We start from the raw sequence: 128,532 nt of genomic DNA on the forward strand, positions 1-128,532 counted from the left end.
AAAAAATGTATAGCTCTTGTAATCTCTAGAGGACTAAAACAAGCACGGCTCGGAGGTGGCATCAGCAGTAAGATGCTGACGGTAGGCTGTCTGGTGGGAGAGCAGCTACAGACGGGTGTGTGTTGTGTACAGGTGGCGCGCTCCCAGACCAAGCTGACGTGCATGCTGGAGAATCTGGGCATGCGCTACGAGGGCCGGCTGCACTGCGGCCTGGACGACGCCCGCAACATCGCCCGCGTCGCCGTCCGCATGCTGCAGGATGGCTGCCGGCTGAGGGTCAACGAGCGCCTGCACGGAGGCGAGCTGCAGAGCGTGCCTGTCTCCGCCCCTTTTGAAGGAGCTCCGCCTCCGCAGAAGCCCAAAAGCAGAGACTGAACACCTGTTTCACAAAGATGTTTTATTCCCGCTGAAAGCAGGATCAGTGTAGAGCACGTTGTCGGAAATTAACTGCTACCTACTGTTAACTGGGTGCATTGTTGGTTTGTCTGTGTGTGTGTGTGTGTGGTATTATTATTTTTTAATCATAAAAGAATCTTGATAAACCTGTTTTTACTTGTTTTGCAAACTGGTGATGTTTGTACACAGTATACTCGGACAAGATTCAGACAACTTGCATTCTTGGTATCTTCTGTTTTTGCCCAATTAGCAAATGCACTGTAATCTGCATATTGTATCATTTCTACACATGGAGGTATCTTTAAAGTGAACAGCACAATTTATCGCATTCAAATATTTGCTTTGTTAAAGGTCTATTCTTTAAGTCAATAAACAGTTGATTTCATGTTTAAACTGTCTTTGAATTGAATTTGGAATTTGCAGATGAAGTTACCTTTTTAGGTTATTTAAATCCTTCAGTACTGTTTCATGTCTTTTCTTTTTTTGACTTTTTAGGACAAAATGTACCATAAGAACATTATTGCATACATAACATCCACATAGACAAATTAATGAATAGTAGAGGGTATTTAATAGGATTTTTCAGGTAACTGTTTACTAAGAGCAAACATTCTAGATTACTTGTACCAGTTTCCTACATTTTACTTTATCGTAAATACGTGGATCATTATCTGCCTCATTTCGTATGAATCCGTATGTGGACTCGTGCAGTCCTATATGTATTATAATACGTCATCCACGCCGATATATTTCCACGTTTGCATCAGCCATGGCCAGCAGGTGGCGCCAGTTACCCATGTTTCTGATTAAACCGTGATCAAGCTCTTTTGGCTCGTCCTTTGTCAAGTCAGCCAAGCAAGCCAGCAGGTTAATAAATAACGTTAAATAGCTGTTTGCTCTCCCGCCCTGAATAAACACACACACATAGTATATATATATATATATATATATATATATATATATATATATATATATATAGGTAGTGTTAGTTACTACCTAAAATCTGAGTAGCTAGCAACAAACAAAATTATTTAAAACGAGCTTTAGAATAACTTGCGTTCTAAAGCTCGTGCGCTGACGCCGCTGTGCGTGCGAACAATGAGCTCGCGTTTCTCCGGGAAGGTGGGCTCGAGACGCTGACGCAGTGTCGCTCCTCCGCTTCCCGAACGCTCGAGACCACGCGCGCGGAGAGAAGGCGGAGACGCGGGGAGGTGGCGCGGCGACTACCTCGAGCGGTGTTTTATTCCAGATTCGTTCGCCGTCTTTTAACCGGCCGGACCTGCGTGGATGCCGTGGTGTCGGAGGACCCGCTGGCGGTGTCTCGGAACCGGGTTTTCTTTGCTCTAGTTTGTTATTCGAGTGAGGCTGCGTTTCTCGTGCATTGTAGTGGATGGCGCAGATGAGGAGGATGTGTGAAGCACCGCTGCACTACAACAGCTGCCTGGATGCGATCGCACGGTTCGGCTCGGTTCTGTGTCACGGTGGAGTTGTTACTGATGTGTTTCTCGTGGTTGGGCTCGTGTGGACTGCAGGACGGAGGACGGATGTAGAGATCGAAAGGACCACCATGCTGCCGGGATAAATAGAAACTGGGAGGGACGTAGCTGCGGTACGATGGCCGAGAATGAGAATAATCTCCAGACCGCCCGGTTATGGAGAGACGCTGCTTTACGCTCCAGGAAGCTGAGGAGCAATCTGCGTCAGCTCACTCTCAGCACCAAGAACAGTCAGAAAATCACGCTACCCGAAGACATAAAGGAGATCGAAGTCCTCAATCTAGGTAATAACTCTCTCCGGGAGCTTCCCGAGGGACTGGGTTCGACCCTCACGAAGCTCCGCGTGCTTCTCCTCCGCAGGAACAAGTTTGCAGCTGTGCCCTTTCCAGTGTTTGAGCTTAGTCAGTTAGTTGAGCTAGATGTTAGTCATAACTGTCTGGGCCATTTCTCGGAGGATATCGATCGTCTGAAAGGTCTTAAAAAGCTCTGCATTAGCCACAACAAGATTCAGTACCTTCCTTCACATATTGGGACGCTGCAGAACTTGGAGGAGCTTGACATAAGCTTCAACGAGCTTCAAGATCTGCCCAGAACGTTCTCGCAGCTCCGGAAGCTCAGAACACTTGATGTAGATCACAACAAGCTGAGCCGTTTCCCACCGGAGATTCTTGCTCTCGCAGACCTGGAGGAACTCGATTGTTCTGGGAATAAACTAGAGGGCCTTCCAGGTAATATAATGATGCTCCAGTCCATAAAAATATTGTGGCTAAGTAGTACTCACATCTCATCGTTACCAGAGACGTTCTGTGATCTGAAAAACCTGGAGAGTTTGATGCTTGATAATAATTCCCTCACGGCTCTGCCACAGTCGTTTGGAAAAATGCAAAAGATGAAAATGCTTAATCTCTCATCCAACTCCTTTGAAGACTTTCCTCAGGTTATCCTCAAGATCGCTAGTTTGGAGGAACTGTATTTGAGCAGGAATAGATTGTCTTTTCTTCCCGAAGAAGTAGGCCAGCTCTCTAGCCTTGCAAATTTGTGGCTGGACAATAATAGAATAACATTTCTCCCAGACTCAATTGTTGAGCTGGAGAAACTTGAGGAGCTAGTTTTACAGGGTAACCAAATTGCCATACTTCCAGACAATTTTGGAAAGCTTGCCAAAGTCACCATTTGGAAAGTTAAGGACAACCCTCTTATACAGCCTCCCTATGAGGTGTGCATGAAGGGGATCCCGTATATAGCTGCGTATCAGAAGGAACTTGCCCACTCCCAGTCTGCTGTCAAACCAAGACTGAAGCTCGTTTTGATGGGGCAAAAACATGCAGGGAAAACTAAGCTCAGGCAAAGCATCGCGAGCAAACCGCTAGACGCTAAAGCGCTAAGTGGAGGCAGAGGGATAGATGTGACCAACTGGGTCGCCGACGCTCACCGCAGTCTTACATTCATCGTGTATGATTTATCAGGGAAACGGAATTATGATCTCATCAAACCATTTTTTCTTTCTCCCGGAGCTCTTTACGTCTTGGTGGTGAATTTAAGATCATACACCTGTAAGACGTTTTACCCCAGTGTGGGGTATTTCCTCCACCTGCTGGGTGCCAAGGTGCCTCACGCGGTGGTGTGCATTGTGGGCACCCACACTGACCTGTGTGAGGAGATGGAGCTGGAGGAGAAATGCTTGGACATCCACAGGCAGATCTCCCTGCAGGAGAAGAGGGACATCACTTGTTTGCAGACGCTGGCCCTCCAGGTGGACCAGGCGCTGGAACTGGGCTTCGACGTCAGGGCGTGCAGCCCCCACGTGCTCTTTTACGGCGTCTCGGACAAGAACCTGAGGCGCAAAAAAGCCCAGCTTCAGTACATGCTCAACAACCGTCTGCAGATTTTGTCCCCGGTACTTCGGGTCAGCTGTGCGGAGACACAGAAGAACGTCCAGCGTTTGAAAGACAAACTCATGTCCGTTGCAGATCACCGGGATATTTTCCCGAACCTTCACAGAGTGCTGCCAAAATCATGGCAGACGCTGGAGGAGCTTCACTTCAAACCGCAGGGCCTGTGGCTCTCGTGGTGGGACTCGGCCCGGCTGGGTCTGCAGGCAGGCCTGACGGAGGACCGTTTGCAGAGCGCCCTCTCGTATCTACACGAGAGCGGCAAATTGCTGTATTTCGAAGACAGCGTCACGCTCAAGGAATACGTCTTCCACAATCTGCCATGTTTCATTGCCATCTTGAATGTCTTCTTTCAAAGGGACCTCCCCGCCATGCTGGAAAAGCTTCATTCTGATGGAGATGGGGGGGAGGACGCCACGGCCTCCCAAATGAAGCAGCATCTGGAAGGCTTCCTGCTGCACGGCCTCCTGCCGTCCAACGTCATCCGCCTGCTCCTCAGACCTCTTGTGCAGACACAGCAGGATCTGCACCTCATCATGGAGCTGCTGGAGAAGATGGGCGTTTGCTACTGCGTCAACAAACCCCGCAGCAAGCCCCTGAACGGGGCCACCGTGATGTACAAGTTCCCCAGTCTGGTCACTGACGAGGAGCCCCACGCTGAGCCCTGGCTCGGTGGCAGCTCGCTGATCCCTGGTCAGTTCTTCTCTGTGGAACAGCTGCAGGTCGAGTACAACTTCCCTTTCCTTTTCCCTCCTGGACTCTTTGCACGGTACAGTGTGCAGATAAACAGCCACGTGGTGCAGCGCTCTGATGGAAGGAACTACATCTTTGCTTACCGGGGTAAAGTTCCCGTGACGGTGAGTTACAGGCCCTCACGGAACAGACTGCAGTCCGAGGTCCTTGCCATTTCAAGCCATGCGTCTTTGCCAAATATCTGGACAGCTTGGCAAGCCATCACCCCCCTGGTGGAGGAGCTGAACGTTCTCCTGCAGGAGTGGCCTGGTCTCCATTACTCTGTACACGTCCTGTGTTCCAAGTGCCTGAAGAGAGGGTCACCCAACCCACATTCATTTCCTGGTGAGTGAATACCCACCTTAACTTTGTTTTGATACGTATTTACATGATAGTGCTTCGCACTGCACGGTGATGTTTTACATTTTTGTTATAATGTAACAATAATGCAAAAAAAAATCACATCAACAACTTTTTAAATTCTCAGTATAAGCAGAAAAAAACCTAGCAGTGAAAGTACTGCATTTTACTAACGAGCTTATCATGGGAACGTTAAACATCGTATTACCAGTTCAAACGGAGGCTAAATTTGTTTTGCTCTAACAGATCCAGATAGCCATTACAGTGCTGTCACCACGCGCGTTAATGATGGGATGTAATGCCTAGCAATCACTGCCACATTAAAGGGCGAGTGTGAGTGAGACAGCGCTGGGTGGTGATGGAGGCGAGACAAAAGCCTGTGTGATGGGTGGGGAGTGACAGGAGGGGGGGGGGGGGGCGTCTCAGCGGGCCTGCTACCCCGCCTGCAAACCCAAATTACCCCGCCTGAATCGCATCTCTGGAGTACGCACAGACACGCTTGGACGGAGTGGCGGAGAGGGTTGCCATGGTAACAAAACATGCCAGTTGGGAGGGTGCAGGGAACGTGGTGATGGCAGCAGCCTCTGGTGTCATTTGTAATGAACATGCATTGCATGGTCAACAAACACCCAAACAAAGAATGCAGATCACGATTTTAGCTCATTTAAAAACAAACTGTCTGTCTCTTCCTTTGACGACTTACCCAAAACAGTTCAACCTAATTGTCGTTTTTTTCCTTTGTAGTCAGTAAACACCTTTCTTTGTCATTGTTGGTGCAGATTAGCTCATTTTTTATTTTTTATTTTTTTACATCTGTCAGTCATTAAGCACAATGCTATTATACGGTGAAGACTCATTTTGGCTAGCTACAGGGACCAACCCCCTCTTGTCTGGTTAGGGCTGTAGTCCAGGCATTGATCTGTTGTTCTGTATATGCAGTGCTGCTTGTAAAGTCTGATGGTTCCTTTACGTAGACGCTAATGTGAGAAGGAACTGGGACTTTGGTACAAGTGTTGTCCAGGTATGGTACACTCACGCATCAGTGCAAGCTGATACAAATCCACTAAGTACCATCAGCAGTGAGGAATGCAGTGGGATTAGTAACTCGCTGTGTGAATAATTCTTTAACGATTCCTGAGGGTGTAGAGCAAATATGACAGAATTGGGCTGGAATTCTAGTAACCTAATGATAACCTGTAGATATAAAATGATATACGCTGTGGATGATGCAGACTTTGGAAGTAATGTAGGAGGAACCTGTTGCCATCACAAACAGTAGTGATGAAACAGAAAAGAGGAGTTTTCCTAACTTTCTTTTCCCTGCTCCTTTCGTCACATTTGTCGTTAATATGACGTGACGGAAATTGGGTAATTTTTACTGTTTATGGACTTGTTTCGGGCATATTTAAGCGGGGGAATGGGCTCTGGGAAGGGGTGTGTGACTCCGCTCCTGCCTGTGTTTGCTAGACAGCCGTCATAAAGGCCTGTTTATTTTAGCTTGAGGCAGGACACGACGTGGCGGAAATGAGGCAGGACACAACGTGGCGTAATACACCAGCGATTCTGGCTTCTACGGAAAACAAAGCTGTTTCCTTTCTCTGTGGATTCTTCTCTTCACTAGTCCAGTCAGTGAATGACCCAGCAGCGTTGGCCTCTGAGGGCGAGCAGGGGAGAGCGGGGTGGTCACATGACCGCTGGCCTTTCTGCGTGCTGTTGCTTCTGTTTGTGCTCTTTGTACTTCTGTCTCCTCTTTTTTTACCAAGCAAGTTTTAGTCCTTCGTTTCTGCATTATATCTAGTGAATTATCACAGCAAAAGTTTATTTAATTTTAAAAAGTAGATAATGTTTTGAATGCTGAGGTTATATTTTCCCCCCAGTGTCTCATTAGTCTGTGGTTACAGTGCACCTCATATGGTTTGCAGTTATATTAATACTTGTCATGTACTAAATGTTTTATTTGGGTCTCGCATGTTGAGTTTTACAGGCAAGATGTGTTTTTATGTGTGCTTGGCGGAGCCCTTAAACATCTGTGATGAGATACTGACAAGAGAAGGACTTGGTACTGCCAGGGTTTAGAGAATGTGGCCTTACACTAATACATTAAACGCATCAGTTTGATCCGTTCGAAGCTGTTCAATATCTGCAGTGTACATTCCCCGAAAGGTCCCTCCTTTTCACCAGATGCAGGTCGTCTTTATTTCGGACACCTCCAGCAGGTTCTGTCCGGGATGATGGTTCTGGTCCACTCGCATGTTCGTTGTGTAGTGGGGCTTCTCTCCCTCGCAGACTAAACATGGTGCAAGTGATGACCGCAGCACGCAGTCGTAGAATCAACACCCTCCGTGATCCGATTCGTCCAAATGAGGGGATCTGGTCTCCCATCACTGCCCCTACTGTATGGAGTATGGTGACGGAAATTACCAGGGGCACTCCACATGTTAATATCCAAATATCAATATGACACAAAACATTTAGAATGTATAACCCATCACTAATACAAGCTAGTTGTTGGACCAGGGGATATTTGTCCCTGACATTTTACAATTCTACAGCCAAGCTGACATTCTACACCTTTATGTTTTCATCTGATTGGTCAGTCTTCGTTTTTGCTGTGGCCGAGGTCTTTGCGAATGTAGAATACTGCAAATTCGGGCTTAATCCGTACAAAGCTCTGCTGAGTGGAGCTTTTGTAATGTTGCTAACGTGGACTAACGTTGCTAACGTGCTAACTGTATGCTGGCTGCTGTCCGCTGGCCAAAGGTGTGTGAGCTGACCGGCAGATCACTGTCCCCTGATCCCACAGGCATGCTGGGTCAGGAGACATCACGCCACTTCAGACAGACATTGGCCCCCACACGGAACATGCTTCTCACGTTTGCTTAGCCTCCTTCAGAAGGTTTTTGTTCGGGTTTGATGGACGCAGATTACAGGCCTGTGGTATGTTGTTGTGCTGATTGCCATGAAGATTTGGCGTGTCTTCCAGTGAACATTTCCACCGAGTACTGTTTTAAACCCAAACATGGAGGCATTGGTGCCACGACGGGGTCTCCCGTGGAGGAACTGGAGATTACCTTCTTTAGAGTCACTTCTCTTCTTCTGCCAAACTGCACTGTCCTTTGTTTTGGCTATACTTCCAGTTGTAGCTGCACTTTTAAAAATAAAAACCCGCACTGCCCATGTACTGTGTGATTATAATCCTCGATGATATAAAAAAAAATGTCTGGCTGCCTGATTATGGCTTTTCACTATTTTCATGTCAAAGAAAGATACAAATAAAACAGAATTATCTTGTACATTTTAATGGCAGTGTACAATAAGAACTCCGTTAAAGTCAGTATGGTTTGGGTGTGAAAGATGCTGTATTCTGAGCAGCCTGCAGTGCCATTAAGAGACCTTGCCCTGTCCGGGTAGGTGTTGGAGACAGCTGCCACTGTCCCCGTGAGACATGCGCTCCTGGGAACTGGGTCACAGGTCCACAGGCAGAGATGGTTAAGTGTTCACACACACAACCACGTCACTCAGGTCTGATGAGGTGTGCAGGATGGGGGTTACGGTTCACCTCACTGTGGTTTCACACACACATCCGTCACCCTTGGCTCTTCTAGGTCACACGGTTTAAGGCAGTAAATCTAAACTTGCATGAATTTTTTTTTTACTTCAGTTTTCTTTGGGTGTTGTTTGCGTTTACTCAGTTCTTGTGACTCAATGTGTGCCAGAGAGCATGCTGGGACCTGGTACAACACCAGGCATTAAAGCCTATATCCTCATAACATGGGATGCAGCTGATTAAAAAATACGTTCTACAGCACCTTCTAGATGTCAGAGCGTAAGTGTTGTGTGTGTTGAGTTTATGCTATGCTGCTATCTGTTCTGAAACATGTTGCAGTGTGATGAGATTAGCAGTACCTTTGAATGAATTTATGTCCTCTGTTTAGCATAATTGTACTGTAATATAAAGGATAATCCCCTCCATTATTACACTGCAATTGTGCTTTTTAGAAGTGTGTGTGTGTGTGTGTATGGGGGGGTGATTGTGAATTTAATGTTGCTGAAAAAAAATTGGGTCAAAAATGTTGGTGGTCCAGTAGCTGCAGAGTCCTTTATCTGGTTTCCTAAATCGTTATCTGGTATACGTAAAACAGATTCCACTTTAAAGCAGAGACGAACTCCAACATGAGAGTTGCGACAGTAATTGTTCCTGTACACAGGAAACCCTGAAAAGTTCAGGGAAGAGAGATTTTAGGCGGGCTTGTTGCTGTGGAACACTGCAGAAAAGATTTCAGAATGGTTAGTCAAAAGTATTTAGATTTCTTTGCAGGCCTATTTAACCAAAATACTATTTAGAACTAAATAATGTGTGGTATTTTATTCTTATTGTACAGCTGTAGGGTTGGCTCTAATTTTGTCTGATTAGGATGCATGATCACACACTTTGTTCAGCTGTTGTTAGTTTTAATTTGTGTAGCCCTTTGTGCAGAAAGCATTCTGACAGGGGTTAGTGATACAAGAAGCCGAAAAACTGTGAATATGTAACTGTGGCTACCTTAAGTATTTTATTTCCATCAATATGTGTTTCCTTTTTGTTCCAGTAGTATGTTAGTGACAACATGTATTTCATTAGTACAATTGGGAAGGAAAGGATACTTGTAGGACACTGAGATCAGGTGACTGCGTTGGATTCAGGGATGACTGTTAGCATGCTGGACAGTGCAACAGGAAACCTGTGGGCGTTTCCTTTATACTGGATCTAGTGAGCTGTCTGGCTTTCCTGCCAAACCCTCAAGCTTAGAAGAGAAAGTGACACTAGGCTGCTCTCTCTAAGTTGTAATATTATCTTTATCGTGATCTCCTTCTAATAAATTTCTCCCTCAGAGCTGAAATGACCATCTCCTCGATGGTTTTTTACCTTTTAATGACCAGGCTTAGAGGGAGAGGAAGGGATGCTCATTGAGGGGAAGGTTCTGAATTTTTACATTTATTAAAGTTAACATTTTAAGTTGAGATTCACATGAGCTTCTCTCACTGGGACATGCTCTCGTTGCTACGTGATCTCATCTGTTTTGATGTTTTGCATCTTCGTGTTATTGTGCGTTGAGATGCTGTACGGGGGGGAAAAAAGATCCCTGCTAGATTAGGTCAATCCTGTTATGTCATCATGTTCCCTGGAGTCCTAAACATTGTGTGTCTTCTGTCTGGCCTAATCCACGTTACCTCTGCTGCCTCAGAGAAACAGAAGAGGAAAACTTGGCTTCACCTTGGTGCGGTTATCTCAGACTGGGCAGAGCTGGGGGGGGGGAAGAGGCCTCATCTCTCCCAGTCACCGCACACTTTTGCAAATATTGACCATGAATGGGCATTTGGAGTAGGCCTAAAAATACCCGTTGTCCCTGCCAAACGTTTCCGTAGTGCGGGAATGTCTTCCAGCCCGCTGGACACGTGTCACCAGTGTGGTTCCACCATGTGATTGATTGGATTACTTGTTCGTGTTAAGTGGCCACTCGTTTTAATGCAGCAGGGCACCTGTTTGTCAAGCCCGTCGCAGTGAAAGTGCTGATGAGGGTACTCATGGAAGTCACATGACCTCCGGGCCGACTCTGGCTGGCCCGTATAGGCTGCATCTCCACTGCATGTTGGCAGTTTCCGTGTTTGTCTTGGGCCCGATCCGCTCCCTGCCCTCCAGCTCTGGTAGATCCGGCTCCGCTGTTTCATCTGCGGAGTTGAGCTTCGCTGACGTCCTGTGTGGCTTCATTCCAACGTATTATTTTAGATTTTTATTCTTTTGAGAGCCTGAATAACAAAAGCACAGAGTTTTAAGATTCCCACCCTACTGCTTCGGCAAAGACCCGCGTTTGGCTGGACCGGGATGGAAAAACACATTCAGACGCAATGTACCCCCTCTAGGAAATGACGGCTGTATTTTTTTTCTGTTATTGGCAGAAAAATGTTATTTTTTCTGCACTGATTTTGCAGGAGGCAGATGCCAACATTTCCTGTTATGTGTTGTAAGGCCAATTTCAGACATTCCTGATGAATGTTTTGTAGTTTGAAGAACGAATTTACGTGATGCAACAAGTTTGTTGCTAGCAGCATACACCGGCGCACAAGACAACAGACGCTAGCTAAGAACACGGTCTCCAGAGCAGCCTAGGGCCGTGTAAATATGGCTCTTACACCGTACACTCTTAACTATCATCAGCCTTGTTTTTGGCTGTCATCACTCACTGACATGTAGGAATGTTGACACCTTCTTAATGTGTTACCAGACTTAATGTGTTCATACCAAACCCAGGGAATCTTGAGGTGACATGGGTAATAAATCTTCATCTAAACTGAAAGATATATTTGAACGTGACTCTAAAAAACATAAGCTTTCCAATTAGATCCATGATGAAATTCATTCACTGACTGATATTGGACTTATTTCTTGATGGTACCTACACCAAAGCAGATAATTTATTTAAGGTACACTATACTAATGTATGATGAGTGTGACTACCTCAGTTGGATGGGAATTGCACTGTAGTAATGTGTTCCTACACCAAACATTTGACAGTTAGCCTTTAAACGCAGGGCAAGGCATATGTACATGGCGATAGAATTACAGTTGCAGTGTTTTGAGCGTATTGTTCAGCACTCCGTAGAGGCGGGCATCTCCTGACCTTGGGCACCAGACATGACCCCTCCTCCCACTCCACACAGTTCCTGAAGTCCTGTGTCCTTGGCTTCATTGTGCCCATGAGGGTTCTTCACCAACACATTCATTCATACTGCCTTCCTTTCCTACACTGACGTTGATCAGACAATCTGCAGTGTTCTGTGTTGGCCAACATGGCCGCCTCCTTACCTCGTGTTCTTGTTGGTCCAATGAGTATCCAGCATGCCTCAATCCCTTCTGGTTAAGTCAACCGGCTAATGTTTAAGTAGCCAGGTAACTTAAATTTTAATATTACAGTGCTCATTAAACAGCATTGGGAATTTACACGATTAAACATATTTTTAACACTGGCTCCATACAGGTTTTTATTTCGGTTTATAATGAGGATAATTAAAAATGGAGTGATGTAGTTACTGCTTTAGCAGGAAGAACTCCAGTTCAGGCTCTGTGTGATCACATGTGCGTAGCACGGTTCTGTGAAACACCACAGAGAGCATGAGGATGAACAGCTGTTGTTTCTACTGTTTCCCTCCCAGCAAGTCTACACTGGGCCCACACGCATAGACGCTCCCATATAAAGGGTGGTGGGACTGTAATGTGGCTGTTGTTGATGCTGGAGGAGAAGCTTGGCAGGTCTCCAAGGTGATGGACACCAGCAGGGTCTGGACCCTCTCACCAGTGAAGACTCCTCAGGCAGTTTGTCTTCAGCGGTGCTCTGCACCCGCAGATGTAGCCGTGAGCTTTGCCTTCTCTGCCCATGTTTTAATTAAGGACCACGCCAGCAGGACACGTGCGTGAGACAACTCTGCAGGTGCTCCTGCAATTTGCGAAGCACCCTGGCGCCTCCGTAGCTGAGATCTGCCTCTGAAACTCTCCAGACACTGGAGTCTCCAGTCTCCGGAGTCCATACCAACCCCAACAGGAAATGACCTCAGCCGCTTATTTTCAGGCTGTTGACTCCAGCTTGTTTTGCTGCTTGAAGCGAGATGTTTTGGTTGAAGTAGATCAGGCGCTCTGGTTTCGTGCAGGTCTGCTGAGAGTCCCGTGCAGATTTGACGCACGAATGAACTTACCCTGAGCACCTTATTGGCTGTGGGACACTTGAGTGGCTCTGGTTTCACATATGAATTCTCTCTAGTTTGCTTCTCCACTCCTTCATCTCTGACGTTGTGTTGGATCAGAATGAAACTGGAAGACAACCGCCCGCCCTTTCAAATTCCCAGTGCGCTGTGACTCGAGCCTCAACCACTTCTGTAACTCTGTGTGTCGGCTTATGTAAGGAATACAAGGTGAAAGAATGAGTTCAACTCTTGCCACTACCATGTTTAACAGGTCTCTTTGTCACCGGTGAGTGACAGCTGAATTTGCTTTACCAATTAGGCTGTCGTTCAGGAGACACTAACATCCACATTGTCCTCACTAGTACCAGCAGCTAGTGAGGATTTGTTGGTGAATATATAATGTTAATCTACAATACCATGAACCCTCTCAGATGAGCAGCGCGTTCATTTGCATTCGTTTCTGTAGACACATTTTATTCATGATGCATAACAAATGCTTACAGTAGGCCAACCTTGTTTACCAAACGCCATCTGTGATTACACGGACATCCATTGCTTAACATTTTGAGATACTGGACCACAATGCCCTTTTAATACCCACAGTGCAAGAATGGATATATAGCAGCGTGGAATGTAGAACTTTTTCTGTTCAATGGGTTTTTTTCTTATCAAGGGAACAGAAATTTTCTTTAAGAAATGTAATATTTATAGATATGGAGCTAGACATGTTTAAATCTGCAAACAGTCAGAAAATGTCTTGGGGCATTTCATGTGTTTATCATTTACTAAGACTTTGAGACAGAAATATCCAGTCTGCATTATGTTTGGCAATAATTTTATCTTCTCTAGATCACAAGATTCACCGTTTGTCTCCCAGCAGATCTCCTCGTCAGTTGGGGACTTTTGATTAGATAACATGGTCTGTTAAGATGGAGGGCCCTGTTCTGACCTTTACCTGGTTAGCCCACTGTATGGAAACCTTTGTCACACACGAGTCCAACTGAAGCATCAGGTCGTCCACAGGGCCTGCTCCGCCACTGGGGTGTGTGTGTGTGCTCCCCACCACTCCTCTGAGCTCCGTGTGCTCGCACTGCCCAGAGAACAAGGAAGGGGTCTGTGATGTATATGCTTGAGTGAGTTGTGCCATTTTCTAATGGACGTCTGCAGACGCATACAGGTTCTTGTTCACAGCATACATTTAGCTGGGTCTGCTATTTTTGTGTGTGTGTGTGTGTGTGTGTTTGTATGTGTAAGAAACGGCTTACCATATGTCTGCATTGATGAGTTTGACAGTCTTTATAAGTGAGTGTGAGTCAGCATTTAGCTCTGTGTGTGTGTGTGTGTGTGTGTGTGTGTGTGTGTGTGTGTGTGTGTGTGTGTGTGTGTGTGTGTGTGTGGGAGGGGTTGGAGAGAGACTGAAACACTGCTCATATCGGTGCAGTACTCTGCCAGTCGACGCTTGGGGGATAATCCTGAGGCAGACCAGCTGTTGTCTCTGACCCCTCTGAACTTTGACCTCTCATGACCTGCTGCACCCAGATCACAGTCTACCCATATCCTACCGTACAGTGTAAGCCCTAACCATATGCACACTGACAACGGGCTGTTGTTTTCAAATTCCAGGGCCGGGTTACTTATCTAGATCAAAGAAATATCTATATAAAGAAACTGCTAGATGTAAAGAAACCGCTGCCTTTTGTGTGTGTGTGTGTGTGTGTGTGTGTGTGATTTATATATATATATACTCCTTGTTTAAGCTTCATTGGGCCTAACCTTACATAAATGTGCTATTTACCATTCAGTTGCAAATGTTTTGCAGTCAGTGATGTACAGACATGTCCAGACATTAAAACATGTCCAGACATCTCCAGCATTGGCGAACAGAGCCACTAATCCCACCGGCGTATTCGTGTTTTGCAAGGTTTTTGCCTTTAGTCACTAGTCAGTGACATTTGCTCTCTGTTAGATTCGGGTCCGGGGTTAGACTCATTCCTGTCAAGAGCGTTACGTCTTTGAGCTCCGATAAACCTCAGAATCAGTTTTTCCGTAGTGTTTCAAGACCTCGTCTTTGCTTTGAGGCGCCAGGTTGGACCTGAGAAGTTGAGATCGTTCTGCACACGGCACCTCAAAGCCAGGTGAGCTGCTTCCTCTGGCCTTTTCTAGGTCAGAGGCTCTGGATTATTTGACTAGATTGTTTGCCATTGCTAAGTGCCAAGGGGCATCCTTTGTTTTTAACAGTATATTAAGCAAATGAACTAATGGTGGCGTGATGCACAGCTGGGGACAAAATAACTACTGAGCAGCAACATTATGCCCAGTTATTTTTGCATTAAAAGCTTTAATTTTTCCCAAAGTTCACCTTGAAAGCACAGTGACTGAAACAGTCACTGCACGGCTGCTTAGAATGCAGAATACAGATGGTGCAGAGAGAAGAGTGGACTCTTGCGTGCCTTTGTCCCATGTTGGAGTGTTTGCTTTTGTGCTCACTTCAGTTAATGGAGGTTAGAGTCCAGAGGTATTTTCTGTAGCTAAGTCAAAGATGGCCGCTAGAGCACATTTTGTTCCAGTTGCCCAGTGTTGGTTTAGGAGAATATTTGTTTTGGACACTTTTCTGACTCCACATCCTCGAGACACTTTGGGGAGGAGGAGGAGGTGATGAATTCCAGAAGGTCTCTTGACCCAGATTTCAACCAGCGCCAATGCTTACCGTGCTCGTCCCAGCACGTAGCTGACGATGATTAAAAACTGTGGAAGTGACCCAGACTGGGGTAGGAATCATTCATTCATTCATGTTCTGATGGGAATAAGTCTTAAATATTCCTGATGTGAGCCTGTAAATGTTTTATGTTCAAACACACAAACACCATTTGTGCTACCTAGGTATTGATTGATGGTGAACTTTGCTTTTGTTCTATAATCTGTTCAGTGGTGTTCAGTTTGTATATGCACATATTAATTTATGATTATTTGAGTATTTACAATTCCTGTGGAATTTATACCCTCACAAATGTGCCTTGTTTTGTGCCAAATGTGCCTCGTTGTCACCCGAGCAATGTCCAGTGATCTATATTTGTAGATTCTTATTATTACAAGGGCGGGTCTGTGGGCGGGTCTGTGGGGATGTGGGCGGGTCTGTGGGTACATGTATACATGTACAATACTTTTAAGCTTGCGTGTACATACCAGCAGCGTGTTTTTGAGGTGTGTGGACGTGTTGGCACTTGGGCCGAGGGCCACGCTGAGCGAGCCGTGGTTGCTCTCACTGAAGGCTTTGTTATGGAAACACTCTGTTTCATTCCAATGGCAGCTTCCTGTCTCGACGAGCACAGGATATTTCACCAGCAGTGTGCCGCTCGTATTTTGTCCTGTAGGTCAAACGTGTGTGTGTGTGTGTGTGTGTGTGTGTGTGTGTGTGTGTGTGTGTGTGTGTGTGTGTGTGTGTGTGTGTGTGTGTGTGTGTGTGTGTGTGTGTGTGTGTGTGTGTGGCTATATTGCCGTGTTTTTTGTAAAGGCTCTTGCTTGTCTACCTCCCCCTCGTTTCTCCAGGGATCCCCAAAACTGCTGGGGTTCAGTTCCTTTGACCCTGACCTCCTGACCTCAGGCACATGCCAGGTCTGCCTCTCATTAAGGCCTGTGTTAAAGTATTCTCCTTTAACACTGTCTGCTTCTCGTCGTTAATTGAAGAAAGCAGTCTCTCTCTCTCTCTCTCTCTCTCTCTCTCTCTCTCTCTCTCTCTCTCTCTCTCTCTCTCTCTCCCCCTCCCTCCCTCCCTCCCTCCCTCCCTCCTACAGTACATGGGAAACCAGGGCTTGTTTGCTAACCACTCCACACTCGCTGTAAAGGTGACCAAGACCAACATGACCCTAGAATGCTGCTGTATCAGGATAAACCCGCGCCGGTTTCGGTCATAAATAGCGGAGTGAAAGGGGAGCCCGCCGCCCGTCTCTGCACTCATGAATATGGAGGAGGGGGTGCGTGAGCCGGGCCCTGACCTTGGCACTGTGCCTGCTTTGTCGCTCGGGGTATTTGGCGAGTGTAACTTCCTACATGCAGTTCCTGTCTCTTAAAATAATCCACCAGACAGCAGATCTAAATCCGCTGCTTGGAGCTCAGATATCTGTAAATGCACTTTTTAGAAGAAAATGGATGCTGCATTTTAGGCATATGAGGCTTGAATGGTGAAATTTGCCTTTACGGTTATGAATATTGGGTCGTGCAGTACGGCTCCCAGGGTTGCTGTGGGCTGATGGAGCAACTCGGCCGGACTCCACCAAGTATCCACCACCTCACACACTTTAAACGAACGCTGACTCACTGTGTAATTCCGAGCAGCTTAACCAACAGTGACCAAGATAAGACGGCCCACGTTATCTCTGTTTACCGATACCTCGATGAGCAAAGTGAGTGTTGTCATGTGTGGACGGACTAGCTCCCCTTATAAAAATGCGTACTAAACAACAACTACACCCACCCCTGGTTCTGTAAACCTCTGGGGCTGTGGGTGTGATTTTGCTGACCTGTTGTTTTTAGCAGTAAACCTGCTCTCTGTGTCTAAGTATCGCCGCCGGCCGGCAGATGAAGGGCAAACCGCTCACCATGACCCTCGTCATGTGACCTCCCTCCTCAGATGTGGCATAAACAAGCTCGCAGACGTTAGTACAGTGTTCTAGTACAGGGTTAATAACCTAACAAACAACTCAACACGTACCGTACCAGCCCAGTGGCTTGACTTGGCTAAGCCCTGAAAACACACACACACACACACACACACACACTAGATGAGCCCCGAGGAGCCACGCTTGTTTGCTGAGCTGCCGTGGCCTGTCCTCCTCCAGCTGAAGAGCCCGGCTCCACCCGCTCCACCCTCCTACATCATGACAAAGCACAGGGCCGAAAATCGATAGGCGTGGAGCTTAAGTGCTGTGCTGAACGCCGCACTCTCCTTCTGCCTGCCACACTGCTGGGGTTTATTACGCCCCAGTGCTCCCTGAGCCGGCTCTGGGATCCAACCCGCCCTGCAGGAGAGCTAGTGAATATATGCTGGAAGATGAAGACACTCCACTCTTTATATGGCCTACAAAATGTGTTTATCCAGCTACCAAATATTAAATGCAATTGAGTGTTCATAATCTGTAATGGGTTTAGGTGAAAAGCATGGTGAAGGTTTGCTGGCAAAGGTGGTACACACCTCTGTAGAGAGAGACCCTCCTGGTTTGAGCAGGTTGAAATAATACTGGCCTGTCTGGGTCTTAAGCCCAGATCAGATGTACTGGTAACAAGTCAGTATCTCAGTGTTATTATTGAATGGATGTCGGATGCATCATTATCATATTAATGCAAATTAGATTATGACACCTCAGTTGTGCTTTGTAATATATGGTAGCTGGATAAACACTTTGTGTGCGAAATAAATAATTAAGTGTCTCCAGCTTTTTACAGGGCTAGGGTTACTGTGCTTAAGTTGAATATTATTCAGATAATAACACACCAAGATGTTTACCCATTTTATTCAGTATATTTACAGCCACGCTGGGAGAAACTAGAGAGCTGTATATATCCTGAATGTGGATTTAATTACTTTAATCGTGTTATGAAACGCTTCTCACAGCCAGTCGTTTAAACAGTTACGATGATGAACGGCTTCCTAATGATTTCATAATAATCACTGGGATCATGGACGTAGTTTTGATTTCATAAGTGGGGGGGACACAACCTGGGGTGGCGAACTGTTGAGCCGGGGGGGGGTGGGGGGGGGTTGAATGAAAATTGTTGAGCGCTGTGAACAAAAATTGTTGAGCGGGGGGGGAAGCTCGGAGCTGCATGATCCTAGTGCTAGATTTGTCGCTATTTGGATATTGTTTTTTTAACCGTTAAAAAGTGGGGGGGACATGACTTCGTCGCTACTTAAATATTTGGTTTTAACTGTAAAAACTGGGGGGGACCAAAACCGGCTTTTGAAAAAGTGGGGGGGACATGTCCCCCCCGTCCCCCCCCCAAAACTACGTCCGTGACTGGGATTAATGCACAGGTACTGCATGGCGAGGTCTAGAGGTGTAGGTGTAGGGCGCCATGGCGAGGTCTAGAGGTGTAGGTGTAGGGCGCCATGGTGAGGTCTAGAGGTGTAGGTGTAGGGCGCCATGGTGAGGTCTAGAGGTGTAGGTGTAGGGCGCCATGGTGAGGTCTAGAGGTGTAGGTGTAGGGCGCCATGGTGAGGTCTAGAGGTGTAGGTGTAGGGCGCCATGGTGAGGTCTAGAGGTGTAGGTGTAGGGCGCCATGGCGAGGTCTAGAGGTGTAGGTGTAGGGTGCCATGGTGAGGTCTAGAGGTGTAGGTGTAGGGCGCCATGGCGAGGTCTAGAGGTGTTGGTGTAGGGCGCCATGGCGAGGTCTAGAGGTGTAGATGTAGGGCGCCATGGCGAGGTCTAGAGGTGTAGATGTAGGGCGCCATGGCGAGGTCTAGAGGTGTAGGTGTAGGGCGCCATGGCGAGGTCTAGAGGTGTAGGTGTAGGGCGCCATGGCGAGGTCTAGAGGTGTAGATGTAGGGCGCCATGGCGAGGTCTAGAGGTGTAGGTGTAGGGCGCCATGGCGAGATCTAGAGGTGTAGGTGTAGGGCGCCATGGCGAGGTCTAGAGGTGTAGGTGTAGGGCGCCATGGCGAGGTCTAGAGGTGTAGGTGTAGGGCGCCATGGCGAGGTCTAGAGGTGTAGGTGTAGGGCGCCATGGCGAGGTCTAGAGGTGTAGGTGTAGGGCGCCATGGCGAGGTCTAGAGGTGTAGGTGTAGGGCGCCATGGCGAGGTCTAGAGGTGTAGGTGTAGGGTGTTTCGTCCTGCACTCAATCACAAATATTGGCAAATGCCTGTCGAAAAGGAGTTGTTTTGTGTATTTTTAAAATGACATTTGACATTCAAATGCAGTATTTGCATTTGTACCCATGTTCCAAAACAGTTCACAGACTTGTCTCAGTGTGCATCAAAGCTTATTTTCCTGTATTTTTTATTTTTATGTATGAAATGATTGTATGTGACTGAGAGAGGAACAGCGGTGTTGCTCTGGAGGGAAGTTCGTGGAGCTGGTTGTGGCTTTACTGCTGACCTGTTGGTGGAGTTCCATGTTTTTCTCCCCCCCGCTCATCTCATTCCATCAGATTAAACATGTGACTAGTGACCCAGTGGCTGTCCACGCTTTATCAGAACGCCTCATCTACTTCACCGCAGGCCTCCGTCAATGAAGAGCTTCCCTCTACTCAGCAGTGCAGCGCTGGCGGCCTCTAGTGGACGGAGCTGGACTGTTCATTAGCGATCTAACAACAAAACCAACTGAACGGAGATTCACCAAAGCAGTGTCCTCAAATGTAATGTCATGTTTGTTTGTGCTTGTATGTTCCAGGTGAGCTTTTGAGCCAGTCCCGGCCTGAGGGGCTCACCGAGATCGTTTGCCCAAAGAATGGCTCAGAGCGTGTCAGTGTATCTCTGGTTTACCCCCCCTCTCCCACGCTGGTCAGCCCCAGTCACAAATGACCTTCCTTTCTTCTCCCTGAAAGGACTGCAAATGACCCCCCCGCCCCTCCCAACACACACACACACACACACACACACACACACACACACACACCCTGCGGCACGTTTGTCTCTGAATCATAAACGCCAGACAGAGCCAGATCAGTGTGTGGGCTCTGTTCCTGCTTCCTGGGGTGTTCAGGTGGTGACATTACTCTTTACAAGACCGTGTACGGCAGATCTGAGACCTGTGCAGACGCCCCAGCAGGAGAGAATTCCCCGCACACGTGAGTTCATATTGTTTTTACACAGTGGGAAAATTCCCTGCTGAAGTATCCGATCTTCGTTTTCTTTTTCTGATAAATCCTCACGCGTGTCATCACATGTTTAAATGGTTCTCGTTTTCTGTTTCACAGGTTCTGCTTTGGTTGCCAACTGTCCACGAGCAGTATTCGAGCAGTATTCGAGCAGTATTCGAGACCGTGGAACTGAAGTCTCAGATGCACAGGGACAGCCCTCGAAGAAGCTTGTTCTGTCCACGCGCCACAGACCCACGCGGAAGTGTCCGCTGTCTTAATCACAACACGGATTACAGCTGCTGTTTTGTATGCAAATACAGCTCAACCACAGTGCATAACCCCGCTGAACTTGGAAGGATTAGGGAAGCGTTTGTACAGGCCCTGTTTGAATCTAATGACATCTTCCGGGTTCGGAACAGATAGGCAAATGTACCTAGAGAAGGGAGCGGCCATTTTGTCCTGTTGAAGTGAAGGGGACAGCAGAAGGAATGGCGTCATATGAGCGAACTGGATCAGAGAGAGTCCAGTTATTGCTTTAAGTGACTCTAATGCTTCAGACGGTTCCTTCCGTAGTTTCAAATGAGACCATGTCATTGAAATCTGTTCTCCATCATGAAAGATCAAGTTCCATCAGGATCTAAGCACCATGTCGGAGGCACAGGATCAGCAGATCTCATGTATTCTATTCTCTCTTCACACGAACACTCAGTGTTTTAGAAAAACAGTTGTGCAAGACTTTAAAACCATTTCCCCTCTGTTACAATGGCATTAGCGAAAACACACTTCAGCATACCTTGCAATCATAAATAATCTCCTATTATACAGAGAATAGATATTATGAAACGTTTTCAGGCTTCTACTCTTATGTGTGTTTAGTTTACACAAGAAAACATCCCTCAGAATGATGGACACTGATTTATCAAGTTTTTTTTATCCGTCATCTTTGGATAATAATCAGCAAATTATTTGTAATATTGCCAGGGGAGGGAAGTGATACTGTTACTAAGGGTTGATAATCCTTACCCAGCATGCATTATTTCATTGTTCTTCCCAGTAAGGACAAATGGTATAATATGTATATTGTTTATGAAAAAAGTTGATAAAAATTTTGTACATGATATTTTTTATTTTTGTAAGTTGATATGTTGTCACCAAACCCGTTTAGCGTTATTTAATGCACATTGTGCATAGCTGCTGTGCTCAATGTTAAGGCAAACACACTTTCTAAGTTATGAACAGGTTAATCAATCTTGTTAGCTGTGAGAAGTTCCAAATACAGACGTTGGTTTCCAGACGTGTCACTGATATTTTGTCTTTTAATGGTCAACACTGCTGAAAAAAATGCTTTGGGAATATTAAAAGATTGCATCAGCGTTATTTCTAGGATGTAGGAATCTATCATTGCAGTCTTGGAACGCCTTAATTAAGAACTGAACCTACCAAGAAGTGAGGAGTATTAAGGATTGAGTGATGTTTACAGTGCCACCTGATGGACAAATACCACCAAAGCAGAAAGTAGGACCGTGGCCAATGTAGAATGGAAGATTCTTTATTAAACATTTCCAGAATAATGCAATATTGCAGCCTAAAACAATACAAAAACAAAAAGGACAGACGAACCAAGGAATACAAAATACTATGCCTCACATAAATAGAGTACTAGGAGTGTTGTACAAATGATACATAAGACTTCTATTTTAGTTTGACCAGCAAAAAAGAACAGAAATTCTACAATTCAGTCTATGTCATTTGGTTCTGGCATATACTTGACTCACTCCTAACAGTTATCATTTTCCAAAACTTAAACAACATAGTTAAATGTTAACTCTGCAATCTGGCAGGTCAAAGTAACCAGCTCAACACACACATTGCATTAACGCTTGCTACCAATACAGTTGCAATCAAAATGATTCAACCCCATTGCAGTATAGTATAACAATGGCTTACTCAAATACAAAATGCCACTTTTAATGACTCCGTCAGTCTGAGAATGATTCTGCCTTTCATGACAAAGTGTCTTTGGTACTTTGATCACCTTTTAGCTGTTTTCTATGGGGTTCGAGTCATGGCGACTATGACTTATTCTTAAATGGGACATTTCGAGCATGTTGGTGTACTCTGGGCTGTTTGAAGATCCGCTGATGCATGAACGTTCTCACAGAAGACATGATGTTTTCTCCTCGCACTCCCTGAGACTTGACTGAATCCATCCTGACCTCTACACGCTACAGGTCTCCAGTGCCAGAGTATCGGTGAGCCACCGCCATGCTTCCCCAGAGGCACTGGGTTCCTTTCCGTGTCTCCCTCCTCCAGATGTAGCACTCATGTGTCTGGAAAGGCCTGGTTTTGTTTCGTCACTCCACAAAGTCCCAGGTTGTTCTAAGGATATAAGAGCTAAATGTTTCTTGTGCGTCGGGGTCATTAGATGCGTACGTCTTGCAGTTCAGGCATGGAGACCTTTTGGGTGTCTGCTGCCGCCAAATCTCACTGAAGGTCTTTTACTTGATGGGTTTTAATGACTTGACCTCTCGTGCACCAGTCTGGTTCGGCTGGTGAGGCTTTCCGCATAGTTTAGCCAGTGTTGCATGAACTCTGAATTCGTGCACTACGCTTCCAGTGCCTTCGCAATCTTTCTGTATCCTTTTCCTTGTTTGTGAAAGGCTATGAACTGATGAAGCCGTTGATTAGACGCATCAGGGTTGCTTAATACGACACCTCATTTGTAAACGTGTGTTCTTGTGAATTCTAGTCGGGGGGGTTGGATAATTCTGAAACATTAAATGTGGCATTTTGAATTGAATTTGGAGAAGCCACTTTAATTAGTTGTGTTGAGCTATTTAAATTGTTCTTGTTTGATTGGTGTACTGCAAATAGATGAAAGTTTGTAAATTTTGTGAATTAGCCTAATTGGCATTTAGGGGTAAAATCATTTTGATTGCAGTTGTATGTAATTGTATTCAATAAATATTCTATACACGCCTCATAGAGAGTCATCAAGGTGAAGGTCTGAGATGCTGCATCTGGGGGGCTGATCCTTAATCATTATCATAGATGCAATCTGTAAAGAAGGTGTGGTTAACTCAGGGGGCAGTAGTGTTAGTGTTATTGACAATTCAGTGGTTTGATCAATCAAAAAACCAACTGGAAACATGAAGATGTTTCAGTAATTCAGGCAATTAATAAGGCGTTTTCTCCTTCAAAGCCAGTAAAATCTAATAATCAACAGGAATTATTATAAAATGTTTCTGACAACCTACCATCACCGATGTCGTCATAGATTTCATCATTATCTCTGTAGAAACAGTACACAATCTCATTTATCCCTTCCATGCAAAAACCTTAACGAACATATTTTATTGAAAACAGGTCTGACACAGAACTTACTCAGTTTGGGTGTTGCTAGCCAAGACGTATCCAACTGAAAATGAGAATACATGAGGCTCAGGTTCTTTCAACGGTTCCTCGTACTCGTTGAGTGTCGGAGGTGGACATTCTGGTACTCACACTTGCCCTCCTTGGTCCGGCAGATGAGTTTGTCCTGGTCTGCGTTGCTGATGACGTCCAGCACCTCCCCGGCCTGCACGGACAGGTCCTTCCCGCTCGCCTTCTTATTACTCTTCACCGTCACTTGATACAACACCTTAATCTCCCCCTCGAACTGAAACAGCAGGTTAGTGTGAGCGAAGGTCGATTATAGTCTGCAGGACACGGTTTACCTCGCTAGTGTGGCACGAGGAACCGGGCACAGCACCTTGAACTTTTTCCTGAAGTCCTTCTCCTCTTTTTCAAACTTCTTCTGCTTCTTTGGGTCGTCCACCTTGTCACCTTTCGCTGACTTTGACTTCAGTTGAGCCAGGCTGCGTCATGTGTCAATACAAGAGCAAATGCGTGAGGTGTCTTGGTTTAAGTTGATGTATGATTTCTGTTCTCTATGAAAGATGAGTTGTAGTGTTTGTATTATGGGATGCACCTGCTGACAGGGGGCGGTGTAGGGAAAGATTCGACATCGTCATATATTTCGTCGCCAGTAGGTGGCGCTGACTGATCTGGAACGTGTACACACGCAAACAGTTTTTGGATTTACGTTGACAATTTGCATAGTGAGTTGCAACTCCGTCATTAGCGCATGCATGGAGCCACGGGCTGAGAGGATGTTCTTACCTGCGTTTCCTTCTGGACTGAACTGGGGAGGAGGAGGAACCCTGTTGATCAAAACGCATCCGTTACATCGAGTTTCTTTTCTTTTTTTTATTGAAAATCGAAAACTTTGATTAGAAAGGGGGAAGTAAAAGAGGCAAACGAGACAACATGCCTTAGAGCACACTAATAAAGAAAGGAGTGAGACGTGAGTGAAAAAGATGTGAGACGCGAGTGAGATGTTAGAGAATTTCCTTCATGAGAGAGGCGCTTGCGTGAATGTGTTTACAGATGAAGTCAATCAACATAGCGTGATTATTTTTTCATTTTGTTTTGAGTATTTAGTGTGAAGATGCAGGAGCTCCAGCAGATCATCGGTAAGGATTGATTTAAGGGTTGTAGTCAATGTTATTCATTAAAAACAGAAGATTTTTTTCTTTGCATTCTAATATTTTAATTTTTACTCATTATCGTGGTCGGGAGGTTTTCTCCGGTCAATGGGGCTCTTTAGGATCCGAAAGAAACTGCGTGGTTTGGTGAGAGTCCTGCGCTGCGGGCTGCTAACGTAGGAACGTGGTTTAGATCACACACACACACACACACACACACACACACACACACACACACACACACACACACCTTATGCTACAGAGGAGGTCCCTAGTTATTAGCATATTGCCCTACTGAGCGCAGTTTCCAAGTATACATACATGACCATAAGACTAGGATCGTCAAGGTCGTCATAAACATCTTCTCCCTCTGGTGGTGGAGGAAGAATAACTAACAACAGAAGAGGGTGGTGTTAATCACGTGTCCTTCCTGCTCAGAACTGTTCATGGTGCAGCTGTGTATGCCCACACATGGTCACACAACCAGATCAGGACTTTGCAAGCTATTAAAAACATGAATAGCGCATGTATACAAGTTGTAAATAATACTGTAAATAAAGGTGCAAACTCACCCCCTGGGCCGCTACTCCTGAAATGCGAAAATAAAAATTGCCCTAAGTGATGAATCCAGCAATCTCTAACATCATTCACAGACATGGCACTCTGCCAGGAGCCCAGAGGAATTGATCTGGTTCCGAACAGAGTGCAGCACCCCACCTGTTGAGCTCGTCTTGGGGGGCTACGTCGTCGTAAACGTCATCTGAAGTGATTTGAGTGGGACGAGAGAGGCTTTGATTCTTCAGCTTATCGAAGTCGATCTCAACCGATTCTGTCTTTACATATCCGTCTACAACAAGAAAGAAGATCTCAGTCTGTGACATTTCACCCACATCTGATGTGTATTAATCCTACAACTGTAAAAAAAAAAAAACGTTGTCCCCCCAGACCATGTTTATACAGACAATATTGTAAGTATTTTAGTTGTTATACCCTAATATATTTTCACCTACACATGACTAACAGTCTTAACGATTTCTCTGTATAGGAAGTTGCCACTCACAGGACCCATCTTGAGTTCTGGCCAGCCATCGACCTTCTGGGTTTTCTGTAACACGGAGTACCTCAATAGTCTCTCCCTGTTTAATGTTGAGGTCATTCTTGCCACCTTTGCAGTCAACTCTCACCTTCACCTTATGGATTACCTGAAGAGGTCCGGACAACTGCAGAGGAATCGAAGGCAGACGTATCGGAAAGTCTCAGAGTCCAGAATAACGACTTATGAAATGAACACGATTATGTACTGTGGTTTCATATTTAGCAATACAACCTAAACTCACTTTAAATTTCTTCCTGGCCTCTTGCTCTTTTTTCTCACGATCCTTCTGATCTTTCTTCTCTTGTTCCGCTCGTCTCTTCTCTTCCTTTTCTCTTTTCTTCTCTTGCTCCTTTGCCTCTGTTGCTGACCTGCCCGTTGGGAGGAGATGACCACGACTCACTATTGTTTACTGGACAGGAGATTGCTAATTCAATTTTATTGTATTTCTTTGTGCTTGCTTGTTTGTATCATGGATGTTGTGTAGGCTAAGCTAATGTGCTGTGTCTTTTAAACCAATCTGTGCGCATGACCAGCAGAAAAAGAACTGTGTGTGGTCAGAAGAGAGAATACCATCTGTCCTCTAGATCCTCATACATCTCATCACTTCCACTTCCCTTTACAGACAAAGGAAAGAGAAAACAAATTGTCTGTGAAATTTCCACAAATAGCAGTTCAGTTATAACACCAGACAGGTTCCTTACCTCAGTTCAGTTATAACACCAGACAGGTTCCTTACCTCATCTTGATCAGCGCTTCCTACAACGACAAAATGTTTTGATTAGATATTTAATCTGGATTATTTTCCTAATTCAGTGCATTCCACTGGAATTCGACTGGATGACAATTCTCTGTTAACTAGTGTTGGAACGAAAGAAGTTCCACTTCATTATCTAGCTTTCACTAACCTCCAATGTCATCATAGTCTTCATCTTGCATTCTGCTTTGAGAAACATTCAATTGTAAATACAATCCAGTCCATTATTCGTCTGTATCATAATTTTAAGGTATATTGTGCTGCCCAAAATTATTTATACCCCTGGCAAATGTTGACTTAGTTATTTTTTATTCAACCAGCATTTTTTTTTGACTGGAAATGACACAGCATCTCCCAGAAGATAATAAGATGAAGTACAAGAGGGATCATTGTGGAAAAAATATTTCTCAGCTTTTATTTGTGCCATATATATATATTTTTTGTTAATTGTGATTTTTTTTCATCGCAATCGAAATTTGTCCTCCGCTTTTTACCCATCTGTGCAGTTAGAACACACACACACACACACGTGATTACTATGGGGCTGTGGATCACATGTGCCCAGAGCGGTGGGCAGCCCTAGCCCGGCGCCCGGGGAGCAGTTGGGGTTAGGTGCCTTGCTCAAGGGCACCTCAGTCATGGCCTCAGGTCTGGGAATCGAACCCACAACCCTCCGGTCACAAGACCAGTTCCCTACCACCAGGCCATGACTGACACTTATTGTATTTACATTTGAACAATAAGTGGCATGTCCAAAATTATTCATACCCTTTGCAAACTGCCACAGTCTATGAGAAAAGTTCAATACCATTTCAAATAGTCCAAGCTGTCCAAGCATCCTAATGACCCTGATTCATTGGGAAGATGTTTTAATTAACTCAACAGGTGAAGACCAGCAGCTCTCTGCAGTTGGTTCGTGGACAGTCATGGCAAAGACGAATGAGCTAACGAAGGACCTGCGACTGCGCGCTGTGCCTGCTCACAAGTCAGGAAAGGGCTATAAGGCCATATCTGAATATTTTCAAGTTCCAGTGGCTACAGTGCAAAGTATTATAAAAAATCCAGCACTGTGAGATGTTCAGCACTGTGGAAAACATCAGAGGACGTGGTCAGAAGCCAGAAGTGACACCTGTGTTGGCCAGGAGTGAGAGAGGTGAAAAAGAATCCAAGGATCTTCACCAAGGCCAACCTGGTGAATCTGGGCTCGACCGGTGCCAACATCTCAAGGCAGACAGTCCAGCGGACACTGCACACTGCTGGGTTCCACAGACCCAGACCAAGAAAAGACACACAAAAGTCTGCTTGGCCTTTGCAAATGCTCATCTGGACAAAGAAGAAGACTTCTGGTCATCTGTTTCATGGTCAGATGAAACAAAAATGTAATGGTTTGCCACAATGATGTATCCTTCATTTGGTGTAAAAACACCATCCCCACTGTCAACCATGGTGGTGGGAACTTAATGATTTGGGGGTGTTTTTCAACAAGAACATCAGACAGTTTGCAGAGAAACTTGGCCTTGGGCACCCGTAGACATTTCAGCACAACAATGACCCAAAACACACATCAAAAGTGGTGAAGAAATGGTTAGAGGATGTTTTGCAGTGGTCCAACCAGAGTCCTGACTTGAATATAATTGAGAATCTGTGGAGGGAGTTAAAGATCAGGGTGGTGGTGAGGAGACCCTCCATTCTGAAAGATTTGGAGCTCATCGCTAAAGATGAACAGGCAAAAATACCAGTGGAGACATGCAAAACGCTGCTAGGCAAGTATAGGACGCATTTGATTGCTGTAGTAGCCAATAAAGTCTTTTCTATTGATTTCTGAGAAGGGTATGAATAATTTTGGACATGCCACTTATTGCTCAAATGTAATATATGAAAAATATTTTTCCACAATGATCCTTCTTGTACTTCATCTTACTATCTTCTGGAAGATAGCTGTTCCACGTCCAGTCAAATAAATAGTTGGTTGAATAAAAATATCTAAGTCAAAAATTTGCCAGGAGTATGAATAATTTCGGGCAGCACTGTAGTTCAACTTTATTCAGTTTTACAAATTGAAAATAATTCATCTTCCTGCTTGGTCAGTGGGGGGTACTAACATGGCTCCTGGGGGTCGAGGGGGCAAAGATGGTCGCACGTCTTGGGCGGGTTGAGTGCTGGGGTGAGAGGCGGAAGGAGGAGGGGGAGGGGCACCTCCTTTTTTTAATTCAGGTCCTGGAATCAAAAATACTTCAGTGTAATTTTTTTAAATGGCCATCATTTTCAACATAACTACTCTCTTCTAAAATCTCCCATAGTTTGGGTATAATAATGTACAGTCTGTTTTAACAGCTAAGGGCTCACTAAAGTACATGACTGAAATGTATTCATACAGGAAACATTCACCCGACTGACATGCATTAGGGTAACCTCTGGACTACATGACAGGAGCTAAAAATGAAACCTTTCGATAAACTTTCTTCCCATTTTGAGCTTCCCAGTTTTGCACAGGCTAACAGCTAACAAGTCAAAATAGACCTCACTAAAGGAGGAACTTCAAGAACAGAACAGATTGTAATAAATGTAATAAATGTGGCAGATTTTTTTTACCTCATCGTATGAACATCCTACTATACACAGAACCTCATGACTGAGGGATGCAGGTAAAATCGTGAAAATCTTTTTGTTCATTTGAAGCAAAAAGACTGTTATAATGTATATCATGATGAGGATCAGGTAGCCTATATGTCCAAAACCCAGCAAACCTTTAATCTGAGAAAACTTAGATTGTGCAGATTGTTTTTGATATAAACAGAGGATTGAATTACATCAGGTAATATGTGTCCCTTCCACTCTTAAGGGAGTGAAAGACAAAAACAAACTAATGAGCTAATCTCTAGAAACAATCACAAATCTACCATTTCCATTTATGACCATTTTTCTTAATCCTCTGCCATTCTCGTCCTTGCAAATTCAATTTAGGTGAATGTTCACTGACATGGTAGCCTCATATTCCTCAGACACAAGTAGAAGCAGAAGTTTTTGATTGCTGATCAGCTTTTTGAAACACACTAGACACTAGAACATTGACTTCCTAGATCTCTTTTTTGCGATTTAATCTGTCCATTCCTTTAGAATAAATGGTGAAAGCATGTCTGCTTAACAAGAAAACAAGAAAGCTAAAGGAGGGATCACTTACCCTCGCTAGGAAGTTCTACATTTTTCTTGAATTTCTCCAAGTTGACTCTGAGTGGTCTGTTAGGTTTGCTTGGGGCACTGCCCAGTGCCAGAATATTAGGTAAAGGCTTTCGTTTAGGGGCTGAAGGCTCATCGTTTGCTGACTCTGTACAAGTCCCAGAGGGTTTGTGCCGGTAGCTGGGCTTTTTCGTGATTATGGGGCCTGGGCCTGGGGGATCTTTCAAGCTTGGTAATTTGGGGTCATCCTTGGCTTCTTCAGCTTTGTTGAACTTGTTGTGGGCAGCACGGAAGCTTGAAGGCTTTACGCCTAAACCTGAGATTGGCTTCACAGCAGAGTCTCCATCTTTGCTATCATCAGTCTGCTGCCGAAAGAGGGCAAGGTTACTCTTCGGTTTGGTCATGGTGGACAACTTGGGAGGTGTGAGGCTTGGACTGCTCTCGTTTTCTGGCTTCCATAACGGCTTGTTTGTGATGGGTGGCGGCTTGGGAAACCTGATGTCTGGTGTGTTCTTGACGTCTGGCGTGGAGCTATTCACAGTGGGCTTCTGGGCCGGGGGCTTGGGGAAAAGAGGCTTTTGTTCAACATCATGGGATGGGTCTGGCGATTTGGGCTTGAGGGTTTTTGGAAAAGGAGGGGTTCTGCTTTCCTCGTTCGCACCAGCGTTCTCGAATCTGCTCACGAGGGCTTTTGGCTTCATGGCCTCTCGTGACTCAGAGTTGCTCTTAGTGGAGGCTGCTGTGTTCTTCAGGTAGCTGGATATTGGTGTAGAGGGGTTAGGGGCAGCGGCGCTGCCCGAGAGAGTCGTCTCCAGCACAGGTTTCTTGGATGGGACTGTGGGCCCAGATAAAGTGGGGTGGACAGCGGCTTTCGGACGGCCCCCAGCACCCACCTCCACGGATGTACCTCCGGTCTGGAAGCGAGCCATAATGGCTTTTACATCAGACTTGTTGTCCTGGAGATAAAAACCAAAAAAAAAAAGAAAGAGGAGTTAAGAGTGATAAGAATGTTAAGTAAGAAAGTAATTCTATGTGTTGTAAAACAAATGAATAATGAATGGTTTTCTGTTGATTGAAAGATAATTAAACACATTCTTTTCTCTTCTTTAATCAAAACTAAACACTCAAAAACAAAGCAGAATTCATTTTATAGGCTAATAGATCTGTACGTTAAGAACATTTATTCACACCCTCTAGGTTCTGGTCAATAATCCCCCTACCGTGCGAATCCAGTGCTAGCTTCTTTGAGTTCACAGTCTGACTGAGATGACACAGGAACTGAGCACTGAGCAAAAGTATCACCTTAAACTACGTTAGCAGGAAGTTACTAGGCGTACAAAGAGACCAGTTGTCAGACAGTAAAGAAACCTAATTCCATTTAAGATTGAACATCAATAGACTAACTATTATAAAGAGGGAGTTCTGTGTCTTCTGTGTCACTTTCTGTGTCACTTTTATTTACATTTGGTTTGTTTATTTACTCTATTCTAAACCACACTGCTGTGAAACAGTAGTCTGGGACCATGTACATCTGAATAGCTTTGAAATATTCATCTCAAAATAGAACAGAGGGATACATGTAATTTCATATGTTGGATCTTACCCTAGCCACAGTACAGAATTTAGCCCCAAAATAAATGTCAGAGGAAATTAATAAATGTCTAAGTTTTGGTTTAAGGACATGACCTATTTGTTTTGAAAGCCCAGTTAGGAAATGTCACATGCTGGCAGTTTTCAGCAGAGAAACAACAGTAGCATTAAATGAAAAACACCCCTTGTGAAAATGCCCAGTGTTTCATTACTAGACGTGGAGTAATGTCTTGCAGAGAAAGACTCGTCAGGCTTGGAATTAATCCTGCAGGCTGGACTGGTGTATGTGCGCCCAGCGGACACACCCTGACTAATGAGTACTGTTTTAATCGGGACAGACCGATCGCCAGGAAGTACAGATAAGCAACAGCTCGAGTGGGAACTACAAACTAGGCTGTTAACACGTACCGCAGCAGCTAGAGAAGAAAAGAGGAACTTGTCGTTGGATGCTGGAACATGCACTCACCAGTATCAATTACACTATAACGTGTCCTTCGTACAAACACATGGCCTTGCATCACCATGTTTGGATTAGTGGCAAGCTACATGAAAAAAATGTGCAAATTCCAAGTAAGCAGCTTGTCTAGTTGTTGCCAAGCGTTTACCTGACACAAGTGTTACAGAATGCACATACTTTGTTACAGATGCATAACCAGAGACTGTGTGTGCTTTATGACATGCTAAACACACATTGCGTGACTTTGTACATTTTGAAAATGTAACAAATTCAGTCAAATTGCTGCAAGAGGCACGTTACAGAAATGGTGACACGTTCTGGCACTATCAGAACATCTCAACATTGAACTATACATTGTATTATATACATTAATTGTATATATATATTGTGTTCTATACATTCTGAGTGGGTACAGTGAAGAATTAAAAGACATGTAGACCTTGCTACAGGCAAAGAGGAAGCTTTGGTGATTAAGTAAGCCAAATTTGCAACCCCACGTTATTGACTTACACAACGCTGTTTGACATTGCAAAAAAACTCCAGAATTTCCAAGCTAGTTTCAGCTTGTGTCATTTGGTAGAATTCATAATAATAGCTGTTGTCTAAAATGTCGTTTTCTAACCATATGAGCAGAAAAAAAAAGTTCCAATACACATTCACATAAATGTGGCACTGGACAAAGGCCAAATTTTGGGCTTGATGGAACTTCACCACATTTTCTCTGCACAAGGTATGTACATACTTCAAAGGACAAAGTGAGTCCTGCCCTGGGTAGCCTCACTATTACATATTTGCCTATTTGCCCCTGAGCTGTGTATTTACATGTATGTGTATATATATATATATATATATATATATATATATATATATATATATATATATATATATATATATATATATATATACATATTTTATCCCACACTACTCAGACTTAAGCACTGTCAATACACTGTGAATACGTACAGTCTACACTAGACAAGCCTGAACATTTCCCACTAATAACTAGAAAAAAAGGAGCCGCACTCACCATGTTGGGATCAGGTTCCTGCCAAGCGTCTTCATGAGCTGATTTCACTAGTTGCAAGTGCGAGTATGTGAATGTGTCTTGGTATGCAAGGGACTGCGTTCGTAACCTCAGTACCAGTGTGGTGAGTGTTACTTCCCCTCTCTGACGATGGACTCCAGTTCAGCCATCACAGGAAGCCATATCACTTGCTCCATCTCTTCTATATTTGCCTATTCCACGGTGTACCTCTGCTTTCTCCATAGAAACCGACAGCAGACAGGGCAGAGAGGAGCATTGCACTTTTGTTTATCTTGGTAATAAACCATTTCTTGTTAACAATAACCAGCATCTGATGTATGAACTAATGTATACCAGTGTTTTTTGGTTTGTTCGTTTTTTTTTTCTTTTTTTTTGCTGTTGTTTTTTTTTCACAAAGACAAAACTGTCAAACTGTGAGTAGAGCCGGCCACATGTAAGACGATTATCACAATAGACAACTCAGAAGAAAGCAAGCCACAAACAGCAAGCCGAGAGAAGAGGAGGAGAGTTCAGTTCAAGGCTGACTTCTCTCTCGTAGTGTTTTAAAAAGCTCCTTTCCTTTTTACTTTTTGCTACTCTTTTTTTGTTTTTTAAGAGGAAGTAAATCCCCCTAATTAGAATAGACATATGATAACATCTTTTCCAGGTATAATTACTTTATTTTGGATGTTTAGTTTTTTTTTTACATGTCACAAGCTTGTGATTATATACTTGAAAATGTTTCGCCAGTGTTTAACCACAGACATTTTTGGACTTGGCCCGTAATGAACATTACCAAGTGTTTGTCCCACCCCCTAGTTGCTTTGGTACAATATGTTTATGTTATAAGGTGAATTTCTACATTTACATTGTCAAATAAACATCACAGGCTGTGCATTAACCACATGGTCATTGTTAAATATCAAATCCAATGTCCTGGAGTTCAGGGCCAAAATAAACAAAAACTGTGTCACAGCCTAAATATTCACAGCCTTAACTGCGTATTCCTGTATATTAACAGATGTGATTTTATTCATTAACAGGGAGATCGATGTTGGTATCTGTTAATATGGGGGAACCTGATGGTTAGTATTCAGTATTCAAGTCATTGCCTATTTGGAATGAAAGGAAAACTGGCCTCATGAAAGAAAACAGGATTTATTGGGCTCCCCATATGTTTTGTATATTTTGTAATATTTAGATATTTGTTTCATTCTTAAAAGGAAAACAGGCAAATAAATCCATCCTGGAAATCCGATGGTGTCTTTGTGTTCAGATGGTAATTGTCTTGACATTGTGCATGACAGAAAACCAGCATCACATTTCCCAATGTCATTTCGCCAAAACATCTTCACAGATTCACCTCTAGTTACACAATGTGTGAGGTAGGGAACAATGAACACATTTCTGTTTGTGGATTTAACGTCCCCATCATCCCTTAAGTTAAATCCACTTTATAGTTCAAAAGATGGCAGTTATATTTCAGGTTTGCCCATCAGACTATTGTAAATTGCCCAGAAAGAAATAACTGAAGGATATGTAAGCTTTAAATAAGGCAGCCTATAATAACAAGGTAGCAAACAAGCTTTTGCATGGCGTTGCGTAAATACAGATGAATAATACATCCAAATGTACTTTCCCAGTGTTTTGCCCCACAGTGGCATTCCCCTGAACTGTGTGCCCTGTATGCATCTGTGTGGAATCTGTGTTCACGCTGATCCATGATACAGACAGCTGTCCTCAGTCTCTTCCATGGTAACTGGAGGCCCTATCCCCACCCCTGTCTTCTGGGCAGTGGATTCTGAGGGCTTTCTGCAACTGTACTTCTTGTTGGCGTAACTCCATGGAGTCCACTAGGTCATAGATGTTGGCCATGGACCACATCGGGGAGGTAAACCACGCTTTGACATCTCCGTCCTTCCCCACCACCACCATACTAAAGTAGTCCCTGGTGATCTTGAGCTGATCCCGTAGTCTCTTCACCACATCCTGAGACAACGGCTCCCCCTCAGACTGACTTTTGCCTAGAGGACAGGAGACACGCTGATGCTTTATTAATGCAAATATTCCAACATGTGGTCGTAAACTTAACAAAATAAGGAGAAGGCATTATGTATTATCAGTCTGTTATAGCTTATAACGTACCGTTCAGTGGAAACAGCTCAACAGTGCCTGAAGCTGTCGGACCTTTGCCCACCAACTTCAGCAAAGCAAAATGGCGGATACCTGCAGAGTACAATTAGAAAGAGGTCTGACTGAAATTGAAGAACATCATGTCACAAGTGTTCTTCTGTAGGGCTGTTTTTTGAGTAGCCCAGTACGTGATCTCACCCATCTGGCACTCCTGCCCGATAAGAACTTGAAGCTGCTGATGAAGAAGATAGTCATCCTCAGTGGGTGCAGAGATGACTAAAAGTCTCCTTTTGGACATAAACCTTAATGTGTAGGAGAAAAAATGCATAAGAATTTGAATAGGTTTTACTCTGATGATAACTCCTTATGTTTACTCTTTGTAGTGCTTTTCTGTACAGATAATCTACCTGAGCAGTGAATTCTCCTCCTCGTTATTTGACTCAGAAGGAGCACAGGGTGAAGATCCTTTCTTCTCCTGTTCTTTCTCCAACTGCCGTGACGGGAAGCTATCAATGTAATTTATGATATCCAATGCGGTTGTTGGTAAATCAAACACTTTCTGAAACTGAAATCATAATAAGGGATTACAGTTACACTTAATGGGCATCTTACTTTAGGTAAGCGTAAGGCTCAGTGAAGATAAATAAAAAGGTTCTTACATTAGGTCTCATGTCATAGTCAGCCACCACCATGGAGAATTCCTTGGACACAAGTCCATATTCTTCACGTATTTGACTGATCGAATCAGGGTTTTTGAAGCTGTCTGGCAATGAGGGCAGTTGAAGATCTCCATCTGCACAAAGGTTTTGCACTAACGTTTGCACATGTAAAGATCTCTCAAAAAGAAAGAGAGCTCCATCACAAACCGCCTGCTGTTTTCAATCAAAAGCATCTGGCGTTACACAGCATAACAAACCAGTTGGAAGAGGAGGAGAGTAGGAGACGGGACTGCCCCGCTACCTTGCTGGTAGTGTTGTAGACGCAAGGTGGAGCTATGATCTGAGCCCAGCACAGCCAGCACAGTAACCTTGCGGAATGCAAAGTCACAGCTATGCAGCTCATTGTCGTCTCTTTGTTGGATGTACTGACTGGAGACTTCACTGGGAGAAGAAATCACCTGCACCATAAATAGTACTGAAGGTATAGAAAATAATAACGATAATGTATGTGATGTCAACTGGAGTGCTAGCTACATAGAAGCACACATTTAAACACACCTATGTGTACTTACGAGAAGTCTTCTTTTGCCCTTGAGCTGATCCGTGAACCCTTTAAGGTCTGTCCTTCCTGTATTGTCTCTTTGTGATTTCTTTCCTCCCCTTTTCCCCTTCTTCTTCTGTCCGTTCTTCTTTCCTCTGCCTTTCTTTTTGGATTTTCCACTTTCGTCTCTTCGCTCACCTTTGACCTCCTTGTCTCCTGTGAAGCCACCTGAGCTTGCTCCGTCTCCTTTATCCACTTTAGAAGCAGAGTCTTGATTATTCTCCACGTTCACTGCCGCCTGGTCTCCTCCACCTTCTGTGGTCTTTCTTTTATTGGCAGGTTTTGGCTTTGCTTCTTCGTTTGTGCCAGACGTTGCTGCGGTCACCGCTTTTCCTTCCCCAGAGCTCGAGGGAGGTTTATGGATGATGAATCTGGATCGTCCATCGAGAATATCTCTAACTCGACTTCTAATGGCAGCCTTTTTGTCCAGGGCTGGTTGGTGTGGATGAAAGATTGATGTAACATTTGCCTTCTTCTGGGCACTAAAGGTCTGTTTTTTGTCAGGACCTGACTGCTTCACCACTAACCTCTTCTTTGTGATCTTGCATTTCTGCTGCAAGCCTTTCCTGGCGACCTTTTCCAGCTTACGCACGGGGAGCTGGTCGATGACTTCCAGAATGGCATCAACGTGGACAGGGTAAGGGAACCTCTCACTCACCTTTAAGTTTTTCTTCAGGATCAACATGGAGAAGGTCTGGTGTTCCAGCTCCAGGTAATGGAGCAGTTTAGTGACCATGTCGGAGTCCATGACTTCTTCTGTAACCTGCCCCTGCATGGTTGTACGTTGGATTTTGCCCTCCATCATGGCGTTCTGAACGATGATCAGAATGATGGTGTCCCTCTCTGCTAAGCGGCAGTACAGCCCCTCCGACTCTCGGATCTGTTTCTCCATCATGCGCAAGTAGTTATCACCATGTGACGGGGCAGTGATCACCCACAAACGTTTCTTTCCAGCAAATTCTGACAAGAAGTCGGTCTCTGAAGCCCCCATGGAACCTCTCTCACCAGCTCGCTCAGCTCCAGCACGTTCCCGGGGGCCCGCCGGCTCACCCCTCGACTCACCCCTCGCCTCACCCCTCGCCTCACTCTGCTTGTTCATGCCCGCCCCGGCTGAAAGCACAGAGCTGCACCTCCACAGAATGAACCCAACCAGCACTGTGCTCACACTACGCATACCGATCAGAAGTGTAAGATACCGTAGTGCAAAATGAAGTCCCCCGCCGTAGCTTGCGACCGCCCCTAACCCGAAGACCGAGCAGACAGAGAGAGGGAGAAGCGGCCTCTGGTTCACATTAGCATTTGAGACGCTTCTGGAATTCCTGAGCTTCAAAAGAACGGCGTGGCATGTGCTTCAGCTTTCTGCGTTGCACGGCGAAGTGTGTGAAGTAGGCTGAGCACCAAGAAATGCATCAGTTGGGGGGGGGGCACTGAAACATGACTCGCATGCCCCTGCAGCCCTGACTGCCATTATCTAAAGCAACACGCTGTTGTCTGTTATCTGTAATAAAGTCAGCTTTCACACATAGGTTCTGTAACTCTTACATCCTGTGTTCCCTATTGCAGGTTGGATGAAACTTCGATGTGGGTGTTCTCCACTGTGTGTAAGGTTAAACTTACTCAGTTCAGGAAATACAACTTGGTTTTACCAATGCACTTTTACTCCTTATTGAAAAGACCACATTGTGAAACCTATAATGATCCGACATGTGAAGATACTTTGAAATATTATCATAGATGTCAAGCTACGAAGCTGCATTCCAATTTACATACATGCACACATATGAATACAGCAAGAATTGTGTGATTTCTTCATTTAGGCTGATTATTTGACCAGCTGGTCATTCCAACATGTGCGTGGCCACTTGACCCCAGGTGAAAGAACACAGTCACCTCAGGTGTTTCTCAGTGATGAGCACACATTCCATGTAGAAGAGAACAGAGGACACTCGCTAATGCATCCACACGCATAGTTAACGGTTTAACAGCTATGCTGCCTGCACGTTCCACAAATGGAAGTAATTAAACAGATCATGAGGGAGGAAGTAACTGAAACAGCACACAGTCACCTAACTGAAGTGAGCAAAAATCTCCTACGGCAAAATGTTTTCCCCGCATCTCAGATTGTTTTAGTTTTAAACTGTTTTGATTTTCTAGGTTTATTTTTTCCCCATTCAAGTAGCTTTCAGGGTCAGTGCCAGCAGTTCTGATGGACCACAAATAATTTCAAATAAATAAATGGACAAATAAAGCCAAAAGAAAATACATATCATATATTTCCATTCAAAATTAGATACAAATATTATTAATTTTCAAAGACAAAATGTACAAATACTAACTTATTAAAACATCTTCTTTCATATACTATAGGCCTCAATTTTGTGTTAAATACATTTTTTGGGAGACAAAAAAAGCAGTATTTTAAAAGTAATAATCAAAAACATTTCAAAGACGAGGTACACCTAACACCTAATGGAGTACTTTTATGATACTGCCTTTATGTCCTGCAATATTTATTTCCAGTGGCTGCAATCCTTTCCTGCAATGCCATACATCATTCTTGCACTGACCCTTTTCTCCTACCTTACAACTGGGGAACGCTGTGGTTTGTTTATTGTAAGGAAGGAGGTTTCGGCTGCGACGCTGACCAGATTTCAGTGACGTCCATGAACACACCTTGCAATCTCCAAGTATGTCTCGCTGCAGCCTGCAGGAAGGCGGAGTTGGACATCCAACCCCGCCCACATCCAACTCCACCCTCTAATGCGCTCTCGTGCGCCAACCCACTATTTCTTCATTCGAGAATAACTGTGTGGTACTTGAAAATACGCATAATAACTCACAAGTGTTCAAGAGACACGTCGTTGCGCTTAATTTACACATACCTCGTTTACTTTGTGTATCGTTCCACGTATGTTATTCATTATTTTTATTTATTGGGTGGCGAACGTAAAATGTTGACGGGGGGGGGGGGGGGATGTAAAATGGACACAAATAAAGTATTATATCGCGATAGATCGATCGCCGGTGGTTGGCGCCAGAGCGAACTAGTAACTCATTGAATCATAGATGTAGATCAGAGGTAAATAAACTAGATTTTTTTCGGCGTGAGAAATCGCATGTGTGGCGTGAGAGCGTGTGAAGACGGTTAAATGCGTGTGAGAGTTGGCAACTCTGCTACTATAAGTACACAATTAAAATGGTAATGTTTACTGTTTACTGATAATGTTGGTGATAGAGAAGGGGTATGTTGGTAATGTTGGTAATGGAGAAGGGGTGTAATCAGGACTTAATTTGAGCCGGATCCTGAACTCTTTCATTTTGAAGGGTGCGTTCCGGGAACTGTCTGCCTCGATCCGGTAACTTTCAAGCCTAGCCTACTAATTATAAGTTATGAAGAAATCTGTCTGCGTTGAACCAATTAATTGAACAAATAATTCTATAAAATACATTTTTAAACACAAGATCCACATTCCTAAATCACATAATGCCAAGCGCAGACTACACGACTTTTTTGTCCCTCACGATGTTCACTATGTCAGATTAGCAGTTATATTCGTTTCATGTCGTACTCGAGGAACTGGCAACACTACACGTTAGTCACCGACCAAACATCGTCCTCGTCCCGGCGTGAGTTCGTAGATCATCGCGCGGGGGCGGGGCATAGAAGCTGACAATAATGGCTACAGTTTACATTTGTGCGCCACAGAACACTCTGTCTTCCTATTGGTCAGCGTCAGGGAGCACATCGTGGAGCATGTCAAACTAGGCGATAAAATACAAAAAATTCTAACATGCTAGTCTTTTCGTCGGACAGTCCGACGGCGTCGCTCACGTCAAATTACTGCTCGTGGACTATGTCATACTACACGGACCTTTGTCGCTCGTGACACTGAAATTCGGATCCGACGCAGGCAATTTGTCGGCTCCGACAAAATCGGTTCAAAATCGGGCTAAATTCGTGTAGTCTGAACCGGCCATAAGAGCTCTCCTTTTTAGCGATGCCTTTCCGTGTCTCCCCTATAAAGCCTGGTACTTTCGCGAGCGACCGTTGCGCGCGGCTCCGCCCACCTCGCGCGAGCCAAGAGTACCTGGCTGCAGACCTCCAGCAGGAGGCACCTCCACGCTGGGGCAGGAAGTGATGCAGCTCCAACGTGAGGCTGGAAACGGAGACGCGTCTGGCGAAACGGGTGTCCTTGTATGGATTTACGATTCAGATTTACATAAATAATATTTTGCTTCGCGTTTATGTTAATCTATGTATCGATTTATTAACGTGGGGCTGGAAACGGAGACACGTCTGGCGAAACGGGTGTCCTTGTATGGATTTACGATTCAGATTTACATAAATAATATTTTGCTTCGCGTTTATGTTTATCTATGTATCGATTTATTTTTATTTATACTTTATAAAAGATCTATGATATTAGCAGAGCCTAGATGAATGGAACTCAATGCTAGAAATACAGATTAAAAACAGCTAGCTAACTATCCACTGGGCCAGGACAGATGAACGTATTGTGCTTAAAAGCAAAAAAAACAACAACTTTCCTCTATATTTCAATGTAGTAAACAGGTTTAGGCAGTAAAGACGCTAGTGTATTAGTGCTACTGTGAGCTCACTGGTGCTGGAGAGGCACCCAGATCATGTTAAGGTTTAAAACGATTAAAAACGTTAAATAATATTTGTTACTGAAACACTAGATATTGTTCTGTGTTGAGAAAATTGCTCAAACTAACCCATATGATTCTAAAAAGTGGGTATTCTCTTCTCTATTAGAGATTCTGATATTATTTTGTATATTATCTGTAATGTTGATCGGTTGTTCAATAAAACAGTATAATAAAAATTTGTGGTTTTCGTCTGTAATTTGTGTTTTTGTAAAACAACTATAAAAGTGTGTGTACATACACACCCTTGTTACCCATGCCAATTCATTAAGACTTTTGTTTTTCAGCAAATTTGCATATTTTGAGCAGCTATTTGTTAATTGAAAAGCCAATTGTATGACACTCTTACACTACCTAATATTAAATAAAACGAAAGTCAGTCAGATTCAGAAATGCAATATGCTGTTCTTCCTTTAGACTTACATTTGCATATTAGCAGGAAAACTGCAAGTGCATCTTTACAGTTATTTTCTCACCCATCTTTATAACCAAGTATTTTTGGCAGTATATTTCATTAAACAGGCCATTACATTTACAAAACGGCAACCCCCTCACCACCCTAACAGGCACACAATCAATAATATCAAGGTTCTTTTTTTTACTTTTTATTAAATGTTTGATACACATTGTATTTTGTCATTTATTTAAAACCATGGCATTGACACAGAGACCCTGTTTGTCAACACATGCTTCCAAAAACAATTCCATGTCCTCTCCATATTCAAATTGGAACATGAACGGTTCCTTGGTCTCTGGGCCATCTCCCTTCATAAGCTCAATGAGGGAATCTTTCCGGTCTTCCTCAGTCTGTGTCAAATATATTGGCATTGTTACACGCCCCCGTAACTGTGTGCGGTTCTGGCTGATCCATTTCACAGCTGTGGAAAGGTCCCTTACAACCGCTGGCTCCTTCAACAGAAAAATAATCAGTACAGTCTTAGTGAAAATCAGAGTGTGTTGCCATAGTTACATTATGTGGAATTGCAATTCAGGTTAGAGATTCTGTACTGCACTGACCTGATCAACTTCTGCACGCTTGCGTTTTTTAAGTTTTGAGACCGGCACATGGTGGCCTTGCAGGACAGCATTGGATTCCTCTGTCCAATGAGCAAAGAGTTTGCCAAAGCTTGAAAATAGAAAAGTCCTGATATTGGTTACACTTCTAACATTAAGGCATTTTTCTCAAAGCAATCAAATCATACCTGTCAAGTTCAAAGTTTTCCATTAAAAGCAGGCACCACCATTTCCGCAATGAGGGCATGTCATTCTGTAAACATACAAAAGTATTGTAGTAGTAAAATTTGCTACATTTGAATATCTTTTGTACAATTGATCCTCTTTAATAGTTCCAAGTTACTTACAATTGTGTAGTCAAAAGGGGCATCCAATGCCACATACAACGCAGACTGCAATTTAAACACATGGAAGTTTGTATTATATATTATAATTTGGACAACTACAATATAATATTACTATATTATAGTTCAAAAGTTTAAAACCAAAATGAATTACATATAACATGTCGTACCATTAGCATGAAGATCCCACAGTCAAGCCCATAGTCTTGGCTTGGAAACCCCTGTAGAAACAATAAACAAAAATCCAATATAAAATGTATGGGGAGAGATTATTGTCATTAGCAATCATGTTACACACACAAACACACACACACAAACAGAGAGAGACAGACAGACAGAGAGAGACAGAGAGACAGACAGAGAGACAGACAGAGAGAGACAGACAGAGAGACATTTATTTACATTTTGGTATAACGTGGCAAAACGCAAGGATTTCAGTAGGATATGAATTCTTTCTATAGGCTCTGTATGCACATTTAAAAGAACATGGATGATGATTGAAAATAAAGATAAGCTTTGCGTACCTTTGTATTTTATCCCATTCTTGATATGGGCGTCCACATGTCTGTTGATCTTCCCCTTTGTTGTTGGTTTGAAGGTTGGGCAAAGAGGACAGTGAAACAGTTTTCTGCAACATGTGTTGCATTCTTCGAGGTTCGGTTGTACACCAGCATCACAGATAGAAGGGTGCATCTAAAACCCAGTGATTAATAAGATTAATTGGACATTTATTTTATTGAAATGTTATAATGTTATCATTCTAAGGTCAGCAATATATACAATATATGAAACATTTTATATTTACACCTAACAAAAAACTACAGTATTGCAGCATACAGAGGGTAGTGCATGAGGTTTCGTGCAACTGTGTCCATCAAAATCCCAAACGGATATGCATGATTGTCCATCTAAATATTAATTACAGCAACATTGGTTTGACTAAGTCACAGGGTTGCCAACTCTCAAACACACGCATTTGACCGTCTTCACCAGTGGTGTAGTCCTAAAAAAATAAGTGGGGGGGTCGCGTGATGGCGAGTGTAAGTTGTTGAGCGGGGGGTGGCGAGTGTAAGCCACAAATTAAGTATTATATCGCAATAAATCGATCGCCAGTGGTTGGCGAATTACTAACGCGTCAAGTTTAAACCTAGCTTTGAACGTAACAGTCTTAGCAAGAACAACACCGGTAACAAAATAACATTTTTAACACCGGTTAAAATAAGTGAGGGGACGGCCTCCCCCGCCCCCCAACTACACCCCTGGTCTTCACACGCTCACACGCCATACATCCGATTTCTCACGCCGGAAAAAAATCTAGTTTATTTACCTCTGATCCATATGTATGATTCAATGAGTTACTAGTTCGCTCTGGCGGCAACACCTGGTGATCGATCGATCTCAATATAATACTTAATTTGTGTCCATTTTACACCCCCGGTAACGTTCGCCAACCTTTGGCCAACGTTACCCTACCTAGCTAACAAACAGGTCTCAATAGGCTTTATTTTTTATTTAGCTTTTATTCACTCAAGCTGTAGAGTTCAATAAAATATATACTAATTAAATAAACTATTTTACCTTAAGATACTCACCTTCATTCAAGGTGCCTCCTGCTGGAGGTCTGCAGCCAGACCCGTCTCGCGCGAGCGGTGTAGGCGTTTATACTTTCGCGAGCGTCGCTGCAGTGTTCTCCGAAACGATAGGTGGCGATAGGTGGCAGTGGAGAATAAAAAACCTCTGCAAAACCGGGGAAAGAACATTTTTACCTGACCAGAGACCGTATATATACACATCAGGCATCAAACGTAAATATGACTTTGCAATGTTGTCCGAAACTATATGTGGTAGTATAAAGAAACACCCCTCAAAAAAAGGGAATGAACATTTACCTGACGCATTTTAATGTTGCTTTGTGTTTCAGGTTTGAAAAGTGCTGGAATTTAGGCTAAAATACTTGAAAATGTTGAAATTACGTTAACAAATACGAGCCTCTTGTAATTCCAGGACGAAACATGAGAGAACGTGAAGACGTTAAGATTGGGCGTTTTGAAAATAAACAACCATTAAATAATGTGATAAAAAAGCGAATTATTTCGATTCATTTCGAGTATATGTATAAATATTTAACTTAATTAAGTTTAACGTGCTGGGAAATATTGAAATGGACCTTTAAAGTGACGTACAAGTGCTTTAATTCCACCTTGTATAGGTGTATGAACCCGGCAAACATGACTTTGTCCATCGCGCTGAAGCGCGGCGCGCGCGCGAAGTTACAAAATTCGAGAGGTGCACGACGGCGCGAGGCCCTCGCGCACGGGCGGAGCCACAGCGATTACGTCATTTTCGCCGCGCGGAGAGATGCATCCAATTGCACAGCCGGAGAGCCAACTGCAGTTCTAGACCTGCAGTTTTAGACCTGCAGTTCTAGACGTGCTGTAGTTTTAGACATGCGCCACCTAGCGGCTCGGAATGTAGCTAACGACAGCCAACTGCAGTTCTAGACCAGCAGTTCCAATGCATGCGGTAGGCTCAGGGGCTTGTATATTGTAATAATCCATTGTATAAAGAGTTTATTTGTTAAATATGCCCATTGATTCTCAATTGTTTTAGCCAAATCTCTAACATTTGACAAGTTTTAAACGATAATGTACACCACATTTTGTATTTAAATAGAAGTAGTACGCCCTGTTCTTTTAGAGAGTTTTGATAAATTTTGTCATTTACACACACAGCTTGTCTCCTGAAGATATTTTATTTTTAATTAAACTACTGGATTACTGGCATAGGCTATTTTGTATTAAAAATCAGCAAAAATTGCATAATGTCAGGATGCTTTCAGTGAGTAAGCATACGTTTCCAGAATGTTAGGAGTGATTTATTTTACTCGTATACCTTCATTGGCATGCAACTAGCAAATATTATGTGATACTTGGGGTTTTTCGCTCACACGCCACACATCCGATTTCTCACGCCGAAAAAAAATCTAGTTTATTTACCTCTGATCCATATCTATGATTCAATGAGTTACCAGTTCGCTCTGGCGCAAACACTGATCGATCGCAATATAATACTTAATTTGTGTCCATTTTACGTTCGCCACCCCCCCGGCAACAATTTACGTTCGCAGGACTAGCATTTCTCTCATAAAGGTAGCCAGAACTAACGAACTAAGACACACTAACGCTAGCCAGATTCATCCTTCATGACATAAACATTACGATAACACAAAAATGACCTTCAGACCGATTATATTTACATTTATGGCATTTAGCAGACTAAATATATGTCTATCATATATTAATATGCTCAATTGTATCAATATTCAGAACATAGTCTGGGTTCTTAGGGGTTAATAATGATGGGGAAATGCTACTTTAGCTTGCTTACTACTTTTAATATTAATAGTAGCGTAGTAAGTGCAAATTTCCTTCCTTTAAGTTGTTTCAAATTTAATCAAAGTAGCTACTAAGTAGCCATAAAGGTAGCCAGAACTAACGAACCAAGACACACTAAAGCCTGGTTTATACTCGACGCGCCGCGAGCGGCGCGAGGGTCCGCGCGGCGAAAATGACGTAATCGCGGAGGCTCCGCCCGTGCGCGAGGGCATCGCGCGCTGTCGCGGCGCGAGGTCGTGCACCTCCCGAATTTTGTAACTTCGCGCGCGCGCCGCGCTTCAGCGCGATCAACAAAGTCATGTTTGCAGAGTTCATACACCTATACAAGGTGGAATTAAAGCACTTGTACGGCACTTTCAAGGCCCATTTAAATATTTTCCAGCACGATAAACATAATTAAGTTAAATATTAATATATATACTCGAAATAATTCGCTTTTTATCACATTATTTAATGGTTGTTTATTTTCAAAACGCCCAATCTTAACGTCTTCACGTTCTCTCATGTTTCGTCCTGGAATTACAAGAGGCTCGTATTTGTTAACGTAATTTCAACATTTTAATGTACTTTAGCCTAAATTCCACCACTTTTCAAACCTGAAACACAAAGCAACATCAAAATGCGTCAGGTAAATGTTCATTCCCCTTTTTTTGAGGGGTGTTTCTTTATACTACCACATATCATTTCGGACAACATTGCAAAGCCATATTTATGTTTGATGCCTGGTGTGTATATATACGGTCTCTGGTCAGGTAAAAATGTTCTTTCACCGGTTTTGCAAGGGTTTTTTATTCTCCACTGCCACCTATCGCCACCTATCGTTTCGGAGAACACTGCAGCGACGCTCGCGACGTTCGCGAAAGTATAAACGCCTACACCGCTCGCGCAGGGTCGCGCGAGGTGGGCGGAGTCGCGCGCTACGGTCGCTCGCGAAAGTAAACCAGGCTTAACGCTTGCCAGATTCATCCTTCATGACATAAACATTACGATAACCCAAAAATGACCTTCAGACATTATCATATATATATCATATATTATTATTGCTTATAAATATCATTCTTCCATCTGCTCCCGCGACATACTAAAACACTATCTGGATATTACGTTACATACATCTAAAACTAAGGCACGTCTAGAACTGCAGGTCTAAAACTGCGGTTGGCTCTCCGGGTGTGCAATTGGATGATGTAGGGCGCGGACCCTCGCGCCGCTTCAGCGCGATCGACAAAGTCATGTTTGCAGGGTTCATACACCTATACAAGGTGGAATTAAAGCACTTGTACGGCACTTTCAAGGTCCATTTCAATATTTTCCAGCATGATAAACATAATTAAGTTAAATATTGACGCGGCGCGAGGGTCCGCGCGGCGAAAATTACGTAGTCGCTGGGGCTCCGCCCGTGCGCGAGTGCCTCGCGCGGTCGTGCACCTCTCGCGCGCTGCGCTTCAGCGCGATCGACAAAGTCATGTTTGCAGGGTTCATACACCTATACAAGGTGGAATTAAAGCACTTGTACGGCACTTTCAAGGTCCATTTCAATATTTTCCAGCATGATAAACATAATTAAGTTAAATATTGACGCGGCGCGAGGGTCCGCGCGGCGAAAATTACGTAATCGCTGAGGCTCCGCCCGTGCGCGAGTGCCTCGCGCGGTCGTGCACCTCTCGAATTTTGTAACTTCGCGCGCGCGCTGCGCTTCAGCGCGATCGACAAAGTCATGTTTGCAGGGTTCATACACCTATACAAGGTGGAATTAAAGCACTTGTACGGCACTTTCAAGGCGCGGCGAAAATGACGTAATCGCTGAGGCTCCGCCCGTGCGCGAGTGCCTCGCGCGCTGTCGCTGCGCGAGGTCGTGCACCTCTCGAATTTTGCAACTTCGCGCGCGCGCCGCGCTTCAGCGCGATCGACAAAGTCATGTTTGCAGGGTTCATACACCTATACAAGGTGGAATTAAAGCACTTGTACGGCACTTTCAAGGTCCATTTCAATATTTTCCAGCATGATAAACATAATTAAGTTAAATATTGACACGCCGCGAGCGGCGCGAGGGTCCGCGCGGCGAAAATTACGTAATCGCTGAGGCTCCGCCCGTGCGCGAGTGCCTCGCGCGGTCGTGCACCTCTCGAATTTTATACTTTCTTGATTGACCGTAGCGCGCGACTCCGCACACCTCGCGCGCGTCACATTCTTTGCAGTGTCCTCCTGAAACGATATGTGGTAGTATAAAGAAACACCCCTCAAACACAGGGGAAGGAACATTTACCTGACCAATTTTAATGTTGTATTGTGTTTCAGATTTGAAAAGTGCTGGAATTTAGGCTAAAGTAAATGCACTTAAAATGCACTTCTGCACTTAAAACACTTATAAAACACACGTAAATAGTTCTGGCAGTTCTGTTTACTGGGAGCAAAAACAGTCCGAGTTTCGAACGTAACATGGGCGTGGCTTCGGACTTGAGAAGAGGGTGGAGTTGGATGTGGGCGGGGTTGGATGTCCAACTCCACCTTCCTGCAGGCTGCAGCGAGAGGCTTCTCGCAAGCACACTACTCAACAAGTCCTTCCTGTTTTGCAATGTGCTACAGTGTAAGTGCTAAATTCAGCAGATGCCCCCCACATAACTGGTCTAGTAGCTCCCCCTACTGGACAAACTTATGTCCTCTGTACTTAACTTCTACCTTTGCGTGATCTTATTTAAACCTAATGACTCAAGTCTATTTAGATTAATATACTTTTAGTGCTAGGCTAGGTGCTGTATGGCCAAGACGTTGAAGACATTTGATCATTGCTCCTATATTTGAATGTATTGGAAATCCCACACTGAAACTATAGACACTCATGTAGAGATAGCCTCCCTTTGTGTCTACAATAGCTTTCACTCCTCTGGAAAGGCTTACCACAAAAACGTGAAAATTTGAGTCCGTTCCTTTAAAAGAGCAATCAGAAGATCATGCATTAATGTTGTACAAGATGTCCTGGCTAACAACTCAATTGGTTAATGTGCCAGTTTATCTCAAAGTAAAAGTCCTCACCAGGATTTTGCTCAAGCTTGCTAGATTTCTAATTAGTGCAATCCAGGTAAAATGAGTGGAATCGACACAATCCAGGAAGCCTGAGCAAAATTCTGGTGAGGACTTTTACTTTCTGAACCTGGATTATACAACTCTGCAAAGGTGTTCATTTGAGTTGAAACCCAGGCTCTGTGCAACCCACTGAACATCCTCCACACTAAACTCACCAAACCACACCTTCATGGACAGGGCACAGGGGCTGAATCAGGCTGGAACACAAAGGGGACTTGGCTTACCCAAACTGCTGCTATGAAGTTGGAAGCATATAATTGCTTAAAATACCCTTGCTGTAGCATTAAGTTAGGCCACATTAATTAAGTGGCCTAACCCAAACCCTGAACAACAGGACTGCACCTCAACGACACTTTACTGTTGGTAACATGCCCTCTGGTGGGGCCTTCTCCTGACATCCCTCAAATGAACATTTATCCATCAGGCTTCCAGACAGTGAAGTGTGATTCATCACTTTAAAGAAAACTCTTCAACTAAACCAGAGGTGTCAATTCCAGGTTCAGAAAGTAAAGGTCATCACCAGGATTTTGCTCAGGCTTCCTGGATTATGTTGATTCCACTAATTTTACCTGAATTGCACTAATTAGAAAATCTAGCAAGCTTGAGCAAATTCCTGGTGAGGACTTTTACTTTCTGAACCTGGAATTGACACCTCTGACTTTTATAATAATAATAATAATAACAACAATACTACTACTACTAATAATAATAATAACAACAACAATAATAATTTTATTATTATTAAAAGAATTATTAAAATAATAAATAATTAATAATTAATAATAAAATTATTATTATTATTATTATTATTGTTATTATTATTATGGAATTATTATTATGATTATACATTCCATTATTGTACATTCCATATACATTCGTATTTACAATAATAATAATAACAAGTATTATTATTATTATTATTAATAATAATAATAATAATAATAATGATAATAATAATAATAATAATAATAAAAATTTCGCATTAGTTTGTAGCGGACGTTTTTATCTGCATTTCTACCGGTTATTTTGAGTAACATTCCTGATATCCAATAAAAAACTGACTAGCGACCGGAGCGCTATTTCTTCCGGGTGAGAGTTCGGCTTCGCCGTGTACTGCATTAAAGGTCAGTCCCCAATACCGGTGTGTAGTTACGTCTCACTGCTAATGTTTAGGACATTCTGCATCCTACATTCATTAATGAATTAACAATAGCGGGATTTGTGTGATTTTTTAATTGTATGTGATTGGTGCAAATTCTTTGGTTCATTGCTTTGGTATCAGCTAGCAAGACGGCTAGCTGGGCTAACTGTCGCCATGGCGCCCGCGGTCTCCTCGCATCCTTCAGCAGGGTCGCGTGCACACCCGCGAGCGCAGCGGCAGTCGGATACACAGCCACGAACACACTCTCCTTCCTCAATGTTTACTTCCAATGTGTGCTAATAAATACATGTTTGAATGTTTTAATGTAGCGGTTGAGGTCGGCGCTTTCACTTTGTGAATGAATGTGAGCTAACAGACGAGACTAGCTGGTTACAGCGGGCTGGTAGACCAGGCCGGCCTCGTCCTGTGGGTACAATAAATATGAGGGAGAGTTGCACTGCGTCTGCATTTCTGTCTAATTATATATATATATATATATATATATATATATATATATATATAAAGAAAATTACTCGTACTTCTAAAAATCTCATTTAGTTTAAACTGTTTTCTTGTTACACTATGCGTGATATTCATCTTGCCGAGCTCTCTGACTGACTCCGCTACCGTTATAAAACACCTCAAGCTCGCATGGCTGACTTGAGTTTCTGTTCTCCTCTGTGTGCTGACGTGGTGGTGTTTTTAGACCCAAAAAACACCGACAAAGTACCGTCGGAAGCGTCAAAGTACCGAGCATAGGCTACTAAGAGGGGAATACAGTCAAAGTTTATACAAACGGAGGAATGTGACCTGTTGCAAATGACCAAGAAACGTGTGTAATGACCTGTGCGCGAGCACGCCGATCCTGGTCGGTCGCGTGTGTCGTGCACGCGCGTTAGTGCATGTTTCATGCATGCATATGTCCTGAAATAGAATCAGCGGGGTTGATCATGGGTTACACGAGCATGCTGGGAAAAGGCGGTTGTATTCACTCTTTCTCCGTTTGCCGGGTGCAGGAGGAGGGTTGACCCGGCTGCACAGCTCCTCCTCGTGTCCCTGATGGCGAGTCTTTTGCGGGTGGTTGCCACCACTTGTTCTGCCCCTCTCTTCACCGGGGTGGCCTGCTCCAAGCTCCAGAATGTCCGGACCGTGAAGGCGACATGTCTGCGATTCTTCAGGACCCATCAGGCCCTTGCTCGCTCTGCTAGCCCAGGTAAAAAAAAAGCTTTTCAGCATCACTTGTACGGTCACGTGGGAAATTGGAAATTTCGACAGATGGGAATCTGCATTTTTGAACTTGTGTGTGCATTGCTACTTCCTACTTCCTGTTTTTGCTTGGGTTGGTGTCCTTGATGAATCCCTTAGATCTTAGACACATTTCTAGACACATTAAGTAGGTATTTAATAGCGTGCTCTATTTAAAGGCAAACCCTAATTGTAGTCTTAGTCTTATGCAGTGTATATTGTGCCTGACTGAGACACACAAACTTTGTCACTGAGTTTTTGCTGCACCCAGGTGCTACTCCTTCCCAAGGTCATGGTGTCACATGACGTCCTGCCAAGGCCCATCCCCCACCCCACTCCGCTAGTTCTGCCACCTTTACCTGAGCTCACATGGTGTCTGGCAGCAAATGAATGAGGTGCCCGCTGTAGTGTTCACACACGGGCTGTCTAGGTACGCCACCAGTGCACGGGGCTCTGTCCAGTCGTGGTTGACGCTCTTTGAGTTGCGTAGGAATGATAATGACAGCTGAGGCTTGCTGCCTATTTCTGGCAGGATACCAGTCGAGTTTGGCGTCCGGGGTTTGGGAAGCTCTGCTCGCAAACAAGGTCCTTATAATGCATTGAGCAGAAAAGGTGCAAAAGTGCACCCTTAACAATGTTTGTGGTCACAAATTGTGACTAGACCCCAGAAACCAATGTTACATGAAAGTAATGATCAAACACAATCCTTTCCTGCTGATACTAGCACATTGTTTAGATTTTGCTAAACAGCAATTTGTTCTTAATGGAGCTATAAAAATGACTAAAATGTTTTACAACGTGCTAAAAACTTTTCAGTTGTTGTGGGTAGGCCTAATTAAACATTGTGAACTCACAGTAGGTTATAATTTGTGCTGTAGCTGTCTATAACCCTGCGATTAGAGCCAATTCACCACGCTAGATGGCTGTGATTGACACTATTTTAGTCATCTATGATTACCTATGTGGTACGAGTTTCCATTACAGTCTTGCACAGAGCTTGATGAACTTGATGCATTGTGTTTTTATTGCCATTCATTCGCTATAAACCTTTCTGCTATAATGTCTAATACAGTTTTACTATGAAACAACCTTTTTTTGTAGTTAAGACATGGGTTGAGTTGTGGACATAGGAAATTGAACCTGTGTTAAGTTATATGGAGTGGCAGTGTCTTGAAGGGAGAGGCTAATTTGTCTCTGTTGATTGAAAGACTCCTGGCAAGTATTTAGAGTCATCCTCTTTTTGGTATCTTTAGAATCCCACATAGTATTATTACACATTTCTATTTTATGTTCTGAAATAATTTTCGTGAACATTGGCCAATATGTGTGATGTAATGGGACTCTTTGAAATCACATGTTAGTTTCTTGCAACTTCATTTTATTGCACTTTGATTGCTTGTGGTTTAGAGGCAATGCCAATGAGTGTATCTGGACTTTCCCTTTTGCCAAGCTCTTATCTTTTATGGCCAACTTATAATTTACCTCTCTGACCTTTGTGTGATGGTTCTGTTGGGTTCAGAAAGACTACACTGGATTTTGGATCATTTTGACCATGTGCTTTTGAAAGGTATCCCTTGTTTCTGCAGGCGTTCCATACAAACAGCTGACTGTTGGCGTTCCCAAGGAGATCTTTGAGAATGAGCTGCGTGTGGCCATCTCGCCCGCGGGGGTGGACGCCCTCATCAAGCAGGGTTTCAATGTCGTGGTGGAGTCCGGGGCGGGCGAGGCAGCCAAGTTCCCAGACGACATGTACACCAAAGCTGGAGCCGCCGTCAAGGACGTCAAAGAAGTCCTGGCGTCTGACATCGTCCTGAAGGTGTGGTTTCACTCGCCGGCGATGCCTTCTGGCCCGATGGGCGGCTTTTGGCCTATTGGCATGTTTTCTACAACCATGCTGATTGGTTATTTCCCCCCTGCTGTGCTGTGATGTCGTAGGTTCGTGCCCCCATGCTGAATCCAGCATTAGGCGTCCATGAGTCGGAGCTGATGAAACAAGGCGCCACGCTGGTCAGCTTCATCTACCCAGCCCAGAACCCCGAGCTGATGGACTGCCTGGCCAAACGCAAAGCCACCGTCCTCGCCATGGACCAGGTGCCCCGCGTCACCATCGCCCAGGGTTACGATGCCCTCAGTTCCATGGCCAACATTGCTGGGTGAGCTTTCCTGACACCACTGGCACCGTGTCCGCGTTCCGATGTTCTCAAGGCGGGCGTCAGATGTTCCTGTGGTCCCCTCCCAGGCCTGAATGACGGGCCGCTGTGTGTTTTGCAGCTATAAAGCCGTAGTCCTGGCGGCGAACAACTTCGGACGCTTCTTTACCGGACAGATCACCGCCGCGGGGAAGGTCCCTCCTGCTAAGGTACGGGCTTCTGGGCTGGTGCTCTGCGCTACTGCACTGTTGTCTCAGCGTTTTGGGACCTGTTAACTCACGACTTGTTTCTGTTTGTGAACGTGTTTGTGAACTGACGTCCTTTTGACCAATTCCTGTTCCTGTGAATTCCATTATTGGTGGAGCTTGGTGGTTTTGCTCCACCTGGGTAATGATGACTTCTCTTCTGTCTCTTAAGGTGCTGATCATTGGAGGTGGTGTAGCCGGTCTGGCGGCTGCTGGTACTGCCAGGGCCATGGGCGCCATCGTCAGGGGCTTTGACACCAGGTGAGAACATCTGAGCACATGCCATAGGGATGATGGTGAATTATCCAGTAGACACTGAAGTTCTTAGAAATCCAGTAGAAACTTTTCTGGGACCTTCTTGTGTTCCAAAAGAACCTTGAAGTGTTTTTACCTCCTTATTTCACCAGAGGGCAGTGTAGCACCTCACTGCCTGCAAATTACGTTTTGTTCAGAGGTTCTAATCTGCTCGATTCAGTGAAGGAACCAAGATAAATACTGCAGTCGCTTGAGTTAACAGATAGTGCTTCTTACTAACCGCCACAGCCTGTGGTATATCTAGTCCTGTCAGAGCCGAGCTCTGGTGCTCTCACATGTGCTGCAGCTGGCGTGCCTCTTAAAGCCCAGACTAGATGAGAAGATGGCTCAAAGAGCCAAGATGGCTACCACAGCCCACAAGCCTCACTTTGCTGTGACTCGGTGTGGAGGGGAAACCCATTGCTTGTCCGTCCAGCTGTTGTGGTCTTGCCTTGCAGTACAGAGCCGGTCCATCGTCATGATAGACAAGTTCGTCTGGTGAGCCGCATTATAGCACAGACGGAACTTCAAGCCTGATTTACACCACGCAATTTTTATGGTACTGCAGACAGCAGTTACAAATTATGAAATAATTCTTTGGTTGTTAAAATCTGTGGTCTTTGAGTCATTTCTCTTGTTGCGCCTCTGCGATACCACACTAGAGCAGCTGCAGCATCTTGAACAGTGTGACCCACCACAGACCTATAAGGCTGCTATAATGGCATAGTGTAAGGCCATGCAGATACATGCATGCCAGTTTTGTCTACTTTTTGAGAACTTGAACATTATAATTCCAAGTTTGCCAGAACATCCCATTCTAGGTGAATGTGGGGAAAATGAAGTCTAGTCTAGTAAATGAGGAAAGTAGGGATACTCTTGGAAAATGTTCCTCAAATGTTGTTTGTCTACTTTTGGTTCTGTTCATTAACCAATTAATATGGAAATATAACATTATTCTTTTAAAAAGGTAGTCATTGACAGGAAACTGGTATATGTCTCAGATGAACTTATTGGTCTATACTGAGCATTAGGGCAGCCTTGTAGAAGTTTTAAATGCTTTGTGGTGTTTTCCAAAACCATTTCTGAGAAACCCAATTAAAAATTGTACTGCAAAGCAACATTGTTTACAGCAGCATGAAGCTTGTTCATTATTGGAGGTTCTATCCCGCTGGCATAATACATCTAGTGAGCTGTTTGCAAAGTTGATGATGAACTTAGCATGACTGCGAGCATGCTGGGTACCCAGGACCTGCTCACCTATGGATATCCGTGTGTGTATTGGGACTCCGGTTTCTTACTTGTTTGCACCAAGCTAAAATGCCCCCCTCCCTGGTTCTTTGGCACTTTTGGCCTCCCAGCTTGTAGCACACGGGGATGCCGGTGCAGTTACTGAGGCCCAACCACATGCAGTGCTTTGTATGTATATGTATATGTCTGGGCATTTGTCTGTATATTCTAGTGCATAATATATGGAGCATGAATAAACACGATTACGGAGCCCCTGTCAGTCTAGAGCAGGAGTGTGATTATTCCTGTCTGCTTGGTAAGACGTTCCATCAGGGGTGTTTGGGCTGACTGATTCAGTACTGCAGCCAAGGACTAATGAGCTACAACTGTAGACCTATTGACATATGGAGCAGTTCCCGTGTGCTGCCACTGGATGGCAGCATCACCCAGAGTATGTGGGGGAAATCGCATTACGAGTTCCTCCTATTTTTATTGACCCAAATGTATTGAAGAGTTGGTGTCCCCCCTTTACCCCCCCAGAGATGCCGCACTGGAGCAGTTCAAGTCACTGGGGGCGGAGCCTCTCGAGGTGGACGTGAAGGAGTCTGGAGAAGGCCAAGGCGGCTACGCTAAGGAGATGTCCAAGGAGTTCATCGAGGCCGAGATGAAGCTTTTTGCCAAGCAGTGTTTGGACGTTGATATCCTCATCAGCACAGCCCTCATACCCGGTACGCGCCCACACTCACGTCCTCAACACCTGCGTCGAGTTAGGTTGTAGTACTGAGCCTTCCCTGCATTTCAGAAGAAGTATCTGGAAGTTTGGGCTACAAACTTGTACTGATCCAAAGTTTCATTCTTTTGATTAAATATTATAAAGAAAATGACATTCTTGCAAATGTGTTTTTGAAATGCTTAATTTATTAATATCAGGACCTAAGAGGGCATTTTTGATTCTCGTTTATTATGGTTTGTGAAATAAAGTAGCTTCCTATTTACATTTCTGAGTTGAATATATACAGTGAGATTTGGCGATATTGTTTCTATGAGACGTCTCCTGTGGTATGGTCATGTCATCTGTACTATTAGTGTCATGACTCCCACCACTAACGTCCTTCCATCTTTCCTGAGAACATCAAGTCTCCAGTAGTGCTGTGCGATGTGTCCACACTAACGGCTGTAATGCTGGTGGTGTCCAGGGCGCAGGGCTCCCGTCCTCATCAGCAGGGCCATGGTGGAGAGCATGAAGGACGGTTCCGTGGTGGTGGACCTGGCCGCAGAGGCGGGGGGCAACATTGAGACCACCGTTCCTGGACAGCTGACCGTTCACAAGGTGAGTCCAGTCCCGCCTCCGAGACGGCACAGAACTCGCTCCTTCAGCTGTGAGCTCTACGGCTTCTTTTGAAGATTGAGTTCTTGGTGCCAGATCTCTCCAGAACTGGTGCACGATACACGGCTTTGCAGTCATTTAGACCTCAGATTTGAAGGCCCAGTGTACATGTGGCTTAGAGCCGGTGCGATGTGTTTATTTGTCTGTAGGGTGTGACCCATATTGGCTACACGGATCTCCCAAGTCGTCTTCCTACGCAGTCCAGCGCCCTGTACTCCAACAACATCATCAAACTCCTCCGAGCCATCAGCCCAGACAAGGAGAACTTCTACTTTGACGTCAAAGAATCCTTCGACTACGGCACGATGGACCACGTTGTCCGCGGCACCGTGGTCATGCAGGTCTCTCGGACCCCGCAGCATTACAGCTACTCCAGAACCATTTGGGCTTAAAGCAGCGACCTCTAATTTCTGGCTTAATATCTGTGTGGGACACGAGGGCCGAGGGTTTACATGCTACTCTCATACGAGCTCTGTGTGTGTGTGTGTGTGTGTGTGTGTGTGTGTGTGTGTGTGTGTGTGTGTGTGTGTGTGTGTGTGTGTGTGTGTGTGTGTGTGTGTGTGTGTGTGTGTGTGTGTGTGTGTGTGTGTGTGTGTGTTTGTGTGTGTGTTTGTGTGTGTGTTTGTGTGTGTGTGTGTGTGTGTGTGTGTGTGTGTGTGTGTGTGTGTGTGTGTGTCTCTCTCTCCTGCTGTCTCCAGAACGGACAAGTGCTGTTTCCCGCACCACAGCCCAACAACGTCCCCTCTGCAGCACCTCCCAAGCCCAAAAGCGTCCAGGAGCTGGAGAAGGAGAAGGCGGCCATTATCTCGCCGTTTAGAAGCACTCTCACCACGGCTGGAGCGTACACTGGAGGTGAGGCCCGGAGCCCCGCCCCCTGCCCTGCCCCTGCCCCGCCCCCTCCCCCACTCCATCTCTCTGTATGGATTTCCACAGAGCTCTCTGGCAGGCTCCTGGGGTGGTCTCTGACCTGCTCTGTGCTTACAGGAACATGCTGTGATGTGCAGATGAATTGCACTGCCTGCCACAAATTTGCTCAGCAAAACAAACAAATAAAAAAAGCAAGCGACTTAGAAAATGTCTTTTTCCCCTAGTGTGTCCCTTCTGTGTAAAGGTCAACTTTTGTTGTTCTACTGTTTGGTGTCCAAGAATATGACTAGACGTAACATCAAGAACAGGATTGTGTCAGTTGCAGGCAGATGAGCAGAGCTTGTGTACGGAGAGGCAGTGTTTGCTGTAGATCAAAGCACACACTTGCTTGGACAGCCGGTCACCATGTCTCACGCGGAAATAAACACCCGTCAATAAACAAACACATTCATCTTCCTTCTCTCTCCATGGTTCTTTTGCTCCTGCTACAAGTACAAACCTGAAATGAGTTTGAAATTCGAAATAGTCACTTAATTTCTCTGTCCCTCCCAAACGTGCGCACACACACACACACACACCAACCTCTCGGTAACTCCCAGTTCACCCCTAAAATCCAGGAAGCGGAGAGTAATAAAACGCACTGGTGAGTGTGTGAAGGCTGCCCCATGCTGTGGCCGGCTCGGGTGGAGGGGCTCCATAGTGTGTGTCTCGTTCACATGGCCTGCTTCCGCCCGTATTTAGTGTTTGCATGTTTGCATTGTCTAATTTGTTTTTTACAAAGGAAACCTGTTTGTTTTTTGTTTAGGTCTCACTACGCTGCTCGGACTTGGGCTGTGTGCGCCGAATGCTGCCTTCAGTCAGATGGTGACGACCTTTGGCTTGGCAGGAATTGTGGGATACCACACAGTGTGGGGCGTCACGCCCGCTCTCCACTCGCCGCTCATGTCCGTCACCAACGCCATCTCTGGTGAGCACGTCCGCGCGCACACACCGAACCCATCAGGGGATCAAACACAACAGGCCTCACCGGGATCACACCGGCACGTGACCCACAGGCATGTGTTGTGCGTGTGCGTGTCCCCGTGCGACACCCACGCTAACGTGGCCAGCTTGATCTGTGTTTACACCACATGTTCCTTCCTTCCTCAGTTTGTGGATTTTAGTGTTAGGCACAGGATTTGTGGAGAAGCTAAAAACCACCTGTCTGCATTATGGACGAACTTGGAACGTCTCTTGCTGTTAAACTCATCCAATGTTTAAAAAATAATAATTTAAAATTTTTCTTTTGCTATACTGGCCATATGCGTCAGCTTTAATATGCTTGGACTGTGCTCTGACTGTCCTCAGCCCCGTCACCTCTAAGCAGAGCCTTTAGCTGGCGGGGTTTGGGTAGAAGAAGCCACCCTAGATGTGATTACGCTGAGGCCAGGGGGGTCTGTGAGGGGGGGGGTCTGTTAGGGGGAGGTCTGTGAGGGGGGGTCTGTGAGGGGGGGGGGGGGGGGGTCTCCTGCAGCTGCTCACACCCACCAAGCTTTTGTGTAACTCTGATCTAACTGAGCAATTCGGAAACATTTCATTTTTTTCACGACCTCGTGGTGGTCCACATTAAAGATCCCTCAACATCATCAGAGCTGTAAGATGTTGAGAGGAACTCTGAGGGCATCCACTGAAGCAATTAGCTCCTTCCACCTCCTGCCCAGCTCCTGGGAAATGGCTTCCAAGCCCTCTGCCTTCCTGCCGTCCCCCTTCTGGGGAGGGGGCACGTTTGACACTTGGTGAGCAATGTCCTCCTATCGCTCGCCTGGAAATGTCGTAAGCCGTGCAGTTCGCTTCTTATGTTTCCTAATGTTATAAAGCTCGACTTTGAAGGACTGAGACATTAGGACACTAATGTGGAATTTCTCACTTCTGAAAGCGTAGTAGTAGTCCGGGGAACAAAAGCTTAGAGTTACTTTTGATACGCCTCCTGGCGAAATTGAGTTCCATTCAGGCTCTTTAATCTACCTGAAACGGGTGAATCAGAATGACCCAACGTCTCGACGAGCCCTTGAAATGACCTTCTGAAATCTCTCATCCAGAGAATTTGAGCGATGAGTTTCAGCTCAGATTCTCAGGATTACGTTGAATTTTTTTGAGGTGCATGTAATCTACACGATTACAAACATAATAACGATTATTAAATCACTGCCTTGTAGAAGCTTTGTCATCCTAACGGTGCCTGAACGTGGTCTTAGATGTTTGTGAAGGTAACCTCATCTTCAGGTCGCCATGTCCAGCCCTTCATCTCCGAATGGGAATCCGAACTTCAGATCTGAATGAATTAATGTTTCACTTTCAGCGGAGGGTTTATTACACATATCCAGGTGTGCTGTTTGCGTCTCTGTCTGTCTCTTTCTGTCTGTCTCTCGGTTGTCTGTGGCGTTTCCTGCAGCGCAGAGGTCACGTGTGCTCACACTCCATGTGCTGGTCTGTGATCAATTGTTTCTCTGGAATAACAGTGAGCGGAAATGCCCACCAAGTGTTGCACACATCATTGAGTCAGGAGACCTCTGACCGAGCGGTCAGCAGTCTCCAACACAGAAGCATTTGAAAGTGATTAAGGAGGCGATGGTTATCGGTGTCCTCAGGAGGACGTCCAATAGAGTGCCATTTAGGTCATTCAAAATGAGCTCAATTTGTTTTGAAGCACATGGCTTGTCCTTAAGTTACACGCACAGAATAGGTCCTTAGTGTGCTAAAAGAAACGAACACAATCAGAGAACAGACCACAAGTGAAATTATGAATATTTTGCTTTTCAAATGAAAGAAAATAAATGTACTTAATGTTGATATTTATCGATTGATAGCGTTGGTCCCTTATGGTGCTTTTGCACTGACTTTGTCCTGGTGTGTCTACAGGACTGACTGCTGTTGGTGGGCTGTCACTGATGGGAGGGAGTTATGCTCCATCCAGCACTGCAGAGACCTTGGCCGTACTCGCAGCCTTCATCTCCTCCGTCAACATTGCTGGTAAGACGGCAAGACCCCGCAACTCCTCCACAGCTCCGAGGAGGCGCGTAACCCCTCCACAGCTCCGAGGAGGCGCGTAACCCCTCCACAGCTCCGAGGAGGCGCGCAACCCCTCCACAGCGCCGAGGAGGCGCGCAACCCCTCCACAGCGCCGAGGAGGCGCGTAACCCCTCCACAGCCCAGAGGAGGCGCGTAACCCCTCCACAGCTCAGAGGAGTCCCTCCAGAGACGTGATGAACGACGCTACGATGACTAGGAACAGCTTGAAATCTACATTTCCAATAAGCCAAAGCCCTAATAAACTGGGTTTCCGAGGTCCATGCCCATAGGAAGGGGTTATGTGCTCTAATTCAGTCTCCAGTCTGGAGCTGCATGTGAAGAATCCCCGGGGGGAGCGGGCCTGGAGCCGGTGAGTGCCGTTGGCCCGCCGTGGCCCGCCGTGGCCCGGCCCCTGGCTGGCCTCAGACCGCCGTCTGGGAGGAGAACCCACGCCTCCAGGTGGAAGACTTTAGACGATCCACACACCTGACATGGTAAACGTCAGGGCGGCACTGGTGCTTCAAAGAGCCACGACCGTGTCATAAATCAGGCCCGAGCCCGTTCACTGCGGAAACCCCACCGCTCATTAATACGGCGCAAAGGGAAAAATGGTTTCACGTTGGTGGGGATGGTGGAGGGGTACGCGGTGGTGGCCAGAATGACACGCTGAAGCCGGTGTGCCGGGACCGTCTGGGGTTGTCATCACCTGGGTCACTGTGCCTGCCTGTGATTTACAGGCATGTTAGCGGTCATTTTCCCTGCGTGTTTTGTCACACTCAGCCATAACAACGTATTACTCTTGTCTGATCTTTGTTCCGTTTGTGTTCCAGCTCACATAAAGTGTCTGAATTTCTGTATTTCTTTTCTCTGAAGGCAGGTGTTTAGTTTCAGTCTAAAAGCGTCCTTTCTTTCCACAGTCAACCCACAAGCCATAAACCAGCAGAACCAGAAAGATCAACATTTCTTCTCCAGCTTTTTTTTCTTTCTAACTCTTCTCCTAAATTTTTATTGTTACAAGTGCACACAAGGGAAAGACTAACATTGTCCTCCAATTCAGCTTCAATAACAGGCCTGAGGTTTACGGTCTACCTGTTCCTTTGCTGATGCGTTTTTGTCTGTAGAGCTGCAGAGTCTTTTATGTCATTGTGATATTTTGATATTGGTGAGATACTGTTTTAAACGATAGAGGCCTATCTATGTTATTTGTATTGTAATGTGTTACCTGAGGGATTTCTGAACTGATCTGGTTCATCAAAGTCTGACTACACACCCCCTCTGTCTTTCAAAAAGCCCTTAGATGTGCACACTTGCTCAGAAATACTTGTCTAATGAACAGCACCGGAGGAATGACTTACTGGCGAGAGTTGTAGCTTGAGTGAGTCGGTCATTATTCAGATCGCTTTAAACCACCACAGCATGCATTGACGCATGCTTAACGGTCCTGTCTTCATCTTGGGGTTTGACCACTGTGTGTGTGTGTGTGTGTGTGTGTGTGTGTTTCAGGTGGTTTCCTGGTCACTAAGCGGATGCTGGACATGTTTAAACGACCCACGGATCCCCCAGAGTATAACTACTTGTACATGCTCCCAGCGGGGGTGTTTGTGGGCGGGTACGCAGCCGCGTTGCACAGTGGCTACAACATAGAGCAGGTCCGCACAGCCCCAGGCCAGAGCGCCCCTCACCTTCACCCCCCCGTCCCCGTAAACCCCCCACACGCTCCAACGCCCGCGTACAGCCACGTCTCAGTACACCAGTACCTACCCTCACATGGATGTCTTGTTTCCATAAAGAATTAGAAGCAGCCTTTTTTTCTTCTTAATTTTATTTTATTGTTCTACTCTGTGTGTGTGCGTGTGTGTGTGTGTGTGTGTGTAGATGATGTACCTGGGCTCCGGGCTGTGCTGTGTTGGTGCTCTGGGAGGCTTGTCCACCCAGTCCACAGCACGCCTGGGAAATGCCCTGGGCATGATGGGTGTGGCGGGCGGCATCGCTGCCACCCTGGGGGTCCTGAAGCCCTCTCCTGAGCTCCTGGGCCAGATGAGCATGGCCATGGCAGTGGGCGGCACTGCGGGTGAGTTAAATATGTGTGTCCATCTCTCTCGTGTACACACACACACACACACACACACACACACACACACACACACACACACACACTCCAACACACTGTTTCAGTAATGTCTCATTCTTTGAAGTCTTTGAAGAACACCCTTTCTGCCCCCCACTGTGTGTGTGTGTGTGTGTGTGTGTGTGTGTGTGTGTGTGTGTCTTATCTGCATCCGTGTGTGTGTGTGTGTGTGTGGGTTAGAGGGATCACACGAGTGAGTCAGTGACCAGTGTATGAGTCCAGGTAGTGGTCATCAGGTCGTGAGTCACTCTGAGCAGGATTGCTCTTTGTAGGCAGTCATGTCTAATCTAAATTGCTAATTATTCCTGGAAACCTGCTGGAACAGAGTTTAAACCACCGGCCGCACCGGCCCAGACCAGTTTGCTTGATTCCAGATGCTAATTTAAACCCTCAGGTCCTGGCCAGCCCCAAACAAGCCCTCTTAAGAACATACGCACGCGTGCACACACACACACACCATCCTCTCTCACTTCACACGCACACACACACGTGAGCCCCACTGCCTACGACGTGACCCGTTTCCCAGCAGGGCTGATTGGCCCTGTGCTGTTTTTGCCTCTTGCAGGTCTAACCATCGCCAAGAAGATCCAGATCTCGGACCTGCCGCAGCTGGTGGCCGCCTTCCACAGCCTGGTGGGCCTGGCCGCCGTGCTCACGTGCGTCGCCGAGTACATGGTGGAGTACCCCCACTTCGCCACGGACCCCGCCGCCAACCTCACCAAGATCGTGGCCTACCTGGGCACCTACATCGGCGGGGTCACCTTCAGCGGCTCCTTGGTCGCCTACGGCAAGCTGCAAGGTAGCACACTAATCTCATTTAATCCCCACGTGATCGGACATGAAGAGGTTATCTGGGCGTATCTGCCGTGGGTAGGGTTGGAGCCCTGTAGCACCCACACAAGCTCAGATGTTGCCCTCAAAAGCAGAAGAACGGACCGGTCTGGCATCCTGCCGTCCCCCCGGCCCGGCCGTTGTGGGTGTTGTCTGGAGGGCTGTTGCTGGCGGGGCCGTCTGTGTTTGTTGACTGGCTGGCCCAGCCATGCCACACATGCCCTGTGTTTAAAGCCTGGCCAGGCGGAACCTCTCCAAATTCGGCACTAATTAGTGCTCCCCCCTCCCCCTCCCCCACAAGTCATTTTCCACTTGTTCTCCAAAGCTGGAACACATTATCTGCAGGAGTTCTCCCTCTGCTCCTGCAGCGCTCCAGACCCTGGAGACCAGCGCTGATGTGTGAGATTACACCTCCCTTCTCCCCCGCTCAGGGGCAGTCTGCTCAGTCCAAGAGTACGGAGGACGTCCCGCTCAGCAGCGTCCCGAGCTCGGCTGTCCTGAGCACACGGGGAGATGACCGCTCAGCCTCTCTACTACATCACTGGTGTCTATAGTGTAGTAAAAAGTCTCATCGCTAGATACATTTTAAAGGCCTTGACGAGTTTCTTTTGATATCGTATGTACATACATACATGGTCCCGCACTGAATATATGGTTCTGAATACATACATGGTTGCTGAGAGGGTTTTCTTTTGAGATGCACTAAATCAGTGTTTAGTCAAACCTGGTTTAAGTCCAGTTGTGAATTAGAATAGAAATGTAAAACGCTATTAGTTGTATATTGGGAACAGCCTTCTTTGCAAAGCATTGTAGTATATTATTATATTTGAAATATTAAATTGTCTCTATAATAGTTTAAAGAACTGAATTCGGGTTCAGCGTAAGGTTTACATCTCCAGTCGATGCTTTGACTGCTTTTATCTGGTCATTGATCATCTCAACCTTTCCTTCACCCGTGTGGTATAATGCAGCTCGGACGTTTCTCGGTTTGTTCTGATGTACAGGACTATGTTAATACAGCGCTCAGACAGGAACTGTGGAGACGTGTAGTGTACAGAAGCCCTGCGGAGGTGGGGTCTCGTCCTGGGTCGTTTGACCTGACCTCCATACGGCGTTGTGGCCGTCGGACCGGCCCAGATGAAAGTCTGGCATTGACGCTGTCTTTATCTGAAGCTCTCTCTCTCTCTCCTTCACCTGCAGGGTTACTGAACTCCGCCCCCCTCATGCTACCCGGCCGGCACGCTCTCAACGCGGGCCTCATGGCCGCCAGCGTGGGGGGCATCGTGCCCTACATGCTGGAGCCCAGCTACACCACGGGCATCACCTGCCTGGGCTCGGTCTCCGCCCTCTCCGCCGTCATGGTGAGGGGCCTAACGCTGAGGGATTGAGTTAGTGCGTGCGTGTGTGTAGAGGTATCTGATAGCTTTAGGGTGAACCGTAATAGAGTTTTGAAGGAGATCTGGGAGTGGTTTATGCTTTAAATGCTGTTATGGAAATTCTGGTTATGCTTTAAATGCTGCCATCTCTGCATCTTTACCATTCATCTAAAAGTCCAGAACTCCTAAGCAGTTTCCTATTGTACCTGTTTGCTGTAAATACAATGATGAGTTTTGCAGTAAGAACTTTAATGACACTGGGGCGGTGTGTGTGTCCTCGTCTTCAACCACGTCTCTCTTCTCACTCTCCCGCCCCTCATGTCCCCTGGTCTGTCCTCTACGTAGGGGGTGACACTGACGGCCGCCATCGGCGGGGCGGACATGCCCGTGGTCATCACCGTGCTCAACAGCTACTCGGGCTGGGCTTTGTGTGCTGAGGGCTTCCTGCTGAACAACAACCTGCTGACCATCGTGGGAGCGCTGATCGGCTCGTCCGGAGCCATCCTCTCCTACATCATGTGTGTGGTAAGGCCCCGGCCGGCCCCCGAGACGGCGTTGAAGCACACGCAGACGTCACACGTCACCGTACAACTCACCGCTGACGCCAGCTCCTGCCTCAGTCTTCGGCTTTTGGGATATCGGGAGATTTGTTTAATTTTGGTTAATAAGTAGCTTTTGTTATTATGGTTTTCTTCCCCTCTCTGCGTGCGTGTGCCTCCCAACTCCCTCCCCACCTCCAAATCCTGTAGCTGACACTATCACGTGTTGCTCCCATGTGTTCCACTAGGAGGCGCTCTTACTGCTCTGAACGGCTCCATGTGGGAATGGACGTTTTGGCCCTGACAGTTAACCTCACGTAACCGTGTGCCCTGCCTGTGTGTGTGTGTGTTTGTCTGGGTCTGGTGTCCCGTGCAGGCCATGAACCGCTCCCTGGCCAACGTCATCCTGGGCGGCTACGGCACCTCCTCCACGGGCACCGGCAAGCCGATGGAGATCACGGGCACCCACACCGAGGTCAACGTGGAGCAGACCGTGGACATGATCAAGGAGGCCCAGAACATCATCATCGTTCCAGGTGACACCAGACGGCCTCCCAAGGACGGGAGGGAGCGTAGAGGTTTCTCGGCTCAAACGTAACCGGTGCCTCGGTGCGCTGTCAACCCATTGAAACATTCCATCATGTTCTGTGTGTTTAACTAACCTTGGACGACCTCCATTACATCACTGGCAGTTTCAAGCGTTCTCATTGCAGGATGAGATCTTCCAAAGTGGGGCCTCCACTGGGGTTTATTTCAAGGTGGTCTTGAACCTTCTGCTTTTGCACTGGTTTCTTCGAGGTCATGGACGGACCATCGTGCTGTCCCCCGTTCGCGGGAACCCGACTCGTGTCTCCGTTGGGTCGTTGTCACTATTGCCCATTGCATGCGTCCCACAGATGGTCACGTTTACTGCCCTGATGCACTTCTTTACTGTGTTTGACCCAACCTAACGTCTGGGTTGGTTAGGTGCTGGTTTATTTGGTACAGGCTGTACATTGTTAAAGAGGTCTCGAAATGACTCATTGACTTGCTGCACTGAACGGCCAGTTCCTCTAAATGGCGTGTGCGGCCCTTCAGGGCCTCCTGAACCGCCTCCGGTCATGTCTCTGGCCCTCAGACCGCTTTGTTCTCCGTGACGGCCCGTTTTATGGCCACGTTTTATGGGCCGACAGCAGGTCTCATGGATCAAGACGTTGGAGGCTCCTGGACATTGGGGAAGAGGCGGTTAATTAAATGTGGGAATATGAAAAGAAAGAGTCATGATGATGATAATAAGAGCTGCTGTCCAGAGTAAACAGGGCCGCCGAGCCAACTATAACAGAGCCGGCATGTTTTATTTGAAACAAATGGCTGCCCGGCACACGCAGGCACTTGGACTGTCTCTACCCGACCTCTGCTCGCCCCGGTGGCCCGGCCCGGGGTCCTGCCTCCGCTCACCCCGGTGGCCCGGCCCGGGGTCCTGCCTCCGCTCGCCCCGCTGCCACGGGGTCCGGGGCCAGGCAGATGCGTTGAGCGGAGCGCTGAGCTTGTCTTGTGCAAAACAGAGATGGGCACGATAACAGACAGGGATGGGTCACGGGATTTCTGGAATATCATGGAATTTTAAAAAGTCTATTCCAGACATGGGAAATTAGGAGATTTCATCTTTTATTTTTGGTCCAAACATGAAATTTAATTTGTAGCATCTTGAAATTCTAGCTGATGACACTCCTTGATCAAACTTTGCTGCGTCATGTGAGTGGTTTTGGTTGCCTGATTTCTTCTGTGGTTTCTTCTGTAGTTCTTTGTCCTTGCCTGCCCAGGTTTTGATTCGTGTGGGCGCTGTAACTTTTTCACATTTTTCACGTTTCTTCTAATTGGAGTAGTCACAGTCACTCTGGGTGATGGACGGCTGCAGAAACACTGAAGCCTTTTTTGTTTAACACTGCACTTTTTTTTGGGCATGACTGTTTTCCTTGGCTTGTTTAAGAAAAACGGGGGTTAATGAGAGAGCAGAAAACCATTAGGCACATTGAGGGTCCGTCGGTCCCCCCCTGCACCGCACTGGGCTTTAAATCCAAGAGTTTTCTGGATGTTGTGACTGATCCATCAAGTCCCATCAGCTGGAATTAAAGCTTTAAATTGTCCATTCCCTTCTTTTAACTCGTCACCTTCGGACTTACGACACAAGGTTAAGATGAAAGAGGGCGGAGTCAGCCTGTCGTATGCTCGTTTACCAGCGTTAATAATTTGCGCATTATTTTCAATTTGAACATTAGGTGGTCTGATAATGTTCTTGCATCTCCAAACAAGGGCAAACAAAGACGAAATTCGAACACGGAGTTTACATTACATCCCTGGCGCTTTTCATGCACTGAATATAGAGTCCATCAGCAACGACCGAAACAAGTTCATGTCTTTGTGTCATTCTTCTTGACTTTGAAGTGAAGTTTCTTTAGTGTGTTGTAAAACAGTTGTTTCATCTCCAGTCTTGAAATGGGCGCATCATTCCGTGATTCCCTGAACCCAAACCACCTTTACTGAGTGCAGGTTCTGTGAAGTTCATCTCACTGGAGCACAGATTCTGCTGTGAAGGGTTAGTTATGGTCGCAAGGAGTTGTAAAACGTAGATGAGGGGAACAGGAATTTATAAGCTAGTTTTTGAGCATACGAAATGTTTGAAGTCAGATGAAAGTTGAGGCTTGTTGGGCATGCTGACGTGTACGTGTGTGCTGTCTTGACGTGTACGCGTGTGCTGTCTTGACGTGTGCGCGTGTGCTGTCTTGACGTGTGCGCGTGTGCTGTCTTGACGTGTGCGCGTGTGCTGTCTTGACGTGTGCGCGTGTGCTGTCTTGACGTGTGCGCGTGTGCTGTCTTGACGTGTACGCGTGTGCTGTCTTGACGTGTACGCGTGTGCTGTCTTGACGTGTGTGCGTGTGTGCTGTCTTGACGTGTGTGCTGTCTTGACGTGTGTGTGCTGTCTTGACGTGTGCCTGTGCTCTTTTACAGGTTATGGCCTATGTGCTGCAAAGGCTCAGTATCCCATTGCTGATCTGGTCAAGTCGCTAACCGAGCAAGGCAAGACAGTCAGGTACACACACACACACACACACACACACACACACACACACACACACACACACACACAAGCATGCGTGTGCACACGTACACATGCACACAGTATAACTATAAATATCTCTCCCACAGGAGAGAGACCAGATTTGAACCCGTCATGTTTGATCCTTACTAGTGTGCCTGTTTGCTCCAGTCCCCTGAGTTCTGGGGCCGAGCGCCTCTACCGCCGCCCTGCTGGCAGCGTAGCGCAGGCGTGCGGGGGGATCTGGGGGGCAGACGTAGCCGTTCACCGCCTCTCGTTGCTCTGTTGCTCCTATTGGTCTGTGCTGCTTTGAAAGATGAATTCATAAATGCAGAGATGGAAGCCCACAGCTGTGTTTTGCACATGTCTCCAGGCTTGAAAGTGCCTCGCCTGTCTGGCCTGTGAACCTTGTGGGCACTGAACCGCTGCGCACCGTACTGGCCCGTTTCGCCAGTCGTGGGGCTCCATGGTGACTGCACTGGCGTTTCTTTTTTCCACCCTAAATGCAATTTGTAGCGCGGTTAAACCGCTCAGTCCAACCACCCGTTCCTTCATTCGTTTTTCCACCTGGGCAGACGTGGCCCGTCGGCAGGACCGGTACGGCCTCCCCACCCCCCTTCGCCCGGTCGGATCGGTACAGACGCGGAGAGGCGGGCCGGAAGCTCGGGTAATTTTTCTCCACTCGTTTGATCTGGCAACCCGACAGCTGCTGCCAATTAGGGCATTTGCAGTTGATTAGAGGGGGAGATGGGTGGCCGAACCGATTGGGTAGGTTTCCCGCCCCTGCACTGGCCCTGCCCCCCACTCGCCCGCTTTCTGAGGCATAATTAGCCTTGGGGTGGGGGGGGGGGGTGTTGCCCTGCTGGGGGAGCTGTGGGAGGAGCCAGCATTCAAGCACACTTTCTTTATTCCTCTGCGTTTGTCCATGGGTGTGTAGCGTGACCTGTGGGCCCCGTTAGCGGCTGCACTCTGTCTGAAACTGAGCCAGAAGGGCAGAGCGAGTCCACAGGGGCCCATAGTGTGTGTGTGTGTGTGTGTGTGTGTGTGTGTGTGTGTGTGTGTGTGTCGGAGTGGCCCCGCTGCAGCTGGTGGGAGCCCTGCACTGCGTAGACGTTGAGGGACAGATCCCAAACCTGGGACGTCTGACGTCTGTCCATAACAGCATGTCTGCTTCTGTGTCTTGGAGCCGCTTTCTGTTTTTCCTTAAGGCATGGCTTGGTTTCCTGAGAGGATGCAAATAATCACGGTTTTTCCCTCATTTTTCCCTCATTTAAATGAGACTTCGTGTTTTAACCCCCCCCCCCCCCCCCCCCCAAAGGTTTTTGAAAGTGGGAAGAAGAGCTTCTCTGTCTCTATTTTACCTCGTGATTCCTGCTATTGATGCTAATCAGAGATGACAGGTGACCGAGACCCTAATGACTTAATGATGGTCATTTTTTCTAAGAAGGCCGCTCTTCCAGTAAGAGTTGTTGAGCGGAGGTGAATGTGCACATGCCACTTCCTGTGTGTGTGTGCCCTGGGCCTGTTGGCTATGAGCCAGGCTTTTACGGTGAGGTAGTAAAGTTGCGTGGCAGCCGCGGGGGAGTTCCTCTTCCTCCAGCCGTTTCCCCTCGGTACACGCTTTTACTAGCGCTAGCATCAGCACCAGCGTACTTCCTCTTCACTTAACCTCTCCCAGACTATCTGAACCTTACACCCCCCAGTTCTAGATGCTGGACACATTCAAGGACCCCTACTGGATGAGGACTGATTGGATTTTCTGTCCTCTGAGACGAGTTCGCAGGCAGAGGTAGATGTAACCCGTGTCCGTTCTGTCTCTCTGTAGGTTTGGTATCCACCCTGTAGCCGGACGTATGCCCGGACAGCTGAACGTGCTATTGGCTGAGGCTGGCGTGCCATATGACGTTGTCCTGGAGATGGACGAGATCAACCACGACTTCCCTGGTACGCCGTCAGACCGGTGGCGCTCCGCTACGTCGCTGTCGTCCTTCGGTTTCCGTTGACCCGTCGCAGTGCTGAACCAGTCTGTTCCCTTCTCTCCCGAACTGTTGCCCGTCTGCAGAGACCGACCTGGTTTTGGTCATCGGTGCCAACGACACGGTGAACTCGGCTGCCCAGGAGGATCCCAACTCCATCATCGCCGGCATGCCAGTGTTGGAGGTCTGGAAGTCCAAACAGGTGAGTGATGTCCGTCGTGACTGCAGCCTCGTTTTCCCAGCAGCATCGCTCTGGCTCGTGTTCTCGGGACCAAAGGCACACGGGACATGAGTAAGTCTGTGGGATGAGACTCACATTGGCTCATGGGGCCCTTGGGCGATGTAATGCAGACCATCTCTCAACCCCCACCCAGAGGAGCCCAGGGCCTCCACCCGCGCTCCACCAGGTGTATTCTCACACTGCTTCCCTTGGCTCTGACTCACCCTCTCAGGAATGATGACATTTCGACTGGAACGTTCCCTTTATATGGGCTGGTATTCTTCATGGCATGACTAGCCCACAGTCTCGGGGGGGAAATGGCGGAGGTGTAATGCTGTGTGCTGCAGATTTAATTTTCCCCATATACAGTGTAGATCTCCTGTCCCTCATGTGTTTAGGTTATTCATCTGTTTATTAACCACGTTCAGGCAAACATTTATTTTTATGAACAAGTTATTTAGCCCAAGGCCCTCCACATTAGCGTCTTAAAAAGGATTTGTTTGTGTAGTCTTTTCCAGGACTTCATTAGACGGGCTAAACTGACTTTGTATCGAAATCCCTGATATGATAAAATTGCTGGAAGTCAAGCTTTCGTGCTCTGTGGGAATAAAGTATCGTAGCAGTAGTCTCTGTCCAGTCCTAATGGGCCGTGTTGCTGGAGACAAGGGCTTACGTGAGCCTTCCTCCAGTGAGGCAGCCCCCGCAAATCTCCACCCCGTCATGTCCAGTCTCCTCCCATCCTGTCCCAGCCGTCGCCTGCGACCGGGCCGGGCGCTGATCATACACAGGCCTTCCCCAGCATGGACCGGCAAGCGCTGAGAGTCTGCCTGCGGTCCCAAGATGAGGGTCATTTTGTTCCGAGCATCTTTCAGCGTATTGAATAACACCAAAGCGAGACCAGCCACGAGCACTCTCCTCTCTGGTTTTACTTATTCAATTACCCAGAGTTCCTGCTGCCCAGACGGACGCTCCCAATCTGGGCACTGCTCTCATTCACTTTCCCAGGATCTTCCTCTGCCTGAATCTGGGGCCTGTGACACTAATGACTCTTAATTTTGTAAATGGCAGATACTTAAATAACCATTAGATGTTGGACGCCTGAGTTCTTGTCTCTCTGTGTTGCACAAATGCAGGACTATGGTCTACCACTCTATGTGCAGGTGCAATGCAGCCTTTTTACACCTGGGTCAGGTCAGTTAGTATTGGTGAAAGAACCATGTAGCGGTGGAGTTTTGGGTCCCCTCCTAATACAGACATATCATTCCCTCACGTTTGGTACTGCAATGAGCCTGACTTGGCGTCTGCTCCGTTTGGGCCAGTTACTAACCAGATGAATCCATGGTTTCATCTCCTCCAGGTCATCGTGATGAAGAGGTCTCTGGGCGTGGGCTATGCCGCAGTAGACAACCCGATCTTCTACAAGGCCAACACCTCCATGCTTTTAGGTGATGCGAAGAAAACCTGCGACGCGCTGTCTGCCAAGGTGCGGGAAGGCTAACCACCTACCTGCGCGGGAGCCGGTGCCCTCCAGGAGAGGGACCACCATCGCGCCCGTCGGGAAGAGGGCGCACACGCTGAACAAACCCTTAGATAACAAGTAGCATCAAAAACTTATCACTCCTGACCACATGCTCTAGAATTTTGGTTGTAGATTTGGTAAAATTTTTTTTGCTGTTTTTGTTCTGCCTAACTAAATTAAGATTTAAAAAAAGAGCATTACAACGTTGGTAGGACCTTGGTACATTTTGTCCAGGTTTTGTATTTGATCTAGGCTTTTGTACGAGGCCGACGTTTTTTAAAAACGAGCATTAATTTGTAGATAGTTCAGTGTAATCCGGTTGCATTTTAAGGCATCATATCAGACAGACTGTGTATTCCTCCTTTTTGGGGAGCATCCATGTGTATTACTTGATGTGACTGTAATGTTGTGCTACATGTGGACCTATGCTTCTACAAGAGGGAGGTGCATGATTATCCAGTGCAGTGTCAGAAGGCCATTTTTCCAGTCAGTGCACAGCCTATTCCCTCTGAAGGCCTCCTGGGTTTGAAGGATCAGTGTCGGCTTCTAATCAGCAGATTTCGCTCTAAAGGGAACAAGAACAGGTTGATTCCTGAAAGTTTTACTTTCCCTCCAATTCAAATTCCTGAAGACGAATGTCAAAATGCCTCCAAGACCGAATCTATTAAGAGCTTGTTTGCTGTAGCCATTTCCTTCCATGCTTTCAGGACTGTCCCTTTGCATTACTGTTGTTAATATAACACATTGGGACCTAATTAAATACAAGCTTATGGCGGTGACCATGACAACAGTCCTACCTCTGACAGTTTTAAACCTAATCAGTCCCTAAAAGTTCTCTGAGATCTTCAGCACTGTTCCAGGTTCTTCCACAAATATTTGGCTTGAGCTGCTAGCAGCATCGAAAACCTTTTGCTCCTTGTTACCACAGTATTTTGACATTGGTCATTTTGAGGTCTTTATTTTCCATTTTTAATCCACTGTTAGATTAATGGGGCAGGAGAAATGAGCAATAAAAAAGAAAGAGCTTTGCAAAGGTGGTGGTTTGGTTAAAAAGCATTTTTGCATCCCACTACCCCCCCTAATCACCCCCATTCACCCCCCCCCCCCCCCCCTTGGGCAGAGAACATTCCCTGATTGCATAGAAATATTAATGCTCTGATGAACATTCTTTGCACAAAAATTTGAAGGGGGAAACGGTCTTGAGACATTTCGTTCAACCATGGTTAAGAGATGTACGAGTTAATGACATACTGTGAAGTGTTTCTCTCTGTCTCCTCGTTATCATGGACCCTCACTCTTAATAAACATCCCAAATATGAAACGTCGGGAGTGACTCATCATTTCTGAAGCTCGCATGCTTGGCATGTTTTCACCATGAAGGCCTCTCAGATATTTAACGCCGGTAAGCAGACTTGCCACGCGAACCTTGTGTGTCGTATCACAGCGGTGAATCTCTTGGACGCTGTGCTGATAAGGGGTATCCGCACAAGTGCCAGTGATTGGCCATTGTGATTTTCGAGGTGGACTGGTGCAGGATCTGAGGTGTTTTCTCGCCCATATGTGTGCAGTGTTGAGGGTTGAGACGCGTTCTCTTTAAATCATGTGGTATTCCATGAGTTTATCATGAGGGCTCGTTCACTTGTGCAACAAGTGGCACTCAGACATGATGATATCTCGTGCTGCACCTTCTGCTGACTTAAATAAAGGGGGGGGCTCTATGGAAAGTGCTTTGAGTAGTTGGCATGTTGCAAACAGTCCTTGCTTTAGTAACAGCCATTCCCGTTCCAATTTTTTTTCTCCCCCCAGTTGTTAACAGTAATTTTGTCCCCATTTCTTCCTACTCCAAACCCCAGCTGCCATGTCACTGTTATTTACTGTGACTACCCCCCCCTCCACCCCGTGCTGTGACTACCCCCCCCCTCCACCCCGTGCTGTGGTGGATGTGGCTGCTCTAACAGTTTGAGTCCAATGCTTGTTCTCTCCTTGCCAACTGTGCCCAAATCCTATTTAATAGATTCGCGCATGCTTGATGCCATTGCGAGCCGTCACCGGCCATGTCAAAGCTGGAGAACGCAGAAGGAAATGTGTATATTGCCCGCCACACACTGCATTTTCTCACCATGAATGTGAGTGAATTATAGTTCATCTGGGCGATGTGGCTTCACCCTGACGGGTAGCGTTTCGCCACCAGAATTCCTGCAGCTCATCCAGGCTCTTCTCCTCGGAGATGCCTGCTCCACCTCTGATGCATGGGAAACGGCAGCTGCTTGAGAAAACGACTTTCCTGTCCCTTTCATCCGTGCTAAAGGGTCCGAACCTAATCCTGGTGGTGTAGCCTCGGAGCTGCTGAAAGCATTCTCCCCCACGCCAATCGATCATGTCCTCCACCACCCCCACCCACCCCTCTGCACACCTGCTCCACCTGCACGGCTGTTTTAAAGGCTTAAATCCGCTGTTCATCTCAGGCGCTATTAAAAACCCCTTTCATCATCCAGCCCACTGTATATTACTACACTTTTAAACATAGCGGAGGATTGCACCCAAACACTCTGATCTCCAAATGTCTCGTTTCAAGATAATGCTCATCGCTTCACAGACGCTCCTTAAAAGCGTCAGCTTGCCGGTTTCACTCGGAACATAAAGATGAACCCGGCAAGCCGCTCTTACCATGTCCCCTCGATTAAGCTTGACATTTAAGAAACATAAACATGTTTGAGGGTCCTTTTAAGATACTTTTATTGACCATCTGCCTGCGTGTAGTAGTATTTTTACTTTTTCTCCCCCCCCCCCCCACTTGTGTATGTTGAAGGAGCGAGGGGTGTGTTAATGCAGCCGGCTGGGAGCGTCTCTGAGTGCTCACGGAAAGGTCTTGGCCACTGAACTGAGGACGCGTTCAGTAAACACAACCCTCTTTGGCCGCTCTCTTTCCTGCACAGTGGAGCAGTCTGAATTGTATTTAAGAACACAGAAGTCGATACCATTGCACTACTATACAACTGAGGCAGGATCTTAGATCAAGTGATCTTTTATGCAAATGATTTCATCTGAATAAGCAATGGTGGACCACCCCCCCCAATCTGCATAAAGAACTGTGTTGGCAGCGTTGTCTGTGCAGCGTTGGCTGTGCTCTCTATGCTGCCCGGGTTGGAGCGGCCGAGTCTGGTCTGCGATGCCTTGAGTCTAAAAGTGTGTTTGTGCAGCACAAGCCAGAGACAAAATATTTACCCCGGTGTTGTTTTAAACTTGGACCCGGTGTGATGTGTGTTAATGTGGAGGTCACCCGTAGCTGACCTCCCACACTGGAGGCCGTGGACATCGGCGCTGTCGCTACCCGCACATAGAGGCGGTTCTGCTGAAGCTCTTCTGCTGCTGGTCTAGCATGGGAGAGTGGCTTGAAGAACATGATGAAGATGATGGGTGCTTCCAGCCATTTAAGATGAGCCAAGTAGTGTTTTGCCATATTTACCACCAGGCCATGCTGTTTACACTTCTGCATTCTGCGTTACCTGCTAATATAATTTTAATTAAAGTTATTAATTCCTAATAAGTTGCAGGTAAAGGTTTGTTATTGACCTATCGTGGCAGGGTAAGATTGATAAGGATTTGCTATGTGACCTCTGGGTCTGCAAGAAAAGGATTATGTAACATTTAGCCATTGCTTTTCTGTCTTGTGTTTCTGGTATAGCACCTCGGTGTGCTTTTATTTACTGTAAGCATGACAAACTCAGAAAATAAAGTGCATTGTACTGCTGCTTGGGGCAAAATGCACATGCAGGTCAAGGCGGGTGGTCTTCTGTCAGCTGGGATGGGCAGTTTTTCTGGAGGCCAGCCCTCAACGTGACGTTCTTCAGCGCTTCTACGAACCATCGATGACCAGCAGGCCTCTCGTCACATCTCACTTTCTTCTGAGAGATCCCGCTCTGCGATTACCATGAGACCTTACTCATGTGTCTTCAAACAGGTTCAGGTTCTGATTGGATTTGGAACGAAGACGTGGAACTGGAACGTTGCCTCTTGAAGCTGGTCATGTGACCTGCCGGTGCGGTCCATGGGGGTGCCAGCGAAGCTCACCTGCTTAGCTGGCCCTGTCGACAGCCTTTGAAGCGCTCCACGCTCCCCTCAAACAGCAGAGGCAGCCTGAATCACAGAGCAAACAAATAAGGTTCTTTTCAAATGCTCCCCGGACTCCGCACTGCCCAATTATGGCTTCTTGGGAGGATGGCCAGTTAGGCCGTGTTTTGATGTGTGCTGCCCATGAGGAATTGTAAGCAATCAGGCAGAGAAGCTCTGTGGAGGTGTCTGTGATGAGCCTGGCTCTGACGCCAAGCTCCCCCCTCCGACTCCTCTCCGCTCACTCTGTTGGACACACGCTCTCTTTCCACGCGTCACAGGCCGAACACGCTCTCTTTCCACGCGTCACAGGCCGAAGTCTTGGCCCCGTACAGTAGTGAGGTGCTGATCACAGCTCCCCGGGTCAGGGGCTTATTGCACGGCCAAAAGTCCAGCTGTTGGGGGAGGGGGGGGGGGTGTAGTCCAGGAGAAGGAAGCATATTTATATGAAACACTTCTTGAGGAGTAATGGATTTTTGATTTTTGGTGGATCTTGTGTGCTGGAACTGTAACTAAAAGGGCATAATTGCAAAAAAAATTAATGTTACAATTCTTTGTTCTTTAGTTTCTGGAGTATTATCTTGATTTCTTTGCCCTAAATTAATTGGTACCAGTTTGTGTCTCTTAACAATGTTCGTTTTTTAGCAGTGATGTTATCTACACAGGTCTGCTATCTATATTAGTAGCCTTATATTTTAGACCATAGGCATACTTTACATGCTTGCTGTCAAGGGAATGTATATAAAATCATTTCATTAAAATCAAGGGCGTTTTTTGTAGTAAAGCCAAAGAAAGAAATTATTCAAAAGGTGGAAATTTTTTTTCAATTTTGTGCCCTTTGCCCCTGTGATGTTTCAGGACCTATTTTACATTTTTGTGTCCTGAAACATCACGGCAAACAATTTCACATTCTCCTCCTGTGTATGTAGTAGTTCACACACTGCAGGTGAATTAAGGCCGTGACGTGGACTCAGGATGAATTCTGCTAATATGACTGTGTAAGGCTGCCTGTCTCGGTGCTCGGAGCAGCTGGAAGTGTTTGGTGCCCCCGTGCGGTGACTAGCGTCACTCAGCGCTATGGCCTGTCTCCTTCACCACTGCTGCTTATCTCATTCCGTGACATGCCGGCCACTTTGGGGCGGTCAGGAGAGGTGCCTCTTATCTGAGCGGGTTTCTGAAGATTTCCGTGAGAATCCCCCCTTAAGAAATGCCTGAAGAGAAGCTTTGGAATGGAGCAGAAATCCCACAGGAATGAGCCGAGAGCAGGAACCTGTAACTGTGTAGTGTGGACCCAATGGGGTTGGGGGGTATGGGGTTTATTTTACTATATATGTAGTATATATATATACACACACCCATATATATGTATTGTATGTATGTATGTATGTATGTGTGGTGTGTGTGTGTGTGTGTGTGTGTGTGTGATTGTGTGCATGCGAGTGCATGTTGAAAACACCATTACAAACAACCCCTAGTCCCCCATGCTGTAAGAGGCTTGAATGTAGATGAATGTTGCCTGATTCAGTGGCTGTTTCTTCACCCGTTACTGTGTGACCTAACAGGTGAGGAGGAGGAGGAGGAGGAAGGAGGGGGGGGATGGGGCTCTTGGCAACTGTGCCTCCCATGAGGCTTCTCATCCAGGCAGGAGGGAGAGGTGACGGGTGAACAAAGAAGCAGGAGTGCAGATCCTTGGTGGAGTCGGATATCAGGAGGATAACCAGTGCAGTGTCAGAGAGCCACCACTGCCCAACACAAAAGAAGGACTGACACCAGAAAAGAGGGATGAAGTTTCAGAGGCTGGGCTTGAAAAGGAAAACATCACCCCCCCACCCACTCTTTTTTTTTTTCTTTCGAACAGCAGCAAAAAATCTCAGCCCCCCCCTCATGCGGGTCATAATGTCTCACCCACTAGAGGAATTTTCACCACTTTAAAGTCTCGTCTCGAGAATCACCCCCCCCCCCCCCCCCCCCGCGCACACACCCCTGAACACAAATGCTCCAAAATTGCCACTATAGTGAGTGATTAGATCCATTCGTGTTGTTTTTAATTGAGAGGGGCAGGTTACGATGAGGCAGGGGTCAGGGATGAATCAACGAGGGGGGGGGGGGGGGGGGGTGGGAGGGTGTCCCGCGGAAAATGAAATAAAACCCCCACCTGTCAGCACTCTTTATCATGGCACGGCAACCTTTTGTGTTTTTTGTGGGCGGCTGGCGGAGCCCAAAGTTAGACTCGTAGCCCTCATCGCACTCAGCTTTGTGAGCTGCCAGCTTATCTGTGGCGCTTTTCCAAAGGTGGGGGACAGACAATACCCTTCCGTGCCATGGGAAGGGGGTGTAGAGTTCTGGGGGTCCCTCCCTGAGCGTGCAAGACCAGGTTCATGAACATGGCACGAAAGGAGAGAACTCTCCACCTCCTCTCTACAGGGTTGGCGCTCGCACACCTTTCTCCCAGAAATGTTCCAGCCAGGGCAGGCTTGATTAGCCGTGCTTCTGTGTTGCAATGTTGGTGGATAATCGCTACTGTGAAACATACATCCTAAACTGTTTTTAATTGTCAGGTTTGACAATGAAGATATATTAATATATCTTAAGTTATATATAAAAATATATTAATTTCATTATGTACTAAAACAACTCCTGACCATTGTAATTGTTGAGAAAGGAAAAAAACTTTTTTTTACATTTGGGCCAATGGCATATCTGGTGCTGCCTACAATGAGCTACCCCCAAATCTCCAGCATACGTTAAAAAAGTCTGGTGTGTGACTTGTGCCTGTGCTTTTGTCACTGTTGATCGGGCAGTGTGTGCTCGGGCTAGGCTGCCCATCACAGCAGCTGGGCTTCATTTGATTGGCTAACGTCCTCACTCCCTTACACGCTTGCTCACCATGTCTTATTACAGTGCACCAGGACGGTGTTGCTAAGCCCAGTGACCGCAGTGACCGCAAACGGTTATTAATGGAGCAGAATGGTGTTGAGACTTGGGGGAAGTCTTCATTCTTCTGGTTGCTCAGTGATTCACCGCAACAATGGTGAAAATGCCATTTACTGATGAGAGACTGTTCCACACAGGTTACACAGGACACAGCCCAGTGCCAAGAACACCGAACCAGGTCCTCAGTATAATGAATTACAGCTCATACACAGAGAAGGTCAGCGTTTCTCCCTCTCTGAGGCAGCGGTAGATATTCCTCAGCTGCATGGTGGCTGGAAGGGGAATCTCAAACCAGACTAATTTCTTGCATATTATGGCAAAGGTTTACACTGGAACTGCTTGCACTGAAATTCATTCGAGCATCAAATTCCAGAAATTGTTTTGTTTTGTTTTTTTTTTTTTCCTGGCAAGGCTGACATTTACTTTGCTGAGTTGCACCACTGCGTTATGTATCCTGCAACGTCTATAGTCATAGAGGTCATCGCCAGCCAAAAAACACTAAAGACCTGTGCAATAACATTTTGGGTTAAATACTAGTGTCTACATAATTGTGCTCTTTCCAGTCTACCCATTTCTATAAATATAATGATTTGCTAATAAAGCTTGTGCAGTAGTGATAAAGCTGATAAAGCTTGTGCAGTAGTGATAAAGCTGATAAAGCTTGTGCAGTAGTAGTGCACTGACACAATAACAGCAGCTTTGTACCCAAGAGTATCAGTCCACTTCAATTATTTAAGCCTGGTCTTTGTCAGGTTTCATCATTTTAAGACAAAAAGTGTCTAAAGTAGTGGAATTATTGTGTTTAATCCCTTTACTTGAAAGTTTATGAAACCTGGTAGATATGCTGCTTTGATTAACCCCAGAACAAATTAGTCCAATGTTAAACATGAAAAGAAATACCAGTATCCAGTCAATCAAACAAACTTAGCTTGACTCGATTAAACACAAATGTTTCATAATTGACTTCAGATCTTCCATCACAACTAATTGGGCTGGCGGTCATGTTGATTTCCCAGGGGTACCACCACAATGCCTTCATCTTAGCAATCAACTAAATGTGGATATTGTAGAGGTCTACATGGCTGCATAATCACAGTAACTGATATTTTCATCCTACATACTTATAAACACAAATACTTTTGTACCGTACATTGATATTTCAAATTCCAGTTACTGTAATACATTCCTGTTTATTGATACAGAATTTTACACATTCAAGAAAGATGCTTAATGCTTAATTTTTAAAGAAGATATGAACTTTTAAAAAGTGATGTTAACCTTCCAACACACCTAAACCTCTAAAAGTAAAAGGCCAAGAATGTGGAATCATTTGGTTTTTCGCCTCACTGTTCATCTTACTGTAGATGCCCTAATGACCTGAATGGCTTTGAAATAATACTCTTCTCATCATGAGGAAAGGTGCCATGTTTTTATCAGGACAAATGCTTACTTCTTTTCTGAATGTTATTAAGATTAAAAGACGTGATTAGAAGATGATTTACAATAAAACATATATTAGATTGATAAAGACTACAAAGCTGAAGAAAGTGGATACACCATATCATTCATACATTGGCATAAAGCTCTAATTTGTATAATTTTACATTGATCTAAGTATGACTATGAGTTTGGCTTCATTTCAAGAGTTAATAGACGTGACTGATTGCCTTGTGTCATTCCAAATTGCCACTTTTTCTTATATTGATTGTCTTCCTTTCAGGTGAAAAGGATTTCATTGCTTCTCCCCTTTCTCCCCCTTTAAACCAGCATCCATGTATGGGCCGCTCATATGTTAGAGGCACCTCAGCTATGGTTCTATTGTGAAACGTTATCCTCTTCGTTTTCTCCAGAAATTTGTGAGGAGATGATTTGCTGTCCAGGTAGAGGAAACGGATCTCCTGCTGCTGGGTGGCTGTGATTAAACAGATGGGTATTAGGTGTCCACTGTGTTGAGACCCTTACTGTACTTCAGTCCAATCATCTCCAAACATGTGTTCCTCACACAGTTCCTCACCCCTGTTCCTCCACATCTTGCTCCTCCAAAAGGGTACAAAACAAGTTTTATATTTTTCAACCTTGTATATGTGCATCACAATTATATATATAAAAATGCCTAATCCATCATGTCACCTTATTATGATATCTTCCCTTACATAGTTTGAATTATTCTGCAGAGGTCAGAGACTGGAGAAATGGATATTTCTGGATAAATCAGAGCCTCAGAGAGAATACTTCATCCTGCCTTCTCAGAAATCAGTAACAAATATTCTGTTAAGTCTCACTGTTCCATCATGAAACGTCTTCCCATTATCAGTACATGCTTTTCTACATTTTATGAGGTGATGCATCTTGCAGCTGTAATATATTGCTTTACCCCCGTTTCCCTCAACAGTTGTGCAATGTGTGTTTCCTTGTTAGACACTCCAAAGCCAAAACTCCAAAATAAACAAAATCTGAGTTCAATCCCAGCAACCAGCCACAAAGAGTCCAAGAGAGTATCATCAATAAACTTAACAATCCCCATAATTGTTCATATATGTCAAGGATCTCCACGGTGAGTCAGGGGATGGATACACACCAGGGAACCACGGCTTTGTTTATACGTGTGGCGTCTAAGGATCCGGACTGCGGTTGCCTGCTACTGCTCAAGACCCTTAGCAGATAAAGGACGCATTCGAGATGCATTAGAGGTACATTAAGACATCACCCTAATGTTAAGAGGATTGCCAGATGGCTGTCATTGTTGACATTGACTGCTCATTGCCATATTTGATGGATTATGTTAAGGTGCATTTGCTAGTAATGAAATCAGAGTGAGCTATATTTTATAGGGATCATTCATTTCAACTTCGATCATTTTCTATGTTTATAATAATGAATCGTGGGTAGTAATGTAGCTTTGGTTCTTCTTAAAATCACCTGTTTTATGTTTTAGATATGAGACCGAAAATCACAGTGTTCATTTGTATGTTATCAATAGCCGTGAAGGGGAAGAGATGTGAGGAGACCAGAGTGCTAAGTTCACCTTTTGTTCACTCTTAAACTACCCACTCTTAAACCGCCCAGTCTTAAACAGGTTTCTTGAGACATTTTACATTTTCCCAGTCTGAGAGTCTATGGAAAAAATGTCCTACATGTTAACATTCTCAGATTCATCCTGCGCTTGCTGGTTCTCAGAGCTCAGAGCCTATTATAAATATTTAAGGGAAACTGTTGACATGAAGATAACACTGACAAATTGAGCTGTGTGCGGGAAGAAAGGACCCAAAACCCATAATAAGTCCACAATTGCAGCTCAGACTTGCTTAGTTTATGTTTTTCGTCACTGGTGTTTGCTATAGGGTAATATCCATCATTTTTATAATCCGATATCAAAGTTTTTGGAAGACATTAAGTTTGGGATATTGGGATGATAGGGTCTGTATAAATGTTCAGATTTGGCCTTTAGACAATTCTGAAGCCAATGTGGTGGATATCAAGCTTGCAACTCAGCACTGTGCAGCTCTTGAGGTCTTCACAGCAGTGATGTTTACAGCACACTGGCCTGAGAAGCAGAAGGGAGAATGCTAGGTTAGGAGGCACTGGGGAACAGACAAAGCCAGAAGGTTGCTTGGCCCATGAAAGGCTCTGGTGTCAGATTGATTTGAGAGATCAATAATTGGTCATTTAAATAGAGTATCAACTTTCAAAACAGTCCTTCATATGGTCATTTTTCTACTTTCCTGTAATGACTCAACTGTAATGCAATGACTCTCTCTGTGCATGCAGGCTTGACTAACAGCCCTGCTTTTAAACCAGCTGTGTTATTAATGCAAAATGGATTATTCCCTGAAGTATTTGTTTGGAATCCTTAACACTTTAATCACATTTTTAGACACGTGAAGGTTGGGGTTAGTACTATCTTAACACTTTGCTGTAAACCCTCTGGGGTTCTTTGCAGTTCATTTATTTATTTATTTAGCATGTTAAACAAGACGACGGGAGAAATCCATCTAAATATCTTGAGGGTGAGCCAAATGTTGCAAAATACACTTTTTTCATCATGGATCCTGTTCTTCTAAACTGTGTCTGTAATCCAACATTGTGCAGACCCAGAAGTGCAGTACACTGGTGCATGTTTATGGCTGTGAAGGATAGTCCTGGTGTATCACAGGGGAAAGACCTCAGTGAGATCATGGCTCTGTAGTTGCAGCATAATCCCAAGGCCAAACTGGTGAAGACTCTCTTCTCCCCCAGACACTAACCAGTCTGACCTGTGGGCAGGAACCATGCTTATACTGTAATCCAAAATCCCATTAGTCTAGAGAAGTTCAGATTTACAAATGTATCTGTGCTGACTGAAAAACATAGCCTGGCTTATACACTCTACAGTATACTTGCAAGACATTACCAAGTTGTGCTTTTGATATTCCAGTACGTTTTGGCATCTTTTTCAATGTTATTCTCTTGAAGAATGTTGGCATTAGATTTAACACTGTAATGCCACTCTTGTCTGAGGGGCCTCTTGTAGCAGATTCTATAGAGGTGCTCATTGGCTGTTTGCAGGAAAGACTGTTGTGACTGATGTCTGCTTCTCATAACAAATCAAGAAAGTTCTGCACAAATTTAGAGAGAAACTAAATGTACACAGGAACAGGGCAAAGAGATCAAGATTAAAATTGAATTTCAGATTTTCACTGTGGATTTATTTCCTGTGAAACAAGGACACAATCATTCCAGTTTGCTGCAGTCTGATGGTTGTCTGCAGTTCATTGATAGTAGAAGAGTCCCCAATAACAGGTATCTCATTCTCACGTATGTGAGCTGAGCCTTGGCTTGGATCCAAGGTTATTTAACTTATCTTAAAAGTTTAACTTGTATCAGTCTTTTCTTAAATCATCACAGACTCCTACATTCTGATCAGTGATTTTCTTGTTTGAGCTGATTTCTGCTTTGAGACCTCATTCCCCTTTAATTCCCCTTTTTAGATCTTTTTAGTTCTGGGTATTCTTGCAATACAATAGAAGTTCTCTTATTTTGGTAGGACATCTTCAACTCTGCGTGAGGTGTAACGAATGTCAAACATTGGCCTTGTAGAGTTTCTGAGTCTTAACAGGGTTGTTTTCACAACATGATTCACTTAGATAAACTCAAATCAATATTCTAAATATTGCCTCATGGATTATAACTGTTTATTTCTTGCCTCTGAAAACATTCACAGTGAATTATTTCTGATTCAGTGTTACTGCTGTTTATTGTGACTGAAAATAAGTTTCAGAATGAATCATATCCGAGCAATGACATTGCGTTTCGGTGTGACAAAGTTAGAATGAATGTGCAAACTGAAAAAAGACTGCTGTGAAAATGAAAGTAAAACTCAGATCAAGAAGATCGTGTGGACAAGATGTTTTTTTTTGTGGACCATTGAAACGCCCTGGCACACAATAAGGAGGCAGCTCAGTTGTAGCCTGTGCCGTGTCCAAGGTCCGTGTGTCCGTGTGTGTGTGTGTGTGTGTGTGCACATGCATGCGTGTGTGTGGGGGTTGTTCCAGTGATATTGTCTAATCTGGTCAAGCTATAGACTAAGTAAGGCATAAGCCAACAGCTGCTGACCAGATGACTGAGACCACCTGCTTCTTTTATTGCGAATGTACAAACAACGGCAAATTAAAAGTCCAGCAACCTTGAGTTTCCCAGCCTGAATTTCAGACTGCTTTAGATGTTTATAAAGCGATATGGATATTGAAAACCATAGGCAGAATTTGCATAAGGGTTTCAATAAGTGCTGGGCAGTTTAGAGTATGGCTGGCTGACTAGTATCATAAACCTTTTTGTGACAAAGTTTGAATACTGCATATAAAACGCATCTGGTGCAAACATTGGACCTCATAAGGCACGGGCACTAACAAAATTAAGCTGTGATTTTATTATGTGCTTTTAGGAAACATTAGGATTAGAATCTTCCATTAGCTCAGTTACAGGCAGTGAATGTGGAACTGCTCTTCAAGTAGACGTAGGGAAACGAGGTGCTGTCTCTCCAAGTGACATTTCCAAATGAGATGTTTATTTGTTATGGCCAGCAGTGGGAGGGCCAGGTTGTTCAGTAGGAGGGATACGCATAGTCCAAAAGACCAAAAAGAACACCGAGATAAATGGAGGCAACTGATTTGATTCATTTCTCCCCTGCCTCATTGGAGGAAGGAATATTTAGGATATAATTTCAACTCCTGGTCGCATTGCTTTTGCTCCAGATAATTATCAAATGTGTCATGGTGTTTCTGTTACCAGGCAACCAGCTCTAACCCTCAGCATACCTGTTCAATCGCACCTCTCACATGAGAAGATCAGGCACCCTGAACCAACCTCTCGTGTTTGTAATATTCGAGTTTGCCACTCGCTGTTTGAAGTGTGACCTGCTCCTATAAGTCTCCATAATTAAGTGTCCTCAATGAGAGAAAGGCTGAAAGGCTAATGCTGACTAAACTGCTCTTTGCTTAGGCCTATAAAAGTGGATATTTCACGCGTAATGGCATAAATTACAGTTCACTCTCCGCTTGTGCTTTTAGCTGTTCATACCCGTGGTCTTCAACGCTCCTGAGGTTCCTGGACTCTGAGTAACATTGTAAGGATTCCATTATTTGTGGTTTACTTTGGCAGCGTTTTAGCTTCAGTCTGAACAGAGTGATGGGATACTGCCTCTGAAATTAGACGTGAATTGGTTTAACACTATCAAAGGGGATCAAGTCATCAGTTGTCTTAACACTGTATTTTGTCTACATTACATGTAGTGAAATGCAGTCACATGTATGCCTGTTTTTAAGCATTTTAAAATGACCTGTTCATGTATAATAAAACAAAAGTGGTATGTTTGTGTGTTGAGGTTGTCACAGCAGAACAGTCAAGTCTTGCTTAATGATTTTAAGCACTTCCTGTCCATTTAAAAAAACTTATCATGTGGAAAAATACCTTCCAGTCCATGTACTGTTCTCCTGGTCTGTTTCTGCTGCACATTCTTTGGGGAGAGATGATGTTGTTTCTCCTGTGTGAACACTTCCAGTTCTGTCTGAGGAGAAGATGAGGTTCCATTGCCTCCCACCACTAATGAGTGGCGAGATGGGTGAACTCCTCGTGGGAGGTCATTTCTTTCATTTTCAAAATCGCCCACTTCACCACAAGAGGAAGACTGTGGAGTGTGCCTCACTCCAGTCAAACACGTGCACATGGTAGGTTATTAAGTTCTGCATAATTCTTGTTATTTTTAACAAGGTAATTTATTTGTAAGATATTATACATCATTTCATATGTGCTGTCATCTTAGATTATTGTCCAACTGAATTTTTATTTATAGGGTTCTAAATGGTTTAATGGTGTCTTAAACATAGATGTATAGTAACGAAGTAGAACTACTTCACTACTGTACTTAAGTACTAAAATGCTGTATCTGTACTTTACTGGAGTATTATTATTTTTTCTACTATGTCCACTTCTAATTCAATACATATTTTCCATATTTTCTGCTGCCTTCACTCAACACTCAACACAGCTTCGTAATCTAGGTCCATTTGACGCGTCGTGACTGGCGCAAGGGTTCGCGCAGCAAAAACGACGCAATCGCGGTGGCTCCGCCCATGCGCGTTGGCCTCGCGCGCGGTCCCCTCGCGCCTACTCCTAAAGAGTGTGAACTTTTGGCCTTCAAAAATTCACCTTCGAACTTCAAGAAACACATCAGTGTAAGTTACAAATATAACGCGCAGAACACACACCAGCTTTAGCTGTCAGTAAGCGCCCGATGGATGGATTTTACGTCCAAAATACACCTTGTTTTCTCAGATAAATTAGGAATAACTTGTACTTCTGCGTCAAACCTACGACGTAGCTGGACATAAGTTATCTGTTTTTTGTGTATGTGCCCAGTTTTTTAAAGTTGATACTTGTTTTTACATACAGAACACTTGTATGTGTGGTCTTTGACCACTTTGATTTGTAAATGATATATAAAAAATTGATAATCAAACTTAGACGGCTTTTTAAAATTAATACAAAACAAAATACTTGTACTTTTAACTTTCAGTACTTGAGTAATACATTTTAGAATAAACTACTTGCAATTCTTAAGTAGAAATAAATGCTGAATACTTCTGTACTTCTACTTAAGTAAAGTTTTTGAAGAACACTTCAACTTCTACTCAAGTCACTTTTATGGGTATGGGTCTCTAATACTTTAATACTTTATACATGTCTAGTCTTAAAGCTAGTTTAGAAAGGCCCTTGTTTCCAGTATGTCTCAAACTGGGACTTTGGTTGGGTTTCATGTGTTCCTGGAGGGCTGGCATATGGAGTCCTCAGCATGGTATAAGGTAACGATAAGGGTGAATATATGGTGGGGAGTCAGTGCTAATGAGGTATGAGACAGCCATATTTCTAACCATCAAGTATGAACATGTGTTAGAGTACAAGGGGGCGATCTCCCGTGCGCTGCTATAGCTTAAAAAGGACCAAGTGTGTCCTCCCTGTAGGGAAAACATTCAGATGAGTGCACGCACACACACAAATGAGCACATTGTGATATGTCCAAGATCAGAGAAAAACAGTATTGGGTGTATTACAAACATCATTATTTTAAGACATGTTGGACGTATGACCGATACTAGGAGTCTGAGCGCCTGTGGTACTGTAGATCTCTTGTTTTTGCTACAAATCATATTGTTTTGTTCTACTCTAAAGGGGACTGTGAAGTTCAAACCACAACAATGAGGGCAAGAACCCATCCTGAACTTTCAGGATGTCAGGAGTCTATTTTCATGTAGGTGATGGCTCCACTGAGAGAGAATTGCATATAACTTCAGTCATATAACCTTTATTTTTTCCAGATTTCTTGGGTTTAAAGGAAAATCCCCACCTAGATGATTTTGGTCCAGCCTAATAGGACTATGAACTACTTTGATATTTTCGAAGTCCTTTTTATCAAGAGTCAAAGAAACAAAATGTATGTAAATATAGCATACATACATCATCATATTTCAAATGTATTTAAATATCCTATGATAACCTGATGTTGGTCTTTTAACACTTTAAATCAAAGTTTTTAATCCTTCCTTCATCATCGTAATCATTATTTGATATTTACATAAACTGAAGTGAAATGAATTTACTTTGTACACACAGAAGAATGACCTTTGGCCTTTAGTGTGGCTGACCACACCACAACATTCAACATTTGAAATGCTGAGACACAGCTCTGCATTGCTCAGCACATGTGTGCGAGCTGCCATGTTGTCACCTCAGCGAGCGGACTGTTTGGAGCACAGTGGTTGCTGTTTTCTCATTTTGTTTATTTTAACATGTCTGGGATCTTCACAGCTGAAACTAACAGGTGTCTTGCACACTTTGGCTTGGAGATTCAAAACCTGAAGCCTGTTGTACAAGCTTTCTTTTCAGCATGCTAATTATTTTTTACATTATTTCAGCAACCTCTTGCTAAGAGAGAAAACAAGGAAACTAAAGAGAGTGCTTTCTTCATGACAAATGTGCTCAATAATTGATTATAAAGTGCTTGACAAATATGCCTATGCACTACATCTATTACTTTTTACACACTGTCTGCCACCTACACTGTCTCTCACCAAGAGCTGATGATTTCATTAACAATCAAAATCCACACATTCCACAGAAAAGCACATCTGTCAGCTCCGTAATGGGCTTGTTTATGTACCACTCTGTGTGTGTCTTAGGCACCTGGCACTAGTGCAAAGAACACACGTGTAAAATCACTCATCATCTGAGGCCCGTCGTCCTGTGGCACCCCCACCTGACTGCGTGCTTCACAGGACAGCCGCCCCGTCGGGGCCCAGTGAGAACAAACACCACGCTCAACTTATATGGGGAGCACAGAGAAAACACGGGTCGTGCGTCTGATTGACCTTAAGGGTCAATCCCTGGAGGAGTCCTTCCCGTATACATACCAAATCTGGCAATAATGTGGCTGTGCCCTGCTGCTGCTGGCCGTGCTAATTGAGGCGTGGGTGGTGTCAGCGTGACCATGGACATAGCAGGATGCCCCCGAGAGCTCCGAACAAAGATGGCGGGCCTCCACGAGCGCCCCTCCCACCGTAATGTGAAGCAGCTGCGTCTCACTTTGCGTGATACAGCAAGACTCCAATTAATGAGGAGGAGGACATGTTGACCTACAAAAGAGAGGACGACAACAAACCCTGTAAGTACAAACAGGTTTGCTTTTAGAAAAAGCACCTCTCCAGGGGAGGAGGGGGGGGGGAGGTGAAAGAAGAGAGGAGCCGTGACCTCTTCCCCCCTGTCACTACATACCGCCTTCTATTCGCACATAATCCACTTCCCTTCTGCAGAGGTCAAGCTGCTGGTGCTTCCTTCCCTCTCCCTCTGTGGTCAGACTTGGACTGCAGCTTGAACAGTTGCTTGAACAGTTTTTTTTTTAAGCTCCTTGCATATTTATGTCTGCTCAATTTGACATTTTCCATCTCTGAGAATCAGATTTCAATCTCATGAAAATGTCAAGAAAGTATGCGTGCATAAACGTACGCGCGGCATTAGTACGTTTTGTGGACACGTACGACTGCTAATGTGAGACACAAATCCAGCATCTTAAGAAAAAAAACATGTGGCCAGGTATTTTTGAAAGAAAACAAAATGGATTCCATCCCAGGGCCACAGGCAGATTATGGTTGAAAATAACAGCATGTGGAACACACCAAATCATTGTAGGTGCTCATGCAACCGCATAATGAGCCAAGTTCTTCACTTGCTTTTGGTTCAGAATCTGCAGCCCTTATCTCTAGTTTACAGCATTAGTTTTACAGAACGACTTCAACAGCAGTGAGTGTAAAACCTGATTTCTTTTACTCAAAGGGTTTATGAAAATCTGTTGCCTTGACTCAACTCGTTTGCAAGCAAGCCTGATTTTTCCTGTCGCCAATGTAGCAGGCTATACACAAATGCAAGTCATATTTTAGGCTAGTGCCAGGAATTTTGAGCAGTTTAGTGTTCCAGACAGGTCACAGAGGTAGCGCACATGTGCACATGCTCGTAAATGGCACTTTCCACCAACGGGGAAGGATTGGAGTATGTCTGACATTAGGGTTATTGTTAGTGGAAAGCCTGTTCAACCAGGGCTCACACAGATGCCCCAGAACCCCCAGCCTCTCAGCCCAGTTTACCCCAGTGATCCACCCTCCAGCTCAGCGCTCCTGCCATCATCTGTCAGGCCATGTGGATTCTTGTGGCAATGCGGATTCAGTCTAGAGTACAGATGAGGACCAGAGGGACCATGTCTGTGGTGTTTATGGCAGTGCTCTAGAGGAGCATGTTGGCTTTAGCTCTTACCAGATTGTGGGTCTGGTGGAAGCACTAGAAGATAAGCCTGTGGGTGCTGATGATACATCAGATAAGGTTGGCTATGTCATGCCTGTGGTCAAAGCACAACACACAGCAATAAGGCTCCTTGTCTAGGCTACCGCTGGAGGTCACGAGCGTTCAAACCTTGCAGAGTGCGAGACATTGCTTTGTGGGTAATTTTATATTTTCTAACCTCAGGTAATGCCAGACTGCAATGTTCTGCTCAAATGTTCAATATGCTAATTGAAACTGTGGCTTTTTTTTTTTCTTTTTTTTTTTTTACCTCTGAAGATATTTTAAGCTTGGCTTATATATTATTATGCTTGAAAACGTGTTCTCTCATAAATCATGATTTTATGAAATAGAAAAATAGAATAGCTTTTTATTTTACAGCTGTAAATGTCTTCTTTTTATTGCAGGGCTATCCACATAATGCTGGGTGTTCGCCACCGAACACAAACCTTGTGAGTAATGTAAAAAGGATGGAGCCATCTCAGCTGCCCTGGTGGACACATGTCCTGTGTGAAAGCGTGCCTGCCGTCCTCTGCAGCTGTTATTGTAGCCTGGTCAACTGAGTCTTGCTGGAACTTCTACATCCTACTCCAAAGTGCTGCTGCTACCTTGCTGACGTTCCTAGAGGTTCCTTTGGAGGTGGACCAGCAGTTTCGATTGCCCTTGCGTGATGGTCTGTGTGAGCGCCTCTGTCAGGCCTGCAGTTAATGGGAGATGACGGTGGAGTCGCTGTGACCTAACTAGCCTGCCCCCTACAGGTTACATAGCAAGGCGTGTAGGAACACCAGTAGAAGGTAAGCCCACCACGACATGCCATACTTCTTAAACTCAGGCTGTGTGCTGCAGGATATATGTGATATGTGTAGGGACCCAGCATGTCTGGAATAAAGGTGTCATTTTGGCTCATGCCTTCATCATCCGTCACTGCAGAGATTAGCGTTGTTAACATTTTACTGAGGCCTGCATTAGGGTAATGTTGGAACTGGTGAGAATTACGATTACTGGAATCATTCCAGTTCCTTTTGCGGGGCAGAGATGCAAGCGCATTTTCAAAAATGGGGTTTGCAAAAACAGGGCCAGCTGCAAATATCTCTGCAAAGGGAGATGCAGAAATTTCTGTAATCAGAACACAAACAGGACATTATCACGAACAGGACAGAAAAGGTAAATGAAACAGGCACAGCACTAAATGGAGCAGTAATTGCACGTGGTGAATATCCCTTCTTCTCCCACTATTGAGCTTTCCAAGTCTCTGCCACCCCCCCCCCCCCCCCCCCCCCCCCCAACTGGTTTCCTCTCTCTTTTGATGTTGGACCCTCCTCGGTTATTTAGCTCTTTTAAAGGAGGGTTGAGGACGTTGGCTTTTAAGCCTTGCTGGCCAAGGTAAACTTAATTTGTATTGTGTACATATGGTTAAAAGTGCCTCTCTTGTAAAACGAGGGGTGAAGCGGTGGGCCAATGGGGACGTGGGGGAAATGCGTGCGGCGGGTTGAAGCATCGCACCCCCGCCGAGCCCCAGCTGCAGGGCTCTTATCAAGGCCTAAATGAGTGGAGGTGAGAAAAGACAGACGCAGGGAGCGAGCAGGTCCATGCTGGGGGGGTGGTGTGTGTGTGTGTGTGTGTGTGTCGGGGGGCGGGGGGGGGTGTATGCCTGCTTTAGGGGGCTGCTTTTAAGCAGGACAGAGAAGGAACTCTTTGATGAGGAAGGGGGGGGGCTGGTAGAGGGGGGGTCGCTTTGTACATCAAGGGTGTCAGCTAACCTGGGTCTTGGCAGGCAGGCCAGTTCAGGACCACTTTAATGACTGCCGTTCAAAATGGCCAATCTGATTTAAAGTTTTGATAGATGGTATTCTGTGTCAAAGTAAAAAGAAACTAAAGATAATGTAACTTGGTGATGAAGGCTAAATAAATAAATAAAGTTATGGATATTGTCTGACTATAGCAAAGGCAACATGCAATAACAAGTGGACCAAATTATTTGTGTCTGTACAAGAACAATTGGACAAAGTGGAGAACTTGGGCTGTAACCGACTGGCACATCATACTGATCAATTTAACAGAAGAAAGACTCGAAATTAAAAGCAAATGGATTTTGTTACCAAGAGCAGACGTTAGAAATACGTTTGCTGGTTTCAAGCATGTGTTGCAATGATTTGTAATCCAGCGCGAGACAGAAATGAGGTGGAAGGAGAATATTGGGAAGGGACCAGAGTGGAGAATCATGAGTGGGTTTAGCTGTCCTGTCCTGTCCTCTGTCCTCTCCTATGTCCTGTTCTGGCTCGTTATTGTCCAGTCACTAGGATGCTTTTAGGAGAAACATCTCCACACATCTCGTGAATTCTTACTTACCCAACAACACAGCATAGAGCCGCAACATGTGACCCCTCTATTGGGGGGGGGGGGGGGGGGGGGGGGGGGGGGACCGTTGACGATGACAGGGCAGTACCATCCACACAGCATAGAGCTGCAGCATGTGACCCCTCTATTGGGGGGGGGGAGAAAACCGTTGACGATGACAGGGTAGCAGAAGGAATCCTAACCTTGGTACGGCTCCACGGGTCCCTTCCCCAAGGCCCTTCCTGTGTCAGGGCTAATAACTTACAGTTGCTCCTAACAGAACAATAGATGCCATTGGAAGCATTCATCTACTGGGATGGCCACACAAAAAGTATGACACTGTAATTTGAACAGTTTGACTCTGGAGAGTCAAATAATTGACTCGGTGGTTAGGAGCTTCTTGTCTGAAGAAAGGAAAAAGTATGAAGGTGGTCATGAAAATGATCAGGCGTTAAAGTATCTGTATTCTAAATGGCAAAGAACAAAGGGTTATCTCCTTGTATGTTGATCAGGCAGATAAATAAATAAAAGCATTGTTATATTCTGCACTTGTGTGACAGCTGAAATTATGAAGTCAGAAGTTGTTTATTAAGTTCATGGCAAGCATGTGTTTCGGCTCATTTAAAAACATTTCAATCTGAGTTACTTCAACCGGTGAAGTGAAAAATTTAGGACTGTGTACCTACTTTAACATCAATTCATTTTTTAAAGGTTCCAATAGCTAAAAGTGTAATGGAATGCCCCAACCCCCCACCCTCACCCCCTCCACCCCCATATAGACTCCCTTGGTTCGGTCCGCTGTGTCCATGTGTGTTGTGTTGTGCATCTGTTGTTGTCACCATTGTTGCTGCCACTCTACCATGTTGGTGTTTGTTGTGTTATCTGTATCCCCTGTCTGTTGTTGTCCCCTCGTTGTTATGTGTATTTAACCCTTCTGTATAACCCCTCAGTATAATAACCAGCTGTATTATACTGTATTTGAATGTCTTTTACTGTCATTTTAGGTTTTTGTAAACATGATAAATGGATTTGAAGGGGCGTAACATCACAGCCTGTTTGCTAATTCACATTATTTTAAATGCACTTCGCTAGGTTGTCTTTTAGCATGTTGTATGTTAGTGTTTTGGACCAATCAAAGGGCTGTAAAGCACCTGCTGGTTTTTGGGGTTTTTTTTTTTTGTGATCGCAGTTTATGAGTCTGGCAGAACTATTTAACACATCAGATGCAAAAGAAAAAAAATCTACTAGAATTCCTGCATCATTAATACGCCTTATTATTTCACAAACGTTATTACCTGATCAACATTCCAGCACGTGTTTTTTTTTTTTTTGTGATGCAAATAAGCAAAAGAGCTTGATGAAGCTAGCAGCGTCAAACCCAAGAGGGTGAGATAACCACGCATCAGCCATGGCGTAGCGGCCAAGAACATGACCGCTCTCACCTTTATTTTCAGGTGTCACGTTCTCCTTTTGTTTTTTACATTTTAAAGCAAACCTATTGCCTATCATAATCATCAAAATCAGATTACATTTCTCTGTATGGTATTACTTCCCAGTTGTTTGTGCATGTTTTACTGCATATCTGAGTGATGTGAAAACATACAGCAGGCTTCTCCACAACTGAGGTTTGACCCTAATCATTAGCGTTTGGTGTGTAGCCTGTGGAAGGTTAGACTGGGTTTCATGCAGCCTCTGTTAAGGTTTGCTCAAGAGCTGAACTATGCAGACGTATGTTTACTTTTATTTGTAAATAAGGTTCACGGGTAAAAAGATTTTAATAAGATATGAAGTACGAGTTCAACTTTGACATGTCAATTTATTTCTCATTCTCCAATTCAACTTATCTTGTCCGACCCCCCAACCCTTACACACCACAATGTGATTTAAATTTTCTCAGCCCAAAATAACCCCAAATAATAATGAAAATCATTCAAGTTTTGGAATTTGAGAGTTCGGAGATTTTTACTCACTACTAGAATTACTTTAGTCCAACAAATTCATTAGATTTACAAAATAGATGCTTGTTAATTTTTTCTTTTTTTACATCTATATGTGATTTGTCTCCATTCATCACACAACATCTGAGTTTTCTGATTGAGTTATTTAAGACAGAGAAGGTGTTGGAACTCTTAAGCCCACCCACCCAAACCTGCTGTCTTCAATTTTCAAAATCATCTCCTTTTCCAGCCGTACAGTAAGTAATTAGCAGAGGTTAGAGTTTGCGTCTTTCTGAGAGGAACCAGGCTTATTGTCTTCAGCTAGGAGCAGGTGATAAAAGGGAAAGACCGTGTCAAGGCCAGATGTCCATGCTGGTGTTTGGTAATGACGCCATGTGGCCTTGAAGCGGAAAGCATGTAGATACAACAAAGCTTCAGAAGCCTGCGGGCTCCCTCCCTGTGTTTATGTGTGATGTACACGCAAAACACACACACGCACACACCACACACACACACACACACACTCACTCTCTCTCTCTCTCTCTCTCTCTCTCTCTCTCTCTCTCTTTCTCTCTCTCTTTATGCATTGCTATCTTTATGGGAGTTTACCACTGAACTATATATTAAACTTTAACCTCAACAACCAAAAGATAATTTGGCTTTGCAAATAGAAGCCACATTTTCTAGGGATTCCCCCCCCAATGTTCCCACATGCCAGACTTTTGTGTTTCGTGTTCGTGTTCTCCTGTGTTAGTGGAGATGCTCTAGACAGAGAACAAATTAAAGACATACTCACACACACTCTATATTCTATATGTTCTAATACCCATCTGTTGAGGTTAAATTACACAAGATGAAGATGTCTTTGGCATCCTTCTGGCTTAAAAATAAGGAAGAGATTGGATCAGAATATATTTGTATGCCATCACAGACTTTTAAGTTGTCTGAACATCTGTTCATTTGATACTGTTAGCATAGTTAGCATTCATTTATAAAGTTGCACAATAAGAATAATTTGACAGATACTTATATATAATTTATTCCACTATTCACACACTAAATCATCTCATACGCAGCACACTGAAACTGAACCACCTGCACACACTTCCCACCCTCATCATCCTCACACACATCCTCCTCATTCTTCATTTAATCAGAGCGCCACAAGATCACATCTCGACCAGCGACTCGCTGAGAAACCTTACAAGAAAAGGCTCTTAACTTTGAAAGCTCAGGCAACAGTAATTTAAACTCAAACTGTATGAGATCACTGAGACAAACAGAGACTGAGCATATTGCATAACCCTGTTGTTTTATTGGATTCCCAGAAATGTATGCCTACTTCTACAAATTCACCCGCAATTGTACATGCTTACTGCAAAACTCTGCTGTGATAAACCAGTGAGCAAATTATTGTCTTAACATGAAGATGCAAAATCTTCATACAGATTGACCTGACCCTATGAGGATCTGTGTTTATAACCTTTGGCCTTTAGGGGGTAAGAGGGCAGTGCATGATGCAGTAAGAGGACATTCTAATGTTCTTCTGAAGTTCATTATGATGAAAAAGAAGGCAAGTGAGTGAAGATTTGTCTTTTTTACTGTGTAGTTTTTATGAGATGTTTTAATGCCTCTTTACTGCCTTCCACACACATATGCCTACACTCTGTGTCTCCTGTACAAATTCTTATTCATTGAAGTTTGACAATAGTATTGTATTACTGCTATTGATAATCATTTAGGTTTTCAGAATATTGTGTTTGCATTTGCAGGGGTATTTGAATCGGTTTGTTATTCAGTGTTTCACACCGTGTAGGTACTTTTACTGAACAGGTCAGTTCTAGTGCTACTATATGTTAGCTTTCACTTCAAATCAACACAATCATTTATAAAGTCTGAGCTGTCCGTGGTTCTGAAGCACATGTATCAGAAATATGTCAGCCTGATTATGCTAAACTCACAAACCAAAAAAGATATTATGGATTAAGTAAAGAAAATATAAAAAATGATCGCAAACTGAATTTTACTCACACTAAGGATTTCCTGAAAATAAGATTATTATTAAATTATTAAATCCTTGAGTTATTAAAATCCAAGGCTGATCTAAATCAGATGGACGGTTTTAATAAAGCTCATTTGTTGTTTTGTAAACAAAGTTATTAGATGCTGTGAGTTACTTGCATGGTTTACAGACACAGTAAACACTATCTTCATTAACGGCCAAGGTAGCAGATGTTTGCCAAACTCGTGTTATTAACTTCTTCTAATCATTTCAAAAAGCTAATAAATGTGCTTGAACTGCAGAGCTCATGAGTTGGTGAGAAAAGACAGAGAAAAGTTTCACCTCTTCACGTCTTCGCACGAAGAACATTAAAGGGATTTCAAACAGGTAAAACCAAGTCGTCGTAATGAATGAAAGCTTCTGGAATTATGACAAGTTTATTAAATGTTTGCTTATTTATTTTCTATCACGTTTGACACATATTCAGTTTATTAAAAAACATGTCCAAGGTCTGGGCATATTAAATTACATTCACACTCAAAATTTGGTTTGACATTAGTTCAGTGTTCAGTCCTGGTGAAAGGTTGGCAGTTCCTCCGTCTCTCCGTCCCTCCGTCTCTCCGCTTCTCTCGCTCACTCGAGCTGAATTGATAAACACATGCCTCATCTCGGCCAACGCCAAGGCAAATGTTTGACACACCTGCTGAACAGAAATTGGAAACCTCTAGAGATCGCCGCAGATCCAAACCTCAGGCCGAACTGGCTCTGCGTCCGTACCGAGCGCGGTACAAAAATCAAACTATATTTAGCCGTGTTGCTCTTTGATTCTCGCTGACACGGGGCTCGCCGCTCCGCTAGCACGAGGAGCACACCTCTGTTACTGGAACTCCTTGGGTCTGGCTCAACGGCATCACGTCCTCGTCCAAAAATACTGTCGGGCCACGCTCCTCGGGGGCTATTAAAATCCGCCCTGTCTACTCGTGCTCTCCGAGCAACCTCTCTGGAGTGAAATATTCACAGCTGCTGCTGTGGTTTGGTCAACAAGCCACAGAATCCTCTGGGAAAAGACTCAAGTTGTGAAGCCTCGACGGCTATAATATATATTTCGGCTTAAATAAACAGATGGGAATTCCTTCACGCCTGAATGCTGAATATGGATGATGTATCTGAACGTGTTTGCTCTTAGCAAGCTGAAAACACTTTATATACAAAACTGGCTGAAAACAAAATTTGAGGCAAACGGCCCTTTGATAAACTTTTTAAATGATCGTTCGTATTAAATTACGTTCCGAATATACAGTGTGAGAGTATGGTTGTCGCTCAGCATGCGCAGACCTGTGAAGTGCTTTAGTAATACTGGAGCTAAACAAACACCGCTGAACTTAACCTGCTGGACCTAATATCTGCTATGAAGAATATTCACGTCACTCATATTCATGCATTGAATCCATTTTGGTCTATTCATATGTGAAGGTCGGTTTGTTGAACACCCAAGGTACATATAAACACAAGAACTGTCCTAACAGTGAGGAGAAAGGAAGCACGGAGAACCCGTGAGCATTGTAATATTTCACACATGGACACACATTGAGACACACTGAGACAGGCTTGGCATTAAACATTTAGTGAGTCCTCATGATTGAAAATCATTGCTTCTCTTGACAGTTAGTGATTGTGGCCTTTTATGTGCTTCCAGAAAGGATCCATGTGACCCATGACTGACACCGGTTGATCAAGTGGAGACCACACCCATCTCTGTTTGGTAGGAACCCACCCCTCCCCACATTACCGTAGTAACAGCAGGACCTAGTGTGGTGGTCACAGGAAGGGAAAAGACATTACATCAGAGATAATTAGAATCAGCTCATGGACAGCTAACTAATATTTACATTATCCCACATGCCTTTGGCCTGTCACCGCCTCTCCGAGGAGAGAGGGTGGGGATTATAATGACTACATGAGTGTAGAGAGTAACACATGGGTATGATCACCAGAGGTGTGTAGCAGACACAGAGACTAAACCCCTACCACTGTACACACTTTCAAATGGAGGAAGTAACTGGTACATAACAAGGAGGCACAAAGACACAGAACACAAAACACCCACTAAAATGGGGTTTCTCCCCCCTTATATTAAAGTACATTTTAATCTATCATAAGTACAGTTTATAAAAGGGAAACAACAAAGCTTAATGGAGAACTCAACCCAACTATGATGATGGAAGTCTGAAAATAAAAATGTGCCCCTTTTTGTAGTAAAAGACTCATTGCCATGTGCCAGCCAGCAAATATATACGTTGGAAGTGTGCAAGAATGGCTAAATAAAGGTGTTAAATACAGAAATGCAGGGTAGTCATTTTAGATAACTGCTGGCATCCAACTCTATGGTAAATCATCATTATTTTTCATTATGCAAATTCAGTTGAAAGATAAAATGGTATTAAAGCTTTCAAAGTGTCTCTGCTGTCACTAACACCCAATTACGTGCTAGACATGCTTGCGGTTGTAAGTGGAGACTATCCTGGATATGTTTTGTTTTATTATTTGTGTGTTTTGAAAGATTAGCTCACAGAAATCCTTGTGGAATGGAGTATGGCCTTTTGACACAATGGCATGCCTGACTGTAGTATGAGAGGAACATTTAGTTTTGATTAGCTTCACTGCAAAGTGCCTCTGCTCTGGGCTGTCTTGGCAGCATATTTAGAAATGCACACAATGGCATTCGGTTATGTTCCAAACAGTAAAGGCCATGATCAGTCATTTATAAAAGACCATATTTTGTCTCCATTGTTCCTTTTAAAATAAACATCAGCTTTTTGAAAAGTAAATGCTTAGCAAACTTTTATTTTGAAAAAAAAAAGAAAAAAAAAACTCTAAACCACTTGTTGACTTTGTAGGAAAAGCACTGTGCAATAGACACATGTTCTGCAGTAAAGAGAAATATATTTATTTATTCATGTTTTACCGATAGAATAGCTTTAAAAAGAGGAGCATAAATGATAAAAATGTCAATTCCATGTTTTTTCTTTGTTTTCCTTTAAATATTACATAAAATAAATAATTTATTCAAAAGCAGTCAGATAAAGAATGGAGCTATGAAATACAGTGGCTTTGCGTGTTAATAAAGTTTTGTTAGACTTGTTTATGCTATGGCGCTACCTTGGCTAAGTTGTCCTTACAGATCACCCTCTCGTCTTGGCCACTTACTCGAGCACCTTAAACGAGTGCTTCCAATAAGTATTTGCGCAACCAACAGTCCACTGAGTCACAGAGTCTTTTATGAGTTAGTACAGCATAAATAACTGCATCCAAAGGTCACACGCACACAAGTAGACATAACTGCACTCTGGGAAAGTTCTCTGTGGTTCATTAAGAGACATGGCCACCGGTCCTCCACTGTCCTCGTGGTCGAACATTTCATCCAAGGCAAATAATTTGGCGTTGAAAAATCTCTGATCATTTCTCTGTTGCCAATAACTTAAAAAACAAATATATGACATCGATCAGACTCAGTCAGAATGAGTTCGTACAGTTCTTTTACATAGTGCCTTCCTTTTATATATAAAAAAAGATACTGTGGAAAATTCCAAGTCTTTCCTCAGTGCAGTAAGCTGTTCCCAGGGTTCATGTCCGAGGCCGTAGCCTATGGAATAGGAATGGGCAGGAAGTGTGTGGTAGTGTTTTTCCGATGAGTCTTTTTGGCCCTTATGGTCTTGCCGCTGTTGTTCAGGCCCACAAACATGGGTTTCTTTCTGTGTCTCCACTCAGCCGAGGCGTAGGTGTTGTACCTGTTCTCCTCTATCCTCTCAATCAGCTTGCAGTCAGTGCCGAACTCTTTCTGGAGTAAAGAAACAGAATATGAGCTGTGAGATAATTCAGCTCAGGGGTCACCGCAGGTTCGTGCAGTTGAGTCGGACTGAAGCGGCCACATTCAACGTAATGTCTGCGCAAACACTAAAACCGCTCTAAAAGAGAATTTTTAAAAGAGAATAGTGTTTCTTAAGACCATTCAGAAAAAAGTAACTTCTAAACAGTTCCCTGTATATGACAAGTTGTATTCTAAACCACACAATGTCCATCTTCACGATCGTCCTAACAAATCATTAAGATTGTTAAAGTGACTATACGGATCTTCCACATCATTATTTTTACCGCCTGATCCTCTCTGATTTGATTCAGTGTCTCTGGGACAGAAGCCACCATTTTTCCTGTTTCAGGTAACATTTGCAATTCATGAGCGCAGTTGAATGGGTGGGGGGTGGGGGGGGGGGGCTGGGCGTTGGGGCTGGAGGGGCCGACCAACAAAGGCCGAGTGGCGGATTGTGTTGCCGCGTGGTAAATGGAGCGCCACTGCGCACACGGAGCAGCGTTCGGGGAGAGACGTCTGTGTAAGGAAGAGGGGCTTCTCAGCTTACTTCCTCCAAGATGACAGAACTCTTTTGCCGAAGCCGACTTTTGCTCGGGGATTTTACAGGCAATGGCGTGGAACTGCACTTTAAAAGGAGCTCAGGCTTTTTAAGGGCCTAGAGACATGAGAAACGGAGCGGAGTCTCCAGCAACATCAAAGGCCGCGAGCCCTCCCTGATCTTTCAGTGCCGTGCTTAAAAAAGAGCCATCAGACGTTTTCGATACTAAACACTCAACTTAAGCATACAATGTTTAAATAAAATTAAATGGAAGCTAAATTTACTTTCATCTAACGGATAAGCCTTGAAGCTTATTGCAGATATTGTCATTATTGTTAAATATATTTTCTGATGTGTACAATAATACATATATATTGAACAGTAGATAATGCATGCAAAGTTCATTTAATTTCTTAAAGCATGATTCAGCTGTAGCTGTTGGTGGGATTTGAACCTACCGCTCCGTACACAAGACCCTTCTTGTTGATGGCAAGATAGTAGTTGCTGTCGAGCCCCTTGATAGCCACGATGCCGACATCCACCGACTTGATTTCGAGTATACCTATGAAAACAAGAACAGACCATTGAAATGAGATGGAGATGGGGGTAGAGGCCCAAACACAAGCAAAACCTTACGCTGAATTATGCGTAAAGTGACGACGTTCATAGTCAGTGTTCACATCCAGGCCTTTTATAATAGTCGAGCGCAAAGGAGGAGTCTCAAAAGGTCACGTAACGACTCTCTGATTCCATTCGAGTGGACGAATTCATTGTTGGTGCACACTCAAATCCTGCCTGATATTTGAGTGATCACGGCATTCCTGCATCGTGCCCCTCGTCTGCCCCGCACACGCGTGACCGGCTGGCCCTGCTTCGCCCCGCCAGACATGTCGCACACGCAGCTGTCCCAGCTCACGTGTTTGATCTCCGCCCACGAGCCAGAGACCCTGGGTGAGGGTGTGTGCTGCTCTCTGCCAAAAGTGTGCGCACACACACACACCAAATACATTTCTGTTGCTCTGCCATTGTTTGCTTTCAGAGCTGGCGGGACAGAACCTAGAGTTCTACTGCGGCTTGTCATAGTGTTTTTGGACCATTACTGATTCAAGTTGCAGTACACACATCATTACTGTTTTCCCCCTTAAAGGCAATTACAAAGGCTCATAAAGTCACCATGCTTTCCAGGGGCTCAGCCTTGAACCAGTGTAAGTTCTGCTGGCCCAGTATAATGGAATTAGCATAAGGGATCAGAGGAGCTTTGTAGGGAAAGGTGGCCTTGCGCTATTCTGGGCTGTTAATTAATACCTACAGCTACACGAGAACAGCTGCACCCCAAAACATTAGTCAGGGTTCCAGCTCAACTCTGAAACAGCAGTAGTCTATTTAGCGCTATTAGCGAAACAACACAGAGCCTTCCATTTAATCCAAATTCACATCTGCCACATCCCCCTCGTACGCAGGGCTGGTGGAGACCAGCGCGGCGGGTGGAGCCACACCTGCAGAGCGAGGTGCAAATCGCAGTGGCTCTACCACAACAGAAGGATTAGGCAGGATCTAAGAGTTCCCCTTCCGCATGGACTCGGGTTGCAGCCATTGAGGGGAGATGTAAAAGAATCCAGTCAGCTCTCCGCTCCCCTCCCTCGCCTCAGGTTCGTGAGCAAGAGCGACGGGATGAAAGGAGGAAGAACAGAGTGGGATGACGGAGCTGCCGGGATTAGAGAAGGAAAATCCACCATCAAAGGCCGACGACAGTAATGGACCAAACGAGACAACACACACACACACACTCACACAATCCCATCACTACAGCTGGCAAGTCTTAGAGGTGTGTAGTGTCAATAGACAATCTACTGTAAGTCTTCAGGAAAGAAGGACCCGTTTTTTAAAAGCACAATTTGCCACACAAAGCCACAAGTGGGATCACTTTAAGTGCGATCACGCTTCTTGGTTTTTTTAAAGTAATTTTTTACAGTCATATCTGCTGGTCCAGTTTTCCCACAAGTCCTTTCTACCATCTGCATAATATAAGGCATCTGTTGAGACTCTCACAAAAATGTGAAAGAAGTTGCCTGTGGTGCAACTCGATCCTCTAGGTATCTTTGGTTTATACCCTCGTTGGGCTCGGATTACAACGGCTTAAAAGCTTCTCGGCTTTAACAAGCTTGGTCTACAGGCTCTGTAAAGCTGGACTCCCTGTCACTGCCTGACCATGTGTCCCAAGTGCGGCACTGCTGATAACTCCGGTCTAGCTCTGATCCAGCTCTGATCCAGTTCTGATCCAGGCCCCATCCAGCTCCGGTCCAGCTCCAATGATCCAGGTCTGGTCCTGGCCGTGCTCTCCTGCGAGCTGCTCTCAGCAGGCTTGGCTCGGGCTCTGTTGGTGGCCACCCTCATGCTCCACGGCGGTCCGGACTTTCTTGGCAGGGTGACAGAACACACGTTATCGCATCTTGCGATAATTACAAAAAAAACCCCACAGCTTCACATTTGCAGCTCTGCGCAGCCCGCAGCAACACTCGGGCCCGTAAGAGTGAGCTAGACCCGCATCCACTTCGACTCTCTAGCGCCCCCTATATGTGTCTCGCACTTCTTTGGTAAAACTATAGTGTTATCATTACAACGGACACGGACACGGCAAGACTCGATGAAAGTAAAATACGGGCTTCTCGGGCAGATACCGCACAGACCGCTGAAGCATCTGTCAGCATGGACACAGCACCGAGCCCTGGCACCCAGCCACCCTCACCTGCCTGTATGGCCGTGCATCTCCCTTCCATTCTGCTCCATCCTCCAGCAAGCCGAGCCATGTCAAACTGCTTAATTGTCCTGGGAACCCTGAAGTGCTGTTCATGTGACAGACATGTCTTATCAATTAGCCCCCTGGTTCCCAGACCATAAAGGAAACAGGGTCCCCATTAAAAGTCATCATTGGTGCTGACCCCGCGTTCGCTCCTGATGACACTGCTCTGCACCTTTGATCTGGTCAGCGCACGCCTCGGGCTCCGGGAGACGAGCGGTCTGATGGCCCTTCCGTCGGCCCGCGTACTGCTACCACACGCTGGTCAGCGCCTCTGTGTGAACCTGGTTTAGAAGGCCTGCGCACACACTTCTGCAGTTCACGTCCTGTGTTTCTGTGCCATAAAATGCTACAGTGTGTTAAAAATACAACCTCGCAGAGGTACATGTGGCTTGGAAAGTTCATATAAATATGAGAAAGTTGCCAAAAAGGAAAAGGTAAATGGAGGTTTTTTTTGGCATTTTCTGCGAGTCAAATAATTCAATGTTAACTTCACTATTTCCTATGTGTGTTGAACACTTCTGAAGCTTTGGACAGTGTATTCATTCAGAGCCTGTGCTGTCACCATACTATAATCAGAATGGATGCTTTTGTAAAGAGTAAACTCTACAAAGTTCTCTAAAACTTTTGCATCAGGCAAATACTGCAAGTATGATTTATATGTAATTGTTATTTAATTATGTGAATTATGTCATATATATTTTTACATCATTACTTCTACATGGTAATAACTGTCAGGTACACCATGATACACTGTTACAAACTGATTACCCTTGCTTCATCCATTTAAAATCACCATTTGTATGAATTTTACAGTCTGCGCTCGCTGATATCATATAATTTTTCAGCGGTAGAGTGGAAATATTGAGAAAAGCTAAACATCTAGTTCTCATCCACCTTCATAGATCTTTTTTTACGACCTTGTTTTCCAGATCTGTGCCTTTGCCAAGCTCTTGTGATTATATCATCATTCTCCTTAAAACACGCACACGAACCAATTCTGTTCATTTTAAAACTAGCTGGACAACACGATTTAAAACCACTCCATGACTTCATGGGAGAATCTGCATGTAAAAGTTAATGTTTCTAATACCAAAAGATACGTTTTAAGGTCAGTTCTGACATGGAGAGAAAATTTGAATTGTCATGGTTAGGTATTCATTATCTGGCCCAGCTTGTGTTTTGTAATGACTCACCTTATACTACTCAAAACAGCATTAAATTACTCCTGATGTTTATGAAGTGAATATCACTCACTCTCCATAAATCTGTTCGCCTAGGACCCAGCTTGCGTTCGCCCATATGGCACAAGGAAAGAGGCTGAGGGGAAAAAACAAGGCAGTAAAGAAACTCTAGATTCCTATACAACAGCCCACACCCACAGCCGTGCCTGTTAGCACCCGATGATCTACAACGTCTCCTTCCCTCTGGGCTCATGTAATGTGCATGTACCAGATTTCAGTGATGTGGTGCAGAATTTACAAGGTTACTTTTGAAGCTCGGGCTTAAAAATGACAAAGTGCTGTTTTCAATCAGTCAGAGGTTCCTGTTTGTTACATATAAGCGTTAAGAAAAACGATCTTTCTTTTGAGCCTTCGCAGTATTTCATGTTCTTTGCCTAAGCATCAGCAGACGTCTAATGTCTGACAAATTAATGAAGTGTGGAGACATGGGAGGGCACGAGTGTGTGTGTGCACCATTTCATGCAAATGCAACTCCACGACCATAAGCATTTGGAGTCATGCATGCTTGTAATTCGGATATGCGCCCACGCAGCCGTGTACACTCACCCCCAGCAACACACACGCACACGCACACACCACAGACTCAGGGCTGTGGCAGCACCCAGAGACCTCAACCTTAAATGTCAGCGCAGACACCCCTGCTGACGCGGAGCAGAGCAGCGGTGTGTGTGAACGTGTTGCATTAGTGGCTAGTAAAGCCACACAGAAGAGAGTGAGGAAGGGGGCGGGGCTATAGGACCTGTGCTGGATGAATCCCAGGTCTCCCAGTCCAGCCACCAGTTGCCTTAGGATAAGCCCCCCCGCCTCGACCCCCCTCGCTTCTTGCACATGCAATATATAATTATCCGGCATTCCTGCCTGCTCCTTTAAAACTGGGCCAGCCAGATGCATCCCTGGACCCACTGGCGGTCTCACTCCGCTACCTTTGATGCCTTCATTAGACTCCCCCACCACCATCTGTCCGACCACACTTCGCACAGGAATTCGCCCCGGTGATGATGTGAAGACGCGTCCAGGGAAAAGTTCACTCCATTCCCAGCGAGGTATTTTGCCCTGCGCACTCCACTGGTGTGCGGGGGGACTTTGCTAAGAGCTGCCTCTCATAGCATGCAAGTTGAACCATGCACTTGATGCACAATCCCCGTGCCTTGGGTACGGCCGTCAGGACGCCCACAACCACTGTCACGCTAACGGCAAACGGCAACAATAAAGTCACAGCCATTAATGAACCGACAGGCCCAGAGACAAGAGACATTATTACGCATGATACCATCAGCCCTGGACACTTCTATCTCCGCTTCTGTTGAAAGACAGAAGAATGAGACAGTTGGTCTGCTAGAGTGAAAAGCATGTGGTTCTATCAGTCAGTCGGCATCCCGTCCCAAAGCCCTTGGAAAGGTTCTGTGATTGGCAGTATGGAAGTGACAGGCAAATGTCAGAGCTTATTGAAAGCAACTGTACAGTCAGGTTTTCTCTCATGTGTAAAGGAAGACTGAGATAAACAAAAATGAGGAAAATCGTGCCGACTTTAAACACGACGCCTCCGTTTCCGACGTCCCATGCGGCTTTGGTCAAAATAAACCGCACGGAAAAACATATTCAGTGCTGCATTTGAATCTTCAACAAAAACAATATTTTACCCGAGAGTGCACAAAGTGCTGCATTTTATTGGAATCTAGACTTGGCTATACAAATAAGAAGTTCAAAAACGTTCATTTGGCAACTGGAGTCCATTCACCAACGATTGGTCAGGACTTCAGACCTGTGAAGTAAGTGTTCATTCTTTCAGTTGTCAATAGAAGAACTAGCTTTTGGTGCACAGACAAGCAAGCCACAGCACTGTTTCCCTCTTTCTCCCCAACACCAATCTTGGCACAAATGGCCCTGGGCTTTAAGTTATGGGGTCAAAGGTTAGGAATACATCTGGCCTTCCATACCTCTGTGATGAACTTTTAACAGGCCAAAAACAAGACATTAACTGAAAGGACATGTAGAAACTCACAACCAAATATCAGGGGAATGTATCTGTATGTGAAACAGCTTTAGCAGGGGACCCATCAGAAGTGGTTTTGTGAGGGTACCAACTGTTGAGTGTTTTTAACAGGTTGCATTTAAAATGTAATGAATTATGTGTGCAATAGGCAGTCTATTTGACATTCATTCTTGGTAGGATCGTAAAAGTGCAACACTAATTGATTTTAAATGCCTGCTGATGTTACAGTGCTGGCCTAATGCAGAAGCTGGAGTAAACCTGGGCTGTTATTTATGAATCAGAGGAGAGAAGTACTGTGAGGACATTCAGGTCAAATGGAATGAGAAGAAACATGGACGTTAACCTTTTGCACATCAGCTCAGTTCCTGTAAGTCACTTTTATTACTTGTGTGGTTCTGGTTTCTCGTGAGGGTTAGGGTTGGGGTTTTAAAATGAGCATCACAGTTGCAGAGGAGAAGCCCATGTCTACCGCATGCTGTCCACTGGGCTGGAGAAGTGTCATATAAATATAAATACACACACCCAGAACACATGGCTTTGCCCCATCTCACACAGGGAGGGTTGAAAGTCGTACATGGCAACAGAGAGGGACCGTGAGCTAAGGCCCAGACGGGTCAGCACAATAGAGGCGCAGCTGTAGTGGGAACCTGCTACTGCAGCCATGTGCTCGTCTCAACAGATTTGAAAATTTATGTTATGGGTAAAGTGCTCAGGTATCACATACACACATGTGGTGGAGAACAGTCGATTCTCCTGAGACCTTCCTGCTGAGAAAGTTTCTTTTTTGTTAATTCGTTTGTGACTGACTGGGTAACATCACACCGCTCTCCTGTCTGAGCCTAGAAGAGTCTCGCTGAGACCAGCCAGCAGCCCGGTCAACACAGGTCACCTCAAGGCCCACGCCCTTACTGCGCAGTACTAGGGAAAAAGGTAATACTCCCAGCTAATACTCCCTTACACTGCATACACTCTTTAACGTAACCAGTTCATTAATATTTCTGGTAGAAATATACAAGACGGATGTTACATTATAAAACAAATCTGAACGAACGATTTGCCTAATCCACCTCCACCACCCAGGACAGCCCAGCACCGGAGGCTGCAGAGGGAAGTCGATGCCCGTCTGAGTGTGTGCGGCACGCAGACGCCCAAGAGGCTATGCATCTGCAGCGGTCTGAAGAGAGCACCGCCAGGCCAATTGAGTTTGGCTTAGAAACACCTCATTGGAAGGGGCGTCATCCGTATCCCTAATTGAGCGGTATTAGATTCAGCCGTCTCTAAATGGACTGAGTGGGGGGGGGGGGGAAACGACCATTGTGCTGACCCCTGTTTGATGTACTGCCCACGACTTGACATGATGATTGGATGGACCTCCTGCACTTTGGACTCCACAACCAGTAGTTGAACCCTAAACTGCTAAATACGCTCAGTCAAACCTGTCAAGGCCTAATGATCCTCATTTAGAATTTCCTCCTGCCCGGCGCTGGAGTGAACTTAAAAGCAATGTTCTCAGGTAAGGAAACACACTTGTCCTTAGAACAGAGTTTGCTGTGTATGGTTTTTTTTCTTTCTGTTGGACCGTGTTAATCATCAGTCAGATATTAATGGAATAAGCAACCAGTCACCATTTTGCGGAGCCAGAAGAAGCAAGGTCAGAGCACGAGGGGAAAGTGTGAACCGTGGGCCAGTGCTTTCTCCGCTCCACGGGCCAGTTACGTGTGCTCTGCCATCACAGTGAGCTTCTTGTCTGGTGCACTCAATACGCCGAGGACAGCTCGAAGCCCCACCCTGGGCGCTACATCCAAAAAATGTCTTGTGGGAGATGAGAGTCTCCAGCACAATGTGACAAAGTGATACTGAGCAGATGGATTCTGAAAGGGAAATCAAACAATATGGGTAGGGTAGGGTTACGAGCTCTGTAGAGACGGGTCTATTGTGGAGAGCAGGGTGAGGGAGCAGGACTGGAAGAGGCAGGTCCGATAGATACTGCTGGCTGCTCCGGTGCTGACAAAGATACTCTCTAAGCACACCTCTAGGAAAGAGCAGCGCTCCCTCATACTTTAGCTACCTGCAAACATTTCTCCATATGCCTTCTTCAACAAACGTTGGGCATTTAAAAATATTAATAAATATTAAGCCCATACTTAATATTAAAAGAATAGCATTACTCACTAGCAACATATCTTAATTTCACGCAACATTTTTAATGGCTGTATTTTTGTCGAGAGATCTAATGACCGTAATGCATTAGTAATAAATAAGCATGCTGAAGGAAAGCGCACGTTTCTGTCCTCCTGTTCAGCGTTTGGGTCTGTGATTTATAGATGGTGTGTGAGTTCTCACACTGAGACTCCTTGAAGCTATGTGAGTTCTTTTTTTCACTTTGGACTCTAGATTGCTGAAGATCGCAAAGAATTACAATAGAATAAAGAAAAATAATGATGTGTAGATAGGTACATATTTCAAGGTAACATGCAATTAATTTATTTCAGTGTTCTCACTGCGTAATAAAGGTTCTGGAACATTCTATATATATATATAAACTGAAGTATTGCCAATGGAACAGTGACACTAAATTGTATTCAAATGCTCGTCACTGAATCTCAGATGATAAGACGTTAGTAGAAATAATAATTCACGTATAGTCACATCATACAGAGCAATCGAATGTTGTCTTGATCTGTGTTAAATGAAATACCACGTGCAGAGGGGTTTTTGAAGCGTTGGTTTTAATTGGGAAAAGAAAAATATTTCGAAGACACTCTTGATATCTTGCCAGCATCTCATGCTTTAACATTTCAGCCAATTCATTACAAGCTATTTTATAGAGATGTAAGGCAGCAAACGATGGTATCTGATCACAGGACCGATCAAGCGAATTCACCTTCGCAATAGGAACTGAGCTCAGCTCCTGCCCGACTGGGGTCTTTAGGAGCCAGAGCAGGAGAACACTGCTGCTACCTTGTGGGCACTGTCCCACTACAGAGTCACAGCACCGGGGCCAGCAAAAGCTTCCCAATGGCAGAACTCCGACTGGTTTTGGAGAAATGATTCATTCACCACTGAGTGGTTCTCCTCTCCCAGACCAGACCAGATCTCCACGACGCTGATGAAACAGGGCTGAGATGATAATGTCATTTCCCACAACGTCTTGTGCGGTAGCAAATGACGACCATGAAATGTTGTAAGCGGTCGGCAGGGATCTTTTACCATGCCAAGTGCGCTCACCGGCACCTAGAGATACTGCTCCATCTCCGTCAGATGCAATTGGAAAAAAGTAGACCTAAACTTCAAACTGGTCCTGTGACAAAACCAGGGCTACTGCAACTCTCTCAGAACGCGACCTGTCCTTACCTGTCCTTACCTGTCCTTACCTGTCCTTACAAGTCCTCACAAATAAGTGCTTGACCAAATGTTTTTTTTATTGAACATTCAAACCACATTATATCTCCTTTGCAAGGTTTTTAGTGTGACATATTAAAGAAGCAGCTGGATTAATTGAAGTAGCCACAGCCTTGTCTAGCAGAGTCCCAGTACTCTCAGTCTGTAACTAAACCCCGTGCACATGGGCCCCACATGTCAAAGCCTTTTTTTATTAAGACCAATGTGTGCGCAATGCACTAATGGAAAAGAGTGTAGCGTGTTTTGGACCATGGCTGCCAGGTGCCGTGCACCTAACTAGAAGCAGTATTTTAATGCAGTAACAAACACAAAAGAGATATCACATGGGTTCCAGTGCGGCCGACGCTGAAACACGACCACACGTGTGTTACATTACTATACCAGCTACTCCACAAAAGCAATAAGAGCTGTGAGAGCTTTAGCAGTCATAGTAAAAACAATAAAACTCTCCGGTGGAGTTTGGTAGAAATTTTTAATGATTTTAAATATTTTACTGCAAGGACGGCTCCTTTGGAAATGTCTAATTGCTTCCAGGAAATCTGTTATGAATAAATGTGGGCTCAGAAAAGTGCAGGCAGACACGCGGTGCTAACTACTGCAGCGCCTTCTGCTCTCCACGTGGAGAAGGTCCACACACACTGAGTGGTGGCACTATGAGCCCAGGTACGGTTCTGATTATCTGGGGATGTTTGGGACAAAAATCAAAGGAACCAGGAAATAAGCCTCGCCGTATCCTGGGAAACATTTCGTCTCTATGGGACCCACATGTGCGCGGCAGAGCAGGAGCGTCGGCAGACGGAGAAGAGGAGGAGGAGGAGGAGGAGGAGGAGGAGGAGAGAGAGAGAGCGGTACTTACTGAACGGGTCGTCTTTGCTCTTGGTGCCGTTGACGTTGCCGTTTTTATCGATCCTGAGAAAAAACTTCTGGTATGAGAAGAGCTTCCTCTTGCGCACGTCCCCCGTGAGGTGGCTGTAGCTACGCACGTGGCGGCCCACCACCACGGCGGACGAAGAGTTGCCCCCCCTGAGGGCGCGCTCGGCACCGCGGCCGCCATGGCACGCCACGGGCAGGGCCGAGCACAGCAGCAGGAGCAGCAGCACTCTGAGGCAGGACACGGGCCGGCAGGCGGAGGCAGCCTTAGTCACTTCCCATTTGCACATCGTACCGGAGGGCGGAGGACTGGGGAGAGCCTCACAGAAAGGTACATGCTGAAGAGGTGGCCGCGAGAGGGGGACAGGGCGGGGGGCAGAGCCCCGTGCAAACGCGGCAGGTAACGCTGGCGCTTCCGTGGCTTCCCAGGCTCGATCCGGTTCCCCTCGCGTCCGAAAGGAACGTGTCAACATCCATAACTCGAGACACTTCCACGGGGACGGGGACGGGGACGCCTCACCCCTTGGCCCCACGTTTCCCCCCTGGGTGGCGTGTCCCCCCGAAGTGCTCCGCAAATTCGGCTGAGGGTGGAATAAATCAGGAGAGCAAACAGGCAACAACAACAACAAGAACAGTGAAGGAAAAAAAAGAAGAAAAAAAAGTCCTTAAGGGGAAAAAAGTCAAAACAACCCAAATGAGTCAGGGAGGCAAATCTGTTCTTGATGAAGAGAGAAGAATCCAAAGTGGGAAATCAAACTCATGTAATCCCCCGGCTGTGACCTGTTCTGTCTGAAGCAGCTTCACTCTGGAAGGGAGTCGATGAGGGACACCGTGGCTTCTCTCTCTCTCTCTCTCTCTCTCTCTCTCTCTCTCTCTCTGTTGCTGAGTCTCTCACTCTGAGCGTCCCTCTGACTGAGAGCGCTGCCTTCTCTGCGAGGGTCCTAAGGTGGAGTGGATCTGCTCCTCTGAAGTGACTGAGCACTCACACTCTTCTCACCTTATTTATCCGGTGGAGGGCCCAGATGTAATCTCTTTAGCTAATAGGCAGTCTATGAAAAGCGGCTGGCTTTGAAGATCTGCGTGCGCGTGTGCTTGCTTGTGCGTGCGTGTGTGTGTCAGAACCAGAGGAGAAAAGAGCGGGGCGTTTTTTTTTTTTCCCTCTCTCTTATCCTATCTGTCTTGCTCTCTTTCTTCAAGTCCCTCTCTCGCTCTCTCTTTCGCCCAGCCCCTCCCACGCCACTCCCTCCCTTCTCGTCTGGGTCCAGAGCCCCCGAGACTTGCCCGGTGCAGAGCAGGTTTCTCCGTGCTCTCTGTTCTCCCAGCTAGCTGGAGCAGACCTCCGTGGCATGCGAGCCTTATCAGAGACACCTGGAACTTTTTACCCTAATTTACTAGCAGACTTTCTTTGCCCGTCTCCTTCATAGGACCCCCTGTTCCGTCCAACGACACGCCTTCGGTTATTCTAACCCTAGTGCATGTGCTATTGTCTGATATACTTTAAAGAACTGGTTACAAACCAGATATAGAATAGACAATTAAAAAAAAAACTATTCATCCATGCGATGTATGTAAAATGACTTTGAAGAGATCTTTTCCTCTTTTAAAATCCTGACACACCTTCTGTTGTTTACTGTTGCCGTTGTAGACTTTAAAAGTGCATATTACAACACAGATGTAGATGTATTATTTTAAAAAAAGTAATCAACCATGCAATGTCCTTAAATTGAGAGATTTTAATTAAGTACAACACATAAAGCAAGGAAATATAAGACCCATCACTGAACAAAAACCTTGGACCCATATCTGGATTAATTGTTGTTTAATTTCCTTTTCACATTGTCAGACAGAATCCATATTCAAGGTTCTTCACCTGCCAGAGCAACAGAGAACGTCCTCATAGTTTTAGCACCGTCAAGAAATGTCATTGACATAGTCCTAGTTGTGTTTACCTCAGACTGAAATGTCATTGACATAGTCCTAGTTGTGTTTACCTCAGACTGAAATGTCATTGACATAGTCCTAGTTGTGTTTACCTCAGACTGAAATGTCATTGACATAGTCCTAGTTGTGTTTACCTCAGACTGAAATGTCATTGACATAGTCCTAGTTGTGTTTACCTCAGACTGAAATGTCATTGACATAGTCCTAGTTGTGTTTACCTCAGACTGAAATGCGGTGGAGTGGATCTGGGAATGTGCACAGTGTTCTCCCATTAAGAGTATATGCGTGACTCCTGTTGGAAGATTTCAATCAGATCATGGCCCGGGTATTACAATATCCCCACATTGTGTCTGATTTGAAGTTTCAGCTTCTTTGACAATCCACTACCTGCGTGACAGTTGTACCTACACGATAGACTGGACGGCCCGAGTCTTGCGTCATCGTGTTCACGGCTGGAATCTTAATCGCCCTCACGGGCATGAGGGGAGACAGACGTCAGTCCCAGTAGGGGGAGGGTCTGGGGTGGGGGGGGGCAGCATCTGCTCGACTGTCCACTTCATTTGAGGGCAGCAGAAAAACGGTGCACTTTACTGTCACTGAACTGCCCTCATGCTGACTGAATTTAGTCTTGCTTGCTTCTGTAGATTCTTCTTTCTTCTCTTACAAGGTTCATTTCCGTTCTCTTTGGAAGTGTGCAGTGGTTAATTATTGCAATAAAAAGCTAATTACTGGATTAAAGTATACAGTGTGCATTTACATTTTATTTGCTGTGATACAAGTAATTATCAGCTATATATTTAAATGTTTAGAAGATAAACCGAGAAGACTTTGGTTTTGGTTCGGACAGAGCACAATGAAAACTTCACTGGGTCCCTCTAGTGAGGTAAAATTTAATGACAAGAGAAAAGATGAAACTCAAGCCTAATCCCTCCCAAAAGGTCAGATCTGAAGATGAATGGCTGTTTTCAATCCAGTATGTCTTTCGCCATTCCAGCAAAATCTCTTCCATCCACACCACCCCCCCAACCACCACACACACACACACACACACACACACACACACACACACACACACACACACACACACACAGCCTCCCACCCCACTCAGCCCCCTGAGCCTGTAATGCCTATCTCTACTACCTATCTCTGCTCTGTCCCACTGGCCGTGCATTGGCTCAACACTTAATCTGACATCCCCAACAACACTTCAATCTTATCACACACTTCCTCTGTTAGACATTTCCTGCCAATACAGGGAAACAGCAGCCAACCAGAGAAATGTGAACTGTGACCAAAAGGACAAACATGGGTTTAACCACCAGGATTTGAATATGCCAGAATTCACCCTTCCAGAGTACACCCTATCCAGAGTACACCCTATCCAGAGTACACCCCATCCAGAGTACACCCCTCCAGCTGTCTGTGCCGTGCCTGCCGGTGGTAGGCCAGAAACGTTGCTTACTGCATGTTCTAAGTCAAACATAAAAATACAGCTCAAATTCAAAGGGCAGACTGACATGTCTGTTCGGTAGATACAAAAACAATCCTTTCAAAAAGCCAGAACGAGTTTTTTGGGAATACCAATAGTGCGTTCTAGTTGTTTGTTTGAAAACAGTCTAATCAATCTGTTTTTGATTCAGTTAATTACTTTACTGTCGTTGATCCTTGGACTTTATTTTGAACACTAAAGTAATTAAATAGACAATGCACACAAAATCTGTTGACCATGTTTTTTCTTTTCTTCTTAAATACTCAATTATTTTAAAGAGAAACTATAGGAGACTAGAGAAAGCCATTCACAAAGATAACCTATCTATAGAGGGATTTGTGAAAGGGGAGAATATGAGAAAACCAAAGGATTTTTCCCAGCCAGACTCTGCCACTGAATGTCCTGCAGTGTTTCTCATTGTTTTCTGCCTCATAGGAGATAGCTGAGAGAGCCTGAGAAAACCACAAAACTGCACTATTTAACGGAATTCAATCTGTCCCAATAGATTTGAATCGCTAACTTACATGTCTGAGTGTAGATTCTATCTAGCTAATGAGGGGCCTGAATCCTTCTCTGTTACTTCAAAGAGGATGAAATTCTACCTTTCTTGCAGTGAGAACCTTTGCCTGCTCTTACACTCTCTCTCTCTCTCTCTCTCTCTCTCTCTCTCTCTCTCTCTCTCTCAGGTGTTCCACCATATAAAGCTTAAAGAGTGAGTTTCAGAAAATTTCCAAAGAGCTATTTGTGCCTAAGTTAAATATTGAAAGCGAAATATGGGTAAATATACAGCCCAGTTTCAAAGCTCACATTTATTTGGATTTATTTGGATCAAATTTGATCCAAGATTTCCTTAATGATTAATTTAAAAGCCAAACATAATATTTAAAAGGAAACTATTTCTATGCAGGAATGATATTGGGGCCCTATGTGTTTTATTGACAATAAATAAGTACTACCTTAAGCCCAAAATTTGTGTTACTTTAATAATAAAAAATATGTTACTTTAATAATACAGTTAGTCAAATGCAAATGTGCAGATAAACCTCCTTTCAACAGTGCCCAGGTGAATATAGATATTTGTAAACCATGATAGTAGGTTTTAAAATGTTCCCTAAACATAATTAAAGGTTCTGTAAATCACTTCTTGTTCTAAACAGTTGAGTACACATGATTCTGTTGAATTGCAATATTTCTAGATCACATAATCCATGGTGTTGCTTCTATTTCAGTTTGCTAACAAAAAGCACCCACTTGGTTTGTACTTATGATGGTTTAGAGATATGGAGTGAATGTATGAATTTGACAGTACAAAGATATATAGGTACAATATAGGTACCAAGTATAAACTATATTAACAGTGGCAGTGACCACATCACATCTGACATCCCTCACAACTCTAGTCCGGTTCAGCAGAACCACGTGTTCTACCCCCACTCCACAAAACCACTGGCAGCTGAACCCTGAAACATTCATAGCCCAGCTTCACTAATGATGAATAATGCAGAGGTGGGTGGGATCAGCTTTGGTTTCAGGAGAGAGAAGGCCAGATAAATAAATGATTATCGTATCTTCCTGCATCTGTCTCACGATCAGCAATCAATCAGATGTAACGGCTTCGGCGCTAGGCACAAATTCACATATTTCAAATTTGGTTACATAACCCCCAGTTATCTGGGCACAGAGACCTGTTATTCAGGCAGGTGCAAACATTCATCAACCCTGAACCGACGGGAGTCTACGTGAAGGAGTAAACTAAAGGAACAGCAAAATATCTAATTTTATAAACTTTTAAGTTAGCTTTCTTGAGAAAGTTTCGCTTCTATAACAGAGAAAACAAACAGCGCAGCTTTACCAGAGTGATAGAAAAGGTTCTGTTGATGTGCTGTCAGAATAAAATAAACTGTAATACTTTAAACTAAGTAGATCTTAAATACTGGTATAGCAATTATTCTATGTATTGAAGCTTGTGGAGTACAGATTAAAAATGAAATATAAGCTTATTTAGTTTATCTCAAAATAAGTATATTTGATTTCTATATAAAAATGATCTTTATCTGTTTCTTTGCCTCCATCAGGTTGGATTCATGAATTACGGTAATCGTTTGTGGTCTATACACACATGGACCATCACATGGCCAGTGGGGTTCATCAGAGAAGGGGCGGATGAGAGACACAGAGGAAATAGGCTCCAGGTGGCCCTAAGTGGCAGGACACTACAGGTAATTAGGACAAAATAGTCCTAAGACTTTTACACACTCCCTTTTCTTCCAATTCAACAGTGTCTACAAAGGCTAACACGTTTACTAGGCAACTGGTCATGTTAATAAGGTTCTCAGGAGGCAGATAAATGGTAAAACATGTTGTTAAATGGCTTTCCTAAGATACATCACAGGGATGCCGTGGTCGCGACCCATAAATGTGATCAAACGGCTTTGCCAAATGAAACATTCATTTACATGTAAACATTCATTTTAAATTGTAGTTCTAGACAATCACTCAGGTTGCTTCCTCACTAGTAAACTAATAGAATGCGGGAAAAATCTCAATGAGAACCAAAGGTGAGGTGAGTCAGACAGGGAAGAGTCAGATAAAGACACTGCTACCTAATGAACCCAGTGACACTAATGCTTCATTTGCCTCTTTGAGTGACAGAGCTGCCTCTCTGTGTCCTAGCTGGGTTGTTGTCAGTTTTCACTCCATCAGTCATGGCCTTGAATTGCTGAATGCTTCTGTGGTCCATCCATATACCATTCCTACAGAAACAAATTAAACAATACTACAAAGACCTGTGTATTACAAGATATGTGTATTAAACATTTCTAGAAGCAGGTTACACAATTTTCATTTATAATCTCGTGCAGAGCTGTGCAGAGTTTTTTTTTTTATGTTACCAGTTTGGATTGTGAAGGGGTGTGCATACTGTATTTTTTTACCACATGCATGTTTAATTTGTTTCTTTTAATGTCCAACAGGATCTGTCTTGTTACAGTCTGCTGAATGAACACAATCCTGACATGCAATTTGATTATTTTTGAGCTACAACTCATAGTATTTAGCCACCCACATGTGCCTAATAACGTCTAATCTGATTCAAAACATCATTGCATTTGTAAAGTCAAATAAGGCCCTGTGCTTGGTGCTGAGCCATTTTCTCAGAATATCCTCCCTGATAGGTTCACTGCACAGTTAACATCAGGAGAGACACATGGAGTGAACATGGAGCAGTTGGCTCTTGCTGTAACTGAAAGCTGTAATAGCCGCAGGTCCTGTGTATGCTGTCACCTCTATTGCTGTGGCTAGCTTCTGCCTCTATACATACCAGCCAGCACCAGGTGAGGTGTCGGATTCCCATTCATGGACATCAAATGCTCGACAACACAAGGCAGAGGGATCAGAAAATGGCTTTGTGATCAGAATTCCCAGACACATATTGATATTCACATCTGTACGCTTCTACAACACAAGCGTTTTGGCATCAGAAATGTCCTATTCATGTTCCGGGTGAAATTTCTCAGGTTTGTTTTACTGGTAACAGACATTGAGTTTAAATGATAGAACAAGCTCTTTTCATCAGGTTAACCTGTTCGACTCATCTCCCATCACGCTATCCACCATGTGCCTGGTGATAGAGGCGAGACAGCAAAACTGAAAGGTCTGTCTGGAGATCAGAGCGCACAATGCTAACAAAAGCAGTCAAAGGCTCTGATGTGGTAAAAACATCTCAACATCAGACAATGAGTGCTCAGTTCACATCGAGGCCTTTGTCTGTCTGTCTCCTCTCGTCCAGCAGGGATTTGAGTGAGAGACAGTTGCAGCTCATAACAGAGAATATACTACATTTTTGGTGACAACAAGCTCTGCTTTTATATATATATATATATATATATATATATATATATATATATATATATATATATATATATATATATATATATATATATATTTTTTTTTTTTTACCGTGATTTACTTTCGGTTGTTCAAAATATTCCACAATCATAATATTTTATACACCATATATTGTGGAGCTTGTTGTGGCAAGAAATAAGAAATCTTTGTATACTAATATTTTTGGCAAATTAAGTAATTTATTATAAAATTCTGACACCCACAAAGTCAAATCACCCACAAATTTAAAACATGAACTTCACACTGAACTCTAATTCAGTGGGGATTAAGCTTTTGAAGATCACTCGAGCTCAGTCATTCGCATTCCTTCTTTGTTACCAAGGAGTGAAACAGAGGGGAATTTACACACAATTTATCTGTATTACCAGACTAAAATACATTATATTAATCATCCTAGTCCCTTCAAAGTAGTTTTCATCTGTGTCCCCCTGTGCAGGATGATACATGTGGCCTTATTCAAAGGAAGTCAAACGAAGGCTCCTTCCCATGTTCCCTAAGCCCCAGGTTTTTCTCCAATATCCATTTGGTCTCCAAATAAAAGTAAACAAAGCTTTGCCAAGTGGAGGATTTTTTAAAGACCCTTTTAAAATACATGTGCCATAACCCTCGTATATCAAATCTTTAATGCCGTTTCCTAGTAGATAAAGAACAAATAGTCCATATGGCCTGAAATAGCCTTTGATGATCATACGCATGCCACATGTCACACTTCAGTGGAGTGCGGAAACAGGAGCAACTCAAGGACAGCTGAGACAGCCGTGGAAACATCGGCTAGTTTTGCATGTACCGCAGTCGGCGTGAAGGATACGTGGACACTTCATTGTCCACGTATTGCAATACTTGTTTGTAAATAAGTGTTTATTTACATAAGTAAATAAGTACTTTGTACTTATTTCCTCACTGTTAATGTAGAAAGTATCATTCCCCTACCAAGCTGCAGGTGGAATAAACAGAGAATTGTATGTGTGTGACACAAAGAAAGAACAAACAATGCATTAAAGTTGAATCAGTAGACAGTTAAAAAACAATACTAATGCCAGATAAGATATAGTTAGACAAAAACCGTCAGTCCTTTCCTGGTATCTAGACCCAGAGAAGCACAAAGTGGAGTCATGGTCTGGCTGTGTGGAGGATTGACTTTGACAATGCAGACTAACAGTGAAATCAGCGTTTTTTTTTTGCTAGAGGCTACAAGGTTTTTGGTGGGCAGCTCTGTTTTCCTGTTACGTAAGTAACAGTGATCTCCTTTCATCTGTGACTAAGCATTACCATCACAGTTTAACTATCCCAGTCATGCTTGGTTACTCTATGCTCATTGCACACAATTATTTACCTGTCACCAGAATCAAAGGATATTTTACCTCTGAGAAAATGCTTTCTTCCTAAAAGCTGTTGTAAAATTTTATGATTCCCCTGAAACATGTTGTTGTCTGAGCTGTGAAAGCTGTGGCGTTCCACAGGGACACATTCCCATCAGGCTGCTTGGGGAAGACGCTCCTCTGTATCTAGAAGTCTGAGTCCATTTCTCCTACCCCTGCGCTGCACCCCGGCCCCAACGCTCCGCCCCTGGGTTACATGTCGCAGTGGCCAAGCCAACTAGAACTGATACAAATATTCTACGGCACTGGTGAGATGAAATGTCACCTGATCAGATACACCGGTTCCAGCTGAACAGGCCACGGTTTGGTAGAGTTCTTTCAGTGGGTCGATATTCCGCACTAGGCATGACACAGCTGAGTGTCATCTGAAAGCCAGATGCTATTCACAGCTGCTATTCACAGCATTGTGATATTTCTAATGAGAGGCAGACAAAGTTCTTCGCAGCTGTTCCTCATACTGAATCCGGCTTGCCCAATAACATCTAATGATTTGGTATATTGCTGTTTTGTACGATTTGTGTGGGGAATAGACAACAGTTAGCTGGTAGAAGTGGCAGGTTCTGCATAATTGGAGATGATCAGTCCCAGGACACTGCCCATTCTGACAGGAAGATAAGGCACTATTGATTTATTTACCTCTTGACAAGCCAGCTCTGTTATTGTGGGTCACCGGAGTGTAATGTGTAAGATTATGCATCAGTAAAAATATCCCTTTTAAGATCTGCAGAGAACAATCCTGGTCTTTGCATTTCTATATACAAAGTAATAGTGTTTTTGTGAACGGTTTTTGTGAACAAGTTTAGTTTGTTTACTTTTGGTGTTGGTCACAAAGCCGCTTTTTGATGAGGGAAAGGTCAAGCCCTGCTAAGTTATGTTGTGCTTTTGATAAGATGAAATGTTTCTCTGTGGCTCTAAAGCACACATGTCTTATTAATACCATTGTTGCTATTTGTTTGCCACAACAGAAGATACAGAACAGCTGTAGTTCCCCAGGAGAGGAGGAAACAGACGTTTCAGACGTGACTGCAGGCCTGGTCAGACGGGCCGCTCCAGGTATTTCTTGGATTCTTTTCATACCATACCCACAGCATTTCTAACGATTTTGTTTGAATTGCTATGTTGCTTATTGGTACATTTTAATTACTGTTTGTTGAGTAACTTGTGGAACAATGGAGCCAATTATAACATTAATTATTTGATTTATGCTGAAACCTACAATAGCTGACACATGCTTTGTAAAAAGAAGCATATAATAAGAAAATACAAACCCAATGTGTGCAGCAGTCCAAATATACGAGAAATAAACTAGTGGAACCAATTATCAACTTAGGGGCTTTTAAAGAGTTCCTTTGATTTGCAGTTGAAATAATAAATAAAATAATGAAGTAAATGAATAAATGGAAAAACATTCAACCTAACTAAGCTAAAAAAGACCATGGTAAGACCTACAAAAGCTGACACGCTTTAAAGAAGAAGAAAACACAAGCATGTTGTGTGCAGTCCCAAATTTGCTTCACGTGTCGTGCCCAGGAAAGAGATAGTGACCAGGCCTGCTGAAGAAAACTCTCATTTTCATGCATAATAAAATGGATATGCACTCCCCAAGGATCATGTGCAAGCCCTGAATAAATGTCCGGGAGCCAAAAGGTCTGTGCTTTTCACTTCTGCCCATATCCAAACCCGGTTGTGTTGTGTCTAAGAGCTATTGCCTTTCCGTGAAGAGCAGTCTTGTCTTAGAGAAGGACAGAATTCTGGCGGGTGATAGCAGTGGAGGGAGTGCTGTGTTGTCTCAGATCGACAGGGCTGTTACTCATTCTGACAAGTGTGCACTCCTCGTGCACACTGAACATTACTCTGGGGACCCTCCCTCGGTCTCATCACTCCCCAGAGCTGATCCTCTCTGCCTGGTACTGTCAGAGGGGCCCTCCGCAGGCCTAACGCCCCCCCCCCCCCCCCCCCCCCCGTCGTGGAAGCGCTGCTGTGAAATACAGCAACTGTTTATGACTTATTCATAGAGGCACTCCTGCGTGCTAGAGAGCTGTGGACAGGCAGAGGTGCCAGATTGACACGTTCGTCCGGCTGGCTACATTCTGAAGGAGAAATGAATAGTACCCCCCCCCCCTCCCCTCCCCTCCCCGAAATGTTTGTTCAGAAGCTTTAAAATGCTCTGGCTCTTAGTGTTCTGGCCCGTGGCTTCCTGCATACAAATACAACGACTCCTCTGGTGGGTGAGTTCACATGTGGATAGCAAGCGGCACAGACGTTCACAGTGCTTTAGAACCCCATGCTTAGTCACATAGAGACAGCACTGAAATAAGGTTTCACTCAGGATTTTTCTGCAGTTACTGCCTTTCCTTGGAATTGATAACAGTGTGCAGTCAAAGTCACATTACAATGCAAACCAAAGCCAAGCTAAATTACACGAGCGAAACATCTTTGAAATATGCCTGCAGATAGTTGTATCTACTGGCAATTGCACAGACGGGAGAAGTATAACAAATAATAACATAATAAATAGCAGGCTAGACTATACTGAAGAAAAGGATACATTACAGAGCAAAGTAACCTCTCTGATCAAAGCCCTGAGATTAGATTCAGATAAAAGATCAAATGACTACATAGAGCATATGGTGAACTATGGTTAATGATAGATGCAGGAAGCATTATACATGAAATACACTATGATCTAAAATAAAGACACAATAAAGATTACTCATTTAAAATTATACAAAAAACTAAACAGGCGATACCACTTGTGATTTCTGTGATTTATGTGCTATAAAGCCTGTATCTGGTATCAGATGTTGGACTTTCTAGTGTTGCTGATAATGCTCATGACCTCAGTGATATATCAATACATAGTTTTGCATGCAGAAAAAAAATATTTACTAAATGATTTTGAATCTTACTGAGATCAGTCTTGAAGTTGCATTAATAGGAAATGTGTTTCTTAACAGAATTAACAAGCCTCAAAAAAATAAGTTAGATGGTTGTAATTTATCTATTACTTTGAAATATGTTTAGAGTTAAGCCAATTCTCTTTAACGCAAATGCGTATTACAGCAATAAGTTATTTATCTAGTACTTTGAAATATGTTTAGTGTAAATCAAATGCTTTTAGACCATAGGTCCTTCTCCAGTAGCTTGGTGTTACGCTCATCCCCACTGTACACCATATGCTCCTGCTGAACTCTGCCTGTCTCCCGATGAGTTTCCCAGTGACGATAGCATCTTATGGACTTAACAGCCTGCCTTCAGACCACCCCACATGCCTGTAAAAAAAAAAGGAAAGAAAAATATAGCAACAAATCAAAATGTCCAAAATGACCAATGGCTCTTGGCCCTATCAGCACTATGAAGCCGCGAGGAACCTATGTGAAGTTGTGCTGGGAGGTGTGACTAATGCAGAAAGGGTTACAAGAGTCATAAACGTCAGGTTTGTGAGAGAGAGAAGTGGGGTACATTCCGGGCGGACGAGGTGAAGCTTTCTAAGGTGGGACTTCAGGGAAACACACAAAACGTGTCACGTACCTCAAATCTGATAACGCACAAATCAAACTAAATGGAAAGAAGATGAATGTATGACCACAGTCCTGGTCTTATCAGTCGAGTGCAAGCCAGAAAACCCCACTGATTTTCACAGAGTGGAGGAAACACCCCCCCCACAGCCTCTCTGCTTTGAGAGTTTAGGATGGCCTGTTTAAATCCACAGCTGTGTAAATGATGTCAGGGTTTTCCAGGAAAACACTCTGGACAGAATTAGCTAAATATTCCAGGTGTTTCATCATTTACAAAATAGGTTTGACTTTGCTTAATTTAGCTTATGTTCTTACAAAAACATCCAAGCTCTGCAGATGATCCCTCGTAGAGACACACATCCCATCCAGTGGAGAGTTTATATGTGTGTCAGGTTTTGTAGTATTCTCTTGGAAATTAGTGTGTTTTACTAATTACTGATCTTGGTGAAGCCACAGCACAGCAGACTTCTGGGTTATTGTCTGATTATTCCTTGGTTTCATGCAAACAAATACAAAACTTCGAACTCGTAATTTCAGGCTTGTGTCTCAAATAAAGCAAGCCAAAGAACATACACTTCTTTATCGCACTAAGGCTAACAACTACAAAGTCCACATTGAGGAACAGTCTCAACCTGTGGCCTGCAGTCAAGCTCGCTTTGACCACAGCCCTACCCTGTGCATCTAGGGGACAACTCGGATTTGAGCAGACTGATAAAACAGCAGGAACTCCACAGAGGACCAGAGGCTGAACAATAAAGTGCACATGTTATCCAGCCTATAGTACTGTAAAGAAACAGAGAGCACGGGTTCTTGTACCCTCACCGGGTATCTAAAGATCCTGGCGATCCTCTTAATCATCTCCAGGCTGCACTTCCACCTTCGGCTGATGGAGAGTGATGACTACATGGGTGAGCAAACCGCAGGTGGCAAAATCAGCTGGACCTCCACGTTCCAAATCAGGAGAAGCACACGGGTTGCACGATGATGAATTCTGTACAGGTAATCCTCATGAAAAAAAATACCTGCCACTAAACACGATACTTTAATATCTCGCTTTGATATTTGGAACGGCAAATGGAGTGCACCAGAGTGGCTAGTGTAATAAGTTATTGTAGTAGTGTTGGTGTGGAAGAATAATGGCTCTTTGTGGAAGTACAGTACTGTGTCATCAGTACATGGCTCATGTGAGGATAATGTGCACAGTGAACATACTGCAAAGAAAAACTAACCAACACAAACAACATTAGTTTCCCCCATAAATGCCTTTGATTGGGTTTGTAGTTATGATATATCTCCCATTTACAATAACACTATGCAAAGAAAGGTCCTGAACCCTCAAGTGGTAAAAATGATACTCAACATTCTCCTACTCATAATCAGATATCTGTTGGAAAACAGGGCTCAAATAGATCAATCATTAACAATCCTGATTGATGAAGAATAAAAATAGGAGAGTCCGCGGGTTTACAGTAAATGGAGGTGTTTAAAGTAATTTAAAAGAATTTCCAAACTTCACTGAAACACCCAAAAATGATATCCTCGTGCCAGGACGTGCTTTATTTCATGTTTATTCCAGAACTGGGTGGAACGTCTGGAAGGAAAGAATGATCTCTTCAAGTGAACTCTTCAAAATGAGCCCCCTCAAATGTGCACGTAGGTCATCAATGAATCTCAAAAATACTGAGAACAGGTCCAGTACATTGTTCCAAAATACTTCTCTTAACAAATCCATCAAAAAGGTTTGCACAGGGCAGCCATATTTTATTACTAACTCCTCTTATTTGAGTAGTATATATATATATATATATATATATATATATATATATATATATATATATATATATATATATATATATATACACATAATGAGGAAATATACATTTATAAATATATAGTTATGTACATTTATTTAAAAATATGTATATAAACAAAAACCTGTGGAAGTAATTTGGTTCAGATGCAATGAAGTGATAACTGAAAATTTATCTGAAAAGAATTTCTTCAATTCACTCCGTTAATTTTGGGGAACACAGAGAGGATTTACACACCAAGCACAGAACATCTCAGTGGGATCACATGCACTCTGGATGCTCACTTTGTGTGGGGGGGAAACAGTATACAGTACAATAACAGGCCTGTTCAACTTGGTTAGATAAATCAAACCTTTTCTCACTGAGGAATGATAGTTCACAAAATGTGGGTAATCATCTTAAAAGGCAGTAGGTCACAGAAGAGAGTAGTGCAGTGTGCTGGTGACAGAGGATGATGAGGATGAAGATGAAGCTTTTGAACAGCTTGGCCATGCTTCTTAATACAATGTTCCCAATGAATATTATGTGATGTTTTACTAAAAACATTATCTACAAATTGATGCCTTTTTGCAAGGGGTGTACAGGAACGTGTGAAGCAATTAATGTTATATACATTTATCTGAACAATTAATATGTTATATACATTTATCTGAACAATTAATATGTTATATACATTTATCTGAACATTGTTTTTTTTTCTTTTTTTGTATTCATCTTCTGCTTTCAGTTTATCTGAAACACGTTTGAAATATTTTTATAGTGATGATATTAGTTGCTGAGATACAGGAGCTGTAGATATCTGGGACCTGTAGAAATGGTTTGGAATTAGTTCCAAACAACAAAATAGGTTTACAGATTGTAGTACTTTAGCACTGTGTGTAAAAAATGCTAAAGGAATGTGTGAATATTACATTTTACAAAATATATTTCTTTTTAATGCTTTCTTGGATATGCCCATGTGCCATGGCAAGGGATGAGCTTTAAAAAAATCCATCTTCATACCAAAATATCTGTTGTGCCACGTTCACCCACAGCTGGAATTTGGTGGATTTACACTCTTCAGTTCAACGAGGTAATGCTGACCAGCCCTTAGTCCCCTCCACTCAGAGTGTCTAGTATCTTCTGTAGCTTCCATAAGTCACAATAACTCATCTATCGAATACCAAGAATAAACTTGGAGAGAATGACTAAGCGTCGCTGAAACACAGGCCCAGCAGAACACAGGCCCAGCAGAACACACCGGAAGCCTGGTTAGATGCCCAGTGTGATGCACATTAGACTTCGTCATTTTCTGTCACAAAGACCAAAATTTAGTCCTGCTGGAAAACAGAAGGCTTTCTCCCAATTGACGATCAATTCAGAATACTAGCACATACTCACGAGCCAGTTTTGATCGATAAAATCATAGAAGCGATGTATGATTTCTATAGCCGTAAGCACAGACGGCAAAGTCAATGCAGCCGACCCTACTTCAACGCATTTCAAATGTCACAATAACATATTTCAATACCCAGACAAAACATTGGTCCAATCCTGGCTTCTAGTAGCATATATATATATAAAATCACTTCAGAAGAAGGATGCAAATGTGGTTTAGAGCCCCCACAGTGTTGGATGTATGCTAGGATAGTCAGGCATATGGCATCCGTAGCTCCGTTGCCCCTGGCGAAGACCAGACGGGTGGATCCGGCACATGTCAATAGAGAGGCAAGATCTCGGGAGCCACTTCCTCCCTGGGTTCCCTTCATGGCTCGCTAACGGTTTTCCACCGACACGACAGGCCTTTTGAAGTCGCTTTTAAGAGCACAATTATTCCCCCCTCCAGACAGTACACTCACTTCTCACCTTTTTAATAAGCCACTCATAGACAAGTGTTTGACTTTTTTTTCACTCTCTCTCTCGCTCTCTCTCTCTTTCTGACTTACTCTCCAAGATGGCTAAGTGCTCCCATAAATTCTCTGTCACTTGGCTGCAAATATGGCACACCCCCCCCCCCCCCCCCCCCCCCCCCCCCCGAGCCTGACCCTCTTGCTAGGTTCTGAGTCACTGTTAACGCGGCTTCTGTTCTTTGATTTCCAACAAATCGGGTGTGAGTGAATTTAAAAGCAACCATTAGAGTGCAGGATAGTAAGAGGTTCAAAAGCCCCGCTCATGTATGAACACCAAATGAGTGGCACACGCTTCCTAACCGGCTCTGAGAAAGGCACTGGCTATTTTATAGCGCTGCGCTATTTTAACCTGTTCTTTAAAAAAAAATCAGCAGGGTGGGGTGGGGGGGAGAGTCTAAAGTACCGTGTCATTAATAACATGATCCCATCTGTTTTAAAATACAATTGCTGCATCTGGTTCCATTTAGTTTCATGGGAACCTGATGTGGGTTCTGTTGGGGAACAGGCTGGTGGCGGGTCAGGATGGAACACACTAGGAAATCCACAAACACACGTATGAAAAAGCCCTCAGCTCTGTGGCCAAATCTTGCTGCCCCTTAACAGAGCAAATGGTCACTCGCAATTTATTATAACTACTTACATCTATCTACATTGACCTGTATCTTTTAAACCTTAGCCCCTTATATTAGACTACTTATATTAGACTATTACACACCAAAATAAATTGTTGTTGTTTCATTTGTTGTTCATACTGTAGGAAGGACAAAAAGTAACAAATAAACAAACAATAACTAAAAGAATTAATAAATAAATGTGACAATAAAGGCTAAAATAAATGAATAAATTCATACATATTGGGCATAATTAAATCAGTGTGATAAAAACAAATTGAGATGTGCATAACTACATAAATAAATGTTACTGCTCATAAGCAATAATAGACAAATAAAAATACCTTTTCATTTATTTAGGCTTTTATTTCTAGATTTAATTACGTATTTCGTCCTCCAGTCCATGTTAATGAAGTGGACGATT

At 44.5% G+C, this 128,532-nt stretch overlaps 6 protein-coding genes and 2 long non-coding RNA genes across 18 annotated transcripts in view; 4 read left to right on the top strand and 4 right to left on the bottom strand.

Moving 5' to 3' along the window:
• Window positions 1-789, top strand: part of eri1 (exoribonuclease 1) — a 3,862-nt gene extending 3,073 nt beyond the window's left edge. Inside the window, exon 7 of the mRNA XM_076980329.1 lies at window positions 133-789. Within this exon, the coding sequence (XP_076836444.1) occupies window positions 133-375 (243 nt within the window). The 3' untranslated portion in view covers window positions 376-789. The remainder of the gene's footprint in view (window positions 1-132) is intronic.
• Window positions 790-1,486: 697 nt separating this feature from the next.
• On the top strand, window positions 1,487-21,501 carry mfhas1 (multifunctional ROCO family signaling regulator 1). Its single transcript, XM_076980620.1, has 3 exons — window positions 1,487-4,861; window positions 19,975-20,371; window positions 20,501-21,501. Exons 1-2 carry the CDS (start codon window positions 2,011-2,013, stop codon window positions 20,103-20,105), a joined length of 2,982 nt encoding a protein of 993 aa, XP_076836735.1. The 5' UTR covers window positions 1,487-2,010; the 3' UTR covers window positions 20,106-20,371; window positions 20,501-21,501.
• Window positions 21,502-21,916: 415 nt separating this feature from the next.
• On the bottom strand, window positions 21,917-33,161 carry fyb1b (FYN binding protein 1 b). 6 transcript variants are annotated; one of them, XM_076980622.1, is made up of 19 exons: window positions 33,011-33,161; window positions 29,941-30,892; window positions 28,862-28,976; window positions 26,911-26,942; window positions 26,742-26,761; window positions 26,576-26,619; window positions 26,247-26,373; window positions 25,970-26,129; window positions 25,627-25,756; window positions 25,482-25,498; window positions 25,231-25,300; window positions 24,985-25,080; window positions 24,545-24,585; window positions 24,354-24,429; window positions 24,135-24,240; window positions 23,888-24,041; window positions 23,768-23,801; window positions 23,641-23,675; window positions 21,917-23,441 (listed from the first exon to the last, which is right to left on the bottom strand). In XM_076980622.1, the coding sequence occupies exons 1-19, from the start codon at window positions 33,011-33,013 to the stop codon at window positions 23,419-23,421; spliced, it is 2,235 nt and encodes a 744-aa protein (XP_076836737.1). In that variant the 5' UTR covers window positions 33,014-33,161; the 3' UTR covers window positions 21,917-23,418. The 6 variants fall into 6 exon arrangements, with proteins under 6 accessions (XP_076836737.1, XP_076836738.1, XP_076836736.1 ...); XM_076980623.1 differs by having other exon boundaries at window positions 24,985-25,077; window positions 26,911-26,945; XM_076980621.1 differs by having other exon boundaries at window positions 26,911-26,945.
• A 511-nt stretch (window positions 33,162-33,672) lies between these two features.
• ccdc80l2 (coiled-coil domain containing 80 like 2) lies at window positions 33,673-37,814 on the bottom strand. The gene is made up of 7 exons (XM_076980627.1): window positions 36,372-37,814; window positions 36,101-36,257; window positions 35,800-35,933; window positions 35,548-35,705; window positions 35,339-35,442; window positions 35,153-35,233; window positions 33,673-35,031 (listed from the first exon to the last, which is right to left on the bottom strand). The coding sequence occupies exons 1-7, from the start codon at window positions 37,572-37,574 to the stop codon at window positions 34,748-34,750; spliced, it is 2,121 nt and encodes a 706-aa protein (XP_076836742.1). The 5' UTR covers window positions 37,575-37,814; the 3' UTR covers window positions 33,673-34,747.
• A 3,852-nt stretch (window positions 37,815-41,666) lies between these two features.
• LOC143481896 (uncharacterized) lies at window positions 41,667-44,378 on the bottom strand. 2 transcript variants are annotated; one of them, XR_013122094.1, is made up of 7 exons: window positions 44,019-44,378; window positions 42,951-43,119; window positions 42,597-42,647; window positions 42,430-42,474; window positions 42,271-42,335; window positions 42,086-42,194; window positions 41,667-41,977 (listed from the first exon to the last, which is right to left on the bottom strand). It is a non-coding gene; the product is annotated as an uncharacterized LOC143481896 (long non-coding RNA). The 2 variants fall into 2 exon arrangements; XR_013122095.1 differs by lacking the exon at window positions 44,019-44,378 and adding an exon at window positions 43,754-43,958.
• A 5,535-nt stretch (window positions 44,379-49,913) lies between these two features.
• nnt (nicotinamide nucleotide transhydrogenase) lies at window positions 49,914-72,238 on the top strand. 2 transcript variants are annotated; one of them, XM_076979519.1, is made up of 22 exons: window positions 49,914-50,029; window positions 51,063-51,259; window positions 52,878-53,107; window positions 53,227-53,444; window positions 53,563-53,650; window positions 53,859-53,947; window positions 55,748-55,935; window positions 56,404-56,537; window positions 56,744-56,935; window positions 57,293-57,446; window positions 58,267-58,428; window positions 60,360-60,470; window positions 62,013-62,158; window positions 62,385-62,580; window positions 63,203-63,436; window positions 64,669-64,829; window positions 65,190-65,369; window positions 65,760-65,919; window positions 68,372-68,453; window positions 70,285-70,403; window positions 70,522-70,637; window positions 72,013-72,238. In XM_076979519.1, the coding sequence occupies exons 2-22, from the start codon at window positions 51,106-51,108 to the stop codon at window positions 72,151-72,153; spliced, it is 3,255 nt and encodes a 1,084-aa protein (XP_076835634.1). In that variant the 5' UTR covers window positions 49,914-50,029; window positions 51,063-51,105; the 3' UTR covers window positions 72,154-72,238. The 2 variants fall into 2 exon arrangements, with proteins under 2 accessions (XP_076835634.1, XP_076835635.1); XM_076979520.1 differs by having other exon boundaries at window positions 50,025-50,046.
• A 14,569-nt stretch (window positions 72,239-86,807) lies between these two features.
• LOC143482180 (uncharacterized) lies at window positions 86,808-109,558 on the top strand. 4 transcript variants are annotated; one of them, XR_013122149.1, is made up of 8 exons: window positions 86,808-86,927; window positions 90,984-91,370; window positions 96,347-96,427; window positions 97,155-97,239; window positions 98,549-98,614; window positions 107,521-107,659; window positions 108,136-108,222; window positions 108,373-109,558. It is a non-coding gene; the product is annotated as an uncharacterized LOC143482180 (long non-coding RNA). The 4 variants fall into 4 exon arrangements; XR_013122150.1 differs by lacking the exon at window positions 96,347-96,427 and having other exon boundaries at window positions 108,139-108,222; XR_013122147.1 differs by lacking the exon at window positions 96,347-96,427 and having other exon boundaries at window positions 86,816-86,927.
• Window positions 99,772-112,760, bottom strand: fgf10a (fibroblast growth factor 10a). Its single transcript, XM_076980468.1, has 3 exons — window positions 111,551-112,760; window positions 101,717-101,820; window positions 99,772-100,690 (listed from the first exon to the last, which is right to left on the bottom strand). The coding sequence occupies exons 1-3, from the start codon at window positions 112,035-112,037 to the stop codon at window positions 100,496-100,498; spliced, it is 786 nt and encodes a 261-aa protein (XP_076836583.1). The 5' UTR covers window positions 112,038-112,760; the 3' UTR covers window positions 99,772-100,495.
• Window positions 112,761-128,532: the final 15,772 nt, after the last annotated feature.

The sequence above is a fragment of the Brachyhypopomus gauderio genome, chromosome 18, assembly GCF_052324685.1.
Source record: "Brachyhypopomus gauderio isolate BG-103 chromosome 18, BGAUD_0.2, whole genome shotgun sequence".
NCBI classification, from domain to species: domain Eukaryota; kingdom Metazoa; phylum Chordata; class Actinopteri; order Gymnotiformes; family Hypopomidae; genus Brachyhypopomus; species Brachyhypopomus gauderio.

What these genes read in the sequence shown, in the direction of transcription:
- fyb1b (XM_076980621.1), bottom strand. An exon ending in CCTCGACCCCCAGGAGCCAT is followed by an intron (nt 26,946 to 28,861) that starts GTTAGTACCCCC and finishes TGTTTCTCAAAG; the next exon opens with CAGAATGCAAGATGAAGACT. An exon ending in CAGAACTCAAGATGGGTCCT is followed by an intron (nt 25,757 to 25,969) that starts GTGAGTGGCAAC and finishes TTCTTGTTGTAG; the next exon opens with ACGGATATGTAAAGACAGAA.
- mfhas1 (XM_076980620.1), top strand. Translation starts at nt 2,011, where the DNA reads ATGGCCGAGAATGAGAATAATCTCCAGACCGCCCGGTTATGGAGAGAC. An exon ending in CAACCCACATTCATTTCCTG is followed by an intron (nt 4,862 to 19,974) that starts GTGAGTGAATAC and finishes TGTATGTTCCAG; the next exon opens with GTGAGCTTTTGAGCCAGTCC.
- ccdc80l2 (XM_076980627.1), bottom strand. Translation starts at nt 37,574, where the DNA reads ATGCGTAGTGTGAGCACAGTGCTGGTTGGGTTCATTCTGTGGAGGTGC. An exon ending in TCTACAACACTACCAGCAAG is followed by an intron (nt 35,934 to 36,100) that starts GTAGCGGGGCAG and finishes ACCTTTGTGCAG; the next exon opens with ATGGAGATCTTCAACTGCCC. An exon ending in GAGGAGAATTCACTGCTCAG is followed by an intron (nt 35,443 to 35,547) that starts GTAGATTATCTG and finishes CTACACATTAAG; the next exon opens with GTTTATGTCCAAAAGGAGAC.
- fgf10a (XM_076980468.1), bottom strand. Translation starts at nt 112,037, where the DNA reads ATGTTGACACGTTCCTTTCGGACGCGAGGGGAACCGGATCGAGCCTGG. An exon ending in GAGCAAAGACGACCCGTTCA is followed by an intron (nt 101,821 to 111,550) that starts GTAAGTACCGCT and finishes TTGTTTTCATAG; the next exon opens with GTATACTCGAAATCAAGTCG. An exon ending in AGGGTCTTGTGTACGGAGCG is followed by an intron (nt 100,691 to 101,716) that starts GTAGGTTCAAAT and finishes TCTTTACTCCAG; the next exon opens with AAAGAGTTCGGCACTGACTG.
- nnt (XM_076979519.1), top strand. Translation starts at nt 51,106, where the DNA reads ATGGCGAGTCTTTTGCGGGTGGTTGCCACCACTTGTTCTGCCCCTCTC. An exon ending in CGTCTGACATCGTCCTGAAG is followed by an intron (nt 53,108 to 53,226) that starts GTGTGGTTTCAC and finishes GTGATGTCGTAG; the next exon opens with GTTCGTGCCCCCATGCTGAA. An exon ending in CAGCACAGCCCTCATACCCG is followed by an intron (nt 55,936 to 56,403) that starts GTACGCGCCCAC and finishes GGTGGTGTCCAG; the next exon opens with GGCGCAGGGCTCCCGTCCTC.